At 41.2% G+C, this 127,318-nt stretch overlaps 3 protein-coding genes across 3 annotated transcripts; all 3 read left to right on the plus strand.

Moving 5' to 3' along the window:
- Positions 1–9,464: 9,464 nt before the first annotated feature.
- LOC148083122 (NLR family CARD domain-containing protein 3-like) lies at positions 9,465–112,091 on the plus strand. Its single transcript, XM_087785837.1, has 9 exons — positions 9,465–9,548; positions 10,768–10,864; positions 11,665–11,777; positions 11,851–11,967; positions 12,322–12,402; positions 12,503–12,578; positions 15,165–16,923; positions 18,208–18,384; positions 111,654–112,091. The coding sequence occupies exons 1-9, from the start codon at positions 9,465–9,467 to the stop codon at positions 111,868–111,870; spliced, it is 2,721 nt and encodes a 906-aa protein (XP_087641963.1). The 3' UTR covers positions 111,871–112,091.
- LOC148083123 (uncharacterized) lies at positions 36,331–37,839 on the plus strand. Its single transcript, XM_087785602.1, has 4 exons — positions 36,331–36,365; positions 37,028–37,201; positions 37,270–37,443; positions 37,770–37,839. Exons 1-4 carry the CDS (start codon positions 36,331–36,333, stop codon positions 37,837–37,839), a joined length of 453 nt encoding a protein of 150 aa, XP_087641728.1.
- Positions 66,415–74,827, plus strand: LOC148083124 (NLR family CARD domain-containing protein 3-like). Its single transcript, XM_087786249.1, has 6 exons — positions 66,415–66,731; positions 66,874–68,632; positions 68,704–68,880; positions 72,832–73,005; positions 73,332–73,378; positions 74,038–74,827. Exons 1-6 carry the CDS (start codon positions 66,497–66,499, stop codon positions 74,580–74,582), a joined length of 2,937 nt encoding a protein of 978 aa, XP_087642375.1. The 5' UTR covers positions 66,415–66,496; the 3' UTR covers positions 74,583–74,827.
- Positions 112,092–127,318: the final 15,227 nt, after the last annotated feature.

Raw genomic sequence — 127,318 nt, forward strand, 5'->3', positions numbered from 1 at the left:
CATGTTTATCATTTGAATATGTTACAGATTAGTTTAAAAAACATGCTCGCAAACTGGTATTTAAAAATGTCTCTGTTTAACAAAATCACTCGTCTGAAACAACTTCCTGTCCGGATTTACGTTCCGTCTGAAATGACCGGCTGCAGATGGACCCTCCTCGGGCTGGGCGGCCAAGATGTTCACCTGGCGGGGAAACTACGACCTGAGGCGCTAAAACTCCCGAGCGGAGCTCGTTGTTTTCTTTTTATTCACCTTTTGGACAACTTTGTCGAAGCCTCGAGTGTCAGCCATGGCCTTGAACAACTGTTTCATCGTGTTTAGCGACATCAAAGACATCTTGTCGCTCCGACTGACTCCCCTACAATGTCAGAGTTTGTTTTGAAAATACCGGAAGTGGGTCCGCTTAAAATGTCGTCCGGGTCTCTGAAGCCCGTTTTATAAATGTTTATTTTATTTTACTTTGTATCATAATATGGTTTCATTTTACTCCAAACACACATCCTATAAACTATATGTTTATATACATATTTATTGAGATATTCTAATTCAAACTTGCATGTCTATAAATACATTTGACGTTTTTCTCAGTGTGTAGTTTTGTTGTTACAGTATTTCACGATTTAGTTTGGGTTAAAATATATTGTATATTATACTTAGAGTAATCTTATATTTAATACAAGATAAATATTAAATGAATATATTTTAAGATATTCAATCTCTTTGAGCTATTTTTTTTACGTGCACGTTTATAAAAAAACACGTTACATATGTTTTTCTTTTGTTTCAGTATATAAAAATATTTAAAGGTTATCATTGAAAGTGATACATTTTACACTCTACACCAGAAACCACAGATCTTATAAACTATTATAGTTTTTGGTAATCAAGGAGATCTTCAGAGGGATTCAAAAAGTGTATCTATGTATCTATCCTTGTATTCACAGACTGCTTTGACACCACAGACTGGGATGTTCTGCTGAATTCTCATGGTAAGAAACACTGTCTAACAGATTATTTAAATTTCTGCTAAGACTGTCTGCTTTTACATTAATAATAAACCATGGGTAACGAAGGAGGTCAAGGATGTCCTTTACAGGAAGACGGTGGCTTTCACTTGAAGGGACAGAGGCGAAGACGAGTACAGGAGTCTTGATACTTGACTTTTTGGACTGGAGTCAGAGGAACCACTTTCAGCTGAACACCTCAAAGACCAAGGAGCTGGTCCTGGACTTTGGGAGGCCTAGGACAAACCCAAGTCCAGTGTCCATCAGATGTGACGAAGTGTCCCAACCTGGGAGGCCAACCCACCTCATCAACCCCACCTGCGAGAGCTCGATGGAGGAGTAGAAGAGGCCTCAGAGCAACCCAGTCGGTGCCTGATCATCCAACTGTTATGGTTTGTCTTGAAGCCAGTTTAGTCTTTCCTAATCCACTTGTTTTGCCTGCCTGCCTGTCTGCCCACGTAGTAATTCCGACCTCTCCTCACAGGATAACCGACCTGCTCCGTCCAACCTTCCGCCTGCTCCTCAACCACCAGAACTCCGGTCCTGGGCCACCACCACCTGCGCACCGGCCCTGTCTCTCTCCACCAGCACTGTGGAACTTTCTGCTTCCTCCGAACCTCACCCACCTCAAGCAAGACACTGACGCTTCATTAAAGAGTGCTTTTCGGCCCTCGTCACAGAATGATCAGGCCACACTCGGACTCAGCGGACTAGGAAGCCGTGAAAGGAGCCTTTGCCGCTCAGGGATCACTCCTGGAACACCACAAGCAAACTCTGGATGAGCTGGTAGCAGTGATAAAACAACTTTCTGTTAGTGTTGGTAACCTGTGTGAGCAAGACAAAGCACCTGTAGCTCCCGCTGCTCACACGCATGCCGCTCATCCACCTGCTGCTGTCTCCGTCATGCTGCCTCGTCTCGAGGCATGGGTTCCTACTCCGGATCGTTACGATGGAAACCTGGGTCAGTGTCGAGCATTTTTATTACAATGTGAGATCGTGTTTGTACAACAACCCTACATGTAAGCGACGGAGAGATCCAGGATCGCCTTCATTATAAGCCCCTGTTGCGCCGAGACACTCTCGCCTGGGCAGCAGCTGTTAAAGAGAGAGGTCATCAGACTGCTTTTCTTAAAAAGCTTTTGTTGTGGAAATGAAGAAGGTAATTGATCAGCCCGTGAGAGGAAAGGAAGCATCGCAGCGTCTTCTTCTTCGACAGGCATGATTTGCTGCTACCAGTTTCCTGATGTAATCAGATCTGGCAGTTTCCACCATTTCATTTTATGAAGACATCAGATCCCTGAGGTTAAGTCTCTGCACCTCAAGTTAAGTGGACTTCCAGAGACGCTTAGTCTTTCGACAAAGTCTCTTCAGACTCAGGAGATCTTCATTTGTCCAAGGGCACCATTTTTTCTGAATTTTCAAGTTCGATTTAACAGGTGCCACTTGATCCAGTATTTCATCACAATTGTCCCGTCACCAGTATTTTTATTATACTAAGAGCGGATGTCACGTGATGTGACGTCACAAGGCCATATAAGGAGGTAGGAAGCTGCAGTGCAAAGTTTCACAGCCAAGAGCATGATCACGTCTCATGTCAGCAGCTTTACGTCGTACGCCGTTTGTAGCATCGTTGGTATGTAACACTTTTTATTCTTTAGTGATGTTGAACTTATTTGTGTTGGTTAATCGTTTGATGTCTCGTGCGGGGATCGCCTCATTATCATTTGTGAACGCATGCTGCAGATCAATGTTCATTTATACACAATTAAACTGTGATCATCGTGTGATGATTTGCCTTTAATAGGTAATTGTCTGTTAATTTGAATATACTGTTTCTTAATAATGTACAGTTTATCTTTCAACAATGTATTGCAAATATATTTTGTCTGTTGCTGTTTTCAGTTTTACAAAAAGATTTGCAAGTCAATAAACCTGAGTACAAAGAATCCACCGCTTCAGAGTCTTGATGAGCAAATCGTGTTTAGCTTACTGCCAAAACGCAAGTCAACGTGTGGAGGGCAGGATAACAATGATCAGTGAAACAGTGAATCAAACTGTCCATGTCAAGGTGGTCATTAAAGGAAAATGGATCAAACATAGCAGAAAAACTGTCTGCAGTATGACACGCCTCTGAGACCTGACGTTCAAAGGCGTAGGTTCAGGGATGAAGTCCAGGTTAAACAAGACAAGAGAATGATCACTCAGATGGACATCATGTACAGATACATTAGAAATGTCCAGGCCAAGAGTAAAAACCAACTCTAAAATGTGGCCTTTTTAGTTCAGAAACATGTTGCTCAAAATTAAAGGCTGAAGTCGAAGTTAAACGTTATTATACAGAGCAAGATGTGATGTCATCAACATGAAGATTAAAGTCTCCAAGAATAAGAACAGATTCCAAGTCAAGTCAAGTTCTTTTATTGTCAAATAAATCTACAATAAAATGCAAGTTGTAAAAAAAAGATCAAAGTCGTTCTCGTATCGCTGAAACAATCTGGGTGTACGTGTGATGAAGTGAACTTTGTACAGGTGTGGCAGCAACAGGTGATCTCCACAAAACTGTTGAAGCGCTCGTGACCACTCCTGGATTCTTTCCTCTACTTGAACATTTTGACAAAAAAGTGTAAAACAGAGACGTCTTGACCCTCGTGGTAAATGTTTTGTTATCATATTGTAACCGTGTGAATCAACAAACAATGTTGCACTGTTGGTCTCTGACAGGACACACCCCCTCACTCACGGGCGTTTTCATCGATCAGTGTTTCCCTGAGTCTGGATCAGAAGGAGCTGAGCTCACCTGGAAGTTTCACCTACAAACATGGACACAAGTCTTCAGAGCAGAGAGCTGCTCACAGGTCAGTGACTTTCTCACCGTGATCTATCATGTCTGCCCAGCAAGAGTGAATGAATGAATCAAGAGTGATGTCATGAGGTGAATGAATGAATCAAGAGTGATGTCATGAGGTGAATGAATGAATCAAGAGTGATGTCATGAGGTGAATAAATGAATCAAGAGTGTGGTCGTGAGGTGAATGAATGAATCAAGAGTGATGTCATGAGGTGAATGAATGAATCAAGAGTGAGGTCGTGAGGTGAATAAATGAATCAAGAGTGTGGTCGTGAGGTGAATAAATGAATCAAGAGTGTGGTCGTGAGATGAATAAATTAATCTTCATCGTGATAATGTGTTGATTGAATAAATGAAAACATGCAAAAAAGAAATGAAACAAATTGAAGTGGAACAAAGAATGTTGTGTTTAAACAAGTGACTCAAACATTCAGATCCATGATGCTGTTGTGTTTGTGTGCAGGTGTGGACACAGAGGAGGAAGATCCTCCCTCTAAAAAACTTCAGGGTGAAGACCATGACAGTCAGACCAGAGCTCAGAGGTGAGAAGATCACTTCTCCTGTCAGACCTTCAAATACTGGAATCATTTTCTCACTGAAACGTGTGTTTTCAGATCAAAGCTAGGTACCTCTGCTGGACCTGGACCTGGACCTGGACCTGGACCTGGACCTGCTCCCAGCTGTGTGTCTCTGAAGAGTGACAGATCTATGGGAAGAAATATTGACTTCAAAGGTGAACAGAAGCATCAGAGGTGAGAGACAACAGGAGCAACATGAGAACATCTAGTAGTTATTTAAATATGCAGAGAAAACTATACAGTATATCTATACACATGAGAGGAAGAAGGAAAGAGAGACAGAGAGGGAGAGAATTAAAGCAGTGTTTGCAGTATTGCAATTAAATATTTGTTTTACATTCACCACAGAATATTGCATGTGATTAAGGTGAGGTATTGTCTCGTGAATTTTTGCAGTGTTCAGTGTTTTTTATTTTTCGGCCTGGCTGAAAATAGTGCAATATAAATATAAATAGAACAAATGAATAATGTTTTAAAAAAAAAAAAATCTCATCATTTTGCAACAATGTGTTAAAATTGAAAACATCCAAACAAAACAACCAAGTTACCGTAAAGTCAACCAACAAAATGCATTAGTGGGAAAATAGTGGGTAATAATAATAATCAACTTAAATACTGGCTCACCCTCCCTGTTGGAAGCTAAATCTGATCCGTGGAGGTTGTAAATCTTGTCACACCTTCAAATACTGGAAACATTTTCTCACTGCTACTTGTGTGTGTTCAGATCAAAGCTACGTACATCTGCTGGACCTGGACCTGGACCTGGACCTGGACCTGGACCTGGACCTGGACCTGCTCCCAGCTGTGTGTCTCTGAAGAGTGACGTGTCTATGGGAAGAAATATTAACTTCAAAGGTGAACAGAAGCATCAGAGGTGAGAGACAACAGGAGCAACACGAGAACATCTAGTAGTTATTTAAATATGCAGAGAAAACTATACAGTATATCTTTACACATGAGAGGAAGAAGGAAAGAGAGACAGAGAGGGAGAGAATTAATGGCAGTGTTTGCAGTATTGCAATTAAATATTTGTTTTACATTCACCACAGAATATTGCATGTGATTAAGGTGAGGTATTGTCTCGTGAATTTTTGCAGTGTTCAGTGTTTTTTATTTTTCGGCCTGGCTGAAAATAGTGCAATATAAATATAAATAGAACAAATGAATAATGTTTTAAAAAAAAAAAAATCTCATCATTTTGCAACAATGTGTTAAAATTGAAAACATCCAAACAAAACAACCAAGTTACCGTAAAGTCAACCAACAAAATGCATTAGTGGGAAAATAGTGGGTAATAATAATAATCAACTTAAATACTGGCTCACCCTCCCTGTTGGAAGCTAAATCTGATCCGTGGAGGTTGTAAATCTTGTCACACCTTCAAATACTGGAAACATTTTCTCACTGCTACTTGTGTGTGTTCAGATCAAAGCTACGTACATCTGCTGGACCTGGACCTGGACCTGGACCTGGACCTGCTCCCAGCTGTGTGTCTCTGAAGAGTGACAGGTCTATGGGAAGAAATATTAACTTCAAAGGTGAACAGAAGCATCAGAGGTGAGAGACAACAGGAGCAACACGAGAACATCTAGTGTTTATTTAAATATGCAGAGAAAACTATACAGTATATCTTTACACATGAGAGGAAGAAGGAAAGAGAGACAGAGAGGGAGAGAATTAAAGCAGTGTTTGCAGTATTGCACTTAAATATTACTATAGGTTGTATGGTTTTTTACTTAAACTACTCATGTGTACCTTCTGGATTACGACTATGAATATGAAGTTACTTCAATGCAACTCAATAGTGTGAGTACACAGTATTTAACGGGTATGTGGGACTAAAGCACACGTTCATGACTTCATACTCCTGACTCCTGGAGACAACGTCACACTCACATCTTCACGGATCAGATCTCTGGTGCAGACTCGCTGTCACTTTCAGCGTGACAGATTTTAATGAACTAAAGTTACCGTAAACTCAACCAACAAAATGCATTAGTGGGAAAATAAAAGAGTCTTTACCACAGTACTGTTAAATAAACGATAAACTAAAGCGCTCTGCAACGTAGGAATAATTATACACAAAAAACGAACACCCGCGATCGATCGCAATAAAAAAGTCCCAAAATAAATCCCAGCTGAGGCAGCGACCAACGATCGAGTTCCATTACATCCAACTTAATCCCAGTTATGTCGAGGTGGCAGAGACGCCTGTCGACTCGCTGTGAAGTTACATCTTCCAGCGCACAATCGCAGCACAAAAGAATGAATGAAAAACATCTACTTCACCGGCTCTTCTTTGGCGATCAGTCCAGGTTCTTCAGGAAACAACAATCTCACCACACCTGTCAGAATCCCCTCCCATCAGCTCATTTATTAACTTGCCAATTTTCCCGCCTTTCAAAACAAACAGAATATACACAGACATCATTTTAAGAGCATCAGAAATGCACATGCTCATTGTTGCCATTGATATTGTAACGGAGCGGTCTCAAAATGATGCAAAACGCAGAGTTCTCAATGCCAGTAGTCCAAAACAGTCTTTATTCCCTTTTCTCACACTCCTCTCTCCAGCGTGCTCGCAGGCACTCCTCCACGTGTGACTCCTCACCCGCACACCAACCTCCCAGACACGCCCCCAACACAAATATGCCCCAACACTTTTCTGGAAGACTGTTACATATGTCCCCCCCCTCACAGAAGAAACGTCCCCGTTTCACCAATTGAACATATAAAAAATATATATATATATATATATATATATATATAACTCTGTCAAACAAAGTGATAAGCATTCAACCGAACAGTACAAATTTGACAAATAACACATGCAAACAATTAGAACATTGAATAATCCCTTAGATATGCAGGTGGATGAACAACTCGTCCTCTTCGGGATCTAACTTGACTCACATTTGGGGAACTTTGCGACTGATTGGCCACCCCCGTTCCCTGCTCAAAACTGTCCTCCAGCAGATCCAGCTGTCTCTAGCGAGACCGTAGCCGGATGGCCAGGAGCATGTAACGGAAGAGTATAAGGCTTCAGTCGATTGTGGTGAACTACCTGAGACCCCTCCCTAATGTCGTACGGGTCCCCAATGCGGTAGACCATACCCGGAACCCCCCCAGCATTCAAAACCTCCATCACCTTATACGGTCCTTTCCAATGAGGGGCTAATTTGGTGCGACTCTCAGTCGGATTGTTAAGCCACACCAGCGAACCCACCCCGTAGGGCCTAAACTGTGATCCCTCATTGTAATAAAGCTGTTGTATTTCGTGGGCCTCTGCCGCAGCCATCCTGGCACAACTGAATGCCTTTGTCAAACGACCTGTAAGAGATGAGGCATAATCAGATATCGAGCTGAAAGTCTTTGCATTCTGCAAGGATGGCGGCAACAACAGATCCACTGGAACTCTGGCCTCACGCCCATGCATCAGAAAATATGGGGAAAAACGAGTGGTTGAATGAACTGAGGTGTTATATGCAAAGGCCACTTGTTTGACATACATATCCCATTCACAGCCGCAGGCCAACAGAATCTTTGCTAGTTGGTCAATCAGTGTACGGTTATGCCGTTCCACCATACCGTCTGATTTGTGATTGTACGCCGTGGTGCGGGTCTTCTTCACCCCCAACCACCGACATAAGTTCTGTATGATCTCCGACTCAAACTGACGACCTTGATCGCTATGCAAAACCTCTGGGACACCATGCACAAGAACAAAGTCTTCAAATAAACACTGTGCTACTGTGCAAGCTGTCTGATCCGGCAGTGAATACAAAGACATATACTTCGTAAAGTAGTCCTCCACCACTAAAATGTACCGACTGCCCCGAGTAGTCACCGGTAACTCCAAAATGTCAGTCGCCACTCTCTGCAAAGGTCTCATGACCTCAGAGCCACCCATCGGAGCTTTATGTTTGGGTGTTGGACACCTGCGAGTTTGACAAGGTTCACACTGCTCACACCACAGCCTTATGTCTCGCAGCATGAAGGGCCAATAAAAGGATTGCCTGGCTTTTTCCCATACCCGCTCAGCCGAAAAATGAGCGGCCATTGGACCCCCATGCAAATGTTGCAGGAGTTCAGGTACCAATTTCGCAGGGAGCACAACTTGGGTCCTCGATTCCCCAGTGTGCATCACCCATATTGTGCAACACAGCAGCCCATCCTTCATCAGAAGCCTACTGAACTCAGCCCACAGCTTTCTTAGAGAAAGTGATGACCCCCGCAAAAATTGTCGTGGTTGTAGTGATTATAGGCCTTATAAAAAGGTTTATTTCCAGAACTTCTAAGTTCTGGTAGATTTAACTTTAAAATTGCCTCTAGGTAAGATTTACCTGAAGAAAGGGAGCACCACCCTTGTTTGATAGTTCAAGGGAAACTATAACATTTACGTGAATAATAATTAATTAATTGGCCTAATTAATTAAATATGAAACACTAGTTTTAATCAATCTCATTTAACTGAAGTTTACTACTTTTATCGTGATTATCTGTTCTTTGCTGAGTAAGAGGCTCTTAAATTGACCGTTATTACACCAGAATAGAGACGCGAACAACGACATGACGTTTTATAGATTTATTTAAAAATAAATGAATAATGAATAACAAAATGAGTATGTTATGGTAAGTTTCGGAACCGAGAATAAAACGGAAACGGGAAAAGAATCACGGACTAAATCTTACTGGACTACCCGCAGATTAAACAACCCAGACACAAATCAATTTGTTCAAGATGAAGTGATCAGCTTCTTACTTGATGGTAGATGTTGAATGGAGGTTTAGGCAGCAGCTGGAGACCAGATGAAGGTGACGAGCGGGTGGATGACGGAGTCGGATGATGAGGATGAAGGAGAGGAACGAGGGAATCAAAGTTCTTTCGCCGATGGGACCAAGCGGTCCGATGAATCACAGTGTCGGCTTCCTGGTTGTAGACACCTCACGTGAACGCGCTGAACGCCTGGAATGTTCACTTCGCTGAGGGAAAGTCTTTAGTTCAGGAACACTTTCTTCTTACGGGATGTAAGGATGATTCACGGGCGGTTGCTTCTTGATGGAGATTCGCAGTGGAACTTTGCGGAGTTTGGAAGGATGCTGGAAGCGGGTCCTTCAGTGCGGTCCTCAGGTTAGACTTGCAGGAGTTCGTCAGGAGGCCGGAGATCGTCTTGGAGGCAGTTGGTGAAGACCGAGTTTTATCACGTGGGAGGTGATAAGCTCTGATGTTAAGAGGCACGCTCTAATTTTCGGAACAACACAAATTCTCTAAGTTGGACACAGTTTTTATGTTGAAACTTAGTGGTCGTAAAAAGGGGCAAACCCTTATGATTGGTTGACGTCTCTTTGGGGGGAAAAGGGTCCTTCCAGGCCGACACCCCCTCCTCCTCCTTCTCACCTCTCCAATTGTCTTTCTTCTCATCATACAAGAAAGATCATATGTACATTAAAAATGCTTTAAACTATTTGTAATTTCTAGATTATTTTCCCACGGAGCGCGAACATTCAAATAACACCAAACATGACAAATATAGAACATGTATTACAAAATGAAGGTTTAGATAATGATTAATTCAATTCTTATGTTTCATCTGTGATTACTTTCTTCATTTTGATAACTTCCAACACCTTGCACGTAGATACCTTAACTCACAAGTATATTTCTTCTAGCAGGTAATACACATTTCAATGAATATTATCCCAGACCCACACACACATACACGCCTTCTGCTTGTGAAGACATCTGTTAGCACTTTCAATGTTGATTCGCATCTTCACCAGCTCTGCGTCTGCAGGAAGCCATAAAAGTTCTTATCTGATCTTGGTTGATCAGAATCTCACCCTGAAGTGTTGAACTCTTTGGTCACGGAGAGTTGAGCTTAACCATTTGTCAAAACTCTCACCCTCCTTGCTTTAGAAGACCCGGTCAAACAGGGACATGTCTTGAACTCTCACCCTTTCCTGCTGTGATTATTCACCCAAAAGGTTGTGATATGTTAATCCCAGCTGGTCTGGTTGTAGCCTTATCTGCAGGAATGTTGGCACCTCCTGAAGACTGGCTTGGCTCTCAGAGGGGTTATTTTCATTTAGTCTAGTTCATTACACGGTGGTCGAGGCCTTCCCTTATCTAACCACCCAATTACTGTACTGATGTCCGAGTCTTCTTTCTGCCTCAATATCATCTCCACGTCACTTTGAAGGGAGTCGCCAACATCTTGCCTTTGCCCATCTGCCGGTGAGACTGCATGTACCTCTGCACTTGCTCCACTCTCGGACCCCGGGCGACGCGACAATGCATCTGCATTCTTATGCTGCGAACCCTCTTTGTGAACCATAGTCCAGTCATACGGGTCCAACTCCAACACCCATCGACTCCGGCGCCCTGTTGGGTCGTTATCCAATGACATGTGCCGCAGGCCCAACAAAGGACGATGGTCAGTGATAATGGTGAAGGACGAGAAACCCACATAATGTTTAAACTCCCGAACAGCCCACACTACTGCCCATAACTCACGATCGAACGTTGACCAGCGTTTCTGGGTGGCTGTAAGAGCCTGACTAGCATATGCAACAACCCTCTCTAGTCCCTCACTGTCTTGCGCCAATACTGCCCCAACTGCGTTCTTAGAAGCGTCCGTGTAAATCTTAAATGGCCGTTCAAAATTTGGGAGTGTCATGACAGGAGAAGAAGTCAAGACCTGTTTCAAATATGAGAAAGCTGCATCGCATTCCGGAGTCCACTCAAAGCAAACATTCTTTCCAGTCAAATAATGAAGTGGGGCAGCATGCCGGGAAAAATTCCTAACAAAGCGCCTGTAATACGAGCAAAGGCCCACAAAAGCACGCACTTCAGATGGGGTTTGGGGTGTGGGCCAATCCCTCACTTTATTTATGTTCTGGGGGTCAGGTTGTAGACCCTGTCTGGACACCGTATGACCCAAGAATACGACCTGGTCGCAAGCAAAATTACACTTCTGCGGATTCAATCGAAGGCCTGCTTCTTGAATTCTAGACAACACTTGCTTCAAATGTGTCATGTGTTCCTCGAAGGTCCGACTGTAAATCAAAATATCGTCTAAATAGACCATACAGATGTGCCAAGGAAGGCCACGTAGTATCAACTCCATCATACGTTGAAAAGTGGCTGGGGAGTTAGACAACCCCATGGGCATTACGCGCCATTGATAAAGGCCTCTTCCTGTGGTAAACGCTGTCTTTTCACGATCCTCCTCAGCCATTTCGACCTGCCAATATCCATCTGAAAAATCCAGTGTGGTGAACCAGCACGACCCTGCTAGAGAATCTAAACTGTCATCCACCCGGGGAAGTGGATGCGAATCTTTCACTGTGACGGAGTTGAGCCGCCGGTAATCAACACAAAACCGCCACTTGCCGCCCTTCTTTTTGACTAATACCACAGGAGAAGCCCAGGGGCTTGAGCTTTCCTCAATCAGACCATCAGTCAACAGTTGAGTTACCTGGCGCTCGATCTCTGCCCGTTTTCCTGGGCAGGTTCTATAAGCCCGCTGATTTACTGGTGAAGAGTCTGTCCTGATGTGATGCTGTATTAAGGAACATTTACCCCGTGTACTCACATTCCCTGAAAATATGTCTGGAAACTGAGAGAGTAAAGTCGATAGTTGATTCCTACGAGCTGGAATCAGGGCTGAATCATCGAGGTTGAGAGGGATTCTGTTCACCTCCTGCTGACCGGTGACTGAACAGATTTCAGGGGTCATTACTTCATTACACCCAACCGCGTAGAATTCGCCCAAATGGAATCCGACTTTTAGCTCAATTGCCTCAGCTGTAGGATTCAGAACTCGAGCCATAGTAACCCCCTTTCTGACCATGTTAACTGTATGAGCTACTACCACTCCCATTTTTTCAGGACAATTGGGCTCTATGTAACCTTCAAACTCCTCAAACGGGCATTCTCACACCGCTCAGCAATAATGAGGGCCTCGTCCAAGTCGGTCGCACCTTGTTACAGGCATTTGGCTTTTAAACCAGGTTCCAACCCGGCTAGAAACCTCCGGAACTTTTCTTCACGGTGTGCGGTTTCTCCGTAGTCAGGGAAGGCCTCCATCACGAGCCGGCTCACGTCCGCAGCATATACCTCCAAACTCTCGCCCGGAGCCCTCACCCGTGCGGCTAGATTAGTCTTGAATCGCTCCATAAATTGTCGTTGACCAAACGCGGAGGCAAGTCTTTCTTTAACCGCCTCATAGTCTTGTTTTATTGTCCAAGGTAAACTGTCCCATAATAAAAATGCTGCATGGCTGAGGCTAGTTGGCAGAATTCTTACAAGTTCGCTCTGAGATTCATGTCTACCCGTGGCTGCCTCCACTGCAACTTCCAATCGTCTGCTCCAGCTTAAAAAACTTTGTCCTCCATCGCCGGAAAAGGGTGGCGGTAAATCCACTTTAAAACCGTTACCGTTCGGTGTGCTCGTCTTGAAGGGATCCTCGTGATTCCACATGTCTCAAGTCTCGGTCGCGATATCCCACCGCTGCCACCAATGTAACCTAGCGGTCTCAAAATGATGCAAAATGCAGAGTTCTCAATGCCAGTAGTCCAAAACAGACTTTATTCCCTTTTCTCACACTCCTCTCTCCAGCGTGCTCGCAGGCACTCCTCCACGTGTGACTCCTCACCCGCACACCAACCTCCCAGACACGCCCCCAACACAAATATGCCCCAACACTTTTCTGGAAGACTGTTACACTATGTATACTACTGTGACTTGCCACTCCCTCCCCACATTTTTCTGAAAACTATCTATAAAGAGAACAAATAAATTACGTTTTAAATAATGCATTGCTGGAAGTTATATTGCATTCAACAGTCTGATGGCCGGAGGGAAGAAGCTGTTGCTAAATCTTTCTGTTACGCAGAGGATACTGCGGAACCTTCTGCCAGATGCCAGGAGAGAGAACAGTCCATAGAGGGGGTGGTTGGGGTCAGACAGAATCCTGTAGGCTCTGTTCAGGCAGCGTGAATTTGTAACGTCCTGGATGGGGGGGAGTGGTGTCTCGATGATCTTCTCCGCTCACTGGCTCACAGAAACAAAAGGGCAACACAAGGAAAAGGCACTCAAGGGCCAGTAGGCCGAGCAAACATCTCATAATTTTGCAACAATGTGTTAAGATTTAAAACATCCAAACAAAAAAAAAACAGTGCATGGAGCTCATCCTCCCTGTTGGAAGCTATATCTGTAAATATTGTCAGCGCTTTAAGTACTGGAATCATTTTCTCACTGTAACTTGTGTGTTCATCCGTTGTTGAAGAAGTTTGTATCATGTGACGACCAACAGTCTCTTCAGTTGTTGAGTCAAGAAGAAGAATTCTAAATAGTGCAACTACTTTTCTTCTCCTCCACCTGAAGTCTTGTGAAACTTGACACACAACAAACGTGATGAAATATTCATCAAAAGTCAAGTTTGATTTGAGTGTTTTTCTTGTGATGCAACCTTCACGTGGATCATATGAGCGCCTCAGATGAAGGTCACTGATAAGAGAAAATACTTCAAGTGATTTAAGAGTCACTGATTCAATGATTGAGGGAATGTTTGAGTCGTCAAAGACTGTTAGTTGATCCTCAACAATCATTCTTTCACTCACAGCTGTGTGTGTTTCTATCAGCAGTTAGTGACTCTTGGTGACTTCAACTGAAGATGTTCATGAGTCAATGCAGCTCAAAACTTCTCTTTTATTGAGCTTCACGAACTGCTCGTCAAAAGTGCTGCAGACAGTCGTGGAGGAAAGTCGACTCACAAGAGAAGAAGCAACAAACTGCAGCCATGAGAATGAAATCACGACTGAAGTGTGAGACAAACTTTTGTTTCACCTGGTTTTCCATGAATGTGGAAGATTCTATCTTAGGTGGTCTGCACATGGAAGAGTCAGAGTCTTGCTCAGATCATTGGTGTCCTTGTAGAAGTAGACAGAACTTATTGACGGCCTGATGTTCTTCACAGAGAGGATAAGCAGGTCTCGGATGTTCTCAGTCTCCAGTGTGTCCAGCAGCATCAGACAGATGTGGACTCCACACTTCAGGTACGTTCAAGTCTTCAGCCTCACCTGCTGACTACAACAGCTGCTAACTCACCAGTCAGCTGCTTCTGCTGCTTCATGAAGCTCTGATCCTGGACAACTCCACCTGTCAGCTTCATACATGAAGTAGAAGGTCTGGTGTGGCTGAGACTCTCGTTTAGTTTTAGAGAGAAGATGAGATTTGAATGTGACTCAGACTCTCTGGTCCTACTCTTGAAGAAAGTATTGCTCAACAGGTCCTGGTTAGACTTGGACTGAGACATACCTCTGGTGACCTCTGTAGGTCACATGATCAAGTCACATGTTTGTGTTTCAGCTGCTGGAGGACAAGGTCATGACCCTGGTGAAGGAGGAACTGGAGAGAGTGAAGAAGTTTCTCAGACCAGGTGAGCAGAAACACCTGGATGATGAGGAAGAGGAGGAGTTGAAGTGTGAAGAGGAGCAGATGAGGAGCAGCAGAGAAGCTTTCCTGAAGATCATCCAGAACCTCCTGAGGAGCATGAAGCAGGAGGAGCTTGCTGGTCTTCTGTGGGGAAGTAAGAGGATTTGAACCTTCAACCTGCTGAAAATGAAGTCTTGAATCTATTAGAACATTTGAGATTGAAATTCCTGCAGCTGATGAGAAGATTGATCTTCAGCTTCTAGAATCTTGTGACTCATGTGACTTCTCTTCTTCAGGAAGTCGTGCAGGAAAGATTCAACGACTGCTGAAGAGGAGCCTGAAGAAGAAGTTCCACAGTGTGTCTGAGGGGGTCGCTAAAGCAGGAAACTCTGCTCCTCTGAATCAGATCTACACGGAGCTCTACATCACTGAGGGGGGCACAGACCAGGTCAACCAGGAGCACGAGGTCCGACAGATAGAAGCAGCCACCAGGAACCAGACCAGACCAGAAACCACCATCAGACAAGAAGACCTCTTTAAAGCCTCACCTGAGAGAGACCCACCAATCAGGAGCCTGCTGACGAAGGGCGTGGCTGGCATTGGGAAGACCCTCCTGACACAGAAGGTCACTCTGGACTGGACTGAAGGCAAAGCCCACCAGAACTTCCACTTCATGTTTCCTTTCACCTTCAGAGAGCTGAACCTGCTGAAAGAGAAGAAGTTGAGTTTGGTGGAACTTGTTCATCTTTTCTTTCCTGAAACCAAAGATCTCAGCAGCTTTGAAGAAGTCCAGGTTCTGTTCATCCTTGACGGTCTGGACGAGTGTCGACTCCCTCTGGACTTCCTCAACAGTCAGGTCCTCACAGCAGCTACAGAGTCCACCTCAGTAGACGTCCTCCTGACAAACCTCATCAGAGGGAATCTTCTTCCCTCAGCTCGTCTCTGGATGACCACACGACCTGCAGCAGCCAATCAGATCCCTCCTGAGTGTGTGGACATGGTGACAGAGGTCAGAGGGTTCACTGACCCCCAGAAGGAGGAGTACTTCAGGAAGAGGTCCAGTGATGAGGAGCAGACCAGCACCATCATCTCTCACATCAAGACCTCCCGAAGCCTCCACATCATGTGTCACATCCCGATCTTCTGCTGGATCACTGCCACAGTTCTGGAGGACATGTTGAAGAGCGGAGACACAGGACAGCTGCCTAACACCCTGACTGAGATGTTCATCTACTTCCTGGTGGTTCTGTCCAAAGTCAAGAAGCTGAAGTACCATGGAGCAGCTTGGACAGACACAGTTTGGGATCCTGAGAGCAGCAAGATGATGGAGTCTCTGGGAAAACTGGCTTTTGAGCACCTGAAGAAAGGAAACTTGGTCTTCTATGAATCAGACCTGACAGAGAGTGACATCGACATCACAGCTGCTTCACTTCACTCAGGAGTCTTCACTCAGATCTTCAGAGAGGAGAGAGGACTGTACCAGGACCAGATGTTCTGCTTCATCCACCTGAGTCTTCAGGAGTTTCTGGCTGCTCTTCATGTTCACCAGAAGTTCTTCAACTCTGAAGTCAACCTGCAGTCAAGAATCGTTGACATAGAAAAGTTCTACCAGAAAGAAATCAATGATGCTGTAGAAAGTCCAAATGGACATCTGGACTTGTTCCTGCGCTTCCTTCTGGGTCTTTCTCTGCAGACCAGCCAGAGTCTCCTGACAGGTTTATTGAAACAAACAGGAAGAAGCTCTTGGACCAATCAGGACACAGCAAAGCTCATCAAGAAGAAGATCAGTGAGAATGTGTCTCCAGAGAGAATCATCAACCTGTTCCACTGTCTGAATGAAGTGAAGGACTCTTCTCTGGTGGAGGAGGTCCAACAGCAGCTGAGATCAGGACGTCTCTCCACAGATCAACTGTCTCCTGCTCAATGGTCCACCCTGGCCTTCATCTTACTGTCCTCAGAGGAACATCTGGACGTGTTTGACCTGAAGAAATACTCTGCTTCAGAGGAGGTTCTTGAGAGGCTTCTCCCGTTGGTTCAAGCTTCAAATAAAGTTCTGTAAGTGGATCATTGGAACATCTCTGAAGATATAAACATCAACGTTTGATTTCCTGTTTCATTTTATTCAGGCTGAGCAGGTGTGGACTGACAGAGAGAAGTTGTTCACTTCTGTCCTCAGTCCTCAGCTCTCCGTCCTCTAGTCTGACTCAACTGGACCTGAGTTACAACTATGACCTGAAGGATCCAGGAGTGGAGCTGCTGTCTGCTGGACTGAAGAGTCCACACTGTCACCTGGAGACTCTCAGGTCAGAACATCATTTCTACAGCTTCAGAGCTGAAATGTGAAAGTCAGAGGTGAGACTCCAGAGAGTTTTGTCAAGTCGAGTCTACAGTAAATAATCCTGAGTTCAAGTCACAAATCAATTAGAGGAGTCGACTCTCGAGTCATACATCACTAGTTTAAGTCAAGCCTTAAGTCATAAATCACTAGTCCTAGTCGACACTTGAGTCACAAATAACTAGTATGAGTCGAGTCACTATTAATAAGTCCCAGTTGACTCGAGTCACAAATAACGAGTCTCAGTCACGAGTCATAGGTGTGACTCGAGTCTCCATCTCTGCCAAAAGTATTGTCTTGAAACATGGAAGGAGATTATTTCCAAATATCAATGAAAAGGTGAGTAAACTCTTGATTTGACCCTCGCAGGCCTCCATATTCAAACCTGGAAATACAGAGAAAACATTTGAAACCTGGAGATTTAAAGAAACGACACATGTTTGAACAATGATGGAGGGAAACTTTGAAGACTTTGATGAATGAAAACATAATTAGAAGTAGAAAATAACAAGTTTATAGAAAGAAAACTTGATAGAAATCTTCAATTGAGACATTTTCATGAATCACAAATAAAAGGTGTCACCAGATGAAAACAAGTTGATCGATGTATTGATTGATAAACAACCTTCAAAAATAATCTACAAACATCGTTGTTTTTCTCATGACTTTTATTCATTTATTTCTATTGTGACTTTAGTTTTTCTTCTTCTCTTGTGTTTGTTTCTGGTATAAAAACAACATCAATCCTCTCACAACCGTCTCTGTGTATCATGTGACACTTTTATAAATAATGAAACAAAGTCAGGAAAGTGTTGAACTGATGAAAACATCATTATTTCATGTGTTTGATCAAGTTGATCCTGATTGATAGAAAAGTCTTCAAATATTCACACAATCATGTGATGATCTTATGAATGTAAAGAGTTCAGTGTTTCCTCAAATCAAGTCTTTCAAGTCAAAATAGAGAAAAAGTCACTTGTTGACGACACTCGTCTCTTTCACAGGCTGGACTGCTGTGGACTGTCAGAGAGAAGTTGTTCACTTCTGTCCTCAGTCCTCAGCTCTCCGTCCTCTAGTCTGACTCAACTGGACCTGAGTCACAACAAAGACCTGCAGGATCCAGGAGTGGAGCTGCTGTCTGCTGGACTGAAGAGTCCACACTGTCACCTGGAGACTCTCAGGTCAGAACATCATTTCTACAGCTTCAGAGCTGAAATGTGAAAGTCAGAGGTGAGACTCCAGAGAGTCAAAGTTTTGTCTTCAGTTTGTTCTTCAATGAAGCAGCTGATTCTAAGTGACATCAGTCTTCAGCAGGTTCTGACACTTGAACTTTGTTTATTTTGACTTCTGCTGGGGTCGTGCTGTTCAGTATGTTGACACATATTTACTGATCTCAAATACATTCAAAGACATTTGAGTGACACTTGTGATGTTCTAACTTGTTCTGTTTCTAGATTTCAATGCAGGGTAATGTTCATGGTGATGTGAGCATGTGTGATAAACACATCAGGAACTGTATGAAAACTGAAACATGTTCTTCTTCATCACAAGTCATATCATCATCACAATATTGAACAGTGTCATCACACATCCTGCTCTTATCTCTTCATTTCTACTCATCTTTGTCACCATTCTTGATTTCTCTCTTCCTTTCTCTTGTTGTTTTGTTCGTCACACATCACTAGTCCGAGTCAAGTGTCGAGTCACACATCACTAGTCCGAGTCAAGTGTCGAGTCACACATCACTAGTCCGAGTCAAGTGTCGAGTCACACATCACTAGTCCGAGTCAAGTGTCGAGTCACACATCACTAGTCCGAGTCAAGTGTCGAGTCACACATCACTAGTCCGAGTCAAGTGTCGAGTCACACATCACTAGTCCGAGTCAAGTCTCGAGTCACACATCACTAGTCCGAGTCAAGTCTCGAGTCACACATCACTAGTCCGAGTCAAGTGTCGAGTCACACATCACTAGTCCGAGTCAAGTGTCGAGTCACACATCACTAGTCCGAGTCAAGTCTCGAGTCACACATCACTAGTCCGAGTCAAGTGTCGAGTCACACATCACTAGTCCGAGTCAAGTGTCGAGTCACACATCACTAGTCCGAGTCAAGTCTCGAGTCACACATCACTAGTCCGAGTCAAGTCTCGAGTCACACATCACTAGTCCGAGTCAAGTCTCGAGTCACACATCACTAGTCCGAGTCAAGTGTCGAGTCACACATCACTAGTCCGAGTCAAGTGTCGAGTCACACATCACTAGTCCGAGTCAAGTCTCGAGTCACACATCACTAGTCCGAGTCAAGTGTCGAGTCACACATCACTAGTCCCAGTCAAGTGTCGAGTCACACATCACTAGTCCGAGTCAAGTGTCGAGTCACACATCACTAGTCCGAGTCAAGTGTCGAGTCACACATCACTAGTCCGAGTCAAGTGTCGAGTCACACATCACTAGTCCGAGTCAAGTGTAGAGTCACACATCACTAGTCCGAGTCAAGTGTCGAGTCATAAATCACTAGTCCGAGTCAAGTGTCGAGTCACACATCACTAGTCCGAGTCAAGTGTCGAGTCACACATCACTAGTCCGAGTCAAGTGTCGAGTCACACATCACTAGTCCGAGTCAAGTGTTGAGTCATAAATCACTAGTCCGAGTCAATTGTCGAGTCACACATCACTAGTCCGAGTCAAGTCTCGAGTCATAAATCACTAGTCCGAGTCAAGTCTCGAGTCATAAATCACTAGGCCGAGTCAAGTTTCGAGTCATAAATCACTAGTCCGAGTCAAGTCTCGAGTCATAAATCACTAGTCCGAGTCAAGTGTCGAGTCATAAATCACTAGTCCGAGTCAAGTTTCGAGTCATAAATCACTAGTCCCAGTCAAGTGTCGAGTCACACATCACTAGTCCGAGTCAAGTGTTGAGTCACACATCACTAGTCCCAGTCAAGTGTCGAGTCACACATCACTAGTCACAGTCAAGTCTCGAGTCACACATCACTAGTCCCAGTCAAGTCTCGAGTCACACATCACTAGTCCCAGTCAAGTGTCGAGTCACACATCACTAGTCCCAGTCAAGTGTCGAGTCACACATCACTAGTCCCAGTCAAGTCTCGAGTCACACATCACTAGTCCGAGTCAAGTGTCGAGTCACACATCACTAGTCCCAGTCAAGTGTCCAGTCACACATCACTAGTCCCAGTCAAGTGTCGAGTCACACATCACTAGTCCCAGTCAAGTGTCAAGTCACACATTACTAGTCCCAGTCAAGTGTCGAGTCACACATCACTAGTCCCAGTCAAGTGTCGAGTCACACATCACTAGTCTCAGTCGCGTGTCGAGTCACACATCACTAGTCTCAGTCAAGTTTTGAGTCAAAAATCACTAGTCCGAGTCAAGTCTCGAGTCATAAATCACTAGTCCGAGTCAAGTCTCGAGTCATAAATCTCTAGTCCGAGTCAAGTGTCGAGTCACACATCACTAGTCCCAGTCAAGTGTCGAGTCATACATCACTAGTCCGAGTCATGTGTCAAGTCACACATCACTAGTCCGAGTCGCGTGTCAAGTCACACATCACTAGTCCCAGTCAAGTGTCGAGTCACACATCACTAGTCCCAGTCAAGTGTCGAGTCACACATCACTAGTCCCAGTCGCGTGTCGAGTCACACATCACTAGTCCCAGTCAAGTGTCGAGTCACACATCACTAGTCCCAGTCGCGTGCCGAGTCACACATCACTAGTCCCAGTCAAGTTTTGAGTCATAAATCACTAGTCCGAGTCAAGTCTCGAGTCATAAATCACTAGTCCGAGTCAAGTCTCGAGTCATAAATCACTAGTCCGAGTCAAGTTTCGAGTTATAAATCTCTAGTCCGAGTCAAGTTTCGAGTCATAAATCACTAGTCCGAGTCAAGTCTCGAGTCATAAATCTCTAGTCCGAGTCGCGTGTCGAGTCACACATCACTAGTCCGAGTCGCGTGTCGAATCACACATCACTAGTCCCAGTCGCGTGTCGAGTCACATATCAGTAGTCCGAGTCAAGTGTCGAGTCACACATCACTAGTCCCAGTCAAGTGTCGAGTCACACATCACTAGTCCGAGTCAAGTGTTGAGTCACACATCACTAGTCCCAGTCAAGTCTCGAGTCACACATCACTAGTCCCAGTCAAGTGTCGAGTCACACATCACTAGTCCCAGTCAAGTGTCGAGTCACACATCACTAGTCCCAGTCAAGTCTCGAGTCACACATCACTAGTCCCAGTCAAGTGTCCAGTCACACATCACTAGTCCCAGTCAAGTGTCGAGTCTCACATCACTAGTCCCAGTCAAGTGTCGAGTCACACATCACTAGTCCCAGTCAAGTGTCGAGTCACACATCACTAGTCCCAGTCAAGTGTCAAGTCACACATCACTAGTCCCAGTCAAGTGTCGAGTCACACATCACTAGTCTCAGTCAAGTTTTGAGTCAAAAATCACTAGTCCGAGTCAAGTCTCGAGTCATAAATCACTAGTCCGAGTCAAGTCTCGAGTCATAAATATCTAGTCCGAGTCAAGTGTCGAGTCACACATCACTAGTCCCAGTCAAGTGTCGAGTCATACATCACTAGTCCCAGTCAAGTGTCGAGTCATACATCACTAGTCCGAGTCGCGTGTCGAGTCACACATCACTAGTCCCAGTCAAGTGTCGAGTCACACATCACTAGTCCCAGTCAAGTGTCGAGTCACACATCACTAGTCCCAGTCGCGTGTCGAGTCACACATCACTAGTCCCAGTCAAGTGTCGAGTCACACATCACTAGTCCCAGTCGCGTGCCGAGTCACACATCACTAGTCCCAGTCGCGTGCCGAGTCACACATCACTAGTCCCAGTCAAGTTTTGAGTCATAAATCACTAGTCCGAGTCAAGTCTCGAGTCATAAATCACTAGTCCCAGTCGTGTCGAGTCACACATCACTAGTCCCAGTCAAGTGTCGGGTCACACATCACTAGTCCCAGTCGCGTGTCGAGTCACACATCACTAGTCTCAGTCAAGTTTTGAGTCAAAAATCACTAGTCCGAGTGAAGTCTCGAGTCATAAATCACTAGTCCGAGTCAAGTCTCGAGTCATAAATCTCTAGTCCGAGTCAAGTGTCGAGTCACACATCACTAGTCCCAGTCAAGTGTCGAGTCATACATCACTAGTCCGAGTCGCGTGTCGAGTCACACATCACTAGTCCCAGTCAAGTGTCGAGTCACACATCACTAGTCCCAGTCGCGTGTCGAGTCACACATCACTAGTCCCAGTCAAGTGTCGAGTCACACATCACTAGTCCCAGTCGCGTGCCGAGTCACACATCACTAGTCCCAGTCAAGTCTCGAGTCACACATCACTAGTCCGAGTCAAGTCTCGAGTCATAAATCACTAGTCCGAGTCAAGTTTTGAGTTATAAATCTCTAGTCCGAGTCAAGTTTCGAGTCATAAATCACTAGTCCGAGTCAAGTCTCGAGTCATAAATCTCTAGTCCGAGTCGCATGTCGAATCACACATCACTAGTCCCAGTCGCGTGTCGAGTCACATATCACTAGTCTGAGTCAAGTCTCGAGTCATAAATCACTAGTCTGAGTCAAGTTTCGAGTCATAAATCACTAGTCTGAGTCACGTTTCGAGTCATAAATCACTTGTCCGAGTCAAGTCTCGAGTCATAAATGACTAGTCTGAGTCAAGTCTCGGGTCATAAATCACTAGTCTGAGTCAAGTCTCGAGTCATAAATGACTAGTCTGAGTCAAGTCTCGGGTCATAAATCACTAGTCAGAGTCAAGACTCGAGTCATAAATCACTAGTCTGAGTCAAGTCTCGAGTCATAAATCTCTAGTCCGAGTCAAGTCTCGAGTCATAAATCTCTAGTCCGAGACAAGTCTCGAGTCATAAATCACTAGTCCGAGTCAAGTCTCGAGTCATAAATCACTAGTCCGAGTCAAGTTTCGAGTCATAAATCTCTAGTCCGAGTCAAGTTTCGAGTCATAAATCACTAGTCCGAGTCAAGTCTCGAGTCATAAATGTCTAATCCGAGTCAAGTCTCGAGTCATAAATCACTAGTCCGAGTCAAGTTTCGAGTCATAAATCTCTAGTCCGAGTCAAGTCTCGAGTCATAAATCACTAGTCCGAGTCAAGTTTCGAGTCATAAATCTCTAGTCCGAGTCAAGTTTCGAGTCATAAATCACTAGTCCGAGTCAAGTCTCGAGTCATAAATCTCTTATCCGAGTCAAGTTTCGAGTCATAAATCTCGAGTCATAACTCTCTAGTCCGAGTCAAGTTTCGAGTCATAAATCACTAGTCCGAGTCAAGTTTCGAGTCATAAATCACTAGTCCGAGTCAAGTTTCGAGTCATAAATCACTAGTCCGAGTCAAGTTTCGAGTCATAAATCACTAGTATGAGTCAAGTTTCGAGTCATAAATCACTAGTCCGAGTCAAGTTTCGAGTCATAAATCACTAGTCCGAGTCAAGTTTCGAGTCATAAATCACTAGTCCGAGTCAAGTTTCGAGTCATAAATCACTAGTCCGAGTCAAGTTTCGAGTCATAAATCACTAGTCCGAGTCAAGTTTCGAGTCATAAATCACTAGTCCGAGTCAAGTTTCGAGTCATAAATCACTAGTATGAGTCAAGTTTCGAGTCATAAATCACTAGTCCGAGTCAAGTCTCGAGTCATAAATCACTAGTCCGAGTCAAGTTTCGAGTCATAAATCACTAGTCCGAGTCAAGTTTCGAGTCATAAATCACTAGTATGAGTCAAGTTTCGAGTCATAAATCACTAGTCCGAGTCAAGTCTCGAGTCATAAATGACTAGTCTGAGTCAAGTCTCGGGTCATAAATCACTAGTCAGAGTCAAGACTCGAGTCATAAATCACTAGTCTGAGTCAAGTCTCGAGTCATAAATCTCTAGTCCGAGTCAAGTCTCGAGTCATAAATCTCTAGTCCGAGACAAGTCTCGAGTCATAAATCACTAGTCTGAGTCAAGTCTCGAGTCATAAATCTCTAGTCCGAGTCAAGTCTCGAGTCATAAATCTCTAGTCCGAGACAAGTCTCGAGTCATAAATCACTAGTCCGAGTCAAGTCTCGAGTCATAAATCACTAGTCCGAGTCAAGTTTCGAGTCATAAATCTCTAGTCCGAGTCAAGTTTCGAGTCATAAATCACTAGTCCGAGTCAAGTCTCGAGTCATAAATGTCTAATCCGAGTCAAGTCTCGAGTCATAAATCACTAGTCCGAGTCAAGTTTCGAGTCATAAATCTCGAGTCATAAATCTCTAGTCCGAGTCAAGTCTCGAGTCATAAATCACTAGTCCGAGTCAAGTTTCGAGTCATAAATCTCTAGTCCGAGTCAAGTTTCGAGTCATAAATCACTAGTCCGAGTCAAGTCTCGAGTCATAAATCTCGAGTCATAACTCTCTAGTCCGAGTCAAGTTTCGAGTCATAAATCACTAGTCCGAGTCAAGTCTCGAGTCATAAATCACTAGTCCGAGTCAAGTTTCGAGTCATAAATCTCGAGTCATAAATATCTAGTCCGAGTCAAGTCTCGAGTCATAAATCACTAGTCCGAGTCAAGTTTCGAGTCATAAATCACTAGTCCGAGTCAAGTTTCGAGTCATAAATCACTAGTCCGAGTCAAGTTTCGAGTCATAAATCACTAGTATGAGTCAAGTTTCGAGTCATAAATCACTAGTCCGAGTCAAGTTTTGAGTCATAAATCACTAGTCCGAGTCAAGTTTCGAGTCATAAATCACTAGTCCGAGTCAAGTTTCGAGTCATAAATCACTAGTCCGAGTCAAGTTTCGAGTCATAAATCACTAGTCCGAGTCAAGTTTCGAGTCATAAATCACTAGTCCGAGTCAAGTTTCGAGTCATAAATCACTAGTATGAGTCAAGTTTCGAGTCATAAATCACTAGTCCGAGTCAAGTCTCGAGTCATAAATCACTAGTCCGAGTCAAGTCTCGAGTCATAAATCACTAGTCCGAGTCAAGTTTCGAGTCATAAATCACTAGTCCGAGTCAAGTTTCGAGTCATAAATCACTAGTATGAGTCAAGTTTCGAGTCATAAATCACTAGTCCGAGTCAAGTCTCGAGTCATAAATGACTAGTCTGAGTCAAGTCTCGGGTCATAAATCAGTAGTCTGAGTCAAGTCTCGAGTCATAAATGACTAGTCTGAGTCAAGTCTCGGGTCATAAATCACTAGTCAGAGTCAAGACTCGAGTCATAAATCACTAGTCTGAGTCAAGTCTCGAGTCATAAATCTCTAGTCCGAGTCAAGTCTCGAGTCATAAATCTCTAGTCCGAGACAAGTCTCGAGTCATAAATCACTAGTCCGAGTCAAGTCTCGAGTCATAAATCACTAGTCCGAGTCAAGTTTCGAGTCATAAATCTCTAGTCCGAGTCAAGTTTCGAGTCATAAATCACTAGTCCGAGTCAAGTCTCGAGTCATAAATGTCTAATCCGAGTCAAGTCTCGAGTCATAAATCACTAGTCCGAGTCAAGTTTCGAGTCATAAATCTTGAGTCATAAATCTCTAGTCCGAGTCAAGTCTCGAGTCATAAATCACTAGTCCGAGTCAAGTTTCGAGTCATAAATCTCTAGTCCGAGTCAAGTTTCGAGTCATAAATCACTAGTCCGAGTCAAGTCTCGAGTCATAAATCTCTTATCCGAGTCAAGTTTCGAGTCATAAATCTCGAGTCATAACTCTCTAGTCCGAGTCAAGTTTCGAGTCATAAATCACTAGTCCGAGTCAAGTTTCGAGTCATAAATCACTAGTCCGAGTCAAGTTTCGAGTCATAAATCTCGAGTCATAAATATCTAGTCCGAGTCAAGTCTCGAGTCATAAATCACTAGTCCGAGTCAAGTTTCGAGTCATAAATCACTAGTCCGAGTCAAGTTTCGAGTCATAAATCACTAGTCCGAGTCAAGTTTCGAGTCATAAATCACTAGTATGAGTCAAGTTTCGAGTCATAAATCACTAGTCCGAGTCAAGTTTCGAGTCATAAATCACTAGTCCGAGTCAAGTTTCGAGTCATAAATCACTAGTCCGAGTCAAGTTTCGAGTCATAAATCACTAGTCCGAGTCAAGTTTCGAGTCATAAATCACTAGTCCGAGTCAAGTTTCGAGTCATAAATCACTAGTCCGAGTCAAGTTTCGAGTCATAAATCACTAGTATGAGTCAAGTTTCGAGTCATAAATCACTAGTATGAGTCAAGTTTCGAGTCATAAATCACTAGTATGAGTCAAGTTTCGAGTCATAAATCACTAGTCCGAGTCAAGTTTCGAGTCATAAATCACTAGTGTGAGTCAAGTCTCGAGTCATAAATCACTAGTCCGTGTCAAGTTTCGAGTCATAAATCACTAGTATGAGTCAAGTCTCGAGTCATAAATCACTAGTCCGAGTCAAGTCTCGAGTCATAAATCACTAGTATGAGTCAAGTCTCGAGTCATAAATCACTAATCCGAGTCAAGTTTCGAGTCATAAATCACTAGTCCGAGTCAAGTCTCGAGTCATAAATCACTAGTTTGAGTCAAGTCTTGAGTCATAAATCACTAGTTTGAGTCAAGTCTTGAGTCATAAATCACTAGTTTGAGTCAAGTCTCGAGTCATAAATCACTAGTTTGAGTCAAGTCTTGAGTCATAAATCACTAGTTTGAGTCAAGTCTCGAGTCATAAATCACTAGTTTGAGTCAAGTCTCGAGTCATAAATCACTAGTCCGAGTCAAGTCTCGAGTCATAAATCACTAGTTTGAGTCAAGTCTCAGGTCATAAATCACTAGTTTGAGTCAAGTCTCGAGTCATAAATCACTAGTTTGAGTCAAGTCTCAGGTCATAAATCACTAGTTTGAGTCAAGTCTCGAGTCATAAATCACTAGTTTGAGTCAAGTCTTGAGTCATAAATCACTAGTTTGAGTCAAGTCTCGAGTCATAAATCACTAGTTTGAGTCAAGTCTCGAGTCATAAATCACTAGTTTGAGTCAAGTCTCGAGTCATAAATCACTAGTCCGAGTCAAGTTTCGAGTCATAAATCACTAGTCCGAGTCAAGTTTCGAGTCATAAATCACTAGTATGAGTCAAGTTTCGAGTCATAAATCACTAGTCCGAGTCAAGTTTCGAGTCATAAATCACTAGTCCGAGTCAAGTTTCGAGTCATAAATCACTAGTATGAGTCAAGTTTCGAGTCATAAATCACTAGTCCGAGTCAAGTCTCGAGTCATAAATCACTAGTCCGTGTCAAGTTTCGAGTCATAAATCACTAGTATGAGTCAAGTCTCGAGTCATAAATCACTAGTCCGAGTCAAGTCTCGAGTCATAAATCACTAGTATGAGTCAAGTCTCGAGTCATAAATCACTAATCCGAGTCAAGTTTCGAGTCATAAATCACTAGTCCGAGTCAAGTCTCGAGTCATAAATCACTAGTTTGAGTCAAGTCTTGAGTCATAAATCACTAGTTTGAGTCAAGTCTTGAGTCATAAATCACTAGTTTGAGTCAAGTCTCGAGTCATAAATCACTAGTTTGAGTCAAGTCTTGAGTCATAAATCACTAGTTTGAGTCAAGTCTCGAGTCATAAATCACTAGTTTGAGTCAAGTCTCGAGTCATAAATCACTAGTCCGAGTCAAGTCTCGAGTCATAAATCACTAGTTTGAGTCAAGTCTCAGGTCATAAATCACTAGTTTGAGTCAAGTCTCGAGTCATAAATCACTAGTTTGAGTCAAGTCTCAGGTCATAAATCACTAGTTTGAGTCAAGTCTCGAGTCATAAATCACTAGTTTGAGTCAAGTCTCAGGTCATAAATCACTAGTTTGAGTCAAGTCTCGAGTCATAAATCACTAGTTTGAGTCAAGTCTTGAGTCATAAATCACTAGTTTGAGTCAAGTCTCGAGTCATAAATCACTAGTTTGAGTCAAGTCTCGAGTCATAAATCACTAGTCCGAGTCAAGTCTCGAGTCATAAATCACTAGTTTGAGTCAAGTCTCGAGTCATAAATCACTAGTTTGAGTCAAGTCTCAGGTCATAAATCACTAGTTTGAGTCAAGTCTCGAGTCATAAATGACTTTTATTCATTTATTTCTATTGTGACTTTAGTTTTTCTTCTTCTCTTGTGTTTGTTTCTGGTATAAAAACAACATCAATCCTCTCACAACAGTCTCTGTGTATCATGTGACACTTTTATAAATAATGAAACAAAGTCAGGAAAGTGTTGAACTGATGAAAACATCATTATTTCATGTGTTTGATCAAGTTGATCCTGATTGATAGAAAAGTCTTCAAATATTCACACAATCATGTGATGATCTTATGAATGTAAAGAGTTCAGTGTTTCCTCAAATCAAGTCTTTCAAGTCAAAATAGAGAAAAAGTCACTTGTTGACGACACTCGTCTCTTTCACAGGCTGAACTCCTGTTGGCTGTCAGAGAGAAGTTGTTCACTTCTGTCCTCAGTCCTCAGCTCTCCGTCCTCTAGTCTGACTCAACTGGACCTGAGTCACAACGACCTGCAGGATCCAGGAGTGGAGCTGCTGTCTGCTGGACTGAAGAGTCCACACTGTCACCTGGAGACTCTCAGGTCAGAACATCATTTCTACAGCTTCAGAGCTGAAATGTGAAAGTCAGAGGTGAGACTCCAGAGAGTCAAAGTTTTGTCTTCAGTTTGTTCTTCAATGAAGCAGCTGATTCTAAGTGACATCAGTCTTCAGCAGGTTCTGACACTTGAACTTTGTTTATTTTGACTTCTGCTGGGGTCGTGCTGTTCAGTATGTTGACACATATTTACTGATCTCAAATACATTCAAAGACATTTGAGTGACACTTGTGATGTTCTAACTTGTTCTGTTTCTAGATTTCAATGCAGGGTAATGTTCATGGTGATGTGAGCATGTGTGATAAACACATCAGGAACTGTATGAAAACTGAAACATGTTCTTCTTCATCACAAGTCATATCATCATCACAATATTGAACAGTGTCATCACACATCCTGCTCTTATCTCTTCATTTCTACTCATCTTTGTCACCATTCTTGATTTCTCTCTTCCTTTCTCTTGTTGTTTTGTTCGTCACACATCACTAGTCCGAGTCAAGTGTCGAGTCACACATCACTAGTCCGAGTCAAGTGTCGAGTCACACATCACTAGTCCGAGTCAAGTGTCGAGTCACACATCACTAGTCCGAGTCAAGTGTCGAGTCACACATCACTAGTCCGAGTCAAGTGTTGAGTCACACATCACTAGTCCGAGTCAAAACTCGAGTCATAAATCACTAGTCCGAGTCAAGTTTCGAGTCATAAATCACTAGTCCGAGTCAAGTCTCGAGTCATAATTCACTAGTCCGAGTAAAGTTTCGAGTCATAAATCACTAGTCCGATTCAAGTCTCGAGTCATAAATCACTAGTCCGAGTCAAGTTTCGAGTCATAAATCACTAGTCCGAGTCAAGTCTTGAGTCATAAATCACTAGTCCGAGTCAAGTTTCGAGTCATAAATCACTAGTCTGAGTCAAGTCTCGAGTCATAAATCACTAGTCTGAGTCAAGTCTTGAGTCATAAATCACTAGTCTGAGTCAAGTCTTGAGTCATAAATCACTAGTCTGAGTCAAGTCTCGAGTCATAAATCACTAGTCTGAGTCAAGTCTTGAGTCATAAATCACTAGTCTGAGTCAAGTCTTGAGTCATAAATCACTAGTCTGAGTCAAGTCTCGAGTCATAAATCACTATTCCGAGTCAAGTTTCGAGTCATAAATCACTAGTCCGAGTCAAGTCTCGAGTCATAAATCACTAGTCTGAGTCAAGTCTTGAGTCATAAATCACTAGTTTGAGTCAAGTCTCGAGTCATAAATCACTATTCCGAGTCAAGTTTCGAGTCATAAATCACTAGTCCGAGTCAAGTCTCGAGTCATAAATCACTAGTCTGAGTCAAGTCTTGAGTCATAAATCACTATTCCGAGTCAAGTTTCGAGTCATAAATCACTAGTCCGAGTCAAGTCTCGAGTCATAATTCACTAGTCCGAGTAAAGTTTCGAGTCATAAATCACTAGTCCGAGTCAAGTCTCGAGTCATAAATCACTACTCCGAGTCAAATTTCGAGTCATAAATCAGTAGTCCGAGTCAAGTCTCGAGTCATAATTCACTAGTCCGAGTCAAGTCTCGAGTCATAATTCACTAGTCCGAGTAAAGTTTCGAGTCATAAATCACTAGTCCGAGTCAAGTCTCGAGTCATAATTCACTAGTCCGAGTCAAGTTTCGAGTCATAAATCACTAGTCCGAGTCAAGTCTTGAGTCATAAATCACTAGTACGAGTCAAGTCTCGAGTCATAAATCACTAGTCCGAGTAAAGTTTCGAGTCATAAATCACTAGTCCGAGTCAAGTCTCGAGTCACACATCACTAGTCCCAGTCAAGTGTCGAGTCACACATCACTAGTCCCAGTCAAGTGTCGAGTCACACATCACTAGTCCCAGTCAAGTGTCGAGTCACACATCACTAGTCCCAGTCAAGTGTCGAGTCACACATCACTAGTCCGAGTCAAGTCTCGAGTCATAAATCACTATTCCGAGTCAAGTTTCGAGTCATAAATCACTAGTCCGAGTCAAGTCTCGAGTCATAAATCACTAGTCCGAGTCAAGTCTCGAGTCATAAATCACTATTCCGAGTCAAGTCTCGAGTCATAAATCACTAGTCCGAGTCAAGTTTCGAGTCATAAATCACTAGTCCGTGTCACGTTTCGAGTCATAAATCACTAGTCCGAGTCAAGTCTCGAGTCATAAATCACTAGTCCGAGTCAAGTCTCGAGTCATAATTCACTAGTCCAAGTAAAGTTTCGAATCATAAATCACTAGTCCGAGTCAAGTCTTGAGTCATAAATCACTAGTCCGAGTCAAGTTTCGAGTCATAAATCACTAGTCCGAGTCAAGTTTTGAGTCATAAATCACTAGTCCGAGTCAAGTCTCGAGTCATAAATCACTAGTCCGAGTCAAGTCTCGAGTCATAAATCACTAGTCCGAGTCAAGTTTCGAGTCATAAATCACTAGTCCGAGTCAAGTTTCGAGTCATAAATCACTAGTCCGAGTCAAGTCTCGAGTCATAAATCACTAGTCTGAGTCAAGTCTCGAGTCATAAATCACTAGTCCGAGTCAAGTTTCGAGTCATAAATCACTAGTCCGAGTCAAGTCTCGAGTCATAAATCTCTAGTCCGAGTCAAGTTTCGAGTCATAAATCACTAGTCCGAGTCAAGTCTCGAGTCATAAATCACTAGTCCGAGTAAAGTTTCGAGTCATAAATCACTAGTCCGAGTGAAGTCTCGAGTCATAAATCACTAGTCCGAGTCAAGTTTCGAGTCATAAATCACTAGTCCGAGTCAAGTCTCGAGTCATAAATCACTAGTCCGAGTCAAGTTTCGAGTCATAAATCACTAGTCAGAGTCAAGTTTCGAGTCATAAATCACTAGTCCGAGTCAAGTCTCGAGTCATAAATCACTAGTCCGAGTCAAGTTTCGAGTCATAAATCACTAGTCCGAGTCAAGTTTCGAGTCATAAATCACTAGTCTGAGTCAAGTCTCGAGTCATAAATCACTATTCCGAGTCAAGTTTCGAGTCATAAATCACTAGTCCGAGTCAAGTCTCGAGTCATTAATCACTAGTCTGAGTCAAGTCTCGAGTCATAAATCACTAGTTCGAGTCAAGTTTCGAGTCATAAATCTCTAGTCCGAGTCAAGTTTCGAGTCATAAATCACTAGTCCGAGTCAAGTTTCGAGTCATAAATCACTAGTCCGAGTCAAGTTTCGAGTCATAAATCTCTAGTCCGAGTCAAGTTTCGAGTCATAAATCACTAGTCCGAGTCAAGTTTCGAGTCATAAATCACTAGTCCGAGTCAAGTTTCGAGTCATAAATCACTAGTCCGAGTCAAGTTTCGAGTCATAAATCACTAGTCCGAGTCAAGTTTTGAGTCATAAATCACTAGTCCGAGTCAAGTCTCGAGTCATAAATCACTAGTCCGAGTCAAGTCTCGAGTCATAAATCACTAGTCCGAGTCAAGTTTCGAGTCATAAATCACTGGTCCGAGTCAAGTTTCGAGTCATAAATCACTAGTCCGAGTCAAGTCTCGAGTCATAAATCTCTAGTCCCAGTCAAGTGTCGAGTCACACATCACTAGTCCCAGTCAAGTGTCGAGTCACACATCACTAGTCCGAGTCAAGTGTCGAGTCATAAATCACTAGTCCGAGTCAAGTGTCGAGTCACACATCACTAGTCCGAGTCAAGTGTCGAGTCACACATCACTAGTCCCAGTCAAGTGTCGAGTCACACATCACTAGTCCCAGTCAAGTGTCGAGTCACACATCACTAGTCCCAGTCAAGTGTCGAGTCACACATCACTAGTCCCAGTCAAGTGTCGAGTCACACATCACTAGTCCCAGTCAAGTGTCGAGTCACACATCACTAGTCCCAGTCAAGTGTCGAGTCACACATCACTAGTCTCAGTCAAGTGTCGAGTCACACATCACTAGTCCGAGTCAAGTCTCGAGTCATAAATCACTATTCCGAGTCAAGTCTCGAGTCATAAATCACTAGTCCGAGTCAAGTCTCGAGTCATAAATCACTAGTCCGAGTCAAGTCTCGAGTCATAAATCACTATTCCGAGTCAAGTCTCGAGTCATAAATCACTAGTCCGAGTCAAGTTTCGAGTCATAAATCACTAGTCCGTGTCACGTTTCGAGTCATAAATCACTAGTCCGAGTCAAGTCTCGAGTCATAAATCACTAGTCCGAGTCAAGTCTCGAGTCATAATTCACTAGTCCGAGTAAAGTTTCGAGTCATAAATCACTAGTCCGAGTCAAGTTTCGAGTCATAAATCACTAGTCCGAGTCAAGTTTTGAGTCATAAATCACTAGTCCGAGTCAAGTCTCGAGTCATAAATCACTAGTCCGAGTCAAGTCTCGAGTCATAAATCACTAGTCCGAGTCAAGTTTCGAGTCATAAATCACTAGTCCGAGTCAAGTTTCGAGTCATAAATCACTAGTCCGAGTCAAGTCTCGAGTCATAAATCTCTAGTCCCAGTCAAGTGTCGAGTCACACATCACTAGTCCCAGTCAAGTGTCGAGTCACACATCACTAGTCCGAGTCAAGTGTCGAGTCATAAATCACTAGTCCGAGTCAAGTGTCGAGTCACACATCACTAGTCCGAGTCAAGTGTCGAGTCACACATCACTAGTCCCAGTCAAGTGTCGAGTCACAAATCACTAGTCCCAGTCAAGTGTCGAGTCACAAATCACTAGTCCCAGTCAAGTGTCGAGTCACACATCACTAGTCCCAGTCAAGTGTCGAGTCACACATCACTAGTCCCAGTCAAGTGTCGAGTCACACATCACTAGTCCCAGTCAAGTGTCGAGTCACACATCACTAGTCCCAGTCAAGTGTCGAGTCACACATCACTAGTCCCAGTCAAGTGTCGAGTCACACATCACTAGTCCCAGTCAAGTGTCGAGTCACACATCACTAGTCCGAGTCAAGTCTCGAGTCATAAATCACTATTCCGAGTCAAGTTTCGAGTCATAAATCACTAGTCCGAGTCAAGTCTCGAGTCATAAATCACTAGTCCGAGTCAAGTCTCGAGTCATAAATCACTATTCCGAGTCAAGTCTCGAGTCATAAATCACTAGTCCGAGTCAAGTTTCGAGTCATAAATCACTAGTCCGTGTCACGTTTCGAGTCATAAATCACTAGTCCGAGTCAAGTCTCGAGTCATAAATCACTAGTCCGAGTCAAGTCTCGAGTCATAATTCACTAGTCCGAGTAAAGTTTCGAGTCATAAATCACTAGTCCGAGTCAAGTCTTGAGTCATAAATCACTAGTCCGAGTCAAGTTTCGAGTCATAAATCACTAGTCCGAGTCAAGTTTTGAGTCATAAATCACTAGTCCGAGTCAAGTCTCGAGTCATAAATCACTAGTCCGAGTCAAGTCTCGAGTCATAAATCACTAGTCCGAGTCAAGTTTCGAGTCATAAATCACTAGTCCGAGTCAAGTTTCGAGTCATAAATCACTAGTCCGAGTCAAGTCTCGAGTCATAAATCACTAGTCCGAGTCAAGTCTCGAGTCATAAATCACTAGTCCGAGTCAAGTTTCGAGTCATAAATCACTAGTCCGAGTCAAGTCTCGAGTCATAAATCTCTAGTCCGAGTCAAGTTTCGAGTCATAAATCACTAGTCCGAGTCAAGTCTCGAGTCATAAATCACTAGTCCGAGTAAAGTTTCGAGTCATAAATCACTAGTCCGAGTGAAGTCTCGAGTCATAAATCACTAGTCCGAGTCAAGTTTCGAGTCATAAATCACTAGTCCGAGTCAAGTCTCGAGTCATAAATCACTAGTCCGAGTCAAGTTTCGAGACATAAATCACTAGTCAGAGTCAAGTTTCGAGTCATAAATCACTAGTCTGAGTCAAGTCTCGAGTCATAAATCACTAGTCCGAGTCAAGTTTCGAGTCATAAATCACTAGTCCGAGTCAAGTTTCGAGTCATAAATCACTAGTCTGAGTCAAGTCACGAGTCATAAATCACTATTCCGAGTCAAGTTTCGAGTCATAAATCACTAGTCCGAGTCAAGTCTCGAGTCATTAATCACTATTCCGAGTCAAGATTCGAGTCATAAATCACTAGTCTGAGTCAAGTCTCGAGTCATAAATCACTATTCCGAGTCAAGTTTCGAGTCATAAATCACTAGTCTGAGTCAAGTCTCGAGTCATAAATCACTATTCCGAGTCAAGTCTCGAGTCATAAATCACTAGTCCGAGTCAAGTTTCGAGTCATAAATCTCTAGTCCGAGTCAAGTCTCGAGTCATTAATCACTAGTCTGAGTCAAGTCTCGAGTCATAAATCACTAGTCCGAGTCAAGTTTCGAGTCATAAATCACTAGTCTGAGTCAAGTCTCGAGTCATAAATCACTATTCCGAGTCAAGTTTCGAGTCATAAATCACTAGTCCGAGTCAAGTCTCGAGTCATTAATCACTAGTCTGAGTCAAGTCTCGAGTCATAAATCACTAGTCAGAGTCAAGTCTCGAGTCATAAATCACTAATTTGAGTCAAGTTTCGAGTCACACATCACTAGTCCGAGTCAAGTTTCGAGTCATAAATCACTAGTCCGAGTCAAGTCTCGAGTCATAAATCACTAATTTGAGTCAAGTGTCGAGTCATAAATCACTAGTCCGAGTCAAGTTTCGAGTCATAATTCACTAGTCCGAGTCAAGTCTCGAGTCATAAATCACTAGTCCGAGTCAAGTTTCGAGTCATAATTCACTAGTCCGAGTCAAGTCTCGAGTCATAAATCACTAGTCCGAGTCAAGTCTCGAGTCATAAATCACTAGTCCGAGTCAAGTCTCAAGTCATAAATCACTAGTCCGAGTCATGTCTCGAGTCATAAAACACTAGTCTGAGTCAAGTCTCGAGTCATAAATCACTAGTCCGAGTCAAGTCTCGAGTCATAAATCACTAGTCCGAGTCAAGTCTCGAGTCATAAATCACTAGTCCGAGTCAAGTCTCGAGTCATAAATCACTAGTCCGAGTCAAGTCTCGAGTCATAAATCACTAGTCCGAGTCAAGTCTTGAGTCATAAATCACTAGTCCGAGTTATGTCTCGAGTCATAAAACACTAGTCCGAGTCAAGTCTCGAGTCATAAATCACTAGTCCGAGTCAAGTCTCGAGTCATAAATCACTAGTCCGAGTCAAGTCTCGAGTCAGAGAACACGAGTCTGAGTCAAGTTTATAGTTACAAGTCCGATTCAAGTCTCGAGTCACAAGTTAAAGTTAATTCTCATATCAAGTCACACATTCCTAGTCCCAGTGAACACTGAAGAGACAAATAACTAGTCCGAGTCAAGTCTCAAGTAACAGATCCAGAATCTGAGTCGACTCTCAAGCCCCAAATCACAAGGACGACTCAGGTTTGAGTCACAAATCACTAGTTTAGGTCAAGTCTTAAGTCATAAATCACTAGTCCTAGTCGACGCTTGAGTCACAAATAACTAGTATGAGTCGAGTCACTATGAATAAGTCCCAGTTGACTCGAGTCACAAATAACGAGTCTCAGTCACGAGTCATAGGTGTGACTCGAGTCTCCATCTCTGCCAAAAGTATTGTCTTGAAACATGGAAGGAGATTATTTCCAAATATCAATGAAAAGGTGAGTAAACTCTTGATTTGACCCTCGCAGGCCTCCATATTCAAACCTGGAAATACAGAGAAAACATTTGAAACCTGGAGATTTAAAGAAACGACACATGTTTGAACAATGATGGAGGGAAACTTTGAAGACTTTGATGAATGAAAACATAATTAGAAGTAGAAAATAACAAGTTTATAGAAAGAAAACTTGATAGAAATCTTCAATTGAGACATTTTCATGAATCACAAATAAAAGGTGTCACCAGATGAAAACAAGTTGATCGATGTATTGATTGATAAACAACCTTCAAAAATAATCTACAAACATCTTTGTTTTTCTCATGACTTTTATTCATTTATTTCTATTGTGACTTTAGTTTTTCTTCTCTTGTGTTTGTTTCTGGTATAAAAACAACATCAATCCTCTCACAACAGTCTCTGTGTATCATGTGACACTTTTATAAATAATGAAACAAAGTCAGGAAAGTGTTGAACTGATGAAAACATCATTATTTCATGTGTTTGATCAAGTTGATCCTGATTGATAGAAAAGTCTTCAAATATTCACACAATCATGTGATGATCTTATGAATGTAAAGAGTTCAGTGTTTCCTCAAATCAAGTCTTTCAAGTCAAAATAGAGAAAAAGTCACTTGTTGACGACACTCGTCTCTTTCACAGGCTGAACTTATGTCGACTGACAGAGAGAAGTTGTTCACTTCTGTCCTCAGTCCTCAGCTCTCCGTCCTCTAGTCTGACTCTACTGGACCTGAGTGACAACGACCTGAAGGATCCAGGAGTGGAGCTGCTGTCTGCTGGACTGAAGAGTCCACACTGTCACCTGGAGACTCTCAGGTCAGAACATCATGTCTTCAGTTCTTCTGGTCTCATGATTTAATGAAACTGTTTCTCCTTCATTACAGTCTGTCAAACTGTCAGATCTCAGCAGGAGGTTGTTCTTCTCTGGCCTCAGCTCTGACATCTAACCCGTCCCATCTGAGAGAGCTGGACCTGAGACGCAACGATCCAGGAGGACCAGGACTGGAGCTGCTGTCTGCTGGAATGGAGAGTCCAGACTGGAGGCTGGAGACTCTCAGGTATGGACGGAGCAGCAGAACTCACTGACTGAGCTCCAAAGATCTTCAGACTGAACATGTGATCAGAAGCAGAGAGATGTGAGTGTGTGACGCTCCTCAGACTCTTCATCTGAACTGAGCACATGAATCAAACTCTCAGAGCTTCTCCATGTTCTCCTGCTGGACACCAGTGGAAGAACAAGGAGACAGTGGAGACTGAGCGAGTGTTTCTAGATCCATCTTTGTTGTGGTCAACACAGTCATGAAAGAACGTCCACTTAGCAGCATGAAGTCATGAAACATCTGAAGTCAAATGAACCTGATCTTCTCAATGTTTCTTCCTCCAGGCTGGATCGTGGACCACAGAGATCAACATCTGGAGATGAGAAGTGTAAGTTTGATTTGAATGATGGATGAGAACTCCTCAACTCTGTCAGCTTCTCGTGGAGCAGTTGTGATGTTGGTGACTTCATGTTACACTTGAATCTGCTGATGGAGCTTCATCAAGTCCAGGTCACTGCCCAGAACACTGGTCACCAACATGGTGTCCAGCAGCAGCTGGTGAGGAGCCTCCGTGCAGATGTAGAAGCAGCAATGTTGCCTTTCCTCATCATCTCACACTCATTCATTCACTCTTTTCACTCTTTGACTTGAGAGTGCAAATGAAGATCATCACGTTCTCAGTGGAGTGAGAAGATCTCAGTGCAGCATCTCACCTGGATGATGGTGGAGATGAACGCAGAGATGTTTCAACAACATGAAGAAACTTCATGTTAGCTAAATGCTAGTTTAGCTGCTGACTTGATATGGACACACTGGTGTCAATCAAATGTGACAGTCATCTCCTCACGATTATTATGGGATGTTCCAGTTCTCCTGGTTCTTCTCTGGAGGTGGTCCCAGTCTCAGAAGACTTCACTTTGATGGTGATCTCCACTAGATGTCAACAAACAGAGCAGCCCTCCCTGGCTTGCTGGGACACTGAGTCCATGATTGTCTTGAAGAGAAAGTTCTTCCACCATCATCACCTCTCGTGTCTTCTTCTCTCAGACTTCCGTCCACTCTCACTGGACCCGGACACAGCACACCGGCGCCTCCTACTGTCCAACGACAACAGGACGGTGGAACTTGTGACGCAGGATCAGGATTATCTGGACCATCCCGACAGATTCCACCGGTGTCTTCAGGTGATGAGCAGAGAAGCTGTGACTGGACCATGTTCCTGGGAGCTGGAGTGGAGAGGAGGAGCTTCTATCGCACTGACTCTCAGAAGAGACGGAGGGAAAGAAGACGAGTCTGAGTTTGGACAGAACCGTTATTCCTGGAGTCTGAGCTGCTCTGATGATGAAGGATATAAATTCTGTCACAATAAGATAGAAACTGTCATCAAGAGTCAAGAAGTTTCTCACAGAGTAGGAGTGAAGATCAACGTTCCTGAATCTGGATATTTGCAGTTTTACAGAGACTCAATGGTGATACCCCTCAACACCTTCTTCATCTCCACTGAACCTTTGTACCTGGGATTTGGACTCAAAGAGGTTCCTGGTTCTGGTTCTTCAGTGTGTGTGCGTGAGCTGAGGATGTGAGTGTGTTCCTCCATCAAACGTGTGTAGCTGCTGTCAATCATCATGAAAAGTGCTGACAGTGAGGAAAGAAGAAATCTGCTCCTTAAACAAACGTGTTGTTTTGAAGGAAGAAAGAATGTGAAGAATTGTTGAAGAAACTTTCTCTTTCATCACTTGTTGTTCAGTCGACTGTAAGAGTTGAAGCTCAAGTACAGCCGAGCACATGTCAGGATCTTCTGATGGTTGATGTTCTGATGATGCACACACGTGACAACATGAATATGAAGTGTAGCGTTCATACTTCTGTCACTTCTTTCTCTTCTTTTATTCTGACAATAAAGTGCATCAGTCTCCATGAAGCATAAACCTGACGACCTGAAATACAATCAAAGAAAACACTCGTCTCTGAACTGAAGCAAAAGTTGATCTTTGACTCTATTGTTGACACTCAGCAGTAACTTCAGCAGCTAAACTGTCGACTGACGCTCTAAACTTCACATCCACACGGTAAGTGGTGCGTTCATGGACCAATTCAAACTATGAGATGAAATAACAGCTTTAATCAAAAGTGATCAATGTGGTGTTCAAAAGATGCTGAGACGAGGGAGACGGCAGCGTAAAGAACTGACTGGATATAAAAGAGGGAAAAACATTCCAGAGGTATCAAAGGCAGATGCTCCAAACTTGATAAATATGTTCTGAAAGACTTTTATTTTCATCCAGTTGTTTTTCTGCTGGATAAAAAAAAAGCCATGAATTCATAAAGTGACATTCAACTGAAGAAATGAAGATCTGAGTCACTGTAGTCCGAGCATATATTTTACATGTGGACACTCGAAATATCACTTAAAACACAGAAAAGCATAAAAGTCCTGTTTATTAAACTTCCTTTTTCCTTTTCGCTTTGCTTTACCAGGGGATCCACCATTAGGACATAAAACCAGTGCTGTGTCTCAAATCGCATACTACTCTTAGTATACTAGAAGTTAGTATGCATCAGGATAGTGTACATACTAACTAGTAACTAATTCTCCACAGATAGTATGTCTCAAATCAAACTCTGCTGCTACACACTAACCAGAAATCACATGACAGCTTCTTCTTCTACTTCTATTTAATGATGTTTCAAGCAGCTGTTTGAACGCATTCGCCACCTGCTGGCAGCACGTATTGCAACTTTGGAAAAAGAAATAAAGAAAAAATATGAGAATCTAAATATTCGCGAGATATTTAAGATGGTATCAGCAGCGAAGACGTGTTTATCCTCCTACTGCTGCTGAAAATACACCTGTAAGTATATGAATATATATGCATTTATATATGATGTAAATTCCGTTTAAAACGTCACTAAGATCGCGGCTGTTTAGTGTGGTTAGTGTCCATCGAACCATGCTCAGTTTTGTGGGCGTGTTAGTACGCCAATTTAGTGTGCATGGCGCACTAAATTTCGCATACTAAGAATTGAGACGCACTAACGCACTAAAAATACTAACTTTTAGTACGCTAATATGCGATTTGAGACACAGCACCGGAATCCCCAAATTTGGATACTATACGTATACGTATTCGTCGAATGAATCTAGAGCCGAACGGAGCCAAAAAGACCCAAAGCTCCCCAAAGTGCCTCCTAGAGTTTAACTCCCTGTTCTTGTCTTAAAATATAAATATAATTGTTCTGCACACATGAATGATACAAATGAACAAAACCCACACAATAACATAAAATAAAGTAAAATAAAGAAATAATAAATATAAAGGGGTGCTCTTTCAATATACTAAATATTACTATTGATACACAGTGAAAAACCACGACGCTTGACAAATCACAGCAGAGTGGGAGGGGTTGGGGTAAACAGGATTTCATCTCCAGAAAGAAAGTGTGGCAGGGCTTAAGCACATTTTGTAATGTAGATATTTCAATGAAAAGAGCGTTTTGTACAAACAGACACTGATGGTACAATAGAGATCCAAGATCAATTTAAGAGAAACTCAAATCGACACTTTGGTTGCACTTTAAAGGGGTGAATGTTGTCCTCAGTGATTAAACATAAAAAAGGTGACTTGACACGACAACATTACAACACCACAAATGATACAATTTTATTAATTATAATAGTTATTTGATGCATTCATTTTAATTATGACAATGTGTTCAAATATGATACAACCCGAGCCTTGAGCGACGCCTGTAGTTTTCCGGGACTCGGCTATCCAGGAGGAGAGAAAGCGGGAGGAGGGGCGAGCGGAGGACGACCACTGATGTGAGCGAAGAAGAAGAAGAACCAGCAGAAGCGTCATCATCATCATCATCACCTCCAACACTGACGAAAAAAGCTGTGTCTCAAATCACATACTTGCGCTCTCAAAGTTAGTATTTTTAGTGCGTAAGTGCGTCTCAATTCTCAGTATGTGAAATGTAGTGCTCCAAAACTGAGTATGGATCGATGGACACTTTCTATCCTAAACGGCTCCATCTTAGCGACATTGACTAGTAAATGAAAGTTACCATATATATATATATATATATATATATATATATATATATACATATACATATACTTACAGGTGCATTTTCAGCCAAAAGTAGGACAATGACACGTCTTGGCTTCTGATACCGACGTACATATCTCGCCAATATTTCGTTTCTCATATTTTTTCTTTATTTCTTCTTCCAAACTTGCAAGACGAGCTGCCAGCAGGTGGCGATAGTGTTCCTACAGCTGGTTGCAACCATCGTTAAATAGTAGTAGAAGAAGAAGCTGTCGTGTCATTTCCTGTTAGTGTGTAGCAGCAGAGTTTGATTTGAGACATACTATCTGTGGAGAATTAGTTACTAGTTAGTACGTACACTATCCTGATGCACACTTATTTCTAGTATACTAAGAGAAGTATGCAATTCGAGACACAGCTCATGTCTTCAGGTAAATCCACGTTTCTCCTCCATCTTCCTCCACGAGTGACGTTCGTGTGTCACTACAGCACTCAATATGTGATTGTCAATCAAATCGATCGTTTCTCACCACGCGACCCTGTTTTGAATGAGGGAGAGTCGGGGTCACAGTGACCTGGACCAGCCAGCACCCACTGACACCACTACCTCACCAGCAACAATTTAAAGACACTGTTTGTAGCTTCATTATCGAGCTGGATTATGACCACCTGCTGAATAGCAATTGTACTTTAGTGAGTCAGTGGTTATCAAAAGCGAAGGTAATAAAAGAAGAAAAAGTTAAATGAACGATTTCTCCCGTTTCGTGTCCTAATTAGACACATTTGAAGACAAAATGAAACTAATACACAAGGGATAGCATTGTTTTTTTTTAATTCCCGAAACTAATAATATTATACATGTGCTGTTTTCTGTTTCTGAATATTTCTGGAAGATAGATAAAGTAAATAAATACAGATAAAGTACATCCATACATCTACAAACCAACATGCAAAAAAACAAACAAAACAAAAAAATGCCCACATCATTTATATCAGACCTGGGCAAAGTGCGGCCCGGGGGCCACATGCAGCACTTTGACTGTATTTATGGGGCCCCCATAATGTCAAAATATGATCATGTATGAATGGTTCTGTTAACAAATGTATTTTGTATTTATTATTAATTTACATTTTCACACTTTCTTTTTCCCTCCTTTCTTGTGTGTAAATTTTAGAGTATATATTAATCCCTCAAAACATTTTTTTTAAGTTAGTTGAAGAAATGTTTTGAAAAAAACTCATATATACAAGAACAAAATTGCATCTTATTTATCTTAATAAATGTCACGGCCTAATGACAAATGAAGAAAAGATATCCTTGAAGAATTATAATTGCTCACCTGTGATTTAGATGTATAGCCTGACAAAGGACGTTTACATACAAATTAGTGGTCACAAAAAAATACATACATAAATACACAAGAAACACACATAATAAAACAAATAAAAAGAAACAATCAAACAAATATTTACATAACAAACAACAAGAATATTTTGGATAATATAATATAATATATTTATAAAATTGTTATTTATGGAAACAAGAACAAATGTTAAATAAAGGACATTCTTGCCGACTCTTGTCAATTATATACAGAAAGTCGATATAGAAGAGTCAGAATTGATGATGTTGCATCGGAAGAAGTTCGAATGGAAAACATAAGAAAGACAGTTCATGACAAAGTACGGCAGGAGAGACGGACATGCAGTGAGGACAGACATGGGACCAAGAATGGTGGAGAGAGGGTGTGAACAACGAGGGAGGAGAGGAAGACAACAAGGATTAGGATTTTCTCCCAACAACATAGTCACCAAGATGGCGGTCGTTTAGGCGTTTAGGGTAGAAAGTGTCCATCGATCTATACTCACTTTTGTGGCTGTTTCAGTGATAATTTAGTGTGCATGGGGCACTACCTTTCACATGTTAAGAATTGCGATGCACTTTTGCACTAAAAATAAAGTTTAAGTACGCAAGTATGCGATTTGAGACACAGCTCTGCACTTAACTGAAGCCTGTGTTGCTGTTTACCATCATAACACACATAACACACACCTTTTTGAAGCATATTTTCACCAAACACACCTGATTTAAACATATTTTTAGTCTTAATTATGTATATCTTAGATTTTTATAATATTTATCTTTGCCATTCCTTTTTATTTTATTTATGCAGTTTTCTATTTTGTATTTTTCCTTAACATTTCTCCCACATTACTAGCAGCATCTGTTGTAACATTTCTCTCTGTGAGATGAATAACGAATCTATTTAATAGACTATATAGTTTTTCTTCTAAAACCTGCAACTCAGATGACTTTATTGATATGGATGTGACAGAGATAACCATAGTCTGTACTAATGAAAATCTATTCATGCATTTCAATGTCTGCTGCTTAAATGGTGCTTTCTAACCAAATCCAGCATCAAAGCACGTATTGTCACTAATAGCAGCACAACATCATTGAGCAATATTGTTCATTAACACAAAAGTATCAACAGAAATACTGACCTGTGCTTCTCATGTGGTCAGGAAATGATGGTCGACAAAGATATACCAGGGTAAGAAGGGGAAGAGTCAGAGAGGACTCCCGCCTTCAAGCCTGGCAGTAGACAGCTCATCGCCGGCAGCAGTGGTTAAGTTTGAATAGCAGAACAATGTGGATCATCTTGGAAAACTTGTCTACTATGGTCAGGATAGTGGTCAGGCCGTTGGAAGGATGCAGACCAGTGACAAAGTCGACGGCGACCGGGACAGGGAGAGGCTGAACCAGACCAGGTGATATTAACCTGCATGGGCCCTGGAACTGCAGAACCTGGGTTCAGAGGTGAACTAGGACAGTAGGGGAACCTCTAAGGAAAACAACTCAGGTCGAGAGCGACCCTCACATCGGTGCTCCCAAAGCCGGTTATCCTCACGAACAGCCAGGGAAATAAGGCCTTCTAGGGACTCTGGTTTATCCCAGGTCGATAATTGGTTGTGAATCTCATCACTGAGGCTGGTGGTGAACACTGATTTAAGAGCGGGTCATTCCAGCCGGACTCAGAAGCTACCACCCGAAAATCGATGCTAAACTGGAAGACGGAGGAAGAGCTGTGGCGCAGCTTTAAGAGTTCACTAGAGACAGCTGAAGAGTTGTGGAATGGAAAATCAAACACCCGACATATCTGCTCAGAAAATGAAACAAAGAGTTAAGACGATCTGCCTTGGAGCTCGCTGAATCTTATTATCTTCCGCTGGGTTCATAATTGGTCAGCAGGTTCTGTCATGAGTTACTTCACAAGGTGACCCAGATGCGGAAGAGAATGAAATGACAACGGCTTAGGTGACAAAAAGACTATTCAATACAAAAACAATACAACAAATGTCCAGCAGATGGTGACAGTGTAACTTGAGTACTTTCTCTCAGTCCAACAATAGCGCGTGAATAAAAGAGAAGGTTCAGGCGGGTGTGGCTGAGAGCCACGAGATCCACTGGGGCAGACGAGAAACAAACAAAAGCATAAAATAATTAAATACACCCTTTGAACGAAGACAGTTAACACAGTCCACACAGAACTTTTAAAATGTACTGTGAAGGTCATTGTGAGATCCAGTTCAACAAAATCCCTCTCCGGCCATTGGGCACCTGCTCCCAGGTCATCTGAAGAGCAATAATTCTGTCTGAATGCAGGTCAGCAGATGAGATGATCAGCCCTGGAAGGCACTTGTCCCATGTATCACTTCCTGTTGTCCTTTCAAAAGCTTCTCTAAGATGAGTTTCTGAATGTGCTACGACGATAGTAACCATAGTTCTGTGAACAAAACAAACCCTCCTGTTCAAGCTGCTGAGCCTGTGTCCCAGCCCAGTCAATTCATCTATTACTGCCCAGTGAGTAGCCAGAAGCAGTCCTGTTATCCCAGCCACTCTAACACAACAAGGCTGTTGAGTTGGCGAAATTCATTTAGAAGAAGGTTTAATACCTTTTTATCAGTCAACCAGGAAGGTTTGTTTTTAAAGTAGACTGTAATAATATCTTCTTTAAGCTTTAGTAATCATTCTTATTTTAAAAATTGTGTTTAATTTCCTACGCTGGTAACTAGCCACACCACTAGGTATGGAATGCTAAAGTTATGAGAGCGATCAAAGCTTTTATTGTAAGTAAAATGTTGTCGATACTTGGAAAATACAGACCTCTATGTATCACCGCCAGACTGCCAAGTCAGGATCCAGTGCTGCTCCAAATGTTACAGATGAAAAGAGTTTCTAACTCTGGTTTTCATCCAGGATATATTTGCCGAGACTCAAAACAGGAAACCCAAATGCAGACGCAAGATCAGGATCAAATCATAACCTTATATTAGACAAAACAAAACGAGCAGGCACCACATGATGATATACTGATATAAAGAATCTTCCAACTAACACTAGGTCTATTGACCAACTGAAGACTCCAAATCAAGGGGAACAGGGAGAAGGTGAGAAGGCGTAGGTGACAGAGATCAAGATAGTCGGGTCAGGAGCATGAGAGAAGGTCCACGTGACACACAGGGATCAGGGCTTCACAATAAAGACAGGAAGTGAATGACGGTACGTTAATATTAATCATTGAGTACCTCAAATACCTATTGGTGTATTTTCAAATGTGATTTAAACCCATCATTATTGGGATGTATAGATCATTTATCCGTGTAATTCCATTTCCCAAGGTACAGTACACAGAGAATGACTAAGATAATAAATGATTTTCTCTGCTTCTTAAAAACCTTCCCTTCCTGCTTACATAGGGAACAATCTTCGGACCATTAATAGTTTACTTAACTGTTCTCTGAATAAATCTTAAATCTTTGTCATAAAACGTTGAATGTGATTTAAAAATTCTTCCTTTTCGGAAAAAAAGGTTTGTTCTGTTTAGAATACATTCTTAGGCTTGTTATCCAATTAATTGAATAATTAATAATAAATAAATTCTTTTTTTTCCCTTTAAAAAGCCATGAAAGTCTGTCAAATGCTGCTCAGAGGAAAAACAAAAGAGACTCTGGAGAAAACTGTTGTTATGTCTGAGCTACATTCATCTCTCAAACACCTGAGGTCACTTTGAAACATACCAGTGATGTCACAGAGTAAATATATTATTGGCAGATATGAGCATGTCTGTTTTATTTTTGATGCTCTGAAAATGATGTCTTTTTATATTCTGTTTGTGTATGTTGTTTTGAAAGTTGTGTGTTTTCTGACGATCTGTTCATTTATCCCTCCGTTATGGAGTGCTTTTTGTTGATTCATTGAGAAGTAGATATTAAGTAAAGATAATTATTGTTTCCATTAAATAACTGCTGCCACTCCAGAGCTGTCATCGAACCAGAGCTCTGAACCTGGTAGATGCGTGTGTGACTTCCTCTCTATAGTCATTTGAGACGGTCTGTTGAAACTTGTTAAAAAACACAATTAGGAAGACAGGAGTGAAGCTTCCTAAACATTTCGCCTTTGTTCCGGGATTCAACTTTCCAGCAGTGTTAAGAGCGTGAGCAAACAACAGGAATGGTGGCAGCAAAACAGATGATGACGCGTGTGTTTAAAAGCATTCAATCACCCACTTGCCAAAATATACATCTGCTAACAGATGTTTCCGTCAGTGCTGGCAACCAAGAAAGATGATAAACATATTTGATTGTTGTGCGGGTATAGAAAGCAGTAACTCTTGTGAGGTTGCACTTGTGTCGAATAAAACGATTTCTATTAATAGATGTTATGTTTCCTTATATCGTAGATTAAAGTCTTTCACAGTGGGATTAACGCATGTGATGATGGTTGCTGTGGGCGAACGAATGGGTGAAGGGTGAACCTTTTCTAACTGTTATCCGATCACGTTGTTGAAGATGACAGTTCAGAATTTGTGTTGAAGACCCTGTTCAGAGTAGAGGTCATGTACAGGAAGTTTTGGATCATGTTTATTTGAAATCAACTTGGCCTCGTATGTCAACTCAGGGTGCACTGTGGACATGCAGGTCACTAAATCTGGAACAAAGACGTATTCAGATGATCAGTGTTTTTTTTTTACAAACTCGCAGCATTAAAGCTGCATTCACGTAGTAGAATATTAGATTTCACAGGGTTGTTAATATTTTAACTATTTCATGGAAATATGAAGATTTAAAAAAAAGGTGTACCATATTGTCTGTGTTGTGTTATCACTGAAGGACACACAACAATGTCCGACAAGCAATCTGGCGAAAAGACAGATATCTATTTTTGGTATTTACAAACACAAACAAACAAACACTAACACAAACTCACTCAGCGAACACAAAAACACACACACATATTCGTGAACTTTGAGTTAATTGATGTTCATTTGAATTTGTGTGTTTTAGACTTTCTCATGGACAAACGGATGAACCAGCTTATGAATAGAATGGACTCATCACAAGTATGATAAGCTACGCGGAAACATTTTCCTCTTCTTTCCTTCTGCTGTTGCATTTCATAACGATTAATGGGTGAAGATCGTGGGCAACTGGCATAATGGTGACACATTCAATGGAGGGTTTGAAACTTTGGGTACAAGGTCTTGATCCCTGCAGAACACTCCAGACATCATAGCTACAGCTTAGATCTATATTGTTTTCAACAAACATTTCTATACGTTTTAGAGCAGGTTTTAGGATCAGCTGTTCGGTGGCAGAAGTGTGGTGAGGATGTGGGAGTCCACTTCACTCAACTACCAGTCCACAGTTCATCCCAGCCCGGATGTGAGAGGTTGGTCGACAGGTCGAGGACTTGCGATGAAAGCAAGGGGGTGACCAGAGAGCAAAACTCAAACTTGTTATTAACATGAAAGGGCAAACAGCCTTTCAACCTATTTAAGGTAAAACAAGCTCAGAAGATTCTTCTCTGATTATTTTCCTTTTCTTTCGGTTATGGTCTCATTCTGGGATTCTTCCAGACTGAATCAGTCCTTTGACTACAACAATAAACAAGACTTCAGGACGCTCAGAGATTAGATAAACCTTCTGGAGACGTGTGGGATGTTGGCTTAGCTTTTTTTTATGTTTAATGGTTCATGTGACAATATTCTTTAATTTATTTGATGTCTTTATGCAGTGAACTTTTCCGCCTAGTTTTAAGACTGACTTGATAGAAAAATGACATAACACTGTGTACAATGAAACATAAGTTGTCATGTTAAATTAATAAGTCTTGCATATGTTGATTCCTATAATTATATAGAATTTAAGCTTGAAACGCATAAGCTCGCCACCAAGCAAATGTAGTATAACGGCTAACTGGGAAACTACTCAACATCTTTAGAACAAGCTTGTTGTCATTTTCCTTTATTCTCATAAAAAATATTTCACCTCAGGCTCTACGTCAAAACATTTCAACTGAGGTGATTTAAATGAACAGTTATGTCTTCACGAGATGATATGTCGTCTCGTGAAGACATACTGTTGAGTTTCAGCGAATGTCAAGAGTGAGATATGAGTTAGATAGATAGTGTGGGTGGAGGATGATGATTTAACTATTAAGTTCTCCGAAAGCCTTTATTTATTGGATATGATATTTTCGCTTAGAAATTCTACATTTTCCAGAAGACAATGACATGTATGAGCAAAAGCAAAAATTGTATGTGTATATATATATATATATATATATATATATTATGTTTGATCGCTTTCTCTAAAATTCTACATTTGAATGTTTTGAAATTATATTATATATATACTGTATATATTTTGATTCTATATATATATTTATATTATTTAAATATTAAAGCCTGCCATTTCTGATTATTTATAACCTATTTATTGGGTGACAATCTTAATTTGTTTTAAACAGTGAAATATTGACGTTCTGGGTTTGTGTTTGTGCTCCTATTTGTTTATGGGGCAAAGCCTGAGGCAGGTTAGGGAGGAGACGTCTTTGTGTGAGTCAACCTCTCAATAGAAAAATGATTTAAATCAGTTATTGAATGAAAAGAAATTCATCCTTTCATGTCATTCAATTATTTAAAAAAAATCATTTGATGCTTCTTTAAAAATAACAACATTTAAATCAAATAAAATATTCAACATTTGAAACGTTAAATTCAACCATTTAATATTTCGACGGCACTGATATACTTCCATAGTTATATTTCAAAATAATATGGTTGTTTTAAAAATATATTATCTGAGATACAAGTTGATTTTATTCTGAAGGATATAATGGTTAGTTTTATGCTCCTAAAAGCCTCAGAGTCATGAAGTGTAAGATCATGAAAACTAACCTGAAACCTTCAACATCCCTTGTTTAGCAACATCTACTGTCCTGGTCGTAAAGAAAACTCCATGTTTCAACTGGTCTGGTCTCATCAAAGATAATCACCACCAGGTGAAGGACACGTCAGACTCCAGTGCTGTGTCTCAAATCGCATACTAATCTTAGTATGCTAGAAGTTAGTATGCATCAGTTTAGTATGCATACTAACTAGTACGCAAATTCTCCGCAGATAGTATGTCTCAAATCAAACCCTGAAGCTACACACTAACCGGAAATCACATGACAGCTTCTTCTTCTACTTCTATTTAACGATGTTTCAAGCAGCTGTTTGAACGCTATCGCCACCTGCTGGCAGCACGTATTGCAAGTTTGGAAAAAGAAATAAAGAAAAAATATGAGAATCTAAATAATCGCGAGATATTTAAGATGGTATCAGCAGCGAAGACGTGTTTATCCTCCTACTGCTGCTGAAAATACACATTTAAGTATATGCATATATATGCATTTATATATGACTTAACTTCCGTTTAAAACGTCACTAAAATGGCGGCTGTTTAGTGTGGTTAGTGTCCATCGAACCATACTCAGTTTTGTGGGCGTGTTAGTACGCCAATTTAGTATGCATGGCGCACTAAATTTCGCATACTAAGAATTGAGACACACTAACGTACTAAAAATACTAACTTTTAGTACGTTAGTATGCGATTTGAGACCCAGCACAGGTCTACTTGTCCGGCCGAACGACCTCGACGCAGGTTTTAGGAGTCGAGGAGTCACACCACGTTGACGCAGTTCCCGGCGCTCGCTGCTGCCCTCTTGCTGCAGTAGGAGAAGTTGCTGTGATTGGTGGACGAGCCGTTCATGTGCGAGAAGATTCACACAAGAGGTTGAAAGAGCTTCAGTACGATTGACTGACCTTTCACCCCAGTGACCCTGTTGGTATCTCCTCACTGGTGTCTGTCATTTTAAATAGACTTTGTGGATGTGTTGACAACTGAAGTGGGAATAGTTGACATTCCTGTGTGTTGCCAAGTGTTCACTAAACACTTTCAGCAAATATCTCTGCTCCCATCGCTGGAGGAAGAAATGACTGTAACTTTACTGAGATACTAGAAAAATACTAAGTATTTTAGTGCCATCAGAATATCGAAGCATTATTCCAGTTCAATCATTTTTTTTATTTAAAAGTTGAATTTGTTTTTATAAGAAAAAAATAAATAGAGAAATAATTAAATAATTAAAATAATACATTTTAATTTATTTTTCTTCAAATTGAAAAACTATACAAATGTGATGAATCGTGTCTGAAGTAAATCAGTGTCATTGGAATATTGATGGTTGAATTTAACATTTACTGAAATAGAATTTATATGCTGTATGTATATTTGTATATATATTTTTTAGTCCAACACATTTTATACAAATATATCGTACAGTATTGTCTGGTTTAACATTTTTGGGATTTAATTTACAAGACCATCATTTTTTTTGATAACTTTTTTTTATTATTTTTTTTATGATATTAGCTATATTAGATAGAGCTCACATTATCAATTTATATTTATTTTGTTTAGTATATATATTTTTAAATATATTTATATAGCACACTCCACAACAAATTGGTGGGCTTGACTGTGGAGTCTTCATGCTGAAGGTGAGATAGTTTTAAGTATTTCAAATTCAGGTTCTATTTAACACGTTTATCATTTAACTGTTTCCAATTTATCTTTTTTATTGTTTTTTTTAGTGGACCTGGTTCTGAGGGAGAACTTAAGGGACTTCCATGAAAGACAAGTCCTACAATATTGAATTACTGAGTGAAGAACCCACGTCTGACCAGATCATTGCAGGACAGAAAACCATGATGACGGAGAGATTCGTTTTTTATTTCACGTGTCACACCTGTATACGTGCCTGTCATGCGCGGAATAGTTTTCAAAACATCTTATTTTTATTTAAGTCACATTACGTAGCAGGTATCATTAGATCATCCATTATATTCCAGAAGTATCTTTAAAGCGCTGTTTACTCACTAGTTGTGTTGTTTCTAATTATAAATAAACTAAATACGTGTTGAACGTTCAACTAACTCCCCGTTTAATTCAATTTAATCACGCTTTGTCGTTCGATATGAAAATCATGTTTATCATTTGAATGTGTTACAGATTAGTTTCAAAAACATGCTCGCAAACTGGTATTTAAAAATGTCTCTGTTTAACAAAATCACTCGTCTGAAACAACTTCCTGTCCGGATTTACGTTCCGTCTGAAATGACCGGCTGCAGATGGACCCTCCTCGGGCTGGGCGGCCAAGATGTTCACCTGGCGGGGAAACTACGACCTGAGGCGCTAAAACTCCCGCGCGGAGCTCGTTGTTTTCTTTTTATTCACCTTTTGGACAACTTTGTCGAAGCCTCGAGTGTCAGCCATGGCCTTGAACAACTGTTTCATCGTGTTTAGCGACATCAAAGACATCTTGTCGCTCCGACTGACTCCCCTACAATGTCAGAGTTTGTTTTGAAAATACCGGAAGTGGGTCCGCTTAAAATGTCGTCCGGGTCTCTGAAGCCCGTTTTATATATGTTTATTTTATTTTACTTTGTATCATAATATGGTTTCATTTTACTCCAAACACACATCCTATAAACTATATGTTTATATACATATTTATTAAGATATTCTAATTCAAACTTGCATGTCTATAAATACATTTGACGTTTTTCTCAGTGTGTAGTTTTGTTGTTACAGTATTTCACGATTTAGTTTGGGTTAAAATATATTGTATATTATACCTAGAGTAATCTTATATTTAATACAAGATACATATTAAATGAATATATTTTAAGATATTCAATCTCTGAGCAATTTTTTTTACGTGCACGTTTATAAAAAAACACGTTACATATGTTTTTCTTTTGTTTCAGTATATATAAAAATATTTAAAGGTTATCATTGAAAGTGATACATTTTACACTCTACACAAGTAACCACAGATCTTATAAACTATTATAGTTTTTGGTAATCAAGGAGATCTTCAGAGGGATTCAAAAAGTGTATCTATGTATCTATCCTTGTATTCACAGACTGCTTTGACACCACAGACTGGGATGTTCTGCTGAATTCTCATGGTAAGATACACTGTCTAACAGATTATTTAAATTTCTGCTAAGACTGTCCGCTTTTACATTAATAATAAACCATGGGTAACGAAGGAGGTCAAGGATGTCCTTTACAGGAAGACGGTGGCTTTCACTTGAAGGGACAGAGGCGAAGACGAGTACAGGAGTCTTGATACTTGACTTTTTGGACTGGAGTCAGAGGAACCACTTTCAGCTGAACACCTCAAAGACCAAGGAGCTTGTCCTGGACTTTGGGAGGCCTAGGACAAACCCAAGTCCAGTGTCCATCAGATGTGACGAAGTGTCCCAACCTGGGAGGCCAACCCACCTCATCAACCCCACCTGCGAGAGCTCGATGGAGGAGTAGAAGAGGCCTCAGAGCAACCCAGTCGGTGCCTGATCATCAAACTGTTATGGTTTGTCTTCAAGCCAGTTTAGTCTTTCCTAATCCACTTGTTTTGCCTGCCTGCCTGTCTGCCCACGTAGTAATTCCGACCTCTCCTCACAGGATAACCGACCTGCTCCGTCCAACCTTCCGCCTGCTCCTCAACCACCAGAACTCCGGTCCCGGGCCACCACCACCTGCGCACCGGCCCTGTCTCTCTCCACCAGCACTGTGGAACTTTCTGCTTCCTCCGAACCTCACCCACCTCAAGCAAGACACTGACGCTTCATTAAAGAGTGCTTTTCGGCCCTCGTCACAGAATGATCAGGCCACACTCGGACTCAGCGGACTAGGAAGCCGTGAAAGGAGCCTTTGCCGCTCAGGGATCACTCCTGGAACACCACAAGCAAACTCTGGATGAGCTGGTAGCAGTGATAAAACAACTTTCTGTAAGTGTTGGTAACCTGTGTGAGCAAGACACGGCACCTGTAGCTCCCGCTGCTCACACGCATGCCGCTCATCCACCTGCTGCTGTCTCCGTCATGCTGCCTCGTCTCGAGGCATGGGTTCCTACTCCGGATCGTTACGATGGAAACCTGGGTCAGTGTCGAGCATTTTTATTACAATGTGAGATCGTGTTTGTACAACAACCCTACATGTAAGCGACGGAGGGATCCAGGATCGCCTTCATTATAAGCCCCTGTTGCACCGAGACACTCTCGCCTGGTCAGCAGCTGTTAAAGAGAGAGGTCATTAGACTGCTTTTCTTAACAAACTTTTGTTGTGGAAATGAAGAAGGTAATTGATCAGCCCGTGAGAGGAAAGGAAGCATCGCAGCGTCTTCTGTCACAGAAGACCGGCGTGATTTGCTGCTACCAGTTTCCTGATGTAATCAGATCTGGTAGTTTCCACCATTTCAATTTATGAAGACATCAGATCCCTGAGGTTAAGTCTCTGCACCTCAAGTTTAGTAGACTTCCAGAGACGTTTAGTCTTTCGACAAAGTCTCTTCAGACTCAGGAGATCTTCATTTGTCCAAGGGCACCATTTTTTCTGAATTTTCAAGTTCGATTTAACAGGTGCCACTTGATCCAGTATTTCATCACAATTGTCCTGTCACCAGTATTTTTATTATACTAAGAGCGGATGTCACGTGATGTGACGTCACAAGGCCATATAAGGAGGTAGGAAGCTGCAGTGCAAAGTTTCACAGCCAAGAGCATGATCACGTCTCATGTCAGCAGCTTTACGTCGTACGCCGTTTGTAGCATCGTTGGTATGTAACACTTTTTATTCTTTAGTGATGTTGAACTTATTTGTGTTGGTTAATCGTTTGATGTCTCGTGCGGGGATCGCCTCATTATCATTTGTGAACGCATGCTGCAGATCAATGTTCATTTATACACAATTAAACTGTGATCATCGTGTGATGATTTGCCTTTAATAGGTAATTGTCTGTTAATTTGAATATACTGTTTCTTAATAATGTACAGTTTATCTTTCAACAATGTATTGCAAATATATTTTGTCTGTTGCTGTTTTCAGTTTTACAAAAAGATTTGCAAGTCAATAAACCTGAGTACAAAGAATCCACCGCTTCAGAGTCTTGATGAGCAAATCGTGTTTAGCTTACTGCCAAAACGCAAGTCAACGTGTGGAGGGCAGGATAACAATGATCAGTGAAACAGTGAATCAAACTGTCCATGTCAAGGTGGTCATTAAAGGAAAATGGATCAAACATAGCAGAAAAACTGTCTGCAGTATCGGCTGAGATGACACGCCTCTGAGACCTGACGTTCAAAGGCTTAGGTTCAGGGATGAAGTCCTGGTTAAACAAGACAAGAGAATGATCACTCAGATGGACATCATGTACAGATACATTAGAAATGTCCAGGCCAAGAGTAAAAACCAACTCTAAAATGTGGCCTTTTTAGTTCAGAAATATGTTGCTCAAAATTAAAGGCTGAAGTCGAAGTTAAAAGTTATTATACAGAGCAAGATGTGATGTCATCAACATGAAGATTAAAGTCTCCAAGAATAAGAACAGATTCCAAGTCAAGTCAAGTTCTTTTATTGTCAAATAAATCTACAATAAAATGCAAGTTGTAAAAAAAGATCAAAGTCGTTCTTGTATCGCTGAAACAATCTGGGTGTACGTGTGATGAAGTGAACTTTGTACAGGTGTGGCAGCAACAGGTGATCTCCACAAAACTGTTGAAGCGCTCGTGACCACTCCTGGATTCTTTCCTCTACTTGAACATTTTGACAAAAAAGTGTAAAACAGAGACGTCTTGACCCTCGTGGTAAATGTTTTGTTTTCATATTGTAACCGTGTGAATCAACAAACAATGTTGCACTGTTGGTCTCTGACAGGACACACCCCCTCACTCACGGGCGTTTTCATCGATCAGTGTTTCCCTGAGTCTGGATCAGAAGGAGCTGAGCTCACCTGGAAGTTTCATCTACAAACATGGGTACAAGTCAGAGCAGAGAGCTGCTCACAGGTCAGTGACTTTCTCACCGTCTACAATCTATCATGTCTGCCCAGCAAGAGTGAATGAATGAATGAAGGGTGTGGTCGTGAGATGAATGAATGAATCAAGAGTGTGGTCGTGAGGTGAATAAATGAATCAAGAGTGTGGTCGTGAGTTGAATAAATGAATCAAGAGTGTGGTCATGAGGTGAATGAATGAATCAAGAGTGTGGTCGTGAGGTGAATAAATGAATCAAGAGTGTGGTCATGAGGTGAATGAATGAATCAAGAGTGTGGTCGTGAGGTGAATGAATGAATCAAGAGTGTGGTCGTGAGGTGAATAAATGAATCTTCATCGTGATAATGTGTTGATTGAATAAATGAAAACATGCAAAAAAGAAATGAAACAAATTGAAGTGGAACAAAGAATGTTGTGTTTAAACAAGTGACTCAAACATTCAGATCCATGATGCTGTTGTGTTTGTGTGCAGGTGTGGACACAGAGGAGGAAGATCCTCCCTCTAAAAAACTTCAGGGTGAAGACCATGACAGTCAGACCAGAGCTCAGAGGTGAGAAGATCACTTCTCCTGTCAGACCTTCAAATACTGGAATCATATTCTCACTTCAACTTGTGTGTGTTCAGATCAAAGCTACGTACATCTGCTGGACCTGGACCTGGACCTGGACCTGGACCTGGACCTGCTCCCAGCTGTGTGTCTCTGAAGAGTGACAGGTCTATGGGAAGATATTTTGACTTCAAAGGTGAACAGAAGCATCAGAGGTGAGAGACAACAGGAGCAACATGAGAACATCTAGTGTTTATTTAAATATGCAGAGAAAACTATACAGTATATCTATACACATGAGAGGAAGAAGAACATAATAATAATAATAAATCTTATATGAAACCATCTTTCAGGAGACTCAAGGTCGCTGCAAAATAAAATCACGAATAGGATAAAATCACACAATTTAACCAAACAATTTCATTTCTTCTTTTAGGAATTACTTTTACTATTGTCCTGGATGAACTCCCATTTATGTTACGACCTGTCTGTCTGTCTGTCTGTCTGTCTGTCTGTCTGTCTGTCTGTCTGTCTATTCCCAAAATATAATACAAAACCCAATACAAAATACAAATTGGGAAAAACACTCTTCACTTCCACACTTTGTAATAATCAACTTAAATACTGGCTCACAGCCGTCAAAGAGGCAACAAAAGGAAAAGGCTGCTCAAGAGAACGCAGGCCAAGCAAACAACTACAATTTTACGACAATGAGTTAACGTTTAAAATATACAAACAAAAGAACCAAACTTAACTCCCAGTTACAGTGCATGGAACTGACCCTTCCTGTTAGAGGCTAAATCTGATCAGTGGAGGTCGTAACACATCACACCTTCAAATACTGGAAATACTTTCTCACTGCGACTTGTGTGTGTTCAGATCAAAGCTAGAACCTGGACCTGGACCTGCTCCCAGCTGTGTGTCTCTGAAGAGTGACGGGTCTATAGGAAGAATAATTAACTTCAAAGGTGAACAGAAGCATCAGAGGTGAGAGACAACAGGAGCAACATGAGAACATCTAGTAGTTATTTAAATATGCAGAGAAAACTATACAGTATATCTTTACACATGAGAGGAAGAAGAAAAAAAAGACAGAGAGGGAGAGAATTAAAGCAGTGTTTGCAGTATTGCACTTAAAGCTATATTTTACATTCACCACAGAATATTGCATGTGATTAAGGTGAGGTAGTGTCTCGTTCATTTTTGCAGTGTTCAGTGTTTTTTATTTGCAGTCAGTCTGGCTGTTCTCGGGAGAAAACTGTTAAAGAAGTTTTTCACACCTGTATTTGGGGATCCTCTGCCATTCTTCCTTGAAGAACCTTTTCTAGTTCTGTTAGGTTGTATGGTGAACGTTGATGGACAGACATTTCAAGAATGGTCACAGAGTTGTTCCGAAGCAACTCCTTTGTTATTTTGGTTGTGCTCGGGGTCATTGTCTTGTTGGAAGGTGAACCTTCGGCCCAGTCTGAGGTCCTGAGCACTCAAGGGTTTCTTCCAGGATATCTCTGTACTTGCATTCATCTTTCCTTCAAACCCTGCAGCTGAAAAACACCCTCATAGCATGAAGCTGCGTCCACTGTGCTTCACTGTTGGATAGTACTGGACACTTGATGAGCAGTGCCTGGTTTTCTCCACACATTCCTCTGAGAATTGAGGCCAAAGAGTTCCATCTTGGTCTCCTCAGACCAGAGAATCTTATTTCTCATAGTCTGAGAGTCCTTCACGTGTTTTTTGACAAACTCTATGCAGGCTTTCATATGTCCTACACTGAGGAGAGGCTTCCGTGGGGCCACTCTGCCATGAAGCCCTGACTGGTGGAGAACTGCACTGATCGTTGACTTTCCAGAACTTTCTCATGTCTTCACTGCATCTCTGGAGCCACAGTGATCTTTGGGTTCTTCTTCACCTCTCTCACCAAGGCTCTTCTCCCACGATTGCTCAGTTTGGCTGGACGGCCAGGTCTAGGAAGAGTTCTGCTCGTCCCAAACTTTTCCAAACCATTTAAGGATTATGGAGGCCACTGTGCTCTGAGGAACCTTGAGTGCTGCAGAAATTCTTCTGTAACCTTGGCCTGATCTGTGCCACAATTCTGTCTCTGAGCTCTTCAGGCAGTTCCTCCGACGTCATGATTCTTATTTGCTCTGACATGCATTGTGAGCTGTGAGGTCTTATATAGACAGGAGTGTGTTTCCTAATCCAGTCAGTTTAATGAAACACAGCTGTGCTGTGTCTCAAATCGCATACTAATCTTAGTATGCTAGAAGTTAGTATGCATCAGTTTAGTATGCATACTAACTAGTACGCAAATTCTCCACAGATAGTATGTCTCAAATCAAACCCTGAAGCTACACACTAACCGGAAATCACATGACAGCTTCTTCTTCTACTTCTATTTAACGATGTTTCAAGCAGCTGTTTGAACGCTATCGCCACCTGCTGGCAGCACGTATTGCAACTTTGGAAAAAGAAATAAAGAAAAAATATGAGAATCTAAATAATCGCGAGATATTTAAGCTGGTATCAGCAGCGAAGACGTGTTTATCCTCCTACTGCTGCGGAAAATACACATTTAAGTATATGAATATATATGCATTTATATATGACGTAACTTCCGTTTAAAACGTCACTGAAATGGCGCCTGTTTAGTGTGGTTAGTGTCCATCGAACCATACTCAGTTTTGTGGGCGTGTTAGTACGCCAATTTAGTATGCATGGCGCACTAAATTTCGCATACTAAGAATTGAGACGCACTAACGTACTAAAAATACTAACTTTTAGTACGTTAGTATGCGATTTGAGACACAGCACTGGACTCAATGAAGGTGTAGAACATCTCAAGGAGGATCAGAAGAAATGGACGACATGTCAGTTAAATATGAGTCACAGCAAAGGGTCTGAATACTTATGACCATGTGATGATTTCAGTTTTCATTATTTAATATATTTGTAAAAACTTCTACATTTCAGTTTTTTCTGTCAAGGTGCGGAACTAAGTGAACATTAATGAGGAAGAAAAATGAACTTAAATGATTTTAGCGAATGGCTGCAATGAAACAAAGAGTGAAAAATTAAAAGCTCATATGATCCACTGATTACTTTCTGTATCCACCATATGTAGTTACGTGTATGTGTATTTGAAGTACAGGTACAGATCTCATGCTACGAGTGTCTAGAAAATATACACCAAACTTCTCAGAGATTGAGGTGCAAAAGAAATCTGTGACTCACACCTGCAGATTCAAGAGGTCGTGTTTAGTAACTTGTACTCGTAAACTTATGTAAAAATATAGTCAAGGTTTCTTTTTCGTCTTTTACGACTACAAGTGTTCAATCACTCATGTGTACCTTCTTGATTACGAGTATGAATATGTAGTTACGTCAATGCAACTTAATAGTACGAGTACACATGTCATGTAACGGGTACGTTGGACTAAAGCACACGTTCATGACTTCATACATATTTGACTTGACTTACGGACATATTTAGTAGAAGATCTACGAACTTCTTAGTACATGAGGCACCAGGTTCTTTAGGAAACAACAATCTCACCACACCTGTCGGAATCCCCTCCCATCGGCACATTTGTAAACTTGCCAATTTTCCCGCCTTTTGAAATAAACGTGCACAAACTAGAATATACATACGTACACATAATTTTAAGAACATCAGAAATGCACATGCTATTGTTGCCATTGATATGTATATTCCTGTGACATCGCAAAGAACCCAAGTTACAGTGCATGGAGCTCACCCTCCCTGTTGGAAGCTGAATCTGATCAGTGGAGGTTGTAACTCTTTCAAGTACTGGAATCATTTTCTCTCTTGTCTTGTGTGTGTTCAGATCAAAACTATGTACATCTGCTGGACCTGGACCTGGACCTGGACCTGGACCTGGACCTGGACCTGGACCTGGACCTGGACCTGCTCCCAGCTGTGTGTCTCTGAAGAGTGACAGGTCTATAGGAAGAATAATTAACTTCAAAGGTGAACAGAAGCATCAGAGGTGAGAGACAACAGGAGCAACATGAGAACATCTAGTAGTTATTTAAATATGCAGAGAAAATTATACAGTATATCTATACACATGAGAGAAAAAAATAGATATTATATGAAACCACCTCTCAGGAGACTCAAGGTCGCTGCACAATAAAATCAAAAATAGGATAAAATCACACAATTTAACCATACAATTACATTTCTTCTTTTAGGAATTACTTTTACTATTGTCCTGGATGAACTCCCATTTATGTTACGACCTGTCTGTCTGTCTGTCTGTCTGTCTGTCTGTCTGTCTGTCTGTCTATTCCCAAAATATAATACAAAACCCAATACAAAATACAAATTGGGAAAAACACTCTTCACTTCCACACTTTGTAATAATCAACTTAAATACTGGCTCACAGCCGTCAAAGAGGCAACAAAAGGAAAAGGCTGCTCAAGAGAACGCAGGCCAAGCAAACAACTACAATTTTACAACAATGAGTTAACGTTTAAAATATACAAACAAAAGAACCAAACTTAACTCCCAGTTACAGTGCATGGAACTGACCCTTCCTGTTAGAGGCTAAATCTGATCAGTGGAGGTCGTAACACATCACACCTTCAAATACTGGAAATACTTTCTCACTGCGACTTGTGTGTGTTCAGATCAAAGCTACTTAAATCTGCTGGACCTGGACCTGGACCTGGACCTGGACCTGCTCCCAGCTGTGTGTCTCTGAAGAGTGACAGGTCTATGGGAAGATATTTTGACTTCAAAGGTGAACAGAAGCATCAGAGGTGAGAGACAACAGGAGCAACATGAGAACATCTAGTAGTTATTTAAATATGCAGAGAAAACTATACAGTATATCTATACACATGAGAGGAAGAAGAACAAAAAAGACAGAGAGGGAGAGAATTAAAGCAGTGTTTGCAGTATTGCACTTAAAGCTATATTTTACATTCACCACAGAATATTGCATGTGATTAAGGTGAGGTAGTGTCTCGTTCTTTTTTGCAGTTTTCAGTGTTTTTTATTTGCAGTCAGTCTGGCTGTTCTCGGGAGAAAACTGTTAAAGAAGTTTTTCACACCTGTATTTGGGGATCCTCTGCCATTCTTCCTTGAAGAACCTTTTCTAGTTCTGTTAGGTTGTATGGTGAACGTTGATGGACAGACATTTCAAGAATGGTCACAGAGTTGTTCCGAAGCAACTCCTTTGTTATTTTGGTTGTGCTCGGGGTCATTGTCTTGTTGGAAGGTGAACCTTCGGCCCAGTCTGAGGTCCTGAGCACTCAAGGGTTTCTTCCAGGATATCTCTGTACTTGCATTCATCTTTCCTTCAAACCCTGCAGCTGAAAAACACCCTCATAGCATGAAGCTGCGTCCACTGTGCTTCACTGTTGGATAGTACTGGACACTTGATGAGCAGTGCCTGGTTTTCTCCACACATTCCTCTGAGAATTGAGGCCAAAGAGTTCCATCTTGGTCTCCTCAGACCAGAGAATCTTATTTCTCATAGTCTGGGAGTCCTTCACGTGTTTTTTGACAAACTCTATGCAGGCTTTCATACGTCCTACACTGAGGAGAGGCTTCCGTGGGGCCACTCTGCCATGAAGCCCTGACTGGTGGAGAACTGCACTGATCGTTGACTTTCGAGAACTTCCTCATGTCTTCACTGCATCTCTGGAGCCACAGTGATCTTTGGGTTCTTCTTCACCTCTCTCTCCAAGGCTCTTCTCCCACGATTGCTCAGTTTGGCTGGACGGCCAGGTCTAGGAAGAGTTCTGCTCGTCCCAAACTTTTCCAAACCATTTAAGGATTATGGAGGCCACTGTGCTCTGAGGAACCTTGAGTGCTGCAGAAATTCTTCTGTAACCTTGGCCTGATCTGTGCCACAATTCTGTCTCTGAGCTCTTCAGGCAGTTCCTTCGACTTCATGATTCTTATTTGCTCTGACATGCATTGTGAGCTGTGAGGTCTTATATAGACAGGAGTGTGTTTCCTAATCCAGTCAGTTTAATGAAACACAGCTGTGCTGTGTCTCAAATCGCATACTAATCTTAGTATGCTAGAAGTTAGTATGCATCAGTTTAGTATGCATTCTAACTAGTACGCAAATTCTCCACAGATAGTATGTCTCAAATCAAACCCTGAAGCTACACACTAACCAGAAATCACATGACAGCTTCTTCTTCTACTTCTATTTAATGATGTTTCAAGCAGCTGTTTGAACGCTATCGCCACCTGCTGGCAGCACGTATTGCAACTTTGGAAAAAGAAATAAAGAAAAAATATGAGAATCTAAATAATCGCGAGATATTTAAGCTGGTATCAGCAGCGAACACGTGTTTATCCTCCTACTGCTGCGGAAAATACACCTGTAAGTATATGCATATATATGCATTTATATATGACGTAACTTCCGTTTAAAACGTCACTAAAATGGCGGCTGTTTAGTGTGGTTAGTGTCCATCGAACCATGCTAGTTTTGTGGGCGTGTTAGTACGCCAATTTAGTGTGCATGGCGCACTAAATTTCGCATACTAAGAATTGAGACGCACTAACGTACTAAAAATACTAACTTTTAGTACGCTAGTATGCGATTTGAGACACAGCACTGGACTCAATGAAGGTGTAGAACCATCTCAAGGAGGATCAGAAGAAATGGACGACATGTCAGTTAAATATGAGTCACAGCAAAGGGTCTGAATACTTATGACCATGTGATGATTTCAGTTTTCATTATTTAATACATTTGTAAAAACTTCTACATTTCAGTTTTTTTCTGTCAAGGTGCGGAACTAAGTGAACATTAATGAGGAAGAAAAATGAACTTAAATGATTTTAGCGAATGGCTGCAATGAAACAAAGAGTGAAAAATCAAAAGCTCATATGATCCACTGATTACTTTCTGTACCCACCGTATGTAGTTACGTGTATGTGTATTTGAAGTACTGGTACAGATCTCATGCTACGAGTGTCTAGAAAATATACACCAAACTTCTCAGAGATTGAGGTGCAAAAGAAATCTGTGACTCACACCTTCAGATTCAAGAGTGTTTAGTAACTTGTACTCGTAAACTTATGTAAAAATATAGTCAAGGTTTCTTTTTCGTCTTTTACGACTACAAGTGTTCAATCACTCATGTGTACCTTCTTGATTACGAGTATGAATATGTAGTTACGTCAATGCAACTTAATAGTACGAGTACACATGTCATGTAACGGGTACATTAGTTGGACTAAAGCACACGTTCATGACTTCATACATATTTGACTTGACTTACGGACATATTTAGTAGAAGATCTACGAACTTCTTAGTACATGAGGCGCCAGGTTCTTTAGGAAACAACAATCTCACCACACCTGTCGGAATCCCCTCCCATCGGCACAATTGTAAACTTGCCAATTTTCCCGCCTTTTGAAATAAACGTGCACAAACTAGAATATACATACGTACACATAATTTTAAGAACATCAGAAATGCACATTGTTGCCATTGATATGTATATTCCTGTGACATCGCAAAGAACCCAAGTTACAGTGCATGGAGCTCACCCTCCCTGTTGGAAGCTGAATCTGATCAGTGGAGGTTGTAACTCTTTCAAGTACTGGAATCATTTTCTCTCTTGTCTTGTGTGTATTCAGATCAAAACTATGTACATCTGCTGGACTTGGACCTGGACCTGGACCTGGACCTGGACCTGGACCTGCTCCCAGCTGTGTGTCTCTAAAGAGTGACAGGTCTATGGGAAGAAGAATTAACTTCAAAGGTGAACAGAAGCATCAGAGGTGAGAGACAACAGGAGCAACATGAGAACATCTAGTAGTTATTTAAATATGCAGAGAAAACTATACAGTATATCTATACACATGAGAGGAAGAAGAAAATAACAATAATAATAAATCTTATTTAAAACCACCTCTCAGGAGACTCAAGGTCGCTGCACAATAAAATCACAAATACAATAAAATCACACAATTTAACCAAACAATTAAATTTCTTCTTTTAGGAATCACTTTTACTATTGTCCTGGATGAACTCCCATTTATGTTACGACCTGTCTGTCTGTCTGTCTGTCTGTCTGTCTGTCTGTCTGTCTGTCTATTCCCAAAATATAATACAAAACCCAATAGAAAATACAAATTGGGAAAAACACTCTTCACTTCAACACTTTGTAATAATCAACTTAAATACTGGCTCACAGCCGTCAAAGAGGCAACAAAAGGAAAAGGCTGCTCAAGAGAACGCAGGCCAAGCAAACAACTACAATTTTACGACAATGAGTTAACGTTTAAAATATACAAACAAAAGAACCAAACTTAACTCCCGGTTACAGTGCATGGAACTGACTCTTCCTGTTAGAGGCTAAATCTGATCAGTGGAGGTCGTAACACATCACACCTTCAAATACTGGAAATACTTTCTCACTGCGACTTGTGTGTGTTCAGATCAAAGCTACTTAAATCTGCTGGACCTGGACCTGGACCTGGACCTGGACCTGGACCTGGACCTGGACCTGGACCTGGACCTGGACCTGGACCCGGACCTGGACCTGGACCTGGACCTGGACCTGCTCCCAGCTGTGTGTCTCTGAAGAGTGACTGGTCTATGGGAAGAATAATTAACTTCAAAGGTGAACAGAAGCATCAGAGGTGAGAGACAACAGGAGCAACATGAGAACATCTAGTAGTTATTTAAATATGCAGAGAAAACTATACAGTATATCTATACACATGAGAGGAAGAAGAAAATAACAATAATAATAAATCTTATTTAAAACCACCTCTCAGGAGACTCAAGGTCGCTGCACAATAAAATCACAAATACAATAAAATCACACAATACAATACAATCACACAATACAGGTGGTTTTGAGCTGAGCTGTAAAGAGGGAGAGAGAGTTCCAGTGTGGGGGTGGAAGTGACGAGTTGGGTTTGCATGGAAGGTAGAGCTGGGTGTCATCATCGAAGCAGTGGAAACTGCTGGTGAAAGAGAGACAGAGAGGGAGAGAATTAATGGCAGTGTTTGCAGTATTTCAATTGAATGTTTATTTTACATTCACCACAGAATATTGCATGTGCAGCTGCTGTGGGACAGACAGGTGCTGTTGGACTCATGAAGAAATCCACAACTTGATGTCAAATACAGTGAATTCATTTCACTGGATCATTCCATCTGTTGTTGAAGAAGTTTGTATCATGTGACGACCAACAGTCTCTTCAGTTGTTGAGTCAAGAAGAAGAATTCTAAATAGTGCAACTACTTTTCTTCTCCTCCACCTGAAGTCTTGTGAAACTTGACACACAACAAACGTGATGAAATATTCATCAAAAGTCAACTTTGATTTGAGTGTTTTTCTTGTGATGCAACATTCACGTGGATCATATGAGCGCCTCAGATGAAGGTCACTGATAAGAGAAAATACTTCAAGTGATTTAAGAGTCACTGATTCAATGATTGAGGGAATGTTTGAGTCGTCAAAGACTGTTAGTTGATCCTCAACAATCATTCTTTCACTCACAGCTGTGTGTGTTTCTATCAGCAGTTAGTGACTCTTGGTGACTTCAACTGAAGATGTTCATGAGTCAATGCAGCTCAAAACTTCTCTTTTATTGAGCTTCACGAACTGCTCGTCAAAAGTGCTGCAGACAGTCGTGGAGGAAAGTCGACTCACAAGAGAAGAAGCAACAAACTGCAGCCATGAGAATGAAATCACGACTGAAGTGTGAGACAAACTTGTGTTTCACTTGGTTTTCCATGAATGTGGAAGATTCTATCTTCGGTGGTCTGCACATGGAAGAGTCAGAGTCTTGCTCAGATCATTGGTGTCCTTGTAGAAGTAGACAGAACTTATTGACGGCCTGATGTTCTTCACAGAGAGGATCAGCAGGTCTCGGATGTTCTCAGTCTCCAGTGTGTCCAGCAGCATCAGACAGATGTGGACTCCACACTTCAGGTATGTTCTTCAGCCTCACCTGCTGACTACAACAGCTGCTAACTCACCAGTCAGCTGCTTCTGCTGCTTCATGAAGCTCTGATCCTGGACAACTCCACCTGTCAGCTTCATACATGAAGTAGAAGGTCTGGTGTGGCTGAGACTCTTGTTTAGTTTTAGAGAGAAGATGAGATTTGAATGTGACTCAGACTCTCTGGTCCTACTCTTGAAGAAAGTATTGCTCAACAGGTCCTGGTTAGACTTGGACTGAGACATACCTCTGGTGACCTCTGTAGGTCACATGATCAAGTCACATGTTTGTGTTTCAGCTGCTGGAGGACAAGGTCATGACCCTGGTGAAGGAGGAACTGGAGAGAGTGAAGAAGTTTCTCAGACCAGGTGAGCAGAAACACCTGGATGATGAGGAAGAGGAGCAGTTGAAGTGTGAAGAGGAGCAGATGAGGAGCAACAGAGAAGCTTTCCTGAAGATCATCCTGAACCTCCTGAGGAGCATGAAGCAGGAGGAGCTTGCTGGTCTTCTGTGGGGAAGTAAGAGGATTTGAACCTTCAACCTGCTGAAAATGAAGTCTTGAATCTATTAGAACATTCGAGATTGAAATTCCTGCAGCTGCTGAGAAGATTGATCTTCAGCTTTTAGAATCTTGTGACTCATGTGACTTCTCTTCTTCAGGAAGTCGTGTAGAAAAGATTCAACGACTGCTGAAGAGGAGCCTGAAGAAGAAGTTCCACAGTGTGTCTGAGGGGGTCGCTAAAGCAGGAAACTCTGCTCCTCTGAATCAGATCTACACGGAGCTCTACATCACTGAGGGGGGCACAGACCAGGTCAACCAGGAGCACGAGGTCCGACAGATCGAAGCAGCCACCAGGAACCAGACCAGACCAGAAACCACCATCAGACAAGAAGACCTCTTTAAAGCCTCACCTGAGAGAGACCCACCAATCAGGAGCCTGCTGACGAAGGGCGTGGCTGGAATTGGGAAGACCCTCCTGACACAGAAGGTCACTCTGGACTGGACTGAAGGCAAAGCTCACCAGAACTTCCACTTCATGTTTCCTTTCACCTTCAGAGAGCTGAACCTGCTGAAAGAGAAGAAGTTGAGTTTGGTGGAACTTGTTCATCTTTTCTTTCCTGAAACCAAAGATCTCAGCAGTTTTGAAGGACTCCAGGTTCTGTTCATCCTTGACGGTCTGGACGAGTGTCGACTCCCTCTGGACTTCCTCAACAGTCGGGTCCTCACAGCAGCTACAGAGTCCACCTCAGTAGACGTCCTCCTGACAAACCTCATCAGAGGGAATCTTCTTCCCTCAGCTCGTCTCTGGATGACCACACGACCTGCAGCAGCCAATCAGATCCCTCCTGAGTGTGTGGACATGGTGACAGAGGTCAGAGGGTTCACTGACCTCCAGAAGGAGGAGTACTTCAGGAAGAGGTCCAGTGATGAGGAGCAGACCAGCACCATCATCTCTCACATCAAGAACTCCCGAAGCCTCCACATCATGTGTCACATCCCGATCTTCTGCTGGATCACTGCCACAGTTCTGGAGGACATGTTGAAGAGCGGAGACACAGGACAGCTGCCCAACACCCTGACTGAGATGTTCATCTACTTCCTGGTGGTTCTGTCCAAAGTCAAGAAGCTGAAGTACCATGGAGCAGCTTGGACAGACACAGTTTGGGATCCTGAGAGCAGCAAGATGATGGAGTCTCTGGGAAAACTGGCTTTTGAGCACCTGAAGAAAGGAAACTTGATCTTCTATGAATCAGACCTGACAGAGAGTGACATCGACATCACAGCTGCTTCACTTCACTCAGGAGTCTTCACTCAGATCTTCAGAGAGGAGAGAGGACTGTACCAGGACCAGATGTTCTGCTTCATCCACCTGAGTCTTCAGGAGTTTCTGGCTGCTCTTCATGTTCACCAGAAGTTCTTCAACTCTGAAGTCAACCTGCAGTCAAGAATCGTTGACATAGAAAAGTTCTACCAGAAAGAAATCAATGATGCTGTAGAAAGTCCAAATGGACATCTGGACTTGTTCCTGCGCTTCCTTCTGGGTCTTTCTCTGCAGACCAGCCAGAGTCTCCTGACAGGTTTATTGAAACAAACAGGAAGAAGCTCTTGGACCAATCAGGACACAGCAAAGCTCATCAAGAAGAAGATCAGTGAGAATGTGTCTCCAGAGAGAATCATCAACCTGTTCCACTGTCTGAATGAAGTGAAGGACACTTCTCTGGTGGAGGAGGTCCAACAGCAGCTGAGATCAGGACGTCTCTCCACAGATCAACTGTCTCCTGCTCAATGGTCCACCCTGGCCTTCATCTTACTGTCCTCAGAGGAACATCTGGACGAGTTTGACCTGAAGAAATACTCTGCTTCAGAGGAGGTTCTTGAGAGGCTTCTGCCGATGGTTCAAGCTTCACATAAAGTTCTGTAAGTGGATCATTGGAACATCTCTGAAGATATAAACATCAACGTTTGATTTCCTGTTTCATTTTTTTCAGGCTGAGAGACTGTGGACTGACAGAGAGAAGTTGTTCACTTCTGTCCTCAGTCCTCAGCTCTCCGTCCTCTAGTCTGACTCAACTGGACCTGAGTAGAAACTTCGACCTGAAGGATCCAGGAGTGGAGCTGCTGTCTGCTGGACTGAAGAGTCCACACTGTCACCTGGAGACTCTCAGGTCAGAACATCATTTCTACAGCTTCAGAGCTGAAATGTGAAAGTCAGAGGTGAGACTCCAGAGAGTTTTGTCAAGTCGAGTCTACAGTAAATAATCCTGAGTTCAAGTCACAAATCAATTAGAGGAGTCGACTCTCGAGTCATAAATCACTAGCATGACTCAACTCTTGAGTCACAAATCACAAGTTCAAGTCGACTCTTGAGTCGCAAGTAACTAGTAGGATTTGACTCTCGAGTCACACATCACTATTCCAGGTCAAGTGTCGAGTCACTAATAACTTGTCTGAGTCGACTCTCTAGTCAGAAATAACTCATTGGGGGCAAGTTTCGAATTACAAATCACCAGTCCGAGTCAAGTCTTGAGTCAGAGAACACGAGTCTGAGTCAAGTTTATAGTTACAAGTCCGATTCAAGTGTCGAGTCACAAGTTAAAGTTAATTCTCATATCAAGTCACACATTCCTAGTCCCAGTGAACACTGAAGAGACAAATAACTAGTCCGAGTCAAGTCTCAAGTAACAGATCCAGAATCTGAGTCGACTCTCAAGCCCCAAATCACAAGGACGACTCAGGTTTGAGTCACAAATCACTAGTTTAGGTCAAGTCTTAAGTCATAAATCACTAGTCCTAGTCGACACTTGAGTCACAAATAACTAGTATGAGTCGAGTCACTATGAATAAGTCCCAGTTGACTCGAGTCACAAATAACGAGTCTCAGTCACAAGTCATAGGTGTGACTCGAGTCTCCATCTCTGCCAAAAGTATTGTCTTGAAACATGGAAGGAGATTATTTCCAAATATCAATGAAAAGGTGAGTAAACTCTTGATTTGACCCTCGCAGGCCTCCATATTCAAACCTGGAAATACAGAGAAAACATTTGAAACCTGGAGATTTAAAGAAACGACACATGTTTGAACAATGATGGAGGGAAACTTTGAAGACTTTGATGAATGAAAACATAATTAGAAGTAGAAAATAACAAGTTTATAGAAAGAAAACTTTATAGAAATCTTCAATTGAGACATTTTCATGAATCACAAATAAAAGGTGTCACCAGATGAAAACAAGTTGATCGATGTATTGATTGATAAACAACCTTCAAAAATAATCTACAAACATCTTTGTTTTTCTCATGACTTTTATTCATTTATTTCTATTGTGACTTTAGTTTTTCTTCTTCTCTTGTGTTTGTTTCTGGTATAAAAACAACATCAATCCTCTCACAACAGTCTCTGTGTATCATGTGACACTTTTATAAATAATGAAACAAAGTCAGGAAAGTGTTGAACTGATGAAAACATCATTATTTCATGTGTTTGATCAAGTTGATCCTGATTGATAGAAAAGTCTTCAAATATTCACACAATCATGTGATGATCTTATGAATGTAAAGAGTTCAGTGTTTCCTCAAATCAAGTCTTTCAAGTCAAAATAGAGAAAAAGTCACTTGTTGACGACACTCGTCTCTTTCACAGGCTGAACTTATGTCGACTGACAGAGAGAAGTTGTTCACTTCTGTCCTCAGTCCTCAGCTCTCCGTCCTCTAGTCTGACGCAACTGGACATGAGTGAGAACTGGAACCTGCAGGATCCAGGAGTGGAGCTGCTGTCTGCTGGACTGAAGAGTCCACACTGTCACCTGGAGACTCTCAGGTCAGAACATCATTTCTACAGCTTCAGAGCTGAAATGTGAAAGTCAGAGGTGAGACTCCAGAGAGTCAAAGTTTTGTCTTCAGTTTGTTCTTCAATGAAGCAGCTGATTCTAAGTGACATCAGTCTTCAGCAGGTTCTGACACTTGAACTTTGTTTATTTTGACTTCTGCTGGGGTCGTGCTGTTCAGTATGTTGACACATATTTACTGATCTCAAATACATTCAAGGACATTTGAGTGACACTTGTGATGTTCTAACTTGTTCTGTTTCTAGATTTCAATGCAGGGTAATGTTCATGGTGATGTGAGCATGTGTGATAAACACATCAGGAACTGTATGAAAACTGAAACATGTTCTTCTTCATCACAAGTCATATCATCATCACAATATTGAACAGTGTCATCACACATCCTGCTCTTATCTCTTCATTTCTACTCATCTTTGTCACCATTCTTGATTTCTCTCTTCCTTTCTCTTGTTGTTTTGTTCGTCACACATCACTAGTCCGAGTCAAGTGTCGAGTCACACATCACTAGTCCGAGTCAAGTGTCGAGTCACACATCACTAGTCCGAGTCAAGTGTCGAGTCACACATCACTAGTCCGAGTCAAGTGTCGAGTCACACATCACTAGTCCGAGTCAAGTGTCGAGTCACACATCACTAGTCCGAGTCAAGTGTCGAGTCACATATCACTAGTCCGAGTCAAGTGTCGAGTCATAAATCACTAGTTTGAGTCAAGTGTCGAGTCACACATCACTAGTCCGAGTCAAGTGTCGAGTCACACATCACTAGTCCGAGTCAAGTGTCGAGTCACATATCACTAGTCCGAGTCAAGTGTCGAGTCATAAATCACTAGTCCGAGTCAAGTGTCGAGTCACACATCACTAGTCCGAGTCAAGTGTCGAGTCACACATCACTAGTCCGAGTCAAGTGTCGAGTCACACATCACTAGTCCGAGTCAAGTGTCGAGTCACACATCACTAGTCCGAGTCAAGTGTCGAGTCACATATCACTAGTCCGAGTCAAGTCTCGAGTCATAATTCACTAGTCAGAGTCAAGTCTCGAGTCATAAATCACTAGTCCGAGTCAAGTCTCGAGTCATAAATCACTAGTCCGAGTCAAGTCTCGAGTCATAAATCACTAGTCAGAGTCAAGTCTCGAGTCATAAATCACTAGTCCGAGTCAAGTCTCGAGTCATAAATCACTAGTCCGAGTCAAGTCTCGAGTCATAAATCACTAGTCCGAGTCAAGTCTCGGGTCATAAATCACTAGTCCGAGTCAAGTCTCGAGTCATAAATCACTAGTCTGAGTCAAGTTTCGAGTCATAAATCACTAGTCCGAGTCAAGTCTCGAGTCATAAATCACTAGTCCGAGTCAAGTCTTGAGTCATAAATCTCTAGTCCGAGTCAAGTCTTGAGTCATAAATCTCTAGTCCGAGTCAAGTCTCGAGTCTTAAATCACTAGTTTGAGTCAAGTCTCGAGTCATAAATCACTAGTCCGAGTCAAGTCTCGAGTCATAAATCACTAGTTTGAGTCAAGTTTCGAGTCTTAAATCAAAAGTCCGAGTCAAGTCTTGAGTCATAAATCTCTAGTCCGAGTCAAGCCTCGAGTCATAAATCACTAGTTTGAGTCAAGTCTCGAGTCATAAATCACTAGTTTGAGTCAAGTCTCGAGTCATAAATCACTAGTTTGAGTCAAGTCTCGAGTCATAAATCACTTTTATTCATTTATTTCTATTGTGACTTTAGTTTTTCTTCTTCTCTTGTGTTTGTTTCTGGTATAAAAACAACATCAATCCTCTCACAACAGTCTCTGTGTATCATGTGACACTTTTATAAATAATGAAACAAAGTCAGGAAAGTGTTGAACTGATGAAAACATCATTATTTCATGTGTTTGATCAAGTTGATCCTGATTGATAGAAAAGTCTTCAAATATTCACACAATCATGTGATGATCTTATGAATGTAAAGAGTTCAGTGTTTCCTCAAATCAAGTCTTTCAAGTCAAAATAGAGAAAAAGTCACTTGTTGACGACACTCGTCTCTTTCACAGGCTGAGAGGTTGTTTCCTGACAGAGAGAAGTTGTTCACTTCTGTCCTCAGTCCTCAGCTCTCCGTCCTCTAGTCTGACTCAACTGGACCTGAGTCAGAACTTGAACCTGCAGGATCCAGGAGTGGAGCTGCTGTCTGCTGGACTGAAGAGTCCACACTGTCACCTGGAGACTCTCAGGTCAGAACATCATGTCTTCAGTTCTTCTGGTCTCATGAATTATTGAAACTGTTTCTCCTTCATTACAGTCTGTCAAGGTGTCAGATCTCAGAGGGAGGTTGTTCTTCTCTGGCCTCAGCTCTGACATCTAACCCGTCCCATCTGAGAGAGCTGGACCTGAGCTTCAACGATCCAGGAGGACCAGGACTGGAGCTGCTGTCTGCTGGACTGGAGAGTCCAGACTGGAGGCTGGAGACTCTCAGGTATGGACGGAGCAGCAGAACTCACTGACTGAGCTCCAAAGATCTTCAGACTGAACATGTGATCAGAAGCAGAGAGATGTGAGTGTGTGACGCTGCTCAGACTCTTCATCTGAACTGAGCACATGAATCAAACTCTCAGAGCTTCTCCATGTTCTCCTGCTGGACACCAGTGGAAGAACAAGGAGACAGTGGAGACTGAGCGAGTGTTTCTAGATCCATCTTTGTTGTGGTCAACACAGTCATGAAAGAACGTCCACTTAGCAGCATGAAGTCATGAAACATCTGAAGTCAAATGAATCTGATCTTCTCAATGTTTCTTCCTCCAGGCTGGATCACTGTGGACCACAGAGATCAACATCTGGAGATGAGAAGTGTAAGTTTGATTTGATTGATGGATGAGAACTCCTCAACTCTGTCAGCTTCTCGTGGAGCAGTTGTGATGTTGGTGACTTCATGTTACACTTGAATCTGCTGATGGAGCTTCATCAAGTCCAGGTCACTGCCCAGAACACTGGTCACCAACATGGTGTCCAGCAGCAGCTGGTGAGGAGCCTCTGTGCAGATGTAGAAGCAGCAATGTTGACTTTCCTCATCATCTCACACTCATTCATTCACTCTTTTCACTCTTTGACTTGAGAGTGCAAATGAAGATCATCACGTTCTCAGTGGAGTGAGAAGATCTCAGTGCAGCATCTCACCTGGATGATGGTGGAGATGAACGCAGAGATGTTTCCACAACATGAAGAAACATCATGTTAGCTACATGCTGGTTTAGCTGCTGACTTGATATGGACACACTGGTGTCAATCAAATGTGACAGTCATCTCCTCAAGATTATTATGGGATGTTCCAGTTCTCCTGGTTCTTCTCTGAAGGTGGTCCCAGTCTCAGAAGACTTCACTTTGATGATGATCTCCACTAGATGTCAACAAACAGAGCAGCCCTCCCTGGCTTGCTGGGACAATGAGTCCATGATTGTCTTGAAGAGAAAGTTCTTCCACCATCATCACCTCTCGTGTCTTCTTCTCTCAGACTTCCGTCCACTCTCACTGGACCCGGACACAGCACACCGGCGCCTCCTACTGTCCAACGACAACAGGACGGTGGAACTTGTGACGCAGGATCAGGATTATCTGGACCATCCCGACAGATTCCACCGGTGTCTTCAGGTGATGAGCAGAGAAGCTGTGACTGGACCATGTGACTGGGAGCTGCAGTGGAGAGGAGGAGCTTCTATCGCACTGACTCTCAGAAGAGACGGAGGGAAAGAAGACGAGTCTGAGTTTGGACAGAACCGTTATTCCTGGAGTCTGAGCTGCTCTGATGATGAAGGATATAAATTCTGTCACAATAAGATAGAAACTGTCATCAAGAGTCAAGAAGTTTCTCACAGAGTAAGAGTTGAGATCAACGATCCTGAATCTGGATATTTGCAGTTTTACAGAGTCTCCTCTGATGGTCGTCTTATACGCCTCAACACCTTCTTCATCTCCACTGAACCTTTGTACCTGGGATTTGGACTCAAAGAGGTTCCTGGTTCTGGTTCTTCAGTGTGTGTGCGTGAGCTGAGTGTGTGAGTGTGTTCCTCCATCAAACGTGTGTAGCTGCTGTCAATCATCATGAAAAGTGCTGACAGTGAGGAAAGAAGAAATCTGCTCCTGAAACAAACGTGTTGTTTTGAAGGAAGAAAGAATGTGAAGAATTGTTGAAGAAACTTTCTCTTTCATCACTTGTTGTTCAGTCGACTGTAAGAGTTGAAGCTCAAGTACAGCCGAGCACATGTCAGGATCTTCTGATGGTTGATGTTCTAATGATGCACACACGTGACAACATGAATATGAAGTGTAGCGTTCATACTTCTGTCACTTCTTTCTCTTTTATTCTGACAATAAAGTGCATCAGTCTCCATGAAGCATAAACCTGACGACCTGAAATACAATCAAAGAAAACACTCGTCTCTGAACTGAAGCAAAATTTGATCATTGACTCTATTGTTGACACTCAGCAGTAACTTCAGCAGCTAAACTGTCGACTGACGCTCTAAACTTCACATCCACACGGTAAGTGGTGCGTTCATGGACCAATTCAAACTATGAGATGAAATAACAGCTTTAATCAAAAGTGATCAATGTGGTGTTCAAAAGATGCTGAGACGAGGGAGACGGCAGCGTAAAGAACTGACTGGATATAAAAGAGGGAAAAACATTCCAGAGGTATCAAAGGCAGATGCTCCAAACTTGATAAATATGTTCTGAAAGACTTTTATTTTCATCCAGTTGTTTTTCTGCTGGATAAAAAAAAAGCCATGAATTCATAAAGTGACATTCAACTGAAGAAATGAAGATCTGAGTCACTGTAGTCCGAGCATATATTTTACATGTGGACACTCGAAATATCACTTAAAACACACAAAAGCATAAAATTCCTGTTTATTAAACTTCCTTTTCCTTTTCGCTTCGCTTTACCAGGGGATCCACCATTAGGACATAAAACCAGTGCTGTGTCTCAAATCGCATACTACTCTTAGTATACTAGAAGTTAGTATGCATCAGGATAGTGTACATACTAACTAGTAACTAATTCTCCACAGATAGTATGTCTCAAATCAAACTCTGCTGCTACACACTAACCAGAAATCACATGACAGCTTCTTCTTCTACTACTATTTAATGATGTTTCAAGCAGCTGTTTGAACGCTATCGCCACCTGCTGGCAGCACGTATTGCAACTTTGGAAAAAGAAATAAAGAAAAAATATGAGAATCTAAATATTCGCGAGATATTTAAGATGGTATCAGCAGCGAAGACGTGTTTATCCTCCTACTGCTGCTGAAAATACACCTGTAAGTATATGAATATAATTGCATTTATATATGATGTAAATTCCGTTTAAAACGTCACTAAGATCGCGGCTGTTTAGTGTTGTTAGTGTCCATCGAACCATGCTCAGTTTTGTGGGCGTGTTAGTACGCCAATTTAGTGTGCATGGCGCACTAAATTTCGCATACTAAGAATTGAGACACACTAACGCACTAAAAATACTAACTTTTAGTACGCTAATATGCGATTTGAGAAACAGCACCGGAATCCCCAAATTTGGATACTATACGTATACGTATTCGTCGAATGAATCTAGAGCCGAACGGAGCCAAAAAGACCCAAAGCTCCCCAAAGTGCCTCCTAGAGTTTAACTCCCTGTTCTTGTCTTAAAATATAAATATAATTGTTCTGCACACATGAATGATACAAATGAACAAAACCCACACAATAACATAAAATAAAGTAAAATAAAGAAATAATAAATATAAAGGGGTGCTCTTTCAATATACTAAATATTACTATTGATACACAGTGAAAAACCACGATGCTTGACAAATCACAGCAGAGTGGGAGGGGTTGGGGTAAACAGGATTTCATCTCCAGAAAGAAAGTGTGGCAGGGCTTAAGCACATTTTGTAATGTAGATATTTCAATGAAAAGAGCGTTTTGTACAAACAGACACAGATGGTACAATAGAGATCCAAGATCAATTTAAGAGAAACTCAAATCGACACTTTGGTTGCACTTTAAAGGGGTGAATGTTGTCCTCAGTGATTAAACATAAAAAAGGTGACTTGACACGACAACATTACAACACCACAAATGATACAATTTTATTAATTATAATATTTATTTGATGCATTCATTTTAATTATGACAATGTGTTCAAATATGATACAACCCGAGCCTTGAGCGACGCCTGTAGTTTTCCGGGACTCGGCTATCCAGGAGGAGAGAAAGCGGGAGGAGGGGCGAGCGGAGGACGACCACTGATGTGAGCGAAGAAGAAGAAGAACCAGCAGAAGCGTCATCATCATCATCATCACCTCCAACACTGACGAAAAAAGCTGTGTCTCAAATCACATACTTGCGCTCTCAAAGTTAGTATTTTTAGTGCGTAAGTGCGTCTCAATTCTCAGTATGTGAAATGTAGTGCTCCAAAACTGAGTATGGATCGATGGACACTTTCTACCCTAAACGGCTCCATCTTAGCGACGTTGATTAGTAAATGAAAGTTACCATATATATATATATATATATATATATATATATATACATATATACATATGCATATACTTACAGGTGCATTTTCAGCCAAAAGTAGGACAATGACACGTCTTGGCTTCTGATACCGACGTACATATCTCGCCAATATTTCGTTTCTCATATTTTTTCTTTATTTCTTCTTCCAAACTTGCAAGACGAGCTGCCAGCAGGTGGCGATAGTGTTCCTACAGCTGGTTGCAACCATCGTTAAATAGTAGTAGAAGAAGAAGCTGTCGTGTCATTTCCTGTTAGTGTGTAGCAGCAGAGTTAGATTTGAGACATACTATCTGTGGAGAATTAGTTACTAGTTAGTACGTACACTATCCTGATGCATACTAACTTCTAGCATACTAAGAGAAGTATGCGATTTGAGACACAGCTCATGTCTTCAGGTAAATCCACGTTTCTCCTCCATCTTCCTCCACGAGTGACGTTCGTGTGTCACTACAGCACTCAATATGTGATTGTCAATCAAATCGATCGTTTCTCACCACGCGACCCTGTTTTGAATGAGGGAGAGTCGGGGTCACAGTGACCTGGACCAGCCAGCACCCACTGACACCACTACCTCACCAGCAACAATTTAAAGACACTGTTTGTAGCTTCATTATCGAGCTGGATTATGACCACCTGCTGAATAGCGATTGTACTTTAGTGAGTCAGTGGTTATCAAAAGCGAAGGTAATAAAAGAAGAAAAAGTTAAATGAACGATTTCCCCCGTTTCGTGTCCTAATTAGACACATTTGAAGACAAAATGAAACTAATACACAAGTGATAGCATTGTTTTTTTTTAATTCCCGAAACTAATAATATTATACATGTGCTGTTTTCTGTTTCTGAATATTTCTGGAAGATAGATAAAGTAAATAAATACAGATAAAGTACATCCATACATCTACAAACCAACATGCAAAAAAACAAACAAAACAAAAAAATGCCCACATCATTTATATCAGACCTGGGTAAAGTGCGGCCCGGGGGCCACATGCAGCACTTTGACTGTATTTATGCGGCCCCCATAATGTCAAAATATGATCATGTATGAATGGTTCTGTTAACAAATGTATTTTGTATTTATTATTAATTTACATTTTCACACTTTCTTTTTCCCTCCTTTCTTGTGTGTAAATTTTAGAGTATATATTAATCCCTCAAAACATTTTTTTTAAGTTAGTTGAAGAAATGTTTTGAAAAAAACTCATATATACAAGAACAAAATTGCATCTTATTTATCTTAATAAATGTCACGGCCTAATGACAAATGAAGAAAAGATATCCTTGAAGAATTATAATTGCTCACCTGTGATTTAGATGTATAGCCTGACAAAGGACGTTTACATACAAATTAGTGGTCACAAAAAAATACATACATAAATACACAAGAAACACACATAATAAAACAAATAAAAAGAAACAATCAAACAAATATTTACATAACAAACAACAAGAATATTTTGGATAATATAATATAATATATTTATAAAATTGTTATTTATGGAAACAAGAACAAATGTTAAATAAAGGACATTCCTGCCGACTCTTGTCAATTATATACAGAAAGTCGATATAGAAGAGTCAGAATTGATGATGTTGCATCGGAAGAAGTTCGAATGGAAAACATAAGAAAGACAGTTCATGACAAAGTACGGCAGGAGAGACGGACATGCAGTGAGGACAGACATGGGACCAAGAATGGTGGAGAGAGGGTGTGAACAACGAGGGAGGAGAGGAAGACAACAAGGATTAGGATTTTCTCCCAACAACATAGTCACCAAGATGGCGGTCGTTTAGGCGTTTAGGGTAGAAAGTGTCCATCGATCTATACTCACTTTTGTGGCTGTTTCAGTGATAATTTAGTGTGCATGGGGCACTACATTTCACATATTAAGAATTGCGATGCACTTTTGCACTAAAAATAAAGTTTAAGTACGCAAGTATGCGATTTGAGACACAGCTCTGCACTTAACTGAAGCCTGTGTCGCTGTTTACCATCATAACACACATAACACACACCTTTTTGAAGCATATTTTCACCAAACACACCTGATTTAAACATATTTTTGGTCTTAATTATGTATATCTTAGATTTTTATAATATTTATCTTTGCCATTCCTTTTTATTTTATTTATACAGTTTTCTATTTTGTATTTTTCCTTAACATTCCTCCCACATTACTAGCAGCATCTGTTGTAACATTTCTCTCTGTGAGATGAATAAAGAATCTATTTAATAGACTATATAGTTTTTCTTCTAAAACCAGCAACTCAGATGACTTTATTGATATGGATGTGACAGAGATAACCATAGTCTGTACTAATGAAAATCTATTCATGCATTTCAATGTCTGCTGCTTAAATGGTGCTTTCTAACCAAATCCAGCATCAAAGCACTATTGTCACTAATAGCAGCACAACATCATTGAGCAATATTGTTCATTAACACAAAAGTATCAACAGAAATACTGACCTGTGCTTCTCATGTGGTCAGGAAATGATGGTCGACAAAGATATACCAGGGTAAGAAGGGGAAGAGTCAGAGAGGACTCCCGCCTTCAAGCCTGGCAGTAGACAGCTCATCGCCGGCAGCAGTGGTTAAGTTTGAATAGCAGAACAATGTGGATCATCTTGGAAAACTTGTCTACTATGGTCAGGATAGTGGTCAGGCCGTTGGAAGGATGCAGACCAGTGACAAAGTCGACGGCGATGTGAGACCATGGGCAACCGGGACAGGGAGAGGCTGAACCAGACCAGGTGATGTTAACCTGCATGGGCCCTGGAACTGCAGAACCTGGGTTCAGAGGTGAACTAGGACCGTAGGGGAACCTCTAAGGAAAACAACTCAGGTCGAGAGCGACCCTCACATCGGTGCTCCCAAAGCCGGTTATCCTCAAGAACAGCCAGGGAAATAAGGCCTTCTAGGGACTCTGGTTTATCCCAGGTCGATAATTGGTCGCGAATCTCATCACTGAGGCTGGTGGTGAACACTGATTTAAGAGCGGGTCATTCCAGCCGGACTCAGAAGCTACCACCCGAAAATCGATGCTAAACTGGAAAATCAAACACCCGACATATCTGCTCAGAAAATGAAACAAAGAGTTAAGACGATCTGCCTTGGAGCTCGCTGAATCTTATTATCTTCCGCTGGGTTCATAATTGGTCAGCAGGTTCTGTCATGAGTTACTTCACAAGGTGACCCAGATGCGGAAGAGAATGAAATGACAACGGCTTAGGTGACAAAAAGACTATTCAATACAAAAACAATACAACAAATGTCCAGCAGATGGTGACAGTGTAACTTGAGTACTTTCTCTCAGTCCAACAATAGCGCGTGAATAAAAGAGAAGGTTCAGGCGGGTGTGGCTGAGAGCCACGAGATCCACTGGGGCAGACGAGAAACAAACAAAAGCATAAAATAATTAAATACACCCTTTGAACGAAGACAGTTAACACAGTCCACACAGAACTTTTAAAATGTACTGTGAAGGTCATTGTGAGATCCAGTTCAACAAAATCCCTCTCCGGCCATTGGGCACCTGCTCCCAGGTCATCTGAAGAGCAATAATTCTGTCTGAATGCAGGTCAGCAGATGAGATGATCAGCCCTGGAAGGCACTTGTCCTATGTATCACTTCCTGTTGTCCTTTCAAAAGCTTCTCTGAGATGAGTTTCTGAATGTGCTACGACGATGGTAACCATAGTTCTGTGAACAAAACAAACCCTCCTGTTCAAGCTGCTGAGCCTGTGTCCCAGCCCAGTCAATTCATCTATTACTGCCCAGTGAGTAGCCAGAAGCAGTCCTGTTATCCCAGCCACTCTAACACAACGAGGCTGTTGAGTTGGCGAAATTCATTTAGAAGAAGGTTTAATACCTTTTTATCAGTCAACCAGGAAGGTTTGTTTTTAAAGTAGATTGTAATAATATCTTCTTTAAGCTTTAGTAATCATTCTTATTTTTAAAATTGCGTTTAATTTCCTACGCTGGTAACTAGCCACACCACTAGGTATGGAATGCTAAAGTTATGAGAGCGATCAAAGCTTTTATTGTAAGTAAAATGTTGTCGATACTTGGAAAATACAGACCTCTATGTATCACCGCCAGACTGCCAAGTCAGGATCCAGTGCTGCTCCAAATGTTACAGATGAAAAGAGTTTCTAACTCTGGTTTTCATCCAGGATATATTTGCCGAGACTCAAAACAGGAAACCCAAATGCAGACGCAAGATCAGGATCAAATCATAACCTTATATTAGACAAAACAAAACGAGCAGGCACCACATGATGATATACTGATATAAAGAATCTTCCAACTAACACTAGGTCTATTGACCAACTGAAGACTCCAAATCAAGGGGAACAGGGAGAAGGTGAGAAGGCGTAGGTGACAGAGATCAAGATAGTCGGGTCAGGAGCATGAGAGAAGGTCCACGTGACACACAGGGATCAGGGCTTCACAATAAAGACAGGAAGTGAATGACGGTACATTAATATTAATCATTGAGTACCTCAAATACCTATTGGTGTATTTTCAAATGTGATTTAAACCCATCATTATTGGGATGTATAGATCATTTATCCGTGTAATTCCATTTCCCAAGGTACAGTACACAGAGAATGACTAAGATAATAAATGATTTTCTCTGCTTCTTAAAAACCTTCCCTTCCTGCTTACATAGGGAACAATCTTCGGACCATTAATAGTTTACTTAACTGTTCTCTGAATAAATCTTAAATCTCTGTCTTAAAACTTTGAATGTGACTTAAAAGTTCTTCCTTTTAGGAAAAAAAAGGTTTGTTCTGTTTAGAATACATTCTTAGGCTTGTTATCCAATTAATTGAATAATTAATAATAAATACATTCTTTTTTTTCCCTTTAAAAAGCCATGAAAGTCTGTCAAATGCTGCTCAGAGGAAAAACAAAAGAGACTCTGGAGAAAACTGTTGTTATGTCTGAGCTACATTCATCTCTCAAACACCTGAGGTCACTTTGAAACATACCAGTGATGTCACAGAGTAAATATATTATTGGCAGATATGAGCATGTCTGTTTTATTTTTGATGCTCTGAAAATGATGTCTTTTTATATTCTGTTTGTGTATGTTGTTTTGAAAGTCGTGTGTTTTCTGACGATCTGTTCATTTATCCCTCCGTTATGGAGTGCTTTTTGTTGATTCATTGAGAAGTAGATATTAAGTAAAGATAATTATTGTTTCCATTAAATAACTGCTGCCACTCCAGAGCTGTCATCGAACCAGAGCTCTGAACCTGGTAGATGCGTGTGTGACTTCCTCTCTATAGTCATTTGAGACGGTCTGTTGAAACTTGTTAAAAAACACAATTAGGAAGACAGGAGTGAAGCTTCCTAAACATTTCGCCTTTGTCCGGGGATTCAACTTTCCAGCAGTGTTAAGAGCGTGAGCAAACAACAGGAATGGTGGCAGCAAAACAGATGATGACGCGTGTGTTTAAACGCATTCAATCACCCACTTGCCAAAATATACATCTGCTAACAGATGTTTCCGTCAGTGCTGGCAACCAAGAAAGATGATAAACATATTTGATTGTTGTGCGGGTATAGAAAGCAGTAACTCTTGTGAGGTTGCACTTGTGTCGAATAAAATGATTTCTATTAATAGATGTTATGTTTCCTTATATCGTAGATTAAAGTCTTTCACAGTGGGATTAACGCATGTGATGATGGTTGCTGTGGGCGAACGAATGGGTGAAGGGTGAACCTTTTCTAACTGTTATCCGATCACGTTGTTGAAGATGACAGTTCAGAATTTGTGTTGAAGACCCTGTTCAGAGTAGAGATCATGTACAGGAAGTTTTGGATCATGTTTATTTGAACTGAATTTGTTTTCTCTCCCTTAGAGGACTTGAATGTTTTCTTCTGTCTTCTGCAGGCCGAGTTCTCTGAAATCAACTTGGCCTCGTATGTCAACTCAGGGTGCACTGTGGACATGCAGGTCACTAAATCTGGAACAAAGACGTATTCAGATGATCAGTGTTTTTTTTTTACAAACTCGCAGCATTAAAGCTGCATTCACGTAGTAGAATATTAGATTTCACAGGGTTGTTAATATTTTAACTATTTCATGGAAATATGAAGATTTAAAAAAAAGGTGTACCATATTGTCTGTGTTGTGTTATCACTGAAGGACACACAACAATGTCCGACAAGCAATCTGGCGAAAAGACAGATATCTATTTTTGGTATTTACAAACACAAACAAACAAACACTAACACAAACTCACTCAGCGAACACAAAAACACACACACATATTCGTGAACTTTGAGTTAATTGATGTTCATTTGAATTTGTGTGTTTTAGACTTTCTCATGGACAAACGGATGAACCAGCTTATGAATAGAATGGACTCATCACAAGTATGATAAGCTACGCGGAAACATTTTCCTCTTCTTTCCTTCTGCTGTTGCATTTCATAACGATTAATGGGTGAAGATCGTGGGCAACTGGCATAATGGTGACACATTCAATGGAGGGTTTGAAACTTTGGGTACAAGGTCTTGATCCCTGCAGAACACTCCAGACATCATAGCTACAGCTTAGATCTATATTGTTTTCAACAAACATTTCTATACGTTTTAGAGCAGGTTTTAGGATCAGCTGTTCGGTGGCAGAAGTGTGGTGAGGATGTGGGAGTCCACTTCACTCAACTACCAGTCCACAGTTCATCCCAGCCCGGATGCGAGAGGTTGGTGGACAGGTCGAGGACTTGCGATGAAAGCAAGGGGGTGACCAGAGAGCAAAACTCAAACTTGTTATTAACATGAAAGGGCAAACAGCCTTTCAACCTATTTAAGGTAAAACAAGCTCAGAAGATTCTTCTCTGATTATTTTCCTTTTCTTTCGGTTATGGTCTCATTCTGGGATTCTTCCAGACTGAATCAGTCCTTTGACTACAACAATAAACAAGACTTCAGGACGCTCAGAGATTAGATAAACCTTCTGGAGACGTGTGGGATGTTGGCTTAGCTTTTTTTTATGTTTAATGGTTCATGTGACAATATTCTTTAATTTATTTGATGTCTTTATGCAGTGAACTTTTCCGCCTAGTTTTAAGACTGACTTGATAGAAAAATGACATAACACTGTGTACAATGAAACATAAGTTGTCATGTTAAATTAATAAGTCTTGCATATGTTGATTCCTATAATTATATAGAATTTAAGCTTGAAACGCATAAGCTCGCCACCAAGCAAATGTAGTATAACGGCTAACTGGGAAACTACTCAACATCTTTAGAACAAGCTTGTTGTCATTTTCCTTTATTCTCATAAAAAATATTTCACCTCAGGCTCTACGTCAAAACATTTCAACTGAGGTGATTTAAATTAACAGTTATGTCTTCACGAGATGATATGTCGTCTCGTGAAGACATACTGTTGAGTTTCAGCGAATGTCAAGAGTGAGATATGAGTTAGATAGATAGTGTGGGTGGAGGATGATGATTTAACTATTAAGTTCTCCGAAAGCCTTTATTTATTGGATATGATATTTTCGCTTAGAAATTCTACATTTTCCAGAAGACAATGACATGTATGAGCAAAAGCAAAAATTGTATGTGTATATATATATATATATATATATATATATATATATATATATTATGTTTGATCGCTTTCTCTAAAATTCTACATTTGAATGTTTTGAAATTATATTATATATATACTGTATATATTTTGATTCTATATATATATTTATATTATTTAAATATTAAATCCTGCCATTTCTGATTATTTATAACCTATTTATTGGGTGACAATCTTAATTTGTTTTAAACAGTGAAATATTGACGTTCTGGGTTTGTGTTTGTGCTCCTATTTGTTTATGGGGCAAAGCCTGAGGCAGGTTAGGGAGGAGACGTCTTTGTGTGAGTCAACCTCTCAATAGAAAAATGATTTAAATCAGTTATTGAATGAAAAGAAATTCATCCTTTCATGTCATTCAATTATTTAAAAAAAATCATTTGATGCTTCTTTAAAAATAACAACATTTAAATCAAATAAAATATTCAACATTTAAAACGTTAAATTCAACCATTTAATATTTCGACGGCACTGATATACTTCCATAGTTATATTTCAAAATAATATGGTTGTTTTAAAAATATATTATCTGAGATACAAGTCGATTTTATTCTGAAGGATATAATGGTTAGTTTTATGCTCCTAAAAGCCTCAGAGTCATGAAGTGTAAGATCATGAAAACTAACCTGAAACCTTCAACATCCCTTGTTTAGCAACATCTACTGTCCTGGTCGTAAAGAAAACTCCATGTTTCAACTGGTCTGGTCTCATCAAAGATAATCACCACCAGGTGAAGGACACGTCAGACTCCAGTGCTGTGTCTCAAATCGCATACTAATCTTAGTATGCTAGAAGTTAGTATGCATCAGTTTAGTATGCATACTAACTAGTACGCAAATTCTCCGCAGATAGTATGTCTCAAATCAAACTCTGCTGCTACACACTAACCGGAAATCACATGACAGCTTCTTCTTCTACTTCTATTTAACGATGTTTCAAGCAGCTGTTTGAACGCTATCGCCACCTGCTGGCAGCACGTATTGCAAGTTTGGAAAAAGAAATAAAGAAAAAATATGAGAATCTAAATAATCGCGAGATATTTAAGATGGTATCAGCAGCGAAGACGTGTTTATCCTCCTACTGCTGCTGAAAATACACATTTAAGTATATGCATATATATGCATTTATATATGACTTAACTTCCGTTTAAAACGTCACTAAAATGGCGGCTGTTTAGTGTGGTTAGTGTCCATCGAACCATACTCAGTTTTGTGGGCGTGTTAGTACGCCAATTTAGTATGCATGGCGCACTAAATTTCGCATACTAAGAATTGAGACGCACTAACGTACTAAAAATACTAACTTTTAGTACGCTAGTATGCGATTTGAGACACAGCACAGGTCTACTTGTCCGGCCGAACGACCTCGACGCAGGTTTTAGGAGTCGAGGAGTCACACCACGTTGACGCAGTTCCCGGCGCTCGCTGCTGCCCTCTTGCTGCAGTAGGAGAAGTTGCTGTGATTGGTGGACGAGCCGTTCATGTGCGAGAAGATTCACACAAGAGGTTGAAAGAGCTTCAGTACGATTGACTGACCTTTCACCCCAGTGACCCTGTTGGTATCTCCTCACTGGTGTCTGTCATTTTAAATAGACTTTGTGGATGTGTTGACAACTGAAGTGGGAATAGTTGACATTCCTGTGTGTTGCCAAGTGTTCACTAAACACTTTCAGCAAATATCTCTGCTCCCATCGCTGGAGGAAGAAATGACTGTAACTTTACTGAGATACTAGAAAAATACTAAGTATTTTAGTGCCATCAGAATATCGAAGCATTATTCCAGTTCAATCATTTTTTTTATTTAAAAGTTGAATTTGTTTTTATAAGAAAAAAATAAATAGAGAAATAATTAAATAATTAAAATAATACATTTCAATTTATTTTTCTTCAAATTGAAAAACTATACAAATGTGATGAATCGTGTCTGAAGTAAATCAGTGTCATTGGAATATTGATGGTTGAATTTAACATTTACTGAAATAGAATTTATATGCTGTATGTATATTTGTATATATATTTTTTAGTCCAACACATTTTATACACATATATCGTACAGTATTGTCTGGTTTAACATTTTTGGGATTTAATTTACAAGACCATCGATTCTTTGAATTAGACATTTTTTTTGATAACTTTTTTTTATTATTTTTTTATGATATTAGCTATATTAGATAGAGCTCACATTATCAATTAATATTTATTTTGTTTAGTATATATATTTTTAAATATATTTATATAGCACACTCCACAACAAATTGGTGGGCTTGACTGTGGAGTCTTCATGCTGAAGGTGAGATAGTTTTAAGTATTTCAAATTCAGGTTCTACTTAACACGTTTATCATTTAACTTGTTTCCAATTTATCTTTTTTATTGTTTTTTTTAGTGGACCTGGTTCTGAGGGAGAACTTAAGGGACTTCCATGAAAGACAAGTCCTACAATATTGAATTACTGAGTGAAGAACCCACGTCTGACCAGATCATTGCAGGACAGAAAACCATGATGACGGAGAGATTCGTTTTTTATTTCACGTGTCACACCTGTATACGTGCCTGTCATGCGCGGAATAGTTTTCAAAACCTTTTATTTTTTATTTAAGTCACATTACGTAGCAGGTATCATTAGATCATCCATTATATTCCAGAAGTATCTTTAAAGCGCTGTTTACTCACTAGTTGTGTTGTTTCTAATTATAAATAAACTAAATACGTGTTGAACGTTCAACTAACTCCCCGTTTAATTCAATTTAATCACGCTTTGTCGTTCGATATGAAAATCATGTTTATCATTTTAATATGTTACAGATTAGTTTAAAAAACATGCTCGCAAACTGGTATTTAAAAATGTCGCTGTTTAACAAAATCACTCGTCTGAAACAACTTCCTGTCCGGATTTACGTTCCGTCTGAAATGACCGGCTGCAGATGGACCCTCCTCGGGCTGGGCGGCCAAGATGTTCACCTGGCGGGGAAACTACGACCTGAGGCGCTAAAACTCCCGAGCGGAGCTCGTTGTTTTCTTTTTATTCACCTTTTGGACAACTTTGTCGAAGCCTCGAGTGTCAGCCATGGCCTTGAACAACTGTTTCATCGTGTTTAGCGACATCAAAGACATCTTGTCGCTCCGACTGACTCCCCTACAATGTCAGAGTTTGTTTTGAAAATACCGGAAGTGGGTCCGCTTAAAATGTCATCCGGGTCTCTGAAGTCCGTTTTATAAATGTTTATTTTATTTTACTTTGTATCATAATATGGTTTCATTTTACTCCAAACACACATCCTATAAACTTGTGTTTATATACATATTTATTAAGATATTCTAATTCAAACTTGCATGTCTATAAATACATTTGACGTTTTTCTCAGTGTGTAGTTTTGTTGTTACAGTATTTCACGATTTAGTTTGGGTTAAAATATATTGTATATTATACTTAGAGTAATCTTATATTTAATACAAGATAAATATTAAATGAATATATTTTAAGATATTCAATCTCTTTGAGCTATTTTTTTTACGTGCACGTTTATAAAAAAACACGTTACATATGTTTTTCTTTTGTTTCAGTATATATAAAAATATTTAAAGGTTATCATTGAAAGTGATACATTTTACACTCTACACCAGTAACCACAGATCTTATAAACTATTATAGTTTTTGGTAATCAAGGAGATCTCCAGAGGGATTCAAAAAGTGTATCTATGTATCTATCCTTGTATTCACAGACTGCTTTGACACCACAGACTGGGATGTTCTGCTGAATTCTCATGGTAAGATACACTGTCTAACAGATTAATTAAATTTCTGCTAAGACTGTCCGCTTTTACAGTAATAATAAACCATGGGTAACGAAGGAGGTCAAGGATGTCCTTTACAGGAAGACGGTGGCTTTCACTTGAAGGGACAGAGGCGAAGACGAGTACAGGAGTCATGATACTTGACTTTTTGGACTGGAGTCAGAGGAACCACTTTCAGCTGAACACCTCAAAGACCAAGGAGCTTGTCCTGGACTTTGGGAGGCCTAGGACAAACCCACGTCCAGTGTCCATCAGATGTGACGAAGTGTCCCAAACTGGGAGGCCAACCCACCTCATCAACCCCACCTGCGAGAGCTCGATGGAGGAGTAGAAGAAGCCTCAGAGCAACCCAGTCGGTGCCTGATCATCCAACTGTTATGGTTTGTCTTCAAGCCAGTTTAGTCTTTCCTAATCCACTTGTTTTGCCTGCCTGCCTGTCTGCCCACGTAGTAATTCCGACCTCTCCTCACAGGATAACCGACCTGCTCCGTCCAACCTTCCGCCTGCTCCTCAACCACCAGAACTCCGGTCCCGGGCCACCACCACCTGCGCACCGGCCCTGTCTCTCTCCACCAGCACTGTGGAACTTTCTGCTTCCTCCGAACCTCACCCACCTCAAGCAAGACACTGACGCTTCATTAAAGAGTGCTTTTCGGCCCTCGTCACAGAATGATCAGGCCACACTCGGACTCAGCGGACTAGGAAGCCGTGAAAGGAGCCTTTGCCGCTCAGGGATCACTCCTGGAACACCACAAGCAAACTCTGGATGAGCTGGTAGCAGTGATAAAACAACTTTCTGTAAGTGTTGGTAACCTGTGTGAGCAAGACAAAGCACCTGTAGCTCCCGCTGCTCACACGCATGCCGCTCATCCACCTGCTGCTGTCTCCGTCATGCTGCCTCGTCTCGAGGCATGGGTTCCTACTCCGGATCGTTACGATGGAAACCTGGGTCAGTGTCGAGCATTTTTATTACAATGTGAGATCGTGTTTGTACAACAACCCTACATGTAAGCGACGGAGGGATCCAGGATCGCCTTCATTATAAGCCCCTGTTGCGCCGAGACACTCTCGCCTGGGCAGCAGCTGTTAAAGAGAGAGGTCATCAGACTGCTTTTCTTAACAAGCTTTTGTTGTGGAAATGAAGAAGGTAATTGATCAGCCCGTGAGAGGAAAGGAAGCATCGCAGCGTCTTCTGTCACAGAAGACCGGCGTGATTTGCTGCTACCAGTTTCCTGATGTAATCAGATCTGGTAGTTTCCACCATTTCAATTTATGAAGACATCAGATCCCTGAGGTTAAGTCTCTGCACCTCAAGTTAAGTGGACTTCCAGAGACGTTTAGTCTTTCGACAAAGTCTCTTCAGACTCAGGAGATCTTCATTTGTACAAGGGCACCATTTTTTCTGAATTTTCAAGTTCGATTTAACAGGTGCCACTTGATCCAGTATTTCATCACAATTGTCCTGTCACCAGTATTTTTATTATACTAAGAGCGGATGTCACGTGATGTGACGTCACAAGGCCATATAAGGAGGTAGGAAGCTGCAGTGCAAAGTTTCACAGCCAAGAGCATGATCACGTCTCATGTCAGCAGCTTTACGTCGTACGCCGTTTGTAGCATCGTTGGTATGTAACACTTTTTATTCTTTAGTGATGTTGAACTTATTTGTGTTGGTTAATCGTTTGATGTCTCGTGCGGGGATCGCCTCATTATCATTTGTGAGCGCATGCTGCAGATCAATGTTCATTTATACACAATTAAACTGTGATCATCGTGTGATGATTTGCCTTTAATAGGTAATTGTCTGTTAATTTGAATATACTGTTTCTTAATAATGTACAGTTTATTTTTCAACAATGTATTGCAAATATATTTTGTCTGTTGCTGTTTTCAGTTTTACAAAAAGATTTGCAAGTCAATAAACCTGAGTACAAAGAATCCACCGCTTCAGAGTCTTGATGAGCAAATCGTGTTTAGCTTACTGTCAAAACGCAAGTCAACGTGTGGAGGGCAGGATAACAATGATTAATGAAACAGTGAATCAAACTGTCCATGTCAAGGTGGTCATTAAAGGAAAATGGATCAAACATAGCAGAAAAACTGTCTGCAGTATGACACGCCTCTGAGACCTGACGTTCAAAGGCGTAGGTTCAGGGATGAAGTCCAGGTTAAACAAGACAAGAGAATGATCACTCAGATGGACATCATGTACAGATACATTAGAAATGTCCAGGCCAAGAGTAAAAACCAACTCTAAAATGTGGCCTTTTTAGTTCAGAAACATGTTGCTCAAAATTAAAGGCTGAAGTCGAAGTTAAACGTTATTATACAGAGCAAGATGTGATGTCATCAACATGAAGATTAAAGTCTCCAAGAATAAGAACAGATTCCAAGTCAAGTCAAGTTCTTTTATTGTCAAATAAATCTACAATAAAATGCAAGTTGTAAAAAAAAGATCAAAGTCGTTCTCGTATCGCTGAAACAATCTGGGTGTACGTGTGATGAAGTGAACTTTGTACAGGTGTGGCAGCAACAGGTGATCTCCACAAAACTGTTGAAGCGCTCGTGACCACTCCTGGATTCTTTCCTCTACTTGAACATTTTGACAAAAAAGTGTAAAACAGAGACGTCTTGACCCTCGTGGTAAATGTTTTGTTTTCATATTGTAACCGTGTGAATCAACAAACAATGTTGCACTGTTGGTCTCTGACAGGACACACCCCCTCACTCACGGGCGTTTTCATCGATCAGTGTTTCCCTGAGTCTGGATCAGAAGGAGCTGAGCTCACCTGGAAGTTTCACCTACAAACATGGGTACAAAACAGAGCAGAGAGCTGCTCACAGGTCAGTGACTTTCTCACCGTGATCTATCATGTCTGCCCAGCAAGAGTGAATGAATGAATCAAGAGTGATGTCATGAGGTGAATGAATGAATCAAGAGTGATGTCATGAGGTGAATGAATGAATCAAGAGTGATGTCATGAGGTGAATAAATGAATCAAGAGTGTGGTCGTGAGGTGAATGAATGAATCAAGAGTGATGTCATGAGGTGAATGAATGAATCAAGAGTGATGTCATGAGGTGAATAAATGAATCAAGAGTGAGGTCTTGAGGTGAATAAATGAATCAAGAGTGAGGTCGTGAGGTGAATAAATGAATCAAGAGTGAGGTCGTGAGGTGAATAAATGAATCAAGAGTGAGGTCGTGAGATGAATAAATTAATCTTCATCGTGATAATGTGTTGATTGAATAAATGAAAACATGCAAAAAAGAAATGAAACAAATTGAAGTGGAACAAAGAATGTTGTGTTTAAACAAGGACACAAACATTCAGATCCATGATGCTGTTGTGTTTGTGTGCAGGTGTGGACACAGAGGAGGAAGATCCTCCCTCTAAAAAACTTCAGGGTGAAGACCATGACAGTCAGACCAGAGCTCAGAGGTGAGAAGATCACTTCTCCTGTCAGACCTTCAAATACTGGAATCATTTTCTCACTGAAACGTGTGTTTTCAGATCAAAGCTACGTACATCTGCTGGACCTGGACCTGGACCTGCTCCTGGACCTGGACCTGGACCTGGACCTGGACCTGCTCCCAGCTGTGTGTCTCTGAAGAGTGACGCGTCTATGGGAAGAAATATTGACTTCAAAGGTGAACAGAAGCATCAGAGGTGAGAGACAACAGGAGCAACATGAGAACATCTAGTAGTTATTTAAATATGCAGAGAAAACTATACAGTATATCTATACACATGAGAGGAAGAAGAAAAGAGAGACAGAGAGGGAGAGAATTAATGGCAGTGTTTGCAGTATTGCAATTAAATATTTGTTTTACATTCACCACAGAATATTGCATGTGATTAAGGTGAGGTATTGTCTCGTGAATTTTTGCAGTGTTCAGTGTTTTTTATTTTTCGGCCTGGCTGAAAATAGTGCAATATAAATATAAATAGAACAAATGAATAATGTTTTAAAAAAAAAAAAATCTCATCATTTTGCAACAATGTGTTAAAATTGAAAACATCCAAACAAAACAACCAAGTTACCGTAAAGTCAACCAACAAAATGCATTAGTGGGAAAATAGTGGGTAATAATAATAATCAACTTAAATACTGGCTCACCCTCCCTGTTGGAAGCTAAATCTGATCCGTGGAGGTTGTAAATCTTGTCACACCTTCAAATACTGGAAACATTTTCTCACTGCTACTTGTGTGTGTTCAGATCAAAGCTACTTAAATCTGCTGGACCTGGATCTGGACCTGGACCTGCTCCCAGCTGTGTGTCTCTGAAGAGTGACACATCTATGGGAAGAAATATTAACTTCAAAGGTGAACAGAAGCATCAGAGGTGAGAGACAACAGGAGCAACACGAGAACATCTAGTGTTTATTTAAATATGCAGAGAAAACTATACAGTATATCTATACACATGAGAGGAAGAATGAAAGAGAGACAGAGAGGGAGAGAATTAAAGCAGTGTTTGCAGTATTGCACTTAAATATTACTATAGGTTGTATGGTTTTTTACTTAAACTACTCATTTGTACCTTCTGGATTACGACTATGAATATGAAGTTACTTCAATGCAACTCAATAGTATGAGTACACACAGTATTTAACGGGTATGTGGGACTAAAGCACACGGTCATGACTTCATACTCCTGACTCCTGGAGACAACGTCACACTCACATCTTCACGGATCAGATCTCTGGTGCAGACTCGCTGTCACTTTCAGCGTGACAGATTTGAATGAACTAAAGTTACCGTAAACTCAACCAACAAAATGCATTAGTGGGAAAATAAAAGAGTCTTTACCACAGTACTGTTAAATAAACGATAAACTAAAGCGCTCTGCAACGTAGGAATAATTATACACAAAAAACGAACACCCGCGATCGATCGCAATAAAAAAGTCCCAAAATAAATCCCAGCTGAGGCAGCGACCAACGATCGAGTTCCTTTACATCCAACTTAATCCCAGTTATGTCGAGGTGGCAGAGACGCCTGTCGACTCGCTGTGAAGTTACATCTTCCAGCGCACAATCGCAGCACAAAAGAATGAATGAAAAACATCTACTTCACCGGCTCTTCTTTGGCGATCAGTCCAGGTTCTTCAGGAAACAACAATCTCACCACACCTGTCAGAATCCCCTCCCATCAGCACATCTATTAATTTGCCAATTTTCCCGCCTTTCAAAACAAACAGAATATACACAGACATCATTTTAAGAGCATCAGAAATGCACATGCTCATTGTTGCCATTGATATTGTAACCTAGCGGTCTCAAAATGATGCAAAATGCAGAGTTCTCAATGCCAGTAGTCCAAAACAGTCTTTATTCCCTTTTCTCACACTCCTCTCTCCAGCGTGCTCGCAGGCACTCCTCCACGTGTGACTCCTCACCGCACACCAACCTCCCAGACACGCCCCCAACACAAATATGCCCCAACACTTTTCTGGAAGACTGTTACATATGTCCCCCCCCTCACAGAAGAAACGTCCCCGTTTCACCAATTGAACATATAAAAAAATATATATATATATATATATATATAACTCTGCCAAACAAAGTGATAAGCATTCAACCGAACAGTACAAATTTTACAAATAACACATGCAAACAATTAAAACATTGAATAATCCCTTAGATATGCAGGTGGATGAACAACTCGTCCTCTTCAGGATCTAACTTGACTCACATTTGGGGAACTTTGCGACTGATTGGCCACCCCCGTTTCCTGCTCAAAACTGTCCTCAGCAGATCCAGCTGTCTCTAGCGAGACCGTAGCCGGATGGCCAGGAGCATGTAACGGAAGAGTATAAGGCTTCAGTCGATTGTGGTGAACTACCTTAGACCCCTCCCTAATGTCGTACGGGTCCCCAATGCGGTAGACCATACCCGGAACCCCCCCAGCATTCAAAACCTCCATCACCTTATACGGTCCTTTCCAATGAGGGGCTAATTTGGTGCGACTCTCAGTCGGATTGTTAAGCCACACCAGCGAACCCACCCCGTAGGGCCTAAACTGTGATCCCTCATTGTAATAAAGCTGTTGTATTTCGTGGGCCTCTGCCGCAGCCATCCTGGCACAACTGAATGCCTTTGTCAAACGACCTGTAAGAGATGAGGCATAATCAGATATCGAGCTGAAAGTCTTTGCATTCTGCAAGGATGGCGGCAACAACAGATCCACTGGAACTCTGGCCTCACGCCCATGCATCAGAAAATATGGGGAAAAACGAGTGGTTGAATGAACAGAGGTGTTATATGCAAAGGCCACTTGTTTGACATACATATCCCATTCACAGCCGCAGGCCAACAGAATCTTTGCTAGTTGGTCAATCAGTGTACGGTTATGCCGTTCCACCATACCGTCTGATTTGGGATTGTACGCCGTGGTGCGGGTCTTCTTCACCCCCAACCACCGACATAAGTTCTGTATGATCTCCGACTCAAACTGACGACCTTGATCGCTATGCAAAACCTCTGGGACACCATGCACAAGAACAAAGTCTTCAAATAAACACTGTGCTACTGTGCAAGCTGTCTGATCCGGCAGTGAATACAAAGACATATACTTCGTAAAGTAGTCCTCCACCACTAAAATGTACCGACTGCCCCGAGTAGTCACCGGTAACTCCAAAATGTCAGTCGCCACTCTCTGCAAAGGTCTCATGACCTCAGAGCCACCCATCGGAGCTTTATGTTTGGGTGTTGGACACCTGCGAGTTTGACAAGGTTCACACTGCTCACACCACAGCCTTATGTCTCGCAGCATGAAGGGCCAATAAAAGGATTGCCTGGCTTTTTCCCATACCCGCTCAGCCGAAAAATGAGCGGCCATTGGACCCCCATGCAAATGTTGCAGGAGTTCAGGTACCAATTTCGCAGGGAGCACAACTTGGGTCCTCGATTCCCCAGTGTGCATCACCCATATTGTGCAACACAGCAGCCCATCCTTCATCAGAAGCCTACTGAACTCAGCCCACAGCTTTCTTAGAGAAAGTGATGACCCCCGCAAAAATTGTCGCGGTTGTAGTGATTATAGGCCTTATAAAAAGGTTTATTTCCAGAACTTCTAAGTTCTGGTAGATTTAACTTTAAAATTGCCTCTAGGTAAGATTTACCTGAAGAAAGGGAGCACCACCCTTGTTTGATAGTTCAAGGGAAACTATAACATTTACGTGAATAATAATTAATTAATTGGCCTAATTAATTAAATATGAAACACTAGTTTTAATCAATCTCATTTAACTGAAGTTTACTACTTTTATCGTGATTATCTGTTCTTTGCTGAGTAAGAGGCTCTTAAATTGACCGTTATTACACCAGAATAGAGACGCGAACAACGACATGACGTTTTATAGATTTATTTAAAAAGAAATGAATAATGAATAACAAAATGAGTATGTTATGGTAAGTTTCGGAACCGAGAATAAAACGGAAACGGGAAAAGAATCACGGACTAAATCTTACTGGACTACCCGCAGATTAAACAACCCAGACACAAATCAATTTGTTCAAGATGAAGTGATCAGCTTCTTACTTGATGGTAGATGTTGAATGGAGGTTTAGGCAGCAGCTGGAGACCAGATGAAGGTGACGAGCGGGTGGATGACGGAGTCGGATGATGAGGATGAAGGAGAGGAACGAGGGAATCAAAGTTCTTTCGCCGATGGGACCAAGCGGTCCGATGAATCACAGTGTCGGCTTCCTGGTTGTAGACACCTCACGTGAACGCGCTGAACGCCTGGAATGTTCACTTCGCTGAGGGAAAGTCTTTAGTTCAGGAACACTTTCTTCTTACGGGATGTAAGGATGATTCACGGGCGGTTGCTCCTTGATGGAGATTCGCAGTGGAACTTTGCGGAGTTTGGAAGGATGCTGGAAGCGGGTCCTTCAGTGCGGTCCTCAGGTTAGACTTGCAGGAGTTCGTCAGGAGGCCGGAGATCGTCTTGGAGGCAGTTGGTGAAGACCGAGTTTTATCACGTGGGAGGTGATAAGCTCTGATGTTAAGAGGCACGCTCTAATTTTCGGAACAACACAAATTCTCTAAGTTGGACACAGTTTTTATGTTGAAACTTAGTGGTCGTAAAAAGGGGCAAACCCTTATGATTGGTTGACGTCTCTTTGGGGGGAAAAGGGTCCTTCCAGGCCGACACCCCCTCCTCCTCCTTCTCACCTCTCCAATTGTCTTTCTTCTCATCATACAAGAAAGATCATATGTACATTAAAAATGCTTTAAACTATTTGTAATTTCTAGATTCTTTTCCCACGGAGCGCGAACATTCAAATAACACCAAACATGACAAATATAGAACATGTATTACAAAATGAAGGTTTAGATAATGATTAATTCAATTCTTATGTTTCATCTGTGATTACTTTCTTCATTTTGATAACTTCCAACACCTTGCACGTAGATACCTTAACTCACAAGTATATTTCTTCTAGCAGGTAATACACATTTCAATGAATATTATCCCAGACCCACACACACATACACGCCTTCTGCTTGTGAAGACATCTGTTAGCACTTTCAATGTTGATTCGCATCTTCACCAGCTCTGCGTCTGCAGGAAGCCATAAAAGTTCTTATCTGATCTTGGTTGATCAGAATCTCACCCTGAAGTGTTGAACTCTTTGGTCACGGAGAGTTGAGCTTAACCATTTGTCAAAACTCTCACCCTCCTTGCTTTAGAAGACCCGGTCAAACAGGGACATGTCTTGAACTCTCACCCTTTCCTGCTGTGATTACTCACCCAAAAGGTTGTGATATGTTAATCCCAGCTGGTCTGGTTGTCGCCTTATCTGCAGGAATGTTGGCACCTCCTGAAGACTGGCTTGGCTCTCAGAGGGGTTATTTTCATTTAGTCTAGTTCATTACACGGTGGTCGAGGCCTTCCCTTATCTAACCACCCAATTACTGTACTGATGTCCGAGTCTTCTTTCTGCCTCAATATCATCTCCACGTCACTTTGAAGGGAGTCGCCAACATCTTGCCTTTGCCCATCTGCCGGTGAGACTGCATGTACCTCTGCACTTGCTCCACTCTCGGACCCCGGGCGACGCGACAATGCATCTGCATTCTTATGCTGCGAACCCTCTTTGTGAACCATAGTCCAGTCATACGGGTCCAACTCCAACACCCATCGACTCCGGCGCCCTGTTGGGTCGTTATCCAATGACATGTGCCGCAGGCCCAACAAAGGACGATGGTCAGTGATAATGGTGAAGGACGAGAAACCCACATAATGTTTAAACTCCCGAACAGCCCACACTACTGCCCATAACTCACGATCGAACGTTGACCAGCGTTTCTGGGTGGCTGTAAGAGCCTGACTAGCATATGCAACAACCCTCTCTAGTCCCTCACTGTCTTGCGCCAATACTGCCCCAACTGCGTTCTTAGAAGCGTCCGTGTAAATCTTAAATGGCCGTTCAAAATTTGGGAGTGTCATGACAGGAGAAGAAGTCAAGACCTGTTTCAAATATGAGAAAGATGCATCGCATTCCGGAGTCCACTCAAAGCAAACATTCTTTCCAGTCAAATAATGAAGTGGGGCAGCATGCCGGGAAAAATTCCTAACAAAGCGCCTGTAATACGAGCAAAGGCCCACAAAAGCACGCACTTCAGATGGGGTTTGGGGTGTGGGCCAATCCCTCACTTTATTTATGTTCTGGGGGTCAGGTTGTAGACCCTGTCTGGACACCGTATGACCCAAGAATACGACCTGGTCGCAAGCAAAATTACACTTCTGCGGATTCAATCGAAGGCCTGCTTCTTGAATTCTAGACAACACTTGCTTCAAATGTGTCATGTGTTCCTCGAAGGTCCGACTGTAAATCAAAATATCGTCTAAATAGACCATACAGATGTGCCAAGGAAGGCCACGTAGTATCAACTCCATCATACGTTGAAAAGTGGCTGGGGAGTTAGACAACCCCATGGGCATTACGCGCCATTGATAAAGGCCTCTTCCTGTGGTAAACGCTGTCTTTTCACGATCCTCCTCAGCCATTTCGACCTGCCAATATCCATCTGAAAAATCCAGTGTGGTGAACCAGCACGACCCTGCTAGAGAATCTAAACTGTCATCCACCCGGGGAAGTGGATGCGAATCTTTCACTGTGACGGAGTTGAGCCGCCGGTAATCAACACAAAACCGCCACTTGCCGCCCTTCTTTTTGACTAATACCACAGGAGAAGCCCAGGGGCTTGAGCTTTCCTCAATCAGACCATCAGTCAACAGTTGAGTTACCTGGCGCTCGATCTCTGCCCGTTTTCCTGGGCAGGTTCTATAAGCCCGCTGATTTACTGGTGAAGAGTCTGTCCTGATGTGATGCTGTATTAAGGAACATTTACCCCGTGTACTCACATTCCCTGAAAATATGTCTGGAAACTGAGAGAGTAAAGTCGATAGTTGATTCCTACGAGCTGGAATCAGGGCTGAATCATCGAGGTTGAGAGGGATTCTGTTCACCTCCTGCTGACCGGTGACTGAACAGATTTCAGGGGTCATTACTTCATTACACCCAACCGCGTAGAATTCGCCCAAATGGAATCCGACTTTTAGCTCAATTGCCTCAGCTGTAGGATTCAGAACTCGAGCCATAGTAACCCCCTTTCTGACCATGTTAACTGTATGAGCTACTACCACTCCCATTTTTTCAGGACAATTGGGCTCTATGTAACCTTCAAACTCCTCAAACGGGCATTCTCACACCGCTCAGCAATAATGAGGGCCTCGTCCAAGTCGGTCGCACCTTGTTCCAGGCATTTGGCTTTTAAACCAGGTTCCAACCCGGCTAGAAACCTCCGGAACTTTTCTTCACGGTGTGCGGTTTCTCCGTAGTCAGGGAAGGCCTCCATCACGAGCCGGCTCACGTCCGCAGCATATACCTCCAAACTCTCGCCCGGAGCCCTCACCCGTGCGGCTAGATTAGTCTTGAATCGCTCCATAAATTGTCGTTGACCAAACGCGGAGGCAAGTCTTTCTTTAACCGCCTCATAGTCTTGTTTTATTGTCCAAGGTAAACTGTCCCATAATAAAAATGCTGCATGGCTGAGGCGAGTTGGCAGAATTCTTACAAGTTCGCTCTGAGATTCATGTCTACCCGTGGCTGCCTCCACTGCAACTTCCAATCGTCTGCTCCAGCTTAAAAAACTTTGTCCTCCATCGCCGGAAAAGGGTGGCGGTAAATCCACTTTAAAACCGTTACCGTTCGGTGTGCTCGTCTTGAAGGGATCCTCGTGATTCCACATGTCTCAAGTCTCGGTCGCGATATCCCACCGCTGCCACCAATGTAACCTAGCGGTCTCAAAATGATGCAAAACGCAGAGTTCTCAATGCCAGTAGTCCAAAACAGTCTTTATTCCCTTTTCTCACACTCCTCTCTCCAGCGTGCTCGCAGGCACTCCTCCACGTGTGACTCCTCACCCGCACACCAACCTCCCAGACACGCCCCCAACACAAATATGCCCCAACACTTTTCTGGAAGACTGTTACACTATGTATACTACTGTGACTTGCCACTCCCTCCCCACGTTTTTCTGAAAACTATCTATAAAGAGAACAAATAAATTACGTTTTAAATAATGCATTGCTGGAAGTTATATTGCATTCAACTGTCTGATGGCCGGAGGGAAGAAGCTGTTGCTAAATCTTTCTGTTACGCAGAGGATACTGCGGAACCTTCTGCCAGATGCCAGGAGAGAGAACAGTCCATAGAGGGGGTGGTTGGGGTCAGACAGAATTCTGTGGCCTCTGTTCAGGCAGCGTGAATTTGTAACGTCCTGGATGGGGGGGAGTGGTGTCTCGATGATCTTCTCCGCTCACTGGCTCACAGAAACAAAAGGGCAACACAAGGAAAAGGCACTCAAGGGCCAGTAGGCCGAGCAAACATCTCATAATTTTGCAACAATGTGTTAAGATTTAAAACATCCAAACAAAAAAAAAAACAGTGCATGGAGCTCATCCTCCCTGTTGGAAGCTATATCTGTAAATATTGTCAGCGCTTTAAGTACTGGAATCATTTTCTCACTGTAACTTGTGTGTTCATCTGTTGTTGAAGAAGTTTGTATCATGTGACGACCAACAGTCTCTTCAGTTGTTGAGTCAAGAAGAAGAATTCTAAATAGTGCAACTACTTTTCTTCTCCTCCACCTGAAGTCTTGTGAAACTTGACACACAACAAACGTGATGAAATATTCATCAAAAGTCAAGTTTGATTTGAGTGTTTTTCTTGTGATGCAACATTCACGTGGATCATATGAGCGCCTCAGATGAAGGTCACTGATAAGAGAAAATACTTCAAGTGATTTAAGAGTCACTGATTCAATGATTGAGGGAATGTTTGAGTCGTCAAAGACTGTTAGTTGATCCTCAACAATCATTCTTTCACTCACAGCTGTGTGTGTTTCTATCAGCAGTTAGTGACTCTTGGTGACTTCAACTGAAGATGTTCATGAGTCAATGCAGCTCAAAACTTCTCTTTTATTGAGCTTCACGAACTGCTCGTCAAAAGTGCTGCAGACAGTCGTGGAGGAAAGTCGACTCACAAGAGAACAAGCAACAAACTGCAGCCATGAGAATGAAATCACGACTGAAGTGTGAGACAAACTTGTGTTTCACCTGGTTTTCCATGAATGTGGAAGATTCTATCTTCGGTGGTCTGCACATGGAAGAGTCAGAGTCTTGCTCAGATCATTGGTGTCCTTGTAGAAGTAGACAGAACTTATTGACGCCTGATGTTCTTCACAGAGAGGATAAGCAGGTCTCGGATGTTCTCAGTCTCCAGTGTGTCCAGCAGCATCAGACAGATGTGGACTCCACACTTCAGGTACGTTCAAGTCTTCAGCCTCACCTGCTGACTACAACAGCTGCTAACTCACCAGTCAGCTGCTTCTGCTGCTTCATGAAGCTCTGATCCTGGACAACTCCACCTGTCAGCTTCATACATGAAGTAGAAGGTCTGGTGTGGCTGAGACTCTCGTTTAGTTTTAGAGAGAAGATGAGATTTGAATGTGACTCAGACTCTCTGGTCCTACTCTTGAAGAAAGTATTGCTCAACAGGTCCTGGTTAGACTTGGACTGAGACATACCTCTGGTGACCTCTGTAGGTCACATGATCAAGTCACATGTTTGTGTTTCAGCTGCTGGAGGACAAGGTCATGGCCCTGTTGAAGGAGGAATTGGAGAGAGTGAAGAAGTTTCTCAGTCCAGGTGAGCAGAAACACCTGGATGATGAGGAAGAGGAGGAGTTGAAGTGTGAAGACGAGCAGATGAGGAGCAACAGAGAAGATTTCCTGAAGATCATCCTGAACCTCCTGAGGAGCATGAAGCAGGAGGAGCTTGCTGGTCTTCTGTGGGGAAGTAAGAGGATTTGAACCTTCAACCTGTTGAAAATGAAGTCTTGAATCTATTAGAACATTTGAGATTGAAATTCCTGCAGCTGATGAGAAGATTGATCTTCAGCTTCTAGAATCTTGTGACTCATGAGACTTCTCTTCTTCAGGAAGTCATGCAGGAAAGATTCAACGACTGCTGAAGAGGAGCCTGAAGAAGAAGTTCCACAGTGTGTCTGAGGGGGTCGCTAAAGCAGGAAACTCTGCTCCTCTGAATCAGATCTACACGGAGCTCTACATCACTGAGGGGGGCACAGACCAGGTCAACCAGGAGCACGAGGTCCGACAGATCGAAGCAGCCACCAGGAACCAGACCAGACCAGAAACCACCATCAGACAAGAAGACCTCTTTAAAGCCTCACCTGAGAGAGACCCACCAATCAGGAGCCTGCTGACGAAGGGCGTGGCTGGCATTGGGAAGACCCTCCTGACACAGAAGGTCACTCTGGACTGGACTGAAGGCAAAGCCCACCAGAACTTCCACTTCATGTTTCCTTTCACCTTCAGAGAGCTGAACCTGCTGAAAGAGAAGAAGTTGAGTTTGGTGGAACTTGTTCGTCTTTTCTTTCCTGAAACCAAAGATCTCAGCAGCTTTGAAGAAGTCCAGGTTCTGTTCATCCTTGACGGTCTGGACGAGTGTCGACTCCCTCTGGACTTCCTCAACAGTCGGGTCCTCACAGCAGCTACAGAGTCCACCTCAGTAGACGTCCTCCTGACAAACCTCATCAGAGGGAATCTTCTTCCCTCAGCTCGTCTCTGGATGACCACACGACCTGCAGCAGCCAATCAGATCCCTCCTGAGTGTGTGGACATGGTGACAGAGGTCAGAGGGTTCACTGACCTCCAGAAGGAGGAGTACTTCAGGAAGAGGTCCAGTGATGAGGAGCAGACCAGCACCATCATCTCTCACATCAAGACCTCCCGAAGCCTCCACATCATGTGTCACATCCCGATCTTCTGCTGGATCACTGCCACAGTTCTGGAGGACATGTTGAAGAGAGGAGACACAGGACAGCTGCCCAACACCCTGACTGAGATGTTCATCTACTTCCTGGTGGTTCTGTCCAAAGTCAAGAAGCTGAAGTACCATGGAGCAGCTTGGACAGACACAGTTTGGGATCCTGAGAGCAGCAAGATGATGGAGTCTCTGGGAAAACTGGCTTTTGAGCACCTGAAGAAAGGAAACTTGGTCTTCTATGAATCAGACCTGACAGAGAGTGACATCGACATCACAGCTGCTTCACTTCACTCAGGAGTCTTCACTCAGATCTTCAGAGAGGAGAGAGGACTGTACCAGGACCAGATGTTCTGCTTCATCCACCTGAGTCTTCAGGAGTTTCTGGCTGCTCTTCATGTTCACCAGATGTTCTTCAACTCTGAAGTCAACCTGCAGTCAAGAATCGTTGACATAGAAAAGTTCTACCAGAAAGAAATCAATGATGCTGTAGAAAGTCCAAATGGACATCTGGACTTGTTCCTGCGCTTCCTTCTGGGTCTTTCTCTGCAGACCAGCCAGAGTCTCCTGACAGGTTTATTGAAACAAACAGGAAGAAGCTCTTGGACCAATCAGGACACAGCAAAGCTCATCAAGAAGAAGATCAGTGAGAATGTGTCTCCAGAGAGAATCATCAACCTGTTCCACTGTCTGAATGAAGTGAAGGACACTTCTCTGGTGGAGGAGGTCCAACAGCAGCTGAGATCAGGACGTCTCTCCACAGATCAACTGTCTCCTGCTCAATGGTCCACCCTGGCCTTCATCTTACTGTCCTCAGAGGAACATCTGGACGAGTTTGACCTGAAGAAATACTCTGCTTCAGAGGAGGTTCTTGAGAGGCTTCTGCCGATGGTTCAAGCTTCAAATAAAGTTCTGTAAGTGGATCATTGGAACATCTCTGAAGATATAAACATCAACGTTTGATTTCCTGTTTCATTTTATTCAGGCTGAGAGACTGTAAACTGACAGAGAGAAGTTGTTCACTTCTGTCCTCAGTCCTCAGCTCTCCGTCCTCTAGTCTGACTCAACTGGACCTGAGTCACAACTACCTGCAGGATCCAGGAGTGGAGCTGCTGTCTGCTGGACTGAAGAGTCCACACTGTCACCTGGAGACTCTCAGGTCAGAACATCATTTCTACAGCTTCAGAGCTGAAATGTGAAAGTCAGAGGTGAGACTCCAGAGAGTTTTGTCAAGTCGAGTCTACAGTAAATAATCCTGAGTTCAAGTCACACATCAATTAGAGGAGTCGACTCTCGAGTCATAATTCACTAGCATGACTCAACTCTTGAGTCACAAATCACAAGTTCAAGTCGACTCTTGAGTCGCAAGTAACTAGTAGGAGTCGACTCTCGAGTCACACATCACTATTCCAGGTCAAGTGTCGAGTCACTAATAACTTGTCTGAGTCGACTCTCTAGTCAGAAATAACTCATTGGGGGCAAGTTTCGAATTACAAATCACCAGTCCGAGTCAAGTCTTGAGTCAGAGAACACGAGTCTGAGTCAAGTTTATAGTTACAAGTCCGATTCAAGTGTCGAGTCACAAGTTAAAGTTAATTCTCATATCAAGTCACACATTCCTAGTCCCAGTGAACACTGAAGAGACAAATAACTAGTCCGAGTCAAGTCTCAAGTAACAGATCCAGAATCTGAGTCGACTCTCAAGCCCCAAATCACAAGGACGACTCAGGTCTCGAGTCACAAATCACTAGTTTAGGTCAAGTCTTAAGTCACAAATCACTAGTCCTAGTCGACACTTGAGTCACAAATAACTAGTATGAGTCGAGTCACTATTAATAAGTCCCAGTTGACTCGAGTCACAAATAACGAGTCTCAGTCACGAGTCATAGGTGTGACTCGAGTCTCCATCTCTGCCAAAAGTATTGTCTTGAAACATGGAAGGAGATTATTTCCAAATATCAATGAAAAGGTGAGTAAACTCTTGATTTGACCCTCGCAGGCCTCCATATTCAAACCTGGAAATACAGAGAAAACATTTGAAACCTGGAGATTTAAAGAAACGACACATGTTTGAACAATGATGGAGGGAAACTTTGAAGACTTTGATGAATGAAAACATAATTAGAAGTAGAAAATAACAAGTTTATAGAAAGAAAACTTTATAGAAATCTTCAATTGAGACATTTTCATGAATCACAAATAAAAGGTGTCACCAGATGAAAACAAGTTGATCGATGTATTGATTGATAAACAACCTTCAAAAATAATCTACAAACATCTTTGTTTTTCTCATGACTTTTATTCATTTATTTCTATTGTGACTTTAGTTTTTCTTCTTCTCTTGTGTTTGTTTCTGGTATAAAAACAACATCAATCCTCTCACAACAGTCTCTGTGTATCATGTGACACTTTTATAAATAATGAAACAAAGTCAGGAAAGTGTTGAACTGATGAAAACATCATTATTTCATGTGTTTGATCAAGTTGATCCTGATTGATAGAAAAGTCTTCAAATATTCACACAATCATGTGATGATCTTATGAATGTAAAGAGTTCAGTGTTTCCTCAAATCAAGTCTTTCAAGTCAAAATAGAGAAAAAGTCACTTGTTGACGACACTCGTCTCTTTCACAGGCTGAACTTCTGTGGACTGACAGAGAGAAGTTGTTCACTTCTGTCCTCAGTCCTCAGCTCTCCGTCCTCTAGTCTGACTCAACTGGACCTGAGTAGAAACTGGAACCTGAAGGATCCAGGAGTGGAGCTGCTGTCTGCTGGACTGAAGAGTCCACACTGTCACCTGGAGACTCTCAGGTCAGAACATCATTTCTACAGCTTCAGAGCTGAAACGTGAAAGTCAGAGGTGAGACTCCAGAGAGTTTTGTCAAGTCGAGTCTACAGTAAATAATCCTGAGTTCAAGTCACAAATCAATTAGAGGAGTCGACTCTCGAGTCAAAAATCACAAGTTCAAGTCGACTCTTGAGTCGCAAGTAACTAGTAGGATTTGACTCTCGAGTCACAAATCACTATTCCAGGTCAAGTGTCGAGTCACTAATAACTTGTCTGAGTCGACTCTCTAGTCAGAAATAACTCATTGGGGGCAAGTTTCGAATTACAAATCACCAGTCCGAGTCAAGTCTTGAGTCAGAGAACACGAGTCTGAGTCAAGTTTATAGTTACAAGTCCGATTCAAGTGTCGAGTCACAAGTTAAAGTTAATTCTCATATCAAGTCACAAATTCCTAGTCCCAGTGAACACTGAAGAGACAAATAACTAGTCCGAGTCAAGTCTCAAGTAACAGATCCAGAATCTGAGTCGACTCTCAAGCCCCAAATCACAAGTACGACTCAGGTCTCGAGTCACAAATCACTAGTTTAGGTCAAGTCTTAAGTCATAAATCACTAGTCCGAGTCAAGTTTCGAGTCATAAATCACTAGTCCGAGTCAAGTCTCGAGTCATAAATCACTATTCCGAGTCAAGTTTCGAGTCATAAATCACTAGTCCGTGTCAAGTTTCGAGTCATAAATCACTAGTCCGAGTCAAGTTTCGAGTCATAAATCACTAATCCGTGTCAAGTCTCGAGTCATAAATCACTAGTCCGAGTCAAGTTTCGAGTCATAAATCACTATTCCGAGTCAAGTTTCGAGTCATAAATCACTAGTCCGTGTCAAGTTTCGAGTCATAAATCACTAGTCCGAGTCAAGTCTGGAGTCATAAATCACTAGTCCGAGTCAAGTTTCGAGTCATAAATCACTAGTCCGTGTCAAGTTTCGAGTCATAAATCACTAGTCAGAGTCAAGTTTCGAGTCATAAATCACTATTCCGAGTCAAGTTTCGAGTCATAAATCACTAGTCCGAGTCAAGTCTCGAGTCATAAATCACTATTCCGAGTCAAGTTTCGAGTCATAAATCACTAGTTTGAGTCAAGTTTCGAGTCATAAATCACTATTCCGAGTCAAGTTTCGAGTCATAAATCACTAGTCCGAGTCAAGTTTCGAGTCATAAATCACTAGTCCGAGTCAAGTCTCGAGTCATAAATCACTAGTCCGAGTCAAGTCTCGAGTCATAAATCACTATTCCGAGTCAAGTTTCGAGTCATAAATCACTAGTCCGAGTCAAGTTTCGAGTCATAAATCACTAGTCCGAGTCAAGTCTCGAGTCATAAATCACTATTCCGAGTCAAGTTTCGAGTCATAAATCACTAGTCCGTGTCAAGTTTCGAGTCATAAATCACTAGTCCGAGTCAAGTTTCGAGTCATAAATCACTAGTCCGTGTCAAGTTTCGAGTCATAAATCACTAGTCCGAGTCAAGTCTCGAGTCATAAATCACTAGTCCGAGTCAAGTCTCGAGTCTTAAATCACTAGTCCGAGTCAAGTCTCGAGTCTTAAATCACTAGTCCGAGTCAAGTTTCGAGTCATAAATCACTAATCCGTGTCAAGTCTCGAGTCATAAATCACTAGTCCGAGTCAAGTTTCGAGTCATAAATCACTATTCCGAGTCAAGTTTCGAGTCATAAATCACTAGTCCGTGTCAAGTTTCGAGTCATAAATCACTAGTCCGAGTCAAGTCTCGAGTCATAAATCACTAGTCCGAGTCAAGTTTCGAGTCATAAATCACTAGTCCGTGTCAAGTTTCGAGTCATAAATCACTAGTCAGAGTCAAGTTTCGAGTCATAAATCACTATTCCGAGTCAAGTTTCGAGTCATAAATCACTAGTCCGAGTCAAGTCTCGAGTCATAAATCACTATTCCGAGTCAAGTCTCGAGTCATAAATCACTAGTCCGAGTCAAGTTTCGAGTCATAAATCACTAGTCCGAGTCAAGTTTCGAGTCATAAATCACTAGTCCGAGTCAAGTTTCGAGTCATAAATCACTAGTCCGAGTCAAGTTTCGAGTCATAAATCACTAGTCCGTGTCAAGTTTCGAGTCATAAATCACTAGTCCGAGTCAAGTTTCGAGTCATAAATCACTATTCCGAGTCAAGTTTCGAGTCATAAATCACTATTCCGAGTCAAGTTTCGAGTCATAAATCACTAGTCCGAGTCAAGTTTTGAGTCATAAATCACTAGTCTGAGTCAAGTTTCGAGTCATAAATCACTAGTCCGAGTCAAGTTTCGAGTCATAAATCACTAGTCCGAGTCAAGTTTCGAGTCATAAATCACTAGTTTGAGTCAAGTTTCGAGTCTTAAATCACTAGTTTGAGTCAAGTCTCGAGTCATAAATCACTAGTTTGAATCAAGTCTCGAGTCATAAATCACTAGTTTGAGTCAAGTTTCGAGTCTTAAATCACTAGTTTGAGTCAAGTTTCGAGTCTTAAATCACTAGTTTGAGTCAAGTCTTGAGTCATAAATCACTAGTTTGAGTCAAGTTTCGAGTCTTAAATCACTAGTTTGAGTCAAGTCTCGAGTCATAAATCACTAGTTTGAGTCAAGTTTCGAGTCTTAAAGCACTAGTTTGAGTCAAGTTTCGAGTCTTAAATCACTAGTTTGAGTCAAGTTTCGAGTCTTAAATCACTAGTTTGAGTCAAGTCTTGAGTCATAAATCACTAGTTTGAGTCAAGTTTCGAGTCTTAAATCACTAGTTTGAGTCAAGTTTCGAGTCATAAATCACTAGTCCGAGTCAAGTGTCGAGTCACACATCACTAGTCCGAGTCAAGTCTCGAGTCATAAATCACTAGTCCGAGTCAAGTTTCGAGTCATAAATCACTAGTCCGAGTCAAGTTTCGAGTCATAAATCACTAGTCCGAGTCAAGTCTCGAGTCATAAATCACTAGTCCGAGTCAAGTCTCGAGTCATAAAGCACTAGTCCGAGTCAAGTCTCGAGTCATAAATCACTATTCCGAGTCAAGTCTCGAGTCATAAATCACTAGTCCGAGTCAAGTTTCGAGTCATAAATCACTAGTCAGAGTCAAGTTTCGAGTCATAAATCACTAGTCAGAGTCAAGTTTCGAGTCATAAATCACTAGTCCGAGTCAAGTTTCGAGTCATAAATCACTAGTCAGAGTCAAGTTTCGAGTCATAAATCACTAGTCCGAGTCAAGTTTCGAGTCATAAATCACTATTCAGAGTCAAGTTTCGAGTCATAAATCACTAGTCCGAGTCAAGTTTCGAGTCATAAATCACTAGTCCGAGTCAAGTTTCGAGTCATAAATCACTAGTCCGAGTCAAGTTTCGAGTCATAAATCACTAGTCCGAGTCAAGTTTCGAGTCATAAATCACTATTCCGAGTCAAGTTTCGAGTCATAAATCACTAGTCCGAGTCAAGTCTCGAGTCATAAATCACTAGTCCGAGTCAAGTTTCGAGTCATAAATCACTATTCCGAGTCAAGTTTCGAGTCATAAATCACTAGTCCGAGTCAAGTCTCGAGTCATAAATCACTAGTCCGAGTCAAGTTTCGAGTCATAAATCACTAGTCCGAGTCAAGTCTCGAGTCATAAATCATTAGTCCGAGTCAAGTTTCGAGTCAAAAATCACTAGTCCGAGTCAAGTTTCGAGTCATAAATCACTAGTCTGAGTCATGTCTCGAGTCAAAAATCACTAGTCCGAGTCAAGTTTCGAGTCAAAAATCACTATTACGAGTCAAATTTCGAGTCATAAATCACTAGTCCGAGTCAAGTTTCGAGTCAAAAATCACTAGTCCGAGTCAAGTTTCGAGTCATAAATCACTAGTCTGAGTCATGTCTCGAGTCAAAAATCACTAGTCCGAGTCAAGTTTCGAGTCAAAAATCACTATTACGAGTCAAATTTCGAGTCATAAATCACTAGTCCGAGTCAAGTCTCGAGTCATAAATCACTAGTCCGAGTCAAGTCTCGAGTCATAAATCACTATTCCGAGTCAAGTCTCGAGTCATAAATCACTATTCCGAGTCAAGTTTCGAGTCATAAATCACTAGTCCGAGTCAAGTTTCGAGTCATAAATCACTAGTCCGAGTCAAGTTTCGAGTCATAAATCACTAGTCCGTGTCAAGTTTCGAGTCATAAATCACTAGTCCGAGTCAAGTCTCGAGTCATAAATCACTAGTCCAAGTCAAGTCTCGAGTCTTAAATCACTAGTCCGAGTCAAGTCTCGAGTCTTAAATCACTAGTCCGAGTCAAGTTTCGAGTCATAAATCACTAATCCGTGTCAAGTCTCGAGTCATAAATCACTAGTCCGAGTCAAGTTTCGAGTCATAAATCACTATTCCGAGTCAAGTTTCGAGTCATAAATCACTAGTCCGTGTCAAGTTTCGAGTCATAAATCACTAGTCCGAGTCAAGTCTCGAGTCATAAATCACTAGTCCGAGTCAAGTTTCGAGTCATAAATCACTAGTCCGTGTCAAGTTTCGAGTCATAAATCACTAGTCAGAGTCAAGTTTCGAGTCATAAATCACTATTCCGAGTCAAGTCTCGAGTCATAAATCACTAGTCCGAGTCAAGTCTCGAGTCATAAATCACTATTCCGAGTCAAGTCTCGAGTCATAAATCACTAGTCCGAGTCAAGTTTCGAGTCATAAATCACTAGTCCGAGTCAAGTTTCGAGTCATAAATCACTAGTCCGAGTCAAGTTTCGAGTCATAAATCACTAGTCCGAGTCAAGTTTCGAGTCATAAATCACTAGTCCGAGTCAAGTTTCGAATCATAAATCACTATTCCGAGTCAAGTTTCGAGTCATAAATCACTATTCCGAGTCAAGTTTCGAGTCATAAATCACTAGTCCGAGTCAAGTTTTGAGTCATAAATCACTAGTCTGAGTCAAGTTTCGAGTCATAAATCACTAGTCTGAGTCAAGTTTCGAGTCATAAATCACTAGTCCGAGTCAAGTTTCGAGTCATAAATCACTAGTTTGAGTCAAGTTTCGAGTCTTAAATCACTAGTTTGAGTCAAGTTTCGAGTCTTAAATCACTAGTTTGAGTCAAGTCTTGAGTCATAAATCACTAGTTTGAGTCAAGTTTCGAGTCTTAAATCACTAGTTTGAGTCAAGTCTCGAGTCATAAATCACTAGTTTGAGTCAAGTTTCGAGTCTTAAAGCACTAGTTTGAGTCAAGTTTCGAGTCTTAAATCACTAGTTTGAGTCAAGTCTCGAGTCATAAATCACTAATTTGAGTCAAGTCTCGAGTCATAAATCACTAATTTGAGTCAAGTTTCGAGTCATAAATCACTAGTTTGAGTCAAGTCTCGAGTCATAAATCACTAGTTTGAGTCAAGTCTCGAGTCATAAATCACTAGTTTGAGTCAAGTCTCGAGTCATAAATCACTAGTTTGAGTCAAGTTTCGAGTCATAAATCACTAGTTTGAGTCAAGTCTCGAGTCATAAATCACTAGTTTGAGTCAAGTCTCGAGTCATAAATCACTAGTTTGAGTCAAGTCTCGAGTCATAAATCACTAGTTTGAGTCAAGTCTCGAGTCATAAATCACTAGTTTGAGTCAAGTCTCGAGTCATAAATCACTAGTGTGAGTCAAGTCTCGAGTCATAAATCACTTTTATTCATTTATTTCTATTGTGACTTTAGTTTTTCTTCTTCTCTTGTGTTTGTTTCTGGTATAAAAACAACATCAATCCTCTCACAACAGTCTCTGTGTATCATGTGACACTTTTATAAATAATGAAACAAAGTCAGGAAAGTGTTGAACTGATGAAAACATCATTATTTCATGTGTTTGATCAAGTTGATCCTGATTGATAGAAAAGTCTTCAAATATTCACACAATCATGTGATGATCTTATGAATGTAAAGAGTTCAGTGTTTCCTCAAATCAAGTCTTTCAAGTCAAAATAGAGAAAAAGTCACTTGTTGACGACACTCGTCTCTTTCACAGGCTGATCTTCTGTCGACTGACAGAGAGAAGTTGTTCACTTCTGTCCTCAGTCCTCAGCTCTCCGTCCTCTAGTCTGACTCAACTGGACCTGAGTCACAACGACCTGAAGGATCCAGGAGTGGAGCTGCTGTCTGCTGGACTGAAGAGTCCACACTGTCACCTGGAGACTCTCAGGTCAGAACATCATGTCTTCAGTTCTTCTGGTCTCATGATTTAATGAAACTGTTTCTCCTTCATTACAGTCTGTCAAGGTGTCAGATCTCAGCAGGAGGTTGTTCTTCTCTGGCCTCAGCTCTGACATCTAACCCGTCCCATCTGAGAGAGCTGGACCTGAGCTACAACGATCCAGGAGGACCAGGACTGGAGCTGCTGTCTGCTGGACTGGAGAGTCCAGACTGGAGGCTGGAGACTCTCAGGTATGGACGGAGCAGCAGAACTCACTGACTGAGCTCCAAAGATCTTCAGACTGAACATGTGATCAGAAGCAGAGAGATGTGAGTGTGTGACGCTGATCAGACTCTTCATCTGAACTGAGCACATGAATCAAACTCTCAGAGCTTCTCCATGTTCTCCTGCTGGACACCAGTGGAAGAACAAGGAGACAGTGGAGACTGAGCGAGTGTTTCTAGATCCATCTTTGTTGTGGTCAACACAGTCATGAAAGAACGTCCACTTAGCAGCATGAAGTCATGAAACATCTGAAGTCAAATGAATCTGATCTTCTCAATGTTTCTTCCTCCAGGCTGGATCGTGGACCACAGAGATCAACATCTGGAGATGAGAAGTGTAAGTTTGATTTGATTGATGGATGAGAACTCCTCAACTCTCAGCTTCTCGTGGAGCAGTTGTGATGTTGGTGACTTCATGTTACACTTGAATCTGCTGATGGAGCTTCATCAAGTCCAGGTCACTGCCCAGAACACTGGTCACCAACATGGTGTCCAGCAGCAGCTGGTGAGGAGCCTCCGTGCAGATGTAGAAGCAGCAATGTTGACTTTCCTCATCATCTCACACTCATTCATTCACTCTTTTCACTCTTTGACTTGAGAGTGCAAATGAAGATCATCACGTTCTCAGTGGAGTGAGAAGATCTCAGTGCAGCATCTCACCTGGATGATGGTGGAGATGAACGCAGAGATGTTTCAACAACATGAAGAAACATCATGTTAGCTACATGCTAGTTTAGCTGCTGACTTGATATGGACACACTGGTGTCAATCAAATGTGACAGTCATCTCCTCAAGATTATTATGGGATGTTCCAGTTCTCCTGGTTCTTCTCTGGAGGTGGTCCCAGTCTCAGAAGACTTCACTTTGATGATGATCTCCACTAGATGTCAACAAACAGAGCAGCCCTCCCTGGCTTGCTGGGACACTGAGTCCATGATTGTCTTGAAGAGAAAGTTCTTCCACCATCATCACCTCTCGTGTCTTCTTCTCTCAGACTTCCGTCCACTCTCACTGGACCCGGACACAGCACACCGGCGCCTCCTACTGTCCAACGACAACAGGACGGTGGAACTTGTGACGCAGGATCAGGATTATCTGGACCATCCCGACAGATTCCACCGGTGTCTTCAGGTGATGAGCAGAGAAGCTGTGACTGGACCATGTTCCTGTGAGCTGGAGTGGAGAGGAGGAGCTTCTATCGCACTGACTCTCAGAAGAGACGGAGGGAAAGAAGACGAGTCTGAGTTTGGACAGAACCGTTATTCCTGGAGTCTGAGCTGCTCTGATGATGATGGATATAAATTCTGTCACAATAAGATAGAAACTGTCATCAAGAGTCAAGAAGTTTCTCACAGAGTAAGAGTGAAGATCAACGATCCTGAATCTGGATATTTGGTGTTTTACAGTGTCTACTCTTATGGTCTTCTTATACGCCTCAACACCTTCTTCATCTCCACTGAACCTTTGTACCTGGGATTTGGACTCAAAGAGGTTCCTGGTTCTGGTTCTTCAGTGTGTGTGCGTGAGCTGAGTGTGTGAGTGTGTTCCTCCATCAAACGTGTGTAGCTGCTGTCAATCATCATGAAAAGTGCTGACAGTGAGGAAAGAAGAAATCTGCTCCTGAAACAAACGTGTTGTTTTGAAGGAAGAAAGAATGTGAAGAATTGTTGAAGAAACTTTCTCTTTCATCACTTGTTGTTCAGTCGACTGTAAGAGTTGAAGCTCAAGTACAGCCGAGCACATGTCAGGATCTTCTGATGGTTGATGTTCTGATGATGCACACACGTGACAACATGAATATGAAGTGTAGCGTTCATACTTCTGTCACTTCTTTCTCTTCTTTTATTCTGACAATAAAGTGCATCAGTCTCCATGAAGCATAAACCTGACGACCTGAAATACAATCAAAGAAAACACTCGTCTCTGAACTGAAGCAAAAGTTGATCATTGACTCTATTGTTGACACTCAGCAGTAACTTCAGCAGCTAAACTGTCGACTGACGCTCTAAACTTCACATCCACACGGTAAGTGGTGCGTTCATGGACCAATTCAAACTATGAGATGAAATAACAGCTTTAATCAAAAGTGATCAATGTGGAGTTCAAAAGATGCTGAGACGAGGGAGACGGCAGCGTAAAGAACTGACTGGATATAAAAGGAGGACAAAACATTCCAGAGGTATCAAAGGCAGATGCTCCAAACTTGATAAATAATTGAGACTCTCACTCGCTCTTGGGTTCCGTTTATTAAAGATCGTGACAGAAACGTTAAATTCAATCATTCAATATTCTGATATTCTCCCATAAAAGCCTCACAGTTATTACATCTGTGTTATCCTTCACCTCCATCAACCAACATGTACTTCTACACTCGCACACTAGTATTTTTGGCAGCACACAAAGCCCTCGGTGAGAAGTGTCCCGTCAGAAAGAATGTTCTTGGTGGTCGTGGATGTGCTGCTCGTGGTCAGACTTTGGGACGAGGCTCGTCCTCACAGGGTAGGTTAGACGCCGACACAGATCTGAGACGTGTTTGTATCTTCTGGTAACACGTTTGCTCTGTTCTACTGGTGGACTTTGGAGTGGCCTCTGTTTGATGGAGGGATTGTGAAAATGACTCCTGGTTCCACCGAGCTGGAGTGAGAAGGTCACATGATCACAGTGTAGATATACATGCAGCAGCCAGTGGTGCTTCTCTCTCCTCCTTCACTGCTGCCACATCCATCACTGCTCCTCTTCAACATCATCTGACACAGTCAGCCTGGAGGAGGATTTTATTACAACTGTTCACATTTAGTTTTTACACAACATTTCCATTCAAACTACTCAACATTTGTTCATCCATCCAGGCTGGATATGGAAGTTTATCAGTGACATCAGAATATTGAATACATTAAAATGTTCACCTGTTGAAACTTTTAATCGATTATTAAATATTATTTCTTTAAGAATATGATTCAACAGCTTTTATATTTAAGGCTGAATTTGTGTTTGAATTTGAATTTCCCGGAGCTACTTAATTGTGTGTTTCTACGTCATCACATGATCGTCTGTGCTTCCTGTGATTGGCTGAAAGTTCGTTCAATTAAATCAGTTCTCTGTTGGTATTGTCTGAAGGTACAATTATACCAACATTTTTATACTGAATTCAAAAGGAAACAAATGAGAAAATATTGAATTTAGAATATTTATTACTAAATTATTGGATTAAGAAAATCCAACTACGTGTGAAAACAAATATTAATTTTAAAAACCTTTAAATCAGCAACAGTTAAATGTCTTTTTAAAGTTGTTGTTCACTAAGTTAATTCATAAAACGTTACATCGCTGTTCGCGTTTCTATTTTGGTGTGATTAACTGTCAATTTAAGAGCCTCTTACTCAGTGAAGAACAAATAATCACGAAAAACAAGTAGTGACTTCAGTTAATGAGATTGATTCAAATTAGAGTTTCATAGTTCATTGATAATAACTATTATTTAATTATTATCCTCATAAATGTAATAGTTTCCTTTGTACTATAAATCAAAGGTGGTTCTCCAACCTCAGGCATTTTTACCTGAAGACGATTTTACAGTTAAATCGACCAGAACTTAGATGTTCTGAAAGTAAACCTTTTTTATAAAGGTTATAATCACTACAATGACTTACTAACTTTATTGAAATATAAAGCATGAAAGAATTGATGATGAAAATGATTGAAAGCCAATAACAAAAATCGAGACAGTGCAGTTGAAAACTGACACGGTATTGTGAAAAGTAATATCGTTATATTGAAGTCTATCGATATGTTCTTACACCTCTACTAAAAAGTGACGCAAAGTGTCGCAGAAAAGTACAGTTTAAACCATTTGAATAAACACATTATTTAGTGATGATGGTCTAAAAGGCTTGAAGGGTCGGATCTGTTGAATAGCTTCTTACGCAGACTTTGCTAAAAGTCGAGGCTCCATAATAGACTCTGGAACAGCTAGCAAGACGACATGCTAACAAAAGATTGCTAGCTTGTCAGTGTCAAATGGTTTGGGACCAACACTGGAGCGATAGAGTCCGATATAAGCAACAGACGTCAGAGAGAGGAAGAGAGAACACTGAGGCAAAGTTGACAGGTTTTTATTTCTCATAAATAACACTGAACAAGCATCATAAAGCCATATTTCTCTCCATCTATACACTGTCAAATTCTCTGTATAACAAAATACAGTTTATGTGTAATGCACTTGATACAGATAGAGAAGTATTTCATAGCAGCAGACAAGACCTTGGACTCCCAGGACATGGGACTTTCTGTGTATTGCAGGTCTGGCTCGTGTGTCTATGAAATCTACTTCCCTCAGGAATCACTTGTTGCATAACTAGATCTACGTGGAGCCCACCAGTAAGATTCTTGTTTGTCCACATCCTTGAATAGAACCAGTCTCCCGTGGCAGGTACGAGGGTCTCTCCGACACACCTCCACCACTCAGCCGTGCAGCCTTGTACACTTCAGTCAATGATCCTGCAGAACTTCAACATCAAACCTTGTATTGAGAATCATTAGGACTGTGTGGTGAGAACTTTCTATGAAGGTCTGGTATAATACATCGACATCAAATCCATGAGACATGATTATACATTTATACAACTTTATAGAAGAAGATATGATGCTTTATAGTCACGTCAATTTATTATAAGATTTAAGTAAGAAAATACGCTGAAATATTGCAATACCGTGTTGATATTCAACACCAATGTATTAATTGAAGAAAAAAAAATGTTATGTGTGAATACAATACAATAATTAGATTTTTATACTTAAACATTAACAAACGATTGATTATGTTCATCTTTGTGTTAATTAAAAAATTAAACTTCCTGCCGCCAGATGACAACAGTCGTTACCTCCTTCGTAATTAAAGAAAGAATAAAATCCTGCGAGATCCTGGTGAAGACTGAGGACGAGAGGATACAGAAAAACAAATAAAATAACTTGCAATATTTTGGTTGGATTTAAAAAAAGAAAAAAACAATTGTCATGACTGTTAAAATTGTCTGAATATTTGCATGTTAATTGTTGATACAAAACCGATAAAGTGCTGTTGAATATTAATACAGTGTCTAGTTGTGTATAGAAATATTGTGATATTTAAATTCATCAATAATTTCTTACCCCTCTATTAATTAAAGGTTGCTTGAGTTGTAATACAGTAATTACACTGAGTGACTTCAGTCGTTACTTTGGCATTAATTATGAAAAATAATGAACTTTTTATAAACCTTCATGAAGCTTGTTTTAAGTTGACAAACATAAACCATCATAACTTCTTCTATAAAGTCCTATAAAAGTATTAGAATATCTTTGAATGTGTTAATAATACATTTCAAGATAAAGTGTTAAATAATATTGACATTGTGTAATAACACAACCTTCCCAGAACACATTTGTGCTTTTATTCAAAAATAAATTATCAAATAAACAACTTTTAACCCTTATCAAGCATTTTTGTCTCAATAATAATTCAAATGTGAAATAAATGATATTTGCCATAATAATGTGACTCTGATGTGATTGTTCATTGATATTGTTTATAAGCAGTGAATCTGACTCCACCTAATGTGGTTCTACATCATTATAATAGAAGAAGAATAGAACAATGATGCACTGATGGATCATTAAGGTTCCATATGACCTGATGCTTGAACACAAAATGAAAGGGACATTAAAGAACGTCTCCAAACATGTTCAAAGCTGCACAGAAGTCCACCAGCTTCACTGTGTGTCACTAACCCAGTCACAAATACACACATCTGAGGCAGCGGGAGGTCAAAGGTCACACACAAATGGACTTTTTGCTTAGTTGGAGAAATAATCCAAGTAAATCCTCTCTGGTCAGGAGGTGGTCGTTGAAAGACTTTGGTCACATCGGGCTTGATCTACCAAACTGTTACTTAAAGACGACTAAACTTTCCTAAAGTCCAGCTTTGATGTCGCTCAGTTGTGACAGAAAATCATTCATTCACAGACTCACACATTCACACACTCACACCTGCGGACAATTTAGAGTTTTCAATCCACCTCTGTGTTTGGACTGTGGGAGGAAACCGGAGTGCCCGGAGTAAACCCACACAAACACGGGGAGAACAAACAAACAATAAATTCAGTAAAAAAAATCCATCTGGTCAAGAAAATCTTGCTGAGCTTGCAAAAAACAAAGATGAAACTGGACAGTTTTAGTTTGAGCAACACAAAAGTTCATGTCACTGAGTTCATCTGCGTCACTTCTTCTCTGGTCACATGGTCGGAACATTTGTTAGTAAATCACTGTCATCTGAATATTCAATGATGGAATTAAACAAATGATGAAACTTTTTTATTGAAATGTTTTTTATTTTGAACCATTTCATTATTTTTGCAAGAATTGAATTCAATCACTTGTATCTTGAAGGTTGAATTTGATTTGTGTTTTTTTAATTGAATAAAAAGATTTTTCCAAAGTCAAATATTTTGGAATTCATAGTCTTTTAAATTCAATATAAATGTTGGTATAAAAGTGTCGCCAGAAAATGCTGTTGCTTTGAATCCACCATGATGTATTGACGCGCCAGTGATTCTACGACATCATGTGATCGTCTGAGCGTCGCATGATTGGCTGAGAGTTGAATCAAGTAGCTCAGGACTCTTTTGGTTAAAAGTCTCACTATTATACCAACATTTTTATATTGAAGTCAAAAGATCAGGAATTAAAAAAGGATTGTATTCAGAAAATTAATGATGGTCAATAGAATATCAAACTGTGTATATTTACCTTTTATTTAATCAATTTATTAAACCTTTCAACGTACAAATGATGATTCAAACTAATAAAGGAAAACTTAAATAAAAAAGATGAAACAATGTTTAATTCAATCCTTCAATATTCTGATGACACTGATGCACTTCCATACAAACACTGCTTTGCTTCAGTTTCAAATGTAAAAGTCTTCATTGAAAAGAGTAAATCCGCCTCTATATGCATCTTTTCGTTGACATTATTGCTAAAGTGGCGAGGAAGGGGTCACTTCAACAACGTGAAGATTTGTCAACACAAATCAAGGAATGTGTTTGTGCAAACACTGGATCAAAGGTACAAAACACTGAAGGTCAAAAGAAGATGGTAGCCCTTAATATTCCTGGATCAGAGCGCGTCTGAGGAGCAGCGTAGCTAGAATTCATCTGCTAAAAAAAGTCCAGGATTATTATCACATTCACCGTTAAGTGTCCTTGTTTGATTGTCAGCTTCTCAGTTTCAGCTACGACCCAAAAACTCCTGCTTCTCACTCCTGCTCCGAGTACCGTGGCAAGAATCACACTCGTACCTTCAGGACCATCAACGTACGGCACTTACAGCTCTTATTTCTACACATCGTCTCCTGAGAGACTCAGTCAGAAAAGATTGACATCTCCAGAGGATTCTTCTTCCCAGGGTTTGAATCATTTTAACATGAATATACGTGTTTTTCTCTGGATTCAACTCAATATCTTCCTTTTTCTCTCAACTATTTGGAGCCAGTTGAACATATTTCTCCTGTATTAACGCTTTCTTCTCTCTTGACGTCTCTTGACTTGATCAAGTTTAAATTCTCAAGAACTTTCTTGAACACAATGTTCCTATAATTGAAGAAGACAAACTAGATTCATTGAACTGCAATCTTTCATGAAATACACTATTTTAAAATACCATGTTTGTCGAATCAATGGTGAGAAAACAACTTGTTTTTTCAAACAATAAACGAGGAGATGTTTCTAGAAATGTAAACCAAATCATCGAGTGAATTGTTCCACTTGAATATTTGACAAAGTCGAATCGATCAATGACATTAAAGTAGGTGAAAAGAGTGAAATCAAAGCTTCAAAAGAGTGATGGATGGATTCCTCTGGTTGAGGATCTGCTCGTCTCAGACAATATGACTCAGTAAGTTAGTTTCTGGTGAATTCAAGTGTGAGATGATTGTTTTCAAACCTGAACCCTCAGTAGGACCAAACACAAGCGTCTCTGTCGTAGATTACAATCACCATCTTTTCCAAGAAACTCAACTTTCTGTAAGAATCAAAAACACACGGTTCTGATTCTGGAAGTAAATCAGTGGCATCAGAAAATTGAATGTTTCGAATGTTGAAACTTTGAATTTGTTTTTATTGACATTTTGTTGCGTTTTTAAAAGCATTGCATTGTTTTTCTTGAATCATTTATTTTGAAATGTGACCACTTTCAAAATAAAACATTTATAGACATAATCTTTGATGTTTTAATTCCAGTCATTCAAAAACAAAAAAACGTTTAAATCCAATAGTATTTAGAATTAAACGTATTCAGTTCATAATGAGGCCAACGTTTTAAATTCAATTATTTACAAAAACAAATGGAACTTCTTAATATATTCATTATTTAATTCAATGATTGAAAATATTCCTTCAAGGCAACATTTGATGAAATCAATTCAAAGTATGAACTTTTGAAATGTTGAATCCTTCTATGTTCTGATGACACTGATGAACTTTCACACTGACCCACAAATCCATCCCAAAATCTGATGAACTCCAAAAGATCCTCATGAATCAGTGAAATGGTTGATATTTTCATCTTAAATCGAGCTCAAACGTTCAGTTGTTCATTGGATGAAGCAGAGTTTCATTTATAAATCACTGCATCTCAACAATTCAGTCTCGGATCAAACATGTTTGACTCTTTTGCTTCTTTGGATCTTTTCTACGCGTTGGATTGTTGTGAAGAAAAGTTTGCTTTCGTCCCTGAATGACATTCATCGAGACAAACCTTTGAACCTCAGCTGACTGATGACGACAGTAAAGATGTTGAGGTTCTTGACATCTCAGCTGGACTTCTGTGCTACTGAGGATCTCCACTCAAAAGTCCACAAACGGGGGCGCTGTTGAGCATAGCAATGGAGTAGACGTGTTTTTTGGAGCTCCACAGAACGACTGTATAAAAGTAATTTTTTCAGCGCACTTTTTGGAAAACATTCAAATTTTACCTTTGCTAAACCATATGCCTAAAAACCGAAACTTTGAAATGGCTGGTAAATCAAGCAAAGGTAGGCAAACAGCGACTCAAGCAACGAGGCCTTCGCCTTCGACGCCGACTTTAGCCCCGAGCTCCATTGAAGTAGCTTTCCTGAGAGGGAGTCGCTCAAGATGGAACTACTATCTTCGGTGCGCAAGGATTTAGTTGAAATCCTTCAAACAGAAGTTGGCGCAGTGTTGGAGAGCGAGATGGCGGTGATTCGAGCGGATATTGTTGCAGCGAGAGCGGAGCTCAAAGAGTACAGGTCGACGATCAACTCTGAACTCTGACCTCTGAACTCTCCGCCATGAAAGCTACGGTGAAGGATGTGGAAGAAAGTTTGTCAACGTGCACGGATGATGTTGTTACACTCAAGAAGGAGGTGAAGCGGCTCGCGGGGGTCGTGGACCAACTTCACAATAAATGCGAGGACTTGGAGGCGAGGTCGCGGAGAAACAACGTCAGGATCGTCGGAATCCCGGAGACCCGTGAATGCAACACCGAGTCTGTGTCCTTCTGCAGCCTTTGATCTGAAGGACGCTCCTGGACAGAACCGTCTCTCCCCGCCTGGATCTACAGAGGGACGCCGGTCAAACACCATCATAGCCCGCGTTCACTACTTCCAGGACTGTGCAAACATCCTGAGACTCGCTCGGATCAAACAACGCATCAGTGTGGACGGAGTCAGTATCTCAGTGTTTCCTGACCCGACAAGTGTTGCCAAAGCACGCGCGGCGTTCAATGACGTCAGGAGTCGGCTTCGTGGAGTGGACGGGGTTCGCTTCGGATTTGCTTCTCCTGCCCGCTTCAGAATCACCTACAAGAACGTGGAGAAATCCTTTCACTCCGTTGCAGAGGCGCGAGTATGTCAACAAAAACATCAGTGGAGACACGTGACGCGTGAAGACACTCCGGTGAGACAGTGATTTAACAACATTATAACTGATTCAACTTTTTCTATACGTTTAATACAAGTTAATGTTATTTTGATGTTCTCGTTTATCCTTGTTGATGCTGGTTATTTAAATACCAATCATGTGAGTCGTTCTTATTGTCATTAGATGTTCATGATAAATAATACTATAACTGAAGTGTGTCTTAATTGTAATAAGTCAAGTTCTGTGGGGCCAACTTTAGCTTTCCTGAGCATGTTAGTGCAGATACCTTTTACGGTAGGGGGTGCGATCTCTCCTCTTTTTTTGGAGAAGATTGGCAGGTGTGTGGGGGGTTGTTCTCTGTTGTTCAAGGGCATTATTTGTTGTTGTTGTTTGTTTATGTTTACTCCATACAGTTACAAGTGTATTTACACCCATATTAAAATATGAGTCACAACCCACTGTCTTTAGGTTCAACACGTTTTATAAGCTGGAACGTAAAAGGAGTGAACCATCCTGTTAAGCGTAACAAAGTTCTTACACACCTGAAGTCATTAGGTGGAGAGATAATGTTCTTACAAGAGACACACTTACGTCCAGAAGAACACTCAAAGTTAAAGAGGGGATGATAGAACATATTTATCACTCTGATTATGGGGATAGGTCAAGAGGAGCTGCCATACTTATCAGAAAAGGAGTCTGTTTTCAACTAAACACTTTCATATCTGATAACAAGGGAAGATATGTCATAGTCGTGGGTAGATTGTCTGGAACTGAGGCGGCACTAGTTAATGTTTATGGCCCTAACTGATCCTCACTTCTTCTCTAGACTAATAGCAACTATTCCAGATCCTAACAAATATAACATCATTTTAGGAGGTGACTTTAATCTCGTACCTGAGCCAACGTTAGATCCTCCACTAAACTTCAAAATAATTGATCAAAATCAGCAAATACAGTAAATCTCATTAAACAATCTTATGCACTTACTGACCCCTGGAGGAAATTAAACCTCACTACCAAACAATATTCTTTTTTTTCACGTCCACCAATCGTTTTCGAGGATAGACTTTTTTCTGATAGACAACAGAATTTTGACGTGTGTAACAAAATGCCAATACCACAGTATTGTGATTTCCCATCATGCACCAGTCCAACTGGACATAGCATTTCCAGACAGTGCACCAGTTCAACGCACATGGCGTCTTGACCCGCTCTTATTGTCAAGCAAAAACTTCCAACATTTTCTCTCGGATCAAATTGATTTCTTTCTTGACATCAATATTACTCCCGGGATGTCCTACACTTCAATCTGGGAGGCACTCAAAGCTTATCTAAGGGGACAAATTATTTATCTTTCAGCAAATGTCAAGAAAGAAAGAACTAAACGCCTCAATGAGATACAGCAGAAATGATTACAATTAGATAAAAAACGTGCATCTCAGCCTAATCCATCCTTATTCAATGAAAGACAATTATTACAAGCCGAATACAATCATTTAACCACTGTCCAAATTGAGAGACTCCTCCTGAAAACAAAACAAACCTACTATGAACACAGTGACAAAGTGGCTCGACTACTGTCACCAAATCAAACAAACGGCAGCAAATCGTATCATTTCTGAAATGAATACAGCCGAGGGTTTGACATCTGTACACCCACAAACTATTAATGACCAGTTCAGAACATTTTATAGTGACCTTTATACCTCTGAGACTTCTGCAACATCATTGGAGATTGAGGACTTTTTAGAAAATATGCAAATTCCCCAAATGAATAAACAAGAACAATCTGTAATAGACTCCAGAATAACAACAGAGGACATAACTCTAGCTATAAATTCAATGCAAAGCGGAAAAGCACCTCCAGATGGATTCCCACTGAAGTTTATCAAATGTTTTCAATAAACTTTCACCTATTTTAAGTAAATTATTTGAAGAAACACTTATAACTTTAAAACTACCACCAACAATGAATCAGGCGACTATTACAGTTATACCTAAAAAAGGAAAAGACCCGCGAGAATGTGGCTCGTACCTTACCTTACCTTACCTTACCTTACCTTACCTTACTTCACCTTACCTTACCTTACCTTACCTTACCTTACTTTACCTTACCTCACCTTACCTTACCTTACCTTACCTTACCTTCCTTTACTTTACCTTACCTTACCTCACCTCACCTCACCTTACCTTACTTTACCTTACCTTACCTTACCTTACTTTACCTTACCTTACCTTACCTTACCTTACCTCACCTTACCTTACCTTACTTTACCTTACCTTACCTTACCTTACCTTACCTCACCTTACCTTACCTTACCTTACCTTACCTTACCTTACCTTCCTTTACTTTACCTTACCTTACCTTACCTTACCTTACCTTACCTTACCTCACCTTACCTTACCTTACTTTACCTTACCTTACCTTACCTTACTTTACCTTACCTTACCTTACCTTACCTTACCTCACCTTACCTTACCTTACTTTACCTTACCTTACCTTACCTTACCTTACCTTACCTCACCTTACCTTACCTTACCTTACCTTACCTTACCTTACCTTCCTTTACTTTACCTTACCTTACCTTACCTTACCTTACCTCACCTTACCTTACCTTACTTTACCTTACCTTACCTTACCTTACCTTACCTTACTTTACCTTACCTTACCTTACCTTACCTTACCTTACCTTACCTTCCTTTACTTTACCTTACCTTACCCTACCTTACCTTACCTTCCTTTACCTTACCTTACCTTACCTTACCTTACTTTACTGGTTTTGTTCCAGGGAGGCAATCTTTCTTTAACATGCGACGTTTACTTAATATTTTATATAATTCCCATTCCACTGAAATGCCAGAAGTTGTTATCTCACTTGACGCTGAAAAAGCATTTGATCGGGTGGAGTGGAAATACTTATTTACAGTGTTGGGAAAATTTGGTTTTGGTTCAAACTTCATATCTTGGATCAAAATAATCTATTCCACACCAGTGGCTGCAGTACACACTAACTCAATAACATCAACGTATTTTAAACTTTACAGAGGAACAAGACAGGGTTGTTGTCTCACCTTTTCTTTTTGATTTAGCTATTGAGCCTCTGGCTCTGAGGAAAGAGGAGGAAATCTTTGGAGTGTTGAGGAACAAGGAAATTCATAAATGTTCACTATATGCTGATGACCTTTTGCTCTTTTTGTCTAATCCAGTTGTTTCAATACCTGGAGTTATTGAAATATTACAAATATTTGGTCACATTTCAGGTTACAAATTAAATTTTTCAAAAAGTGCTGTATTTCCAATCAATGATCTGGCAAAATCAATAATAATATCTTCCCCTTTCAGTTAACAAACGCATTTACCTACTTGGGTTTAAAGATGACACATGTATACCAAGATTTCTTCCACAATCACTTCAAAACTCTGAACCAAAAATGACCTTTTAAGGTGGAGCCACTTACCAATCTCATTAGCAGGAAGGGTGAACACTATAAAGATGACTGTTCTTCCCCGTTTCTTTCATTTCTTTCAAATGATTCCTTATTATTTACCCAAATCTGTTTTTAAGGAACTTGACAGTTTAATTTCTGCATTTATATGGAACCGATCTGTGCCAAGAATGAAAAAATGTTTTCTGGAAATTCCAAGGTTGGAGGGAGGACTTGGTCTTCCTAACTTTATGTTCTATTACTGGGCAGCAAATGTGTGCAAGTTTGCATTTTGTGTTGGTGCATGGCGGGAAAAACGAGGTCCACTTTGGGCTAATTTGGAAATAAATAATAATAATTCCATTTCTCTGCTAAGTGCTACATTACCAATAGGCCAGCACCAGATCTCCAACCCTGTTGTGAAAAATTCTATAAAGATTTGGAATCAATTTCGGAAACATTTTAATTTAAAAGATTTAAGTACATTCTCTCCCTTCATGAATAACCATCTTTTCCCCCCATCCGAGATGGACACTGGTTTCCAGGTCTGGCACAGTAATGGACTGGTATTTCTAAAAGACTTGATTCAAAAGAATCATTTTCTAACTTTTGAATATCTACAACAAAAACACAATCTGCATAAAAGTAATTTCTTCAGATATCTCCAAGTCAGGAGTTTTGCCAATAAATATCTTAAATTCCCACTTGTGCAATCCAACAACACATGCAATGAGATTCTTTCCTTAAATCCACACATAAAAGGTCATATTTCCAAAATATATAGGATCATGCAAAATGTCAAACCTCTGTCATGGGACAAAACTAAGCCTGGGAACAAGATTTAAACATTAAATGATGTGCAAGTTTCTGGCAGCGTAGCTTAGAGTGTATCCATTCGTCATCTTACTGCATAAAGCAACGTCTCATACAATTTAAAGTGTTACATCGTTTGCATTATTCAAATGAGAGACTTGCTAAAATCTACCCAGACGTCAGTCCACATTGTTTAAGATGTTCTCACAGCCCTGCTACTTTGGGTCATATGTTTTGTCTTTGTCCATCACTCAAAAGTTTCTGGAGTAGAATATTTGAATGTATTTCCCACATGTGTAAAAAAGCAATAACACCTTCTCCACACATGTGTATATTTGGAGTACCTCCACCTGACCTCTCTGTATCAACAGCACATGCAAACGCAATTGCATTTTCCTCATTGATGGCAGCAGACTGGTTCTTCTGCAGTGGGAGTCAGACGACCATCATTTAAGAGTTGGGTTCAAGAACTTCTCTCTATGTTGCAGTTAGAGAAAATAAAATACAGTCGGTCAAATTGTCTGGAGAAGTTTCATGAAACCTGGTCCCCTTTCATGCAGCATGTTAAAGAGCTGAACCTTACATAATACTTTAACAGTTTGGGTTATATTTTCATTTTTTACCACCATATGTATGGAGTATTGTTTTTTCTTTTTCTTTTTGTCTGTTTGTATCAATGTATACTATTATGCATCATTGTTCCTTTTTGAGTTGATTCGTTTTATGTGTGTGTATGTATATACAAGAATGTTTTCACCATTGTTATATTTTATTCATCTGTCTTTGTCAAGCCCTGATTGTTAAGAGGTGGGTGGGGGTCTGGTTTTCTGAGACCGCGGGGTGGTTTTCTACGGGGGTGGAGGGTGGGATCTTTCTTTGTTTTTGTATTATACCTTTTATTTGACTTATTTTGTGTGTGTGTTTCAAATGTATGTCTTAATATCTGAAAATCAATAAAAAGATGTTTTATATAAAAAAAAAAAGTCCACAAACACACTCTGGGAAAGATCTTCTCTCCGTCTGATTTGGTGCAATGACACCTGTCAATCATCCTCCGTCAAT

The sequence above is a fragment of the Callionymus lyra genome, chromosome 3, assembly GCF_982586985.1.
Source record: "Callionymus lyra chromosome 3, fCalLyr1.hap1.1, whole genome shotgun sequence".
Taxonomy (NCBI): Eukaryota; Metazoa; Chordata; class Actinopteri; order Syngnathiformes; family Callionymidae; genus Callionymus; species Callionymus lyra.

Coding starts and splice junctions, on each gene's coding strand:
- LOC148083124 (XM_087786249.1), top strand. CDS start 66,497: ATGTTTGTGTTTCAGCTGCTGGAGGACAAGGTCATGACCCTGGTGAAG. Junction 66,732..66,873: donor TGCTGGTCTTCTGTGGGGAA/GTAAGAGGATTT, acceptor TCTCTTCTTCAG/GAAGTCGTGTAGAAAAGATT. Junction 73,379..74,037: donor AACATCTGGAGATGAGAAGT/GTAAGTTTGATT, acceptor TTCTTCTCTCAG/ACTTCCGTCCACTCTCACTG.
- LOC148083123 (XM_087785602.1), top strand. CDS start 36,331: ATGGAAGGAGATTATTTCCAAATATCAATGAAAAG. Junction 36,366..37,027: donor TTCCAAATATCAATGAAAAG/GTGAGTAAACTC, acceptor TCTCTTTCACAG/GCTGAACTTATGTCGACTGA. Junction 37,444..37,769: donor TGGAGGCTGGAGACTCTCAG/GTATGGACGGAG, acceptor TTCTTCCTCCAG/GCTGGATCGTGGACCACAGA.
- LOC148083122 (XM_087785837.1), top strand. CDS start 9,465: ATGATTCACGGGCGGTTGCTTCTTGATGGAGATTCGCAGTGGAACTTT. Junction 9,549..10,767: donor TGCTGGAAGCGGGTCCTTCA/GTGCGGTCCTCA, acceptor TGTGAACCATAG/TCCAGTCATACGGGTCCAAC. Junction 16,924..18,207: donor CAAGCTTCAAATAAAGTTCT/GTAAGTGGATCA, acceptor TCTCTTTCACAG/GCTGGACTGCTGTGGACTGT.